At 44.0% G+C, this 120,633-nt stretch overlaps 2 protein-coding genes and 1 long non-coding RNA gene across 5 annotated transcripts; 1 reads left to right on the plus strand and 2 right to left on the minus strand.

Annotated features, from left to right (window-relative positions):
- Positions 1–23,221: 23,221 nt before the first annotated feature.
- Positions 23,222–82,707, plus strand: SMAP2 (small ArfGAP2). 2 transcript variants are annotated; one of them, XM_069068066.1, is made up of 10 exons: positions 23,222–23,306; positions 63,643–63,776; positions 65,213–65,298; positions 66,434–66,512; positions 69,984–70,070; positions 70,675–70,756; positions 71,879–71,991; positions 72,519–72,684; positions 74,663–74,979; positions 81,458–82,707. In XM_069068066.1, the coding sequence occupies exons 3-10, from the start codon at positions 65,216–65,218 to the stop codon at positions 81,581–81,583; spliced, it is 1,053 nt and encodes a 350-aa protein (XP_068924167.1). In that variant the 5' UTR covers positions 23,222–23,306; positions 63,643–63,776; positions 65,213–65,215; the 3' UTR covers positions 81,584–82,707. The 2 variants fall into 2 exon arrangements, with proteins under 2 accessions (XP_068924167.1, XP_068924166.1); XM_069068065.1 differs by lacking the exon at positions 23,222–23,306 and adding an exon at positions 23,706–23,948.
- LOC138146297 (uncharacterized) lies at positions 48,858–51,410 on the minus strand. Its single transcript, XR_011164450.1, has 2 exons — positions 50,116–51,410; positions 48,858–48,922 (listed from the first exon to the last, which is right to left on the minus strand). It is a non-coding gene; the product is annotated as an uncharacterized lncRNA (long non-coding RNA).
- Positions 82,708–85,171: 2,464 nt separating the features above from the next.
- Positions 85,172–120,145, minus strand: RIMS3 (regulating synaptic membrane exocytosis 3). Of its 2 annotated transcripts, none has more exons than XM_069068081.1 (7): positions 119,978–120,145; positions 116,605–116,858; positions 104,802–104,943; positions 103,264–103,376; positions 101,327–101,428; positions 99,481–99,620; positions 85,172–93,996 (listed from the first exon to the last, which is right to left on the minus strand). In XM_069068081.1, exons 2-7 carry the CDS (start codon positions 116,825–116,827, stop codon positions 93,784–93,786), a joined length of 933 nt encoding a protein of 310 aa, XP_068924182.1. In that variant the 5' UTR covers positions 116,828–116,858; positions 119,978–120,145; the 3' UTR covers positions 85,172–93,783. The 2 variants fall into 2 exon arrangements, with proteins under 2 accessions (XP_068924182.1, XP_068924181.1); XM_069068080.1 differs by having other exon boundaries at positions 116,605–117,027.
- Between the last annotated feature and the right edge of the window lie 488 nt (positions 120,146–120,633).

Here is a 120,633-nt window from a genome sequence, read left to right on the forward strand (position 1 = left end):
TTGGCTTGCATCTTCAGCTGCTTTGCTCTTCCAAACTCATTATTCCACTCCCTTTTGCAGTTTCTAGTTGGTGAAAAATATTCTTTTTTTTTTTTTTAAAGCAATCAGGGTTAAGTAACTTGCTCAAGGTTACACGGCCAGTTATTTCTGGGTGTGGTACTGAGTATCTAAGCCTGGATTTGATCCAGGTCATCCCAACGCTGGAGCTGGTGCTCTTACTCACTGAGCCACCTGGCCCCCCCTAAGCAATTGGGGTTAAGTAACTTGTTCAAGATTACACGGCCAGGTGTTTCTGGGTGGATGCTAAGTGTCTGAGCCCGGGATTCGATCTCCAGGTCATCCTGATATTGGAGCCAGTGCTCTTACTCGCTGTGCTACCTGGCCGCCCTGAAAAATATTCTTATGTAATTAGAATTTCCTTTCTTATATTTGAAGTTTTTTCTCCTGGTCACTTTCAGAAGAAAAAAATGTTTTGTCATTGGAATTATTTAACCACTATGTGCCTTGGGAATTTTCAGCATGAGGTTTGAACTCTTCCTGTACTGACATAAAAGCTAGTGGCCATTGACTCTGGCAATGAGGAACCCTGGGTCCCTGTGCTTGAGAAACTTCATGTCATGTGTGTGAGCACAAGTCAGGTTTAGAAGTCAGTCTCCTTGGGTTTCCAGAAGCACAGCCCAAGCCTCTTGCTTCTAGAGCAGCAGGTAAGAAAGCTGAGCTCCAGCCTTGGGATGGAGATGAAAACTACTGAGATCAGTGGGAGCATTGTGGCCAATTCCAGAGTGCCAGGGACTATCAGCCATCACAGAGCACAGAGGGGTGAGCCACCCTTGCCTTCCTTTTTAACATCCATTAGGGGTTAGGGTCCAGGAGGGGAGGAACATGCACTGTGTACACACACACACACACACACACACACACACACACACACACACATACACACACACATGCACGCACGCACGCACAAAAACACATCCCTCTTCCCGTGATTTGAGAGAGTTGGGGGGAACTGTGGGAGAAAATTAGAGGGAGGCAAGCAGCTAATTTGTTTGTTTTTTTCTACTTTCCCCCCATGCACAATAAAGCAAGTGGCCTGACTCTTATTTAGATGGCTGGTGGAAAAGTACCCCAGATGGGGTGTTACATAATTTATATATATATATATATACACTATAAATACAAAGTGATTATGGAAGGGGGAAATCAGGAAAGGCATCACATAGAAGGTGATGCTTGATCTGATTTTGAAAGAAGAAAGGGACACTATGAGTTGCATATGAGAAGGGAGTAGATTATAGGCAGGAACGAGGACAGGGCAAAGACATGGGTAGAGAAGGCCAGGATGGCTGGACCATAGCATACAGAAAAGGAAGGAATACATAAGGAAGCTGGAGAGATCTGCTGGGGCCAGATTGCAAGGATTTTAAAAGCCAAAAACAGTTTATATTTGATCTAGAGGTAGCTGGTTGGTTGTTGTCCTTCATGCTCAAAGAGGGCCAAAATGACATCACTATGTCAGGGTCAAGGTACAGTGTGTCCAAGTGTGGCTGATCAGACCAATAAGCACTCAGAAGGCTCTACCACAGATCAGGCACGAATAGTTCAGATGAACATTTGGAGTGGAGATCACCCTAAATTTGTACATCTAACCTTTTTTTTTTTGAGCTACTGCAGTTCTGCTTTGCTCATAGAGCACAGTGATGGTCTGATGAGGGCATGCCATGCTGGATGGTCTTGTGCCAGTGTCTCCCATGTCTCACTATCAATTCAAAAGTTCCTCAAAGAGACCTTGAGAGTATCCTTGTGTCGCTTCTTCTGACCTCCATGCAAGCTTGCCTTGTGTCAGTTATCCATAAAATAGTCTTTTAGGTAAATGTGAATTTGGCATTCCATATGAACAATGTGGCCAAACCACTGGAGTTGCATTCTCTGCCGTAGGGTTAAAGTGCTTGGCAGTTTAAGAAAGGATCTCAGTGTCTGGTATCTTATCCTGCTAGTTGATCTTCAGAATCTTCCTAAGACAATTCAAATGGAAGTGATTCAGTTTCCTGGTATGGTGATGGTAGGATGTCCAGGTTTCACAGGCATATGATAATGAGGTCAGCCCAACAGATTTGTAGACCTTCAGTTTGGTAGGCAGCCTAATACCTTTTCTCCCACATTTTCCTTCAGAGCCTCCCAAACACTGAGTTAGCTCTGGCAACGTGTGTGTCAACCTCATCATCTATGTATACATCCTGGGAAAGTATGATGCCAAGGTAAGTGAAATTATCCACAGCATTCAAAATCTCACCATTTGCTATAACTGGGATGGTGTGGCACTCTCTGGTGGAGAACCTCTGTTTTCTTAGTATAAATTGTCAGGTCAAAATTAGCACAAGTGGCCAAGAATTGAGTCATATTTTGTTGCATTTCAACTTCAGAAGCTTCATTGAGTGCACAATCATCTGTGAACAAAAAGTCATATACCAACTCTCCATCTACTTTAGTCTTGGCTTGTGGCCTTTTCTTTTCTTTTTTTGCTTTTTGGAGGGCAGTTGGAGTTAAGCGACTTGCTCAAGGTCACACGGCTAATAAGTGTTAAGTGTCTGAGTCCAAATTTGAACTCAGGTCCTCCTGACTCCAGGGCCGGTGCTCTATTCACTGTGCCACCTAGCCGCTCCCAAGCTTGTGGCCTTTTCAAATTAAATAATTTATCATCAGTGCAGTAGCTAATCTTGAAGTCATTTTCATCCTTATGGAAGGCATCTGATAACACTGATAGAAGCAAGCACACAGTCTACTTGGTAACTAGGAAAGTGTGAGAGCATCGTGCATTATCCAGAACCCAGGCAAGTATGCCATCGTGAAACTGGCATATAATCCCAATGAATTTCTCCAGGCAACTACATTTTGCCATGATCTTCCACAAGCCCTCCTGACTGACAGGACCAAAGGCCTTGGTTAGATCAGTGAACGTTGTGTACAGACTTCTCTTCTGCTCCTAGCATTTCTCCTGGAGTTATTGGACAGCAAACACCATGTTGACTATTCCTTGGTCCCTTCTGAAGCCACACTGGCTCTTGGGTAGAAGAACATCTTCCAGGTGAAGGATCAGCCGATTAGGGAAGAACCTGGCAAGATGATATGAGAAATATACTTAGTCTAGGAATAAACAATACTTGTTAGAAAGCCAGAAAGGTTTTCATTACCTTTATTTTATATTTATTCTTCCTGAAGAAATGGGTAGCCTCTTTCAAAAGACTACAGAGATTCAGACAAATGCAAGTCTTTTTAAGCTGCTAGTCCTGCCTGGTCCCTCCCTTCAGAACTGGAATTGGTTCTGGCTCTTCTGGTTTACAATCTTTCTGACCTGTCCACGACACATTACTCCTTCATGTGTCCCCTCCTTCTGAACATAGGCTAACATGGGTTGCATGTATGGATAATGAGGCTGTAATTCTATTTGGGGTGTGTCAGTCAATATGCATGAGGGTAGTTAAGCATGCATGTCAGTAAAAAGTTGGTGATCATCCCTTGACCCTGGCCAGTTTGAGCAGTTTAGCCTGGGCCTCCTTCAAGAGGAACTTACAGATTTCTTCTAGCAATATGATTGGATAGGGTTGCACTGCCCTTCCTCCCCTGATCCTGATTTACACCTTCCTGTGTAACATCTGTTTTCACAACATCCACTATTCCTATAGAATCTGTGGAAACCAAACTCTTAACATTTCTCACAATGACTAAGAGAGAAACACCCCTTCACTCTATCCCCAACCACCTTGATTGTCACAGGATAACCTATTTCCTTTTCCTCTAAAGGCAACAGAGAGGCAAGAAAGTAGGAGAATGACATGTTTGGATTTGTATTATGTTGTTACTGTTTGTCCTTCATTCTCAAAGAGGACCGATGCAACAGGAGGGTAATGTCTTGACTTGCAAGTGAATTGGATTTAAGTGAGGCAGAGCTGTACAAAGTCATAAGACTCATTCTCTCCTCTGGAATCACGGGAGTCCAGTGGTAAGACATAGGTCAGTATGACTGGCAATGGCCCAAGATGTACCAGGAGACCCTGGCCTTTTTAAGCTAAGGTCTTTCCCAGGTCTCAGTTTGTCTGAGGCAATGCCAGTTCAGTGATTAAGGGTTAGGTAAGAATTGAAGCAAAAGACAGCCTAGTTTAACTTTCCCCCCAAAATCAGTCTGGGAGAGGAAGACCCTCAGAGTTTCTGGCCAGAACAGAAACAATGACTATTTACACTCACTCTGAGCCATCAAAACCCAAACAATGAGCAAGTAAGGCTTGGGCTGGGACCTATTATTGGTCAATCAGAGAGAGTCAGAGTGGTTTGGGTTTAAAGGCATAGTCAAGTAGCTCTATTTGAATCCCAATGGGCTTTATCAAAGCCTGGTTTATCAGAGCTAGGTTTCAAGAAATCATGAATGTTGGGGCAGTTAAATGGTGCAGTGAATAGAGCACCTGCCCTGGAATCAGGAGGACCTGAGTACAAATCTTGCCTCAGACATTTAACACTTATTAGCAGTGTGACCTTGGGCAAATCACTTAACCCCAATTGCCCTGCCTTTCCCTCTCCAAAAAGACAAAAAAAAATCATGGATGAGAACTACATGAGACAAAAGAGTTAATTGTCCCAGTTTTGTGGGAGGAGAAACAAATACAATGATAGAATAAATAAACAGGGAAGGAAAAAAATCCAGCCCCTCAAACCCAAGATATCTTGTCAATTATAAATAACCAAAACCATATGTAAGGATATAATTCCCCATGTGGACAGAGGGAGAAGAGGAAGAAAGGGGGAGGAAGAAGAGAAGGAGGAAGAGGAGGTAAGGATGAGGAGGACATAACAGCATTGCCCCGCTGGAACTGGCCAGTTGGGTCACCAGGGGAAAGCTGCTATCATTCAGATTATTGTTTGTCCTTCATTCTTGAGGGAGGAAGATGAGAGGGACATAGCAGCATTGCCTAGCTGGAACTGGCCAGTTGGGTCACCAGGGAGCAGCTGCTATTATTCAGATTATTGTTTGTGCTTCATTTTCAAAGAGGATCAGTCAGGAAGGTGATGTCTTGGGTTGCAAGTGAATTGGATATAGGTGAGGCAGATGCATGTGAAGTATGAATGAAAGAGAAGAAAGACTTGAATTAGAAGGCCATTACCATAGTCTAAGGTAGTGTTGATACAGGCCTAAACTATGATGGCAGCTGAGTGAATAGTGAAGAAGGATCAGATTTGGGAAATGCTATAGAGAGAGATTTGACAAAATTTGACAAGTGGCTATATGGGGAGAGGGAGAGGGAGGAGTTGAGGATAATGCCAATAAGGATTCCTTTAAGAGAAATAGAAGTTCACAGGAAGGACTGGTTTTAGGGAAGAGCTAATGAGTTCTATTTTGTATATGTTGAGTTTGGAATTTCTCTGGAGCTTCTGGTTTGAAATGCCCAATAGGCATTTGGTGATATGAGACTGAAGGTCTAGGGAGACACTGGACTCAAACAGGAATCATCTGTATAGAGATAACAGGTAACCTAGAAGAACTGATGAGTTTATCAAAGGAGACGAGAAAAAGGCCTGGGACAAAGTCTTGGGGGGAATATCCTTAATCAGCAGGCATTTGAACTGGACCAAAATAGCTGGTTTATAGAGCATCTTTAGGTTTACAAAGCATTTTACATGTATTATTTTATATCAGCCACACCTTAATGCTATGCAAGGGATGCTACAGGTATTATTCTCCCAATGTGATAGATGAGGAAACTGAGGGCCAAGGAGATGAGTTGCCTTCCCTTCGGTCAGTTCCATCACTGATAAGTGCCAACCCAGATCTTCCTGACTCTAGGCCCAACCTCTCTCTACCTTGGCACATTGCCAACAGGCAAAAAGGATGTTGAGGGTAGAGGCTACATGGGCATGGTTGTTGTCCTTCATTCTTGAAGAGGACCAAAATGACATCACTATGCTAAAGTCAAGTTTCAAGGTGTCTGACTGTGGCTGATCAGACCAATACAAGCTCAGAATGCTCTACAGCAGGTCGGGCACAAATAGTCCATGTAGACATTTGGGGTGGATTCTCTAGATTTACACACCCTTCATTTGCTTTGAGGTGTTTTGATTCTGCTTTGCTCAGAGAGCACAGCACCTTCTCTGATGTGGGCATGCCATGCTGGGCAGTCCCGTGCCAATGCCTCCCATGTCACACAATCAATTCCAAAATTCTTGAGAGAGACCTTGAGAGTATACTTGTATCACTTCTTCTGACCACCATGTGAATGATTGCTCTGTGTGAGTTCTCCATAAAACAGTCTTTTTGGCGAGCATATGTTTTGTATTTGAACGATGTGGCCAGCCTATTGAAGCTGTGCTCTCTGAAGCAGAGTGTGAATGCTTGGCAGTTTAGTTCAAGCAAGGACCTCAGTGTCTGGTACCTTATCCTGCCGGGTGATCTTCAGAATCTTCCTAAGACAATTCGAATGGAGGTGATTCAGTTTCCTGGCATGGCGCTGGTAGACTGTCCAGGTTTCACAGGCATACAACAATGAGGTCCGCACAACGGCTCTGTAGACCTTCAGTTTGGTGGTCAGTCTAATATCTCTTCTCTCCCATACCTTCCTTTGGAGCCTCCCAGACACTAAACTAGCTCTGGCAATGCGTGTATCAACCTCTTTATCAGTGTGTATATCCCTGGAAAGTACGCTACCAAGGTAAGTGAAGTTATCTACAGCATTCAAAACTTCTCCATTTGTTGTAACTGATGATTCCACATATGGATGGTGTGGTAGTGGCTGATGGAGCACCTGGGTTTTCTTGGTGTTAATTGTTAGGCCAAAATTAGCACGAGCAGCAGAGAATCGATCCATACTTTGTTGCATCTCAGCTTCAGAGGCCGCACTGAGTGCACACTCATCTGCAAACAGAAAATCATGCACCAACACTCCCTCCACTTTGGTCTTGGCTTGTAGCCTTTTCAAATAGAAGAATTTACCAGAAGTGTGGTAGCTGATCTTCATTCTGTGTTCATCCTCATTGAAAGCATTTGACAACATGGCTGAAAATATCATGCTAAAAAGCATGGGAGCAAGCCCATGGCCTTGTTTCACTCCATTGGTGTCTGGGAAGGCACGAGAGCATTGTCCATTATCTAGAACCTGGGCAAGCATGAAATTGATGTACAATGCTGATGAACTTCTCTGGGCAACCAGATTTTGACATAATTTTCCATGGACATAGAGGGACAGTGAATATGTGTGCTAGAGAGTAGTCTAGTTTAACTGTAGCCTAGTGTGTGGAGGGGCTTAATAGAAGTCTGATAAAAGCAGTGTGGTGGCAGATTCTGGAGGGCCTTGAATGCCAGGTAAAGAAATTTTAGATGCCTTGACAAGTTGTTGTGGGGTTCATGTGAGGTTATGTATGGAAAGTGCTATATAAGGGAGGCAGTCCGGTGCAATGATTAACTGGCTGGTCTGAGACTCAGGAAGATCTGTGTTCTTGTCTCTGGTACACATTGACTGGCTGACCCTGGGTAAATGACTAACTCTCAGTGCCTTCAGGCAATTACTTAAGGCTCTAAGTTTCTGAGCAGGTGAAATCTGAATTGATGGAGGTTTTTCTTCATTAAAAGCTCCCTGAACTGATGAAATGATAGGTCAGGTTAAAAAAAAAAAGAACACCTGATAAGTTTCAAATATTATTGTTATTACTTATTTGGTAGGCAACAGAGAGTTACTAAAATGTTGTGGGGAAGGGAGCATCATGATGGAATCCACTGAGAGATGCTGCTGAGAATGTGAGGGCTTTCTTCCCTGACAGCAGCATCACCGTCCTCTTTTTCCTCCTCCTCTCCCTCTCCTCCTTCTCCTCTTCTTCCTCCTCCTCCTCCTGATCTCACTGGGAGCAGTAGGAGCTGGGTTCAGCCTTAGCCTCTCCTTCTTGCCAGCTGTGTGACAATGGGCAAGTGTCTTCCCCTCTCTGCGTCACTGCTTTTTTCATTTCCAAAGTGAGGGTTGGACCGGATGACCTTTGAGGTTCCTTCTAGCTTAAAATCCATGATCCTGTCATCTGCTTTCTTTTCTTCCAACCTTCTCCTCCCTCCCTGTTTACTGAGGGGATTATTGCCCTCCTTTCCATACAAGGATTGGTTGAAAGAACCAGGGATGCTTAGTCTGGAGAAGACTCAGGGGAGCAGGGGGGTGGTGCCTGCCTTCAAATACCTGCAGGCCTGTCTAGGGAGTGGGGAGGGGGCTGACTTTATTCAGCTTGACTGCCTAGTGAGCAGAACAGAGAGGCACATTTAGATTTGATGGGAGGGAAAGCTTCCTAACACTTAGGGCTTTCTAGAGGTGGACTGAGCTTCCTTGGAAGAAGGGAGGTCTTCAGGCAGAAGATGGAGGACCACGTGCTGGATATGTTACACAGGGGGAAGAATAGGCATCTTCGAAGGTCCCTTATGCTCTAAGATACTGTGATGCTTCTTTCACTGTCCTACTGCCCACCCCCAGCTCCATTAGTGGAATCACTGAGTCCTGCCTCCGGAAGCTCCCTCCCCCTCACAATGCCCCAGGACCTTGAGGAGACTTCATGGGGAAAACCTCCAGGAGGCCATGGACAGGAGTCACTCAAGGCAAGAAAGCAGGGAGTGATTGCTATCTTTCAGCACTGGAGACAAGTGCCCACATATATGAGAACACACAGCCATAGAAGTTATCCGTGTGAATGGAGGCAGTGCTGACAGAGACCACCAGGGGGAATCAGTGAGTCAAGAATAGGCTCCTGCATATGGCAGAAGGATGCCAGTCAGGACTAGTTAGGAATAGTAGGTGGACAGATCACAAGGTAGACGTTTGGAAAAACTTGTTAAGTGTACAGATAATGGAGGGAGCAGCCCGCCCCATGGCACCTCCCTCCTCTAGTGGGCTCATGCCCCTCTGCATGGGAGGATGTCGGCCCTCCTGTCCTCTGCCATGGTCTCAGTTCTGCTCCTGCCCTGGCCCCCAGCTCTAGCATGATGGAAACACTTCTGGATTTGGAGTCCAAAGGCCATGTCTGAATCTTAACTCTGCCTCACTCCACGGATTTACCTCCCTAAATCTCATTTTTTTTTTCATCTATAAATGTATTAAGGATCCCCCAAGTCCCTTCCAATGTAAATCTTCTGATATCAGGGTGCAATGGAAAGAGTTCTGGATTTGGAATAATCAAAGGACCTGGGTTCAAACCCTTGCTGTGTCATGTACTACCTGTGTGACCTTGAGTGATTCACTGCAGCAATCTGGGCTTCAGTCCAAAAATGAGGTGCTTAGATAACCATGACTGACCAGGTGACTTCTAAGGTCTTTTCCTGCTTTACATCTAAATCAGTGATCTGGGGTTCATGTGCAGGGTGACCACAGGCAGCCTCTGCCTTGACTCAGTATCAAGTCATTCTTGCCTTTGGCCACTTCATCCCAGCTGCCTGTTTATTTTCATGGAAGATTAAAAAAAATTATTGTTTATTTATGTTCACCATTCATTTTTGGGTGATTTTCATTTTTATAATTAATTAATTAATTACTTTTTAGTTTTCAACATTCGCTTCCATAAGATTTTGAGTTTTAAATTTCCTCCCCCCTCCCTAAGACAGCATGCAATCTGATAAAGGCTCTACTTATACATTCATATTACACATATTTTCACATTAGTCGCGATGTAAAGAAGAATTAGGACTAATAGAAGGAACCAGGAGAAAGAAGAAACAAAACAAAACAACAAAAGAAAAAGAGAGCAAATAGTAAGCTTCCATCTGCATTCAGCCTCCAAAGTTCTTTCTCCAGATGTGGATAGCATTTTCTTTTCTTTTTTTTTTTAAGCAGTTGGGGTTAAGTAACTTGCTCAAGGTTACGTGGCCAGTTATTTTTGTGTGGGTGCCAAGTATCTGAGGCCGGATCCGATCCCAGGTCTCCCAACTCTGGGGCCAGTGCTCTTACTCACTGTGCCACCTGGCCGCCCCTAGCATTTTCTATGGTGAATTTTTTGGAGTTGTTTTAGGTCCTTACATTGCTGAGGAGGGCTAAGTCTGTCAAAGTCAGTGATCACACAATCTGACTGTTACTGTGTACAAAGTTCTCCTGGCTCACTTCACTCAGCATCAGTTCATATACATCTTTCCAAGTGTTTCTGAAGTCTGCTTGCTCATCATTTCATTTTTTTTTTAAGTTTTCAACATTCACTTCCATAAGTTTTAAATTTTCTCTCTCTCTCTCTCTCCAAGACAGTTTGCAATCTGATATGGGCTCTACACCTACATTCCTGTTATACACATTTTCACATTAGTCATGTTTCAAAGAAAAGTTATAACAAGTGGGAGAAACCATGAGAAAGAAAACCAAACCAAAACAAAATAAAACAAAAAAGAAAATAGTCTGCTTTTCTCTGCATTCCAACTCTATAGTTCTTTCTCTAGATGTGGATGGCATTTTCCATCATGTGTCCTTTGAAATTGTTTTAGGTTCTTGAATTGCTAAGAAGGGCTAAGTCTATCAAAATCAGTCATGGCATACTGGGAATATTTTTGTAAACAATGTTCTCCTGGTTCTGCTCACTTCACTTAGCATCAGTTCATATAAGTCTTTCTAGGATTTTCTGAAGTCCACCTGTTTATCCTTTCTTATAGCACAATAGTATACCACAACTTGTTCAGTCATTCCCCAATTGATGGACATCCCCTCAATTTCCAATTCTTTGCCACCACAAAAAGATCTGCTATAAATATTTTTGTATATGTGAGTCCTTTTCCCATTTTTATGATCTCTTTGGGATATAGAACTAAAAGTGGTATTGTTGGGTCAAAGAGTATGCACAGTTTTATGACCCTTTGGACATAGTTCCAAATTGCTCTCCAGAATGGTTGAATCAGTTCATAACTCCAGCAACAATGCATTAGTGTTCCAATTTCCCCATATCTTCAACATTTATCATTTTCCTCTTTTTTCATGTTAACCAATCTCATTGGTGTGATGTGGTATCTAAGGGTTATTTTGATTTTCCTTTCTCTAATCAATAGTGATTTAGAGCATTTTTTATATGTCTATAGATAACTTTAATTTCTTCCTCTGAAAACTGCCAGTTCATATCCTTTGACCATTTATGAATTGGGGAATGACTTGGATTCTTAAAAAATTCTACTCAGTTCTCTACATATTTTAGAAATTATGCCTTTATCAGAGATACTGACTGTAAAAATTGTTTCCCAGCTTTCTGCTTTCCTTCTAATTTTGATTGCATTGGCTTTGTTTGTGCAAAACCTTTTTAATTTAATGTAATCAAAATAATCCATTTTGTATTTCATAATGTTCTCTATCTCTTGTTTGATCATAAATTCTTCCCTTCTCCATAGATCTGACATGTAAACTATTCCTTGCTCTCCTGGTTTGCTTATAGTATCAGCCTTTATATCTAAATCATGTACCCATTTTGACTTTATCTTGGTATAGAGTATAAGATGTTGGTCTATGCCTAGTTTCTGCCATACTATTTTCCAGTTTTCTCAGAAATTTTTGATAAATAGTGAGTTCTTATCCCAGAAACTGGAGTCTTTGGATTTATCAAACAGTAGATTACTATAGCCATTGACTACTGTGTCTTGCATAACTAATCTATTTCATTGATCCACCACTCTGTTTCATAGCCTGTATCAAGTAGTTTTGATGATTGCTGCTTTACAATACAATTTAAGATCTAGTATGGCTAGACCACCTTCCCTTGCATTTCTTTTCTTTAATTCCTTTGATATTCTTGATCTTTTGTTCTTCCAGATTTGTTATTGTTTTTTCTAACTCCATAAAATAAGTTTTTGGTAATTTGATTGTTATGGTATCAACATTCATTTTTTTTTTAAATTGAGTTCTAAATTCTGTCCCTTTCTCCTTCCCCTCCCTTACCCACTGAAGAAGCAAGCAATGTGATATAAATTATACATGTGAAATAATGCAAAACATATTTCCATATTAGCCGTGTTGCCAACAAATGGAAGATAAATAAAGTGAAAAAATTATATGTCAGTCTACATTCAGTTCATCCATTTTCTCTCTGGAGGTAGGTAGCATTTTTCATCATGAGTCCTTTGGAATTGTCAAGGATCATTTCTTTGATCAGAGTAGCTAAGTCTTTCACAGTTAGTCATTGTTATAATATTGCTGTTACTGAGTACAATGTTCTCCTGGCTCTGCTCACTTCACTTTTCATAAGTTCATATAAGTCTTCCTAGATTTTTCTGAAACTATATTGCTCATCATTTCTTATAGCTCAACAGTATTCCATTACATTCATACACCACAATTTGTTTAGCCATTCCCCAATTAATGACTATACCTTTGATTTTCAATTTTTTGCCACCACAAAAAGAGCTGCTATAAATATTTTTGTACATGTGGGTCTTTTTCCTCTTCCTTTTATCTCTTTGGATACAGACCTAGTAATGGTATTGCTGGGTCAAAGGTATGCACAGTTTGATAGCCCTTTGGGCATACTTCCAAATTGTTCTTCATGGATCATTCTGAGTCACTTTGCATTGTGACTCCACTTTGTCCCAGATATTCGGTTCTCTGCCTGATTTCCTATTCTTCTGTTCCTCCCAGCCCTTTGTCTGGGTCTCTGGTCCTTATTTCTAAGTTTAATGCCTAATCTTGCAGGCCCCAGGCACCTATGCCACTCTCTGGCTGATCCAGTGAGGCAGCTTCTGCTTGCACTGTTGTCTCTCCTCTGGTGACTTGGAAACCTGCTCCAGTCCCTCAGCCCTGACAGACTAACTTTTCCTTTATCTTTCTTCAGCCCAGGACTCTATGGCACTTTCTTTCTACTCCAGGTCATGCCACTGCCCAAGGATCCCATCTCTCCTTTCTCTCTTTCTGTTTCCCTTTATGTGTTGCCTTCCCCCATTAGAATTTAAGCTCCTTTAACACAATGTCTTGTTGTAGTCCCACCTCCAGTACTTAGCACTGTGCCTTGCAAGAAGTAAGCATTTCTATCCATCTCTCTCTTGGGCTTTTAAATCCACCCTCACCCCCTTGCCCCACTTGCCTAGATCCTTGGCACCCTCAGACTCAAATCTTCTACTGCAGCTTTCCTGGTCCTGGCCTCTGGACTTGGCCAGGTCCATTGAACTTTCTCTCCCTTTACTCCAAGCTCCTAGACTCCAAACCTGGCCAGCACCTTCTAAACCTTCCACATCTATGCCTTTCTTTCCAGTCTGAACTCCCTGGACCTTGAACTTGTTCCTTATTCTCAGAATCTGTTTTGGTCTGAATCACTTTCCCTGTTAATGATGATCAGTATATTGACATCATTTTTACTTTGACCTTACCTTTGACCTTACCTGCTCTGCCCCTGGCCTCAGAGTGCTTCTTGATCCTCTTTCTAATGCCATGATTTTTCTTACTATGAAAAATATTGCATGTACACATGGCACAGAGGAAAGAGCATTGGATTTGAAGTCCAAGGCCTGGGTTCAAAAACTGGCTTATTCACTTACATACTAGGTAATAGCTAATATGTTAGCTAAGCTAATAATAGGCTAATAATACTGGCTAAGCTACTTACAAACTAGATTTTGAAAGAGTTGATTTATCTCCAGGGACTTTGGTTTCCTCTTCCATAAGATGAGACGATTAGACCAGATGGCCTTTAAGTTACCCATTGGTTCTAAATCCTGAGATCTTACATATCCATTTAAGGATATCAAAGTGCTTTCCTCACAAATAACCTTGTATAATGGAGAAGCAAGTGTTATTATCTCAGCTTTACAGATGAGGAAACTGAGGCTAGGAGCATTTACATGATTTATTTAGTTTTTCATAGTAAAGAATACAGTGATGTCATTATTAGTGGGAAGAATTAATCTCTGGATATATAGTCTTCTGTATTTTAATTTATACTACCAGAATTACAATTATGTAAAATATGATGATTGGTTCTGGTCCAATGGAAATATATGGTCCAAATCTGAATGGGGACTGCTTCAGGGGATTCCCTATTTTCACTAATCCAGACCCCCAGTAAAGGCTCGTGTGGATCTCTTAGCTCCAAGGTCCTTCCCCTGCTGCCTCTTGCCTATCTAAGATGCTGAACTCCTCAAAGTCCCAGATGTGCAGCTGAACCCTGGTCCAGCTTCTCACCTCCAACTTGTTCTGTCTTGACCCAAGCCCTTCCTCTGACTATTGATGAGCACTAGAATTAGGCACCAGGAGGACTCATGACATCTCTTCCTCAGACGTGGTTAAGATGAGGATGAACTCATTTCTTTGTCTGCGAGGCTTGGAGTCTGAGGACTGGACAAGATAACCTCTCTCCTCATGCAGTGTTTGCTAGGAAGAGAGTTTCCTCAGAGGCTGGGGATTGGATGAGATGACCTCTTTCCTCATGCAGTATTTGCTAGGAAGAGAGTTTCCTCAGAGGCTGGGGACTGGACGAGATGACCTCTCTCCTCATGCAGTGTTTGCTAGGAAGAGAGTTTCTGCCTGTCATTCCTTACCTTTAAACAAGGTCCTCCCTCTGCATGTGGGGCCAGGGCGTGGTGTGGGTCTCCTTCCTATCAATGGAGCAGAGGCTGTGGGCTGTTTTAGTTCCAGAGCGTGACAGCTTGTGCTGGAAGTGTCACGCTGGGATGAGCTTTCCTGGTTGGCTTTCTCGCTGCATCCATTACTGAGGCCTGGGGCAGTCCTCCCTCCTCTCTTTGGGGTTGTGATCTAGCACTCATCTCCTCCCTGCCTGATTCGGAAATACTCTTGTTACCTCAATGACAGTGAGGTGGCATGGCACCTCCGGGAAGGATTTCGAAGCCTTCCCACTGCAGAGAGCCTGGGGGCAGACAATGGGGACCTGGAGGATTCTAGGCGAGGACATCAAAGACCCTGGCTTGCTCATGGGGTGGTGAGTCAGGCCAGGATGGACAGCACACTGAGAGCAGTCTGACCCACAGGGATGGGAAGATGGTTCAGAAAGTCCCCAGTAACGATATGAGGGAGGCCAATAGAATGTCAGAGTTATAGCATAGAGTAGGGGAGCAGGGAGGGGCCTCAGCACACACGATGTCAGGGCTGGGAGGGGCCTCAGCACACAGAATGTCAGGGCTGGGAGGGGCCTCAGCACACAGGATGTAAGAGCTGGGAAGAACCTTAGATCACAGAATGACAGAGTTGGTAGGGACTTTTGAACACAGAATACAAGATATGGAAGTGACCTTAGAATACAGAATGTCATAGCTGAGAGAGATCTCAGAATACAGTACATAGATTGTCAGAGTGACAGGGACTTTTGAGCACAGATTAAGGAAGGCATAGACTATGACCATTTTTAGAAGGCACCTGAGAACATAGAATAACAGATCTGGAAGGGACCTTAGAACATAAAACACAGACTGTTGGCCAGAGGCTTTAGCACATAGAAGTGAATTCTCAGGAGATAACTGTAGGTTGTCAGAGCTGAAGGAGACTGTAGAACAGAGAGTGTTAGAATTAGCAAGGACTTTAAAACACAAGAAGTCAGATTCAGAAGGGACCCTAGAACAATGCTTTCAATTTATAGATGAGGAAAGTGAGGCCTAAAGAAGGGATAAGATTTGCCCAGGATGATATAGACAATGAGTTGAGGAGTAAAATGTAGGTTTCCTGATTCTCAGGCCTGAATATTTTCCACTATAGCCCATTGAATGTCTGAAGGCGGACAGTCAGACAGGGAAGTGAGAGAGGTGTGGCAGCTGAAACTGAGCTTCAGGGACTGGGGTTCTAGGGCAGGCCTACCACTCTGGGGAGGACTAGACTTAGGTGACCAGGCAGGATGCCAGCTTTAGAGGATCTAAGATACCAGCCAGAGAACTAAGGTGAGAATGCAGATACACATAGGGAATACTGGACTAGTGAGGGGCACCTTTCCCCACCCCACTTTCCTTGATATGGGTCAATGTAATCTTGAAGTAATTTTCCCCTGGGGCTCGAAGAATAAGAAGACAAGAGAGCCTGAGGCTCCTTTGGGAAGTCAGGCTCTTCCAGGTTTAAGCCTAATCTACGGAGAGGAGTCTTGAGCTATGAGGGGCCCCTCAGTGGGGAGAGAGAAGGCACAGGGCTCTAGTGCCAATGGGAGGAGCAGCAGTAAGATATGCCATTGGATATATATGGGAAAATTCTGACAGGGTATTGGAAAAGGAAGTCTGGAATGCAAGAAGAGAGGTCATGGTTGAAGAAATAGATGTGGGCATCATCTTTACTGAGGTGTGTTCTGAAGATGTGAGAGAGGATGAAATTAATGAGACAGAGACAGAGAGAGACGAGAAAGAGTACAGAGAAGAAGTCTTGCTGCATCCTGGAGCTACTTAAGAAGTATTTTCACTTCAGGACCCCAGAAAGGGGAAAAAGAAGGGAAGGGAATAAGTATTTATTAAACATCTACTATATACCAGCACAAATACCTCATTTGATCCTCACAACAACCCTGGGAGGTAACACTATTATTAACCCTATTTTACAGTTGAGGAAACTGAGGCAGACAGAGGTGAAATGATTTGGCCAGCATCACATGACTAGTATCTGAAGCTGGATTTGAACTTGGGTTTCCTGATACCAGGTCCACAGTGCTATTTACTGAAGGGTCTGAGGACTCCTCCTTGAGGCTACAAACTAGATAAGGTCATACCCTTCCCTTCTTGCCATCTAGTTCTCTTCCTCCTAAATGAGCTCTAGGTGCCATGTTTTAGGAAGGCAACTGAAAAGCTAAAGAGCATCCAAAGGAGGTTAACCAAGATGGCATCATATGAGACTCCCTTGGAGGTGCTGAATATTTGGTTTGGACAAGAGACTTAGGGGCAGGATAGGATCATAGATCTGGAGCTTCAAGGGACCTTAGAGACCATTTAGTCCAACCTTCTCATTTTATAGATTAAGAACTGAGGCCCATAGAAGTTGAGTGACTTGTTCAAGGTTACACAGATAGTAAATGGCATAACTGGAATTTTTACTCAAGCAAAGTGATCCCCAAATCCAATCCTCTTTCTACTGTACCATGATGCTTCCCTCAAGACATGATAGAAGCCTGAAGTATCTGAAGGGCTGTTACAGGGAAAAACAGTGGTCGTGGGGAGAATTGCTGGATTTGGAGCTGTAGCACCTGGGTTCAAATCCTGGTTTTACCATTTGGCTAAAAAAATGTTTTTAAATTTATTTTCATTCTGAATTTAGAATTTAATGAACATCAGAGAGAGAGAGAGAGAGAGAGAGAGAGAGAGAGAGAGAGAGCACATTTCCAGATACAAAGTAAAACAGAAATGGGGATTATATATGTGAAACTGTTCATTTCTATTATGTACATTTTTTTCTTAAAGCATGGAAGAAATTCAGCATTCAGAGCTATCCTGTTTGTCTTTACTTCACTCTGAACTTTCTTCTGTTCCTGTCTGTACATTTTTGAACATGTTACAATGACTCTTTTTCATATCCATTTTTGTGTGTGTTTGTTTTTGGCAGGGGGTATGAACAACCCTATTGCTTAGTTCCCCTTTTGGGTCTCCAACAAAAAAAGAAAAACACAATCTTTGTAACAAATAAGCCTAGTCAAGCAAAACAAACCCCCACACTTCTGATTCTATCACTTTTAAAATGTTATAGAATTAGTTTTTCGCATGGTTTTCATTTCCCAATATGTCTACTTCTCCTCCTCTCAAATATTTATTACTTAAAGTGAAAAATAAAGAAGAAAGAAAATTCCACAAAACTCTCCAATACATCAACCCAATCCAAAAGCACGTGCAGCTTTCCATAACTATAGTTCCCCATCTCTGCAGAGAAAGGAGGGAAAGGCATTCTTATAAATGAGGTAAGCCTGATCATTATAATTACATAGAACAAAATTTCTATTTCTATTTTATTTGTGGTTGTTTTTCCATTGACATTGTTATGGTCATTGTGTCTGTTGTTTTCCTGGTTCTACTTACTTCACTATGCATCAGTTATTATAAGTTTTCTCTATGCTTCTCTATGGATTCCTTTTATTCATTGTTTCTTATAGAGCACTACATTATTTTTATGTACCACAATTTGTGCTACTCTTTTCTCAATTGATGGTCAATTTTCATGTCTTTTCTGCTCTGTTCACTTATAAGTTTATCTTATAAACTTTATAAGTCTATCTCATCTATATTATTAGGAGGAGGGTGTTGAACTAAAGGACATCTAAGCTCTAAATTTATGGTCTGATGATGGGATGGCTTGTTCTGTGTTGACAAAGCGGACAGAAGTAGAACTGATGGGTGAATTACAATGAGGCAGATCTAGATATTCTGCACTCAACTTACAAAAAACAGAACTCATTTCCCCCCTCGCCTCCCAAGCCACTTCCCTCTGGGACAGTTTATTACCCATTGCTGTCAGCCTTCAAGTCACTCAGGTTTCCAACTTTAGAGTCATCCTTGGCTCCTCACTCTCACAAATCCCACATCTCCAGTCACTTGACGAGTCTGCTCAGTTCTCCTCCACAACATCTGTCACATACATCCTCCTCTTTCTACTGCCCTGGCCACCACCCTGCTTCAGGTCCTTATTACCTCTCACCTAGGCTATTGAAATAGCCTTCATATTGTTTGTTCTCTCTACCTCCAGTTTCTCTCCTCTCCAATTCATCCTCCACTCAAGTGCCAGTGAAATTCCTGAGCAAAGATGGAAGTATAAGAGGAAGCAATACAACCTGGCTCTCTCACATGATTACTCCTGCAAAGATCAAGGAAGAATACCAGATGGAGTTATGATTGTGAAATCTAAAGAAAAACTGTAATGAGTGCTTTTTTCCATCCCAGGTCAACACAGGGAGATAGCCAGAGGCTTGAAGGCACTGAGCAGGGGATTCATCCAAAAAGGCCCATGCAGACACCTTCCGGTATGGCCTAGAGCTGAGACCTGCAGCTTTATATTTGGGACAAAGAGGGCTGACTGGGAACAAGCCTGAGGTTTTATTTCACTGAACCAGAGGAGCCCTCCTGATCCCTGGTGAAAAGTGGAGCCAGCAACTCTAGCCAGGGATGAACCTGTAGCTGTGTGGTCTTGGCTCAGGACTAGGATGGTGGAAACTTCTAGCATACCTGGGCTGTGGAGTTTACAGCTGTGTACATGGAAAGGGCTTAGACCAGGGGTAGCTGTATTCTTTGACCCATGGGTCTTGGAAACCTTCAGCACCTGCACTAGGACTGGGGCTTGCAGCTGTCTATTGGAGCTACAACTAGGGGCAAAGGTGAACCTTTATTTCTAAGACCCAAACTGGGCTTAGGAGCCTGTAAAACTCAGACTAGGAAGGCAGGGATTAGTAGGCAAAGTAGACTAGGCAGCTAACTGTGCTGAAAATTTGCAGCTTGCTGATCTGAGCTGCCCCTGAGGTCCTTGAAGAACATGGTAGAAACCCAGAGGAAGCAATGACAGTATCCTAGGTAATACCCTAAGATCAGGACCAAACAAGGTGTCACCATCCCCTCCAGAAGTGTGTAGAATTAGATCTTGACACAAATTCCCATTTCAGGAAGGAAGGCTAAAAAATGAATAAACAAAAGAAGATGATAATGAAATATGATATATTTAGGGATGATGAAGTTTGTTCCTGATTAATTCAAATATTGAATCCCATGAAGTAGTCAAATCATTCAAATTTACACTGTATGTTTCCACTGTGTTGGAGCCAATGATCATATTTTACATAATTATAATTTTGAATAGTACAGATAAAAAACAACATGATCACTTCATGGACTCATTACTCACTAATTGGGACCTAGCTGTAATTCTACATTTATAAACAATGAGTCAAACAAAAACACAGCTTGGTCACAAGGTCAATCATAATTCCAGGAAGAAATGAAAGTAAGAGTTTTAAAAAATCATATTAAGTGAGGAAAGGTTTGGAAGGAGATTAAAAAGGAGGTATAAAACCTTACCCAGTATCAGACTCCCTGAAAATGTGAATCTACCAGACACAATTCCAGGGGATGATAAGTAATGCTAGAATCAAAATGATATTCCTAGAGTATAGGTCAGACTCCATCATTCCTTTACTCAATAATTAACTTCAATGCTTCCGGATTCAGTATTAACATCTCTGTTTGGTATTTGAAGCTCTCCACAGCCTAGCCCCAGACTGCTTTTCTAGCTTTATTGTATATTTTCTGTTCCAAACCTATTGTGGTCCAACTAAACAGACTTCATTGCTATTCCTCACATATCTCATTCTATGTGCTGTCTTTGTGCTTTTGTTACCATACCTGGAATTTACTCCTTCCTTATCTCCACCTCTTAGAATTCCAAAACTTATCTCAACCACCACTTTCTCCAGCAGGCCTTTTTGGACCCCCCACCCCAGCTATTAGTCCCTTCCCTTCAAGTCACCTTGTGTTGCTGTTCGCTTGTGTCCTATTCTTCGTGACCCCATTTGGGGTTTTCTTGGCAAAAAATACTGGTGTGGTTGGCCATTTCCTTCTCCAGCTCATTTTACAGGAAACTGAGATAATTTGCCCAGGGTCACAAAGTTAGTAAGTATCTGAGACTGGATTTGAACTCAGGTCTTCCTGATTCCAGGCCTGGTACTCCATCTATCCGCTGCACCACCTAACTGCCTCACATTACCTTCCATCTGTTAGGTATTTTGTATACACTTGGACTAGCACAAGTCTCCCATAGAATGTTCTATAAGGGCAGGGATTGTTTCATTATGTTTTTATATCTCATATGCCTGGCACAGAGCAGGCCCTTAAGCAATCAATCAGTCATTAAATAAACATTTACTAAGCCTACTATGTACCAAGCTCTGTGGTAAGTGCATATTGATTGATTAGGTCAGAAGGAAGGACAAATACCATGACAACCAAAGCCATCCTAAAAGAAAAGGGGTGCCTTTGGAGGTCATGTGACATCCCCTTCCTTCAAGGGTCATCAAACAGAGGCTAGAAGACCATCTGTAGTTAAAGGGAATGCTAGGGAAGGGGTTCTTGTTTTGGTGCAGGTTGGACAAGACAATCTCTGAGAGCCCTTCTATTTTCAATGATTTTGTGATTCAGTGAGTTATCAGTGACATTAAACTCAGTCATTCAAGGAAGTTTAGGGGACCAACTAGTCAAGGGTGGGGAACCTGCAGCCTCAAGGCCACATGTGGCCCTCTAGGTCCTTGACTTCAGCCCTTTGACTGAATCCAAACTTCACAGAACAAATTCCCTTAATAAAAGGATCTGTTCTGTAAAACTTGGAGCCAACCAAAAGACTGCACCCAAAGACTTAGAAGGCCACATGTGACCTTAAGGCCAAAGGTTCCCCACCCCGGAATTATATAGGAAAAGTACTGGCTGGAGTCAGAGTGTCTAGCTCCATTTCCTAGTTCCATTCAGCAACCCTACACATACACAGCTAAATAGCCCAGAGAAGAGATGACTTAGGGGAAACATCCTGTCTTTGAATTTCTAAAGGGTGGTCACAGGGAAAAGCAAAAGTGCCTTCCCCCTCTTAATTGTTGCCAGTTATCCCATATAGAATTTGCTTTGTATATGTCAGTTTCCATGTTATCTCCGAAGTCAGGCTGCCTTGAGAGCAAGGACTGTCTTTTGCTCAGAGCCTGGCAGAGTAGGAGTTTAATAACTGTTTATGGATTGATTGTTTTGTTGAGAACTAGGGGTCCAAATAAAGCAGACGTTATAGTAAGAAAGGTTTGGGGTTCCATATACATAGAATGGTTTCTTTCTCTATCATGGTCCCAGGTACCTTTCCCCCTCATCCTGGATGGTTAGCCTCTTTTTTTTTTTTGGAGGGGGTAAGGCAAAGCAATTGGGATTAAGTGACTTGCCTAAGGTCACACAGCTAGTAAGTTTTAAGTGTCTGAGGTCAAATTTGTGTCCTCCTAACTCCAGGGCCAGTGCTCTATTCACTGCCCCACCTAGCTGCCCCTGTTAGCCTCCTTTTGTCTTCCCCCATTAGAATGTTAGCTCCTTGAGGACAGGAACTGTCTCTATTTCTGTTTATAGGTGTATTCCCAGTGCTTAGCACTGTGTCTGGCACAAAGGAAGCACTTAGTAATTGTTTGTCGACTTGACTTGACTTTCTTCTAACCACAGACTAAGATGTGTTTTGAAAGGTGAGCTTCCCATCACTAGAAGCCACAGTTTCAGAGCTGGAAGAACCTTGGTGGTCATCCAGGACAATTCCCTTATTTTACAGATGAGGAAACTGAGGCCAGAGATGTTTAAGAGACTTGGTGGATGGAGGTCACGAAGGTATGAAGTCTCAGAGCTGAGGTTTCAACCTAGATCCCCTGGTTCCAAACCATCTCTTGTCTCTACAGCACTGTGCTGCTCGTACTCAGCTGAGTGACCAGCTGTCAGGAGTGGGACCTGGAGTCACAGGAGTTTAGGCGAGAAAGGACTTTATAGAGCATGTAGCCCATGTGTTGTAGATGGGGAAACTGAGGCTTAAAGAGTACACAGGCTGCATCAGAGGTGACATGTGAGTTTTTTCAGCTCTAAAATTTTGGCTTTGTGTTCCTCTTTTCCCTGTTTTCCTGACTCCTGCATCTCCCTCTAAAGTCAGATATGACAAAGACGTTTCTCTCGAGGCGTTTACAACCCGGACGCCTCTTCCCTCAGACCAGGGCTCTCTGATGGCAGGGTTCATGCCATCTTCCTTTCATCTAGACTCTAGAGTATACCTTCCTCCACATGTCTACCTTCAGATTTCCTTGAGTCTGCTTTCCAGACTGCAGGGCTTTCTTGAGAGCAGAAGCACATCTCCGTCTCAGGGAAACAGGAGAATGTTGCATAAAGATCAATAGATTTGAAGTCAATCAGTAAGCATTTATTAGGCACTTACCATGTACCACAGAGAAAGGCAAAAGACAGTCCCTGCCCTCAAGGAGCTCACAGTCTAAAGGAGGAATTAACAAGAAAAATGCATAAGCAAGATACATATAGGATAAACTGGGGGAAATCAATACAAGGAGGCAAAAGGTCAACTCTTAAAATCTGGGACCAGTCGCTTCTCTGCTTCCCCATTTTCCCGACCCTCTCCTTTTCCCGCCCAGCTCCATTCATTCTTTTCCAAGGGTTCCCCCTATGGGGCGTGGTTTTATGAAACCACTCCTCCATCTCGCATTTGCCCTCCAGGGATTGGTTCTTGTGAGACCTCTCCACTCCCACCCTGTGTGACGCAAAGCTCCGTGCAGTGGTGGGGCAAGAGTAGGAGGGGCTACTCGATCTGTGGGGCGGGGCCGGGGAACTCGACCAGGAGCTTGGTCTACAGACGCGCAGGCGCAATGTGGAGCGGAGGGCGGGGCCCGAGGTGAGGCGAAGGGGCGGGGGTGGGAAGGAAGGAGGGAGGAAGAAGAGCCGGAAGTGGGCGGCGGGGGCTGCAGCTACCAGGGAAAACGGGGAGTAGAGCAGCGGCGGTGGTGGTGGCGGTGGTAGCAGCGGCGGCGGCAGCAGCTGGGTTAGGCTAGTGGGTGGGCGCTGAGGCATCCAGGCAGGCAGGGGCGGGAAGCGGCGGGAGCCGGCCCGGGGACGCCAGTACTCGCCTCCCCGCCCTCCCGGTCCCCTCAGCCGCCGGGGGGTTACCGACCTAACCGCCCACCGGGCCGTGAGGAGCCGCGCGCGCGGCCTTCCTTGCCGGCGCCGCCAGGGGGCGCCCGCCACAGGGGCTCGGGGGAAACGTTCCCCCCGGCTCTTGGGGGCCGGGGCCGGGGCAGGGCGGGGCTTGGCCCGGCGGGGGCAGTGTCTGGGGCACCCGCGACCCCCCTCCCCCGGCCTCAGGGCTCGCAGGTGGGCGCGGGGAGCGGGTCTCCTCCTTCCCCCCCCGGGCAGGGGTCGCGGGGGCGCGTGGCCATGACGGGCAAGTCGGTGAGGGACGTGGATCGCTACCAGGCTGTCCTGGCCAGCCTGCTGCTAGAGGAGGAGAACAAGTTCTGTGCGGACTGCCAGGCCAAAGGTAACCCCTGGGCACCTGGCCCCCTGGGACCCCTCCGAGGCCCTGGCGAGGGCGGGCCGATGGCCGTGCCGTCCCCTGCGAGAGGGCGAGCTCCCTGAGGACAGGGACCCTGGCTTAGCCGAGCTCGGCCTCTCCGCCTGTACAGGGGCTCTGTAAAGGATTCTTTAATAAATGTTGGTCGAATGAATGAATGAAGCAACCCTCCAGTCCCTTCTGACCTCTCACCGGGGAGAGAGAGTAGTAAGCAGGCTCTCTCTGCAGCCCAGTAACATTGTACAGATGGATGGAGAGTGTTGGGGAGCTTGTGTGCCTGTGTGTTTGTGTTCAAAGATTAGATCATAGGAACATGGATACTGAGCTGGAAAGGGCTTAGAGTAATTACTGTGGCTGCTGAGGGCTGTTTAGAATAGCCACTGAGCTGGACCCTGACCGCGGTGACCGAGGCTGGATGACTTTTCATCCACCTGGTTGCTCTGTGCAGTTGGGCAACATCTTTATGCAGTGACACACTGCAGATTTCTTGGTACTGGTACTTCACCTTCATGAGGATGGTGGAGTGTGTGAAAGCCTGGTGTGGGTGGTGGCAGTAACAAACAGGTTCAGGCTGTAGTGCAGGATCCATTTGGTGGATAGAGAGAAGGGGGAGACAGAGAAATAATATTGGGTTTGCTTCGTGGTGTTTGCAGGACCAGGCTCGATGAAATGCCCTTATTGTAAAATGGCCCAGCAATGCCAGCATCCAGCGTCCATTTGACAACAACCCTCTAAGGCTCAGTTTGAGCAGTTGATTGGAATATAAATAAGGGTGTTTGGCCTAAAAAATACGCAGCAACTTGCTTGGCTGTTGACACATTTATGGCTGCAAGGTCTTGGGGAGGATAGTTTTCGTTTCCTCTTTTTGCTGAATACTTGATAAACACAAGAGTTATGGAAATGCCTGGTTGGGGTTGGGGGAGGGGGTGGTCCTGCTGTTTTTAATACATTTCGCTGAAATTGGGCCTCATCGGTTTCTCAGGATGTGCTGTTTTTATGGATGCTCTTGGTCGGTAGGTGTAGAATTTGCATAGGCATACCTTTCTACATGAAGATAAACCAAAGACTTAAATGTATTTTTTTTTTTTTTGGCTTTTTGAGGAGGGGAGGGGAGGAAGGGGGAAGTAGACAAGTGTTTTTTGTTTGCTTGTTTATTTTCATTTGAATGGGGTGATATGAGAGATGCTGTGTCTTTTTCTTGCCCCTCAGAGAAGGAGAAAGAATCAGTATGTCTTGGTGAACTCTGTGGCTCAATGGGAAGGTGGGTAGCCATAAACCAGACTTTATTTGAAAAACTGCTCGGGATTAATTTGTTAAAGTAGGTTCTTGTTAATGAGTTTCTTCTCTGTTAGAATTTCCCTGCAGCTAGGGGGAGGTGCCTTGGCTTTGCACAGTTCCTCATTCTGAATCATAGTGGGGCCACCCACAGGAAGGACTATTGCTGGGATGGAGGAGTCGGATGCCATTTCCATGATAAGACCCATTTCTCATCATAGGATCACATAGCTAGGACTGGAAGGGACATCAGAGGCCATGTAATATGATCCCCTCATTTGAAAGGAGGAAACAGGCCAAGGGAGGCTAGATTGAGTAGTAGTCCAAGGTCACACTGGTAGTCAGCATGAGATGTGAATTTTGAGTCCAGGTCCTCTGACTGCAAAGCTTTTGTTCTAACCATTCTACCACATGTCCTCCTGATTCACAATCCTAGCCCTATCAAAGCTCACCATCGAGGTCCATTTCCTCCTCTAAAATGGTGGGGCTGGCCTAGATGCTCTCTAAGGTCTAAAGCTTTTGATTCTCTCTTAAGCTGAAGCCAGGGTGTGAAGAGTTTTACCAAGCTTTGCAGGCTGACTACACAGTTCTCCCTTACCCAGCTCTGGCTCCAGCCAAACTGGTGTCTTTGCTGTTCCCTCTACAGGATGGCCTATTTCCTGCTGCCATGCCTACCTCTCCACAGGCTGTTCCCCTGGTCTGAGATGTTCTCCCTCCTTCTTTCCTTCTCTTGGAACCCCTGGCCTTCTTCAATGCTTAGCTTTAATGCCACCTTCTTCAAGGGGCTTTTCCTGATTTCCCCTCTTGTCAGTGGCCCTCTCTCCATCGTTGTGTATTTATTTTGCTTATATTCTGCATTTGCTTATCTGTGAACATATTGTAGTCCTCTCACTAGAATGTAAGCTGATGGCAGGAACTGTCTCATTTTTGTAACTGTGTCTCTAGTGCCTAACACAGTAATAGGAGCATAGCAGTTGTTTAAGAATTGTTGTTATCTCTAACAAGTGATCTTCCAACTTAAATAATGATAATGAAAATTATAATGATCAGCTAGCATTTATCTAGCTCTTATTATGTGCAGGGAACTGTGCTAAGTACTTTACAAATATTGATCCTTATCTTAATGAATGAAATAATTTGATCCTCAGCAACCTGAGATCTCCATGCTGTTATGATCCCTATTTTTACACTTGAGCAAACTGAAGCAAACAGAGGGCAAGTGACTTGCCCAGGGCCACACAGCTAGTAAGTATCTGAGGCTAGATTTGATCTCAGGCCTTCCTGACTCCAGGCCCAGCAGCAGCTGCCAACTGGGAGCTCACTGCCTTCACAGACATTCTACTTTTGCACCCCTTTAATTGCTAGGTTGAGCTGATCTCTACCTCCCTGTGACTCCTTCCCACACTACCTCTGCAGCTGCCTTTTGTAAAGAAGAGAACACATCTAATCTGTCTTTTCAGGTCAATCCTTCAAATATTGGAAAGCAGCAATCATTTTCCCCTTATGTCTCTTATGATACAAGAGCAAGGGTTCTTCAGCTTTTTTTGTGCCAGATCCCTTTGGCAGTTTGAAGCTTATGTGTTTCTTTTCAGATTAATGTTTTTAAATAATGGAAGGGAGTGCTAAATTTCAGTGAGAGGTTAGGGAAGATGAATCTGTATGTATATTTTTTTCCCATGGATGCTCTGACGTCTGTCTCCAGACCTCAGGTTGAGAACTCTTATGCAGAGTTTTATTCACTGCTCTTATTTATCTCCACTCAAAAAAACAATACAGACCTCTCTGACAGGCTCTTGTGTAGTGACAGATCAGCTTAGTGACACTTTAGTCACTTCATTCTAAATGAAAATTAGTGACTTTGCTGCTTAAAGAAATTCACTTAATATTTTTGTCCTTATAACCTGTGTGCTTCCTAGAAAGGGCAGTTTTTGTAGTTTGGCAGTGCAGGATGAAGTTGCCATGTGCTTTTGAGAAGAGGGAGTCACTGTTGTAAATTACTGCTAACTTTGATCAGTTAATAAGAATTTATTGAGCCCTCAGATTAGCCCATGAGTTATTGTATTCGGGTGTCTTCTCCATTTCTTTTCCTGTGGCCATTTTTGTGTTTCACCACCACCACATAATAGAACAGGGGCAGGAAAAGGACACCTTCATTAGCAGTTTTGGTTACTTGTAGGTAGGCCTGGTAAAGCGTTTAGTAGAGGTGGACTGAAGTAAAGGTATTTTAGCTCATTTCCTTTGTGACCATAGATAATTAAGAATTCCACAGCATCTGATGAATGATTAGAAATGAGGGCATTAGGAACTGGAGGGGGAATAAAGTAGCCCTGAATCAAAATGGGCAGGGGTTTTTTGTGTTGCTCCAAAATAGATAAATTCCTTTTTCATTTTTGTACTTTAGTTCTGGAATGTTGTCTTTTTATTTATATGACCCTTTAGAAATTTGACTTGAAATACATAAATAACAGAATCATTGGAATGGAATGGAATAATGGAATGATTTGTCCCTCCAGTTAGCTGTTTACTTGGGCTTGGGGTGTTTTACCACAGGGTCCATTAGATTTCCTGCTACTCTAAGCTACTGTAATTATTCTGGGAATGGAACTAGACATTTAAGCCCTTGCTAAGACCTAAAGATATTTTCCTCTAGACCTTTAGGTTAATGGCCCCACATGGGAGTTTATTACAACAGAGGTAATTAGGGACAGAGGACATATGTTGGTGTATGATGGCAGGAAGAATACTGTACTTGAATCAGAGGGCTGGGGTTCTATTCTTTTCCAGCTCTTCTACTTAACTACCCATATGATCTATGGGGCACCAGTTTCCTAATCTGTAAAAGAGGAGATTGAACTAGAGGACCTCTAAGATCTCTTCCAGTTCTAAATCTGTGCTTCTATTAATCTAAAGGAAATGTAAAATTGGTCCCAGCCATTGCATTGTTCTTACTTCTTTCCTAAGCCTCTGGTAACTAATGGAGAACTGGACAGCTGTAATGGCAGAATCCCCTAACGTGAAGAAGACAGATTGGTTAGCCAGGCGCTGTTGCTAAAAAAGAAGAGTGATGCTTATATCTAGTTTAGTAACATTGCTGTTCTTAGCATGGACTGGAAAAAAACAAAAGAAATATATGCAGTGTTGACCAAACCTTGTTTCTTGGCTATGGATTGAATCCCCAAGTTGTTTCACTCAGCTTGGTTTTGAAAATACATTCTCCCCTCCTCCCTTTCAAAATTAAAGTATGTATGTGGTTACAGGGAGCCTGGACTACCATGACTCACCCCATAAATCCTTAGACTTTGCAGCTAAAACCATTTCCTGTGTATGGTGATTCTAACATTTCTGCAAATGTGATCACTCTGAGCCCATATCACTAGTTACTGAATGTCTCATCCTCCCAAGCTAATTGAAAAATGCTAATGAAAAATATTTTGTCACCTTAATGGCAGATTACATTATAGGGTTATTGCTCAAACAGAATACTTCAATAAAAAGTGAAATTCTCTGTTTCTAGAGAAAGACCAACTAGTACTAAGTATGTTCATCCTGGGGTCTGTGATGTTCAGGTTGTAATTATTGAACACTCTAGTCCCTGGCAGGTTTCCATTTTGACTATGTGCAAGATGGTTAGATAAGGATCTAAAGAGTTTGGACTACTCTGCTCTTGGGATCATGTATTCAGAGTTGAAAAAGGATCTTTGGAGGTCACCTAGTTCAACCTCTTATTTTATAGATAAGAAATTGAGGCCCAGAGAAGAAGTACTTACCCAGAGTCTCACAGAACTGGGGTTTGATCCTAGGGCCCCCCACTCTAAGTCCAACACTATTTCCACTATACCATGCTGCCTCATTAGATAGAGAATCATCATGAATTGTAATTACACTAAACTTATCTCTTAGATACCATACCACTGGGCATGTTTTACATCAAACAAAAAATGCTTGTGAAAATATTTAGTAACTATGAAGGGTTCTCTCTGTTATGTGAAGTATCATGTGAACTGTCGTGTTGTTTTTCTGCTGGGGATCAGCTGATAGCTTCCTGTTACATATTAACTTTAAGCAAGAAGATTCTACCCCCAACCTTGAATATTGTAGCTGTATCTGGAGGTGATGAAAATAATTTCTCTGGATCCAGATACCTCACAGAGCTTTACTTCCTTGCTTTCAGCTAGTCAGCAAGCTTTATTAAGCACTACTCTGTGCTGGGTACTGTGCTAATCAGCAGTAGGTGATTTTCCTAGTTGCCCAACCTTTTGCTGCTCTTACAGTAACTTTCTGAGGTTTTGCAACTTATGCTTCTTTACTGTGACACTTGTGGTTGAAGATGACACAGTTTTACTGAAAGTAATTTTATTAGGATTCCCATTAGATTGCCTTCTCACTGTCACAGAGCTGAACTTATTCCCTGGGAGATAGCCTTACTTTTTCCTTTCTTCCTGTCCTTTCAAACATCATTGTGTAGCAGAATAGATGGTAGAAATTGGAAGTGTGCCATCTCTTAAAATGAGGGTTCTTAGCCTTTTTTGTGTGTCAGGAATCCTTTTGGTCCAGAGAAACCTACGGACTTCTTTTCAGATAAAAATTTTAAATACATAAAGCAGAATATACAGGATTACAAAGGAAACTAGTTATTGAAGTACAGTTATCAAAATATTTATTTAAAAATAAGCTAATGGATCCCAGTTCTAAGACCCCTTGTCTCAGAGCACACATTGAAAGACAGAACTGACACTATATGAATGAAATCGCCAATGGACAATAGACTTAATCTGTGATATTGAGGTGGTTACTTGTGTGGTCTGTGCTTCAGGCTTCTTGCTTATAAGAAAGTATGTCACATTTCAGATATTTGAAACTGGATGTCCTTTAGATGTTTTAAACTCAGTGTGTTCAAAGCAGAACTCATTATCTTTCCCCCTAAACCTTCCCTACCTTCCCTATTACTATAGAGGGCAACATCCCCTCAGTCCCTCAGGCTCACATCCTAGGAGTCATCTGGATTCCTCGCTGTCTCTTTTCCCCATATCCCAGCTGTTGCCAAGTCCTGTTGTTTTCACCTTTGTAATATCTCTCCAATCCAACCCCTTCTCTCCTCTGACACTGCCACCACTCTAGTACAAGCTCTCGTCACCTTGTGTCTGGATTACTGCAGTAGCCTGCTTGGTGACTCTTCCTGCGTCAGGTTTCTCCACACTCCAGTCCATCCTCCATTCAACTACTCAAGTGATTTTCCTAAAATGCAGGTCCAGTGCTGTCATTCCCCCTTTCCCCCCAATAAACTCCAGTGGTTCCTGTGGCCTCCTGGAGCAAATACAGAATGTTTTGTTTGGCATTCAAAGCCCTTCATAAGCTAGCTCCTTCCTACCTTTCTAGTGTTCTTACACCTTACTCCCAGATTCATACTCTTCCATCAGGTGACACTGGCCTCCTAGCTTTTCCACAAACAAGATACTCCCATCTCTCTCTTCTGGGCAGTCTCTGTGGCTGGCATGCTCTTCCTCTTCTGCTCTGACTACTGACTGCCCTGGCTTCATTTAATTTCCAACTAAAAATCCCATTTTCTGTAGGAAACTTTCCCCAACTCCTCTTAATTCTAGTCCCTTCTCTCTGTTAATTATTTCATATTTATCCTCTATATATTTGTTTGCATGCTGTCTCCCTTATTAGATGGTAGGCTCCTTGAGAGCAGGGATTGTCCTTTGGCTCTTTTTTTATCCCCAGTATTTAGCACAGTGCCTGGCATATAGTAAAATCTTAATAAATGTTTATTGATTGATTGACATTGGAGGCTTTACTGCTTTTCAGGGGAATTAGGATTATCTGACCCTTATGGTGCTTTGCAAACCTGAACTAGGTTGCCAGTAAGATAAGACACCTATTAGGAATTACATTATTTTTATCTTTTTTTTGTAAAGCAAAAGACCAACTGGTCACTACTTTGGCTATATGCCGTGATGTGATTAAGACTTAGAAAACATATAATGCTCTGTTCGCTAATTCTGGATTGTAATTAATATAAACTAATCTCTTGGATACCATACCAGTTCCTCCAAATCATAAAGTTTTCTCTTTCAGCCTTCTCAAGAAGAGGGTTAGAGGTGAGTCATTTCTGGCTAGTCTTTGAGCAAGTCTAGCATTCCATGATCATCCAGGTCACCATCTCCCTGCATTTCTCAACTATTGACATTCTGATGTGTAGGTGGCAACACTCTTGGGCCTGGTTGCCCATACTTTGTTTTGCCACATGAGTCACTATCATCTGTTTCCATTCTTCTGCTTGCAGAATCCAATCTAAAATTAATAGTGTCATATAATTACAGATTATATTACCTTGCTAACTGGTATCTGTTGACAATGTATTTCAGTTTATTTATTCTATTAGAATGTGAGCTCCTTTAGGGCAGAGACTGTCTTTTGCTGCTTTTTGTATCTGCAGCACTTAGCATGGTGTCTAGTATATAATAGGTGCTTAAATGTTAGTGATTGATTGGTTACATTGGTAAGGTGGCATTTTATTCTAACAGAAGTGAACAAAGGATGTAATGATTTCTGGAATAGGATCAGACTTCACTCATTATCAGAGCTCTCTGTGTAGGACTCTGTGAAACATGCATATGTGGGTGTGTACAGAATTCTATATGAGCTGACATTCTATGACTTTTTTTTCCTGTAAATCTTCTCTCATCTCTTATGGGGAAACAGCTTCTTAGAGTACTTGGACAACTACTTGACTCTTTGGAAAGTGAGACTTTTAAACTTAAAATCAAGTTCAGAGTAGATTTTAAGACTTCTCTAAAACTTCAAGAAGTATACTTCATTGTTCTCTCTCTCCCTCCCTCCCTTCCCCTCTCCCTTTCTCTTCCTCTTCCCTTCTCCCCTCCTTCCCTCTCCCTTTCTTCCTCCAATACCAAGGGTAAAGGGTTGTATTTCTATGGGCAAGAGATAAGGTCCCACAGGCTCATCCCAATGGGTACAGCTTTACATGTTGATAAAAGACCTTATCTATTGTTGAGACAGTTATTTGCCCTAGGAAGCAACATAATAGTTGTGTCATAGCCTGTAGATCAAGATGTCTAACTAGGTAGATCCATGTCTGCATCATGTCATAGTAACTGGGAATCATTTCTCAGAGTAACTGGGAGCCCTTTATCATGTAATTACTGAGAAAGCTAGTTAGTCCCCACCCTGTCAATTCTGAGAATCCTGTGAGTATGGCATAAACAGATCTCTTCCCACTTAAATCTCCTAGAAGCATGAACCAACTCCACATCTTGGTCCCCAAGAAGAGGCCATCAAGGCTGCAGCTAGGAAATGCAGGAGTATGTAGTGTTATCAGAGGAAGTCAGAACCTGCTTGGTGAGATCATGGTGGGCACAAATTTGTCTTTGTACCTGGGCAGGAAGACACTGTGGACTTGGAGCCTTTCTATTATCCTTTTCAGCATCCTAGAATCTTAAAACTGGAAAGGGCTTTGGGAATCTAGTCCAACCCTGCTATTTTAGAAATGGGGATGATGAATCAGTAGCAGAGCTAGGGTTTGTACTCATGATTTTCTGCTATTCTGTTGGTGCTCTTCCAATCCATTCCACCAATCAGTGCAACTCTTGTGATCTCTTCTATGACTACAGGTAGATTGGTATTAATAAAATACAGATGAAAGTTTTCTTGATCTAATTAAAAAAAATAAAAAACACGAAACTGTACTGCTACACTGGACCTTTAGCAGACTCCGATTCTATGGGGTGGGGCTAGCACTAGCTTTCAATGTCACTTTGTTTTTTCCTTCAGAAAATTACGTGGTGTACATTTCGCACTTAAGACTACCTCCCTTTCAGTGCCTTCTCTGGCAATCAGGCCACCTGCATTTGGGTCCTTGCTACATTTGGTAAATTGGTGGAGTCTGGTCAGCAAGAGTTATGGAAGGGCATAGGAATTTTATTGGCCCCAGGCGGATTCTTCCTTATTAGCCATAAGAAATTGGACCCTTATTTATCTGAGTAAAGGCACAGACTACAAATGTGAGGGAGGATTTTATTTTTAGTATCTCTTCTCCAAAATCAGCTTCTCTTTGGTAGGTGGTAGTTAGACTTCAGAAGCTTAACTGAGGAAGTAATTTTTATTTTGTTTTATTTTAGAGCAAAGAAACCTTGCATCAGAGATTTTTCACCATCACACAGCTGGTTGTTGTTAGGTACTCCATTTCTGCTTAACAGAAGAGTCTGCATTTGTGAAGCATGATGTTTTATACAGTTGTAATGTACAACTCCCATGTTTGACTTTCTTCCCTTTCCCACACTTTTCCCCTCCCTCCCCCACTCTTCTGGACCCTGTATTTCCCCACAGGCATTGTGGATGTCCGTCCATTGATGGCTGTACTGCCGATTCCTCCACTGTGGAGCACCCAGCGATGAGCCAAGTCCACCCTCGGCTGGGGCCACTCATCAGCGTAAGGTTGTCCTGGTGGTTGTCTTCCTATTGTCCAGACATCCCCTTGTGTGTAGCTGAAACTTGCCCTAAGTTCCTGGTAGCTTCCTAGCCCCTTTTGATGTGTTGCTGCTTAGTTATTCTATTGTCTTGGCTTGAAAATGAACTTTTCAGCAATCTTGAGTCAAAGCAAAGCTTTTTGACTAAAACCGTATTTCCTCCCCACCTACCGACTTTCCTCCCTTGTGCTGTAGTTGGCTTTTAGTTGCACAGGATGCTGCTGGCTTAGAGATTGCTCAGTTTCACAAGCTCACTTTGAAAGCACCTTTCTGTGAATTACCAGTCATACTTGACATAAAAGTTGTTTTTTTTTTTTTAAAGCAATTGGGGTTAAGTAACTTGCTCAAGGTTACACAGCCAGGTGTTTCTGGGTGGCTGCTAAGTGTCTGAGCCTGGATTCAATCCCAGGTCATCCCGACTCTGGGGCCAGTGCTCTTACTGTGCTACCTGGCCTCCCCTGACATAAAAGTTTTAAAAGGAAATTTCTTAGTTTCAAAGAAGGAGCTTCCTTGAAACCCTAGTGTTAGGATGGGGAACTGGTTCTTTGGAGGCTTTTTTTCACATCAGGTAGCCAAGAAGCCAAATGTGTGTCTCTCATCAAATACTCTAGGTGTTCAAAGCTGTGGCTTTAGTGCCAAGGCAAAATGGAGAAAGTCCTTCCTCGTTAGGCTAGACCTCACAGCTGTGGTCGGTGCATCCTTCTCAAAAAGAAGTCCTAAGCAAATGGAGTGATTCCACCCCACCCCACCTCACCCCACCCCATAGTTGTATTGGTGTTGGTAGAGAGAATTCAAAGTCCCATGGCCCAAAGCTTGCATCTCCTAGTGGGAATTTACATGTTAAAACCCACCATATTCTCCAGCTTTGATGCTTATATGTTTTGGCTGGATCCTGCTTAACCCAGAACTGAAGTACAGGGGCAATTATGTTCTTTACTTGCAGTGGGGGTTTTAACTTCATCTTTCTCTCCCCTTTCCAATGTGTACTATACTAGGAAACTAATTCTGGAGAGTTTTTCTCCATAGTAAAAGGCAAAAGGAAACTTAAGGCAAAAGGAAACTTGACCCAAAGGCAGGTGTGTGCATTTATTTCTAATTTTTAAAAAGCATGATTATAATAAACAAGATGATGCCAAATGTGACATAATTAAATCTTATTCTGCACTATGAAGCTTAGGTGATTTTTCCATGTGCATATGTTTTTAACTCTCCAAAGCCATCAGAAACCCACAGAATAAGAGCTAATGACAGACATCACAGGTGGGTGACACCTCATTTGAGAAAGCAAGAGTTATAAGGTAAAAGACCAAGTGCCTCCTTGATGTTGAAAAGCACCTCTGGGCACCTGTTTGGGGCTATGGTTTAGTTTTCTCCCTCTCTGAAGATAGAAATAAGATGCTAAGAATTTCCAGTGTCTGGTGTTTAGAAGAGATCTGATGGGAATTGTAAGTGAAAAAGTTGGCCATGCAGCAGTGGTGTTGGATAAAGGTCTCTGGTTCATAGTAAGGATCCAACTCAAACTTATGTGATGACTGTGTCCTTTGGATAGAGGGGATACAAAGAGGAGAAATACCCCAGTCCTTGCTTATTTTCTAATTAGAGATATGGCATGGACATAAGGGAGACTTTTATAGAGCCAGAGAGATCCAGGCAAATTTCATAAAAGAATGATTGCTTTCACGTTGGGGTTGGGGTGGAAATCAGTGCGGAAGGCTTCATGGAAAAGTTAGCACTTGAGCAAAGCCTTGAAGGAAGAAGATTTCAGCAAGTGGGAGGGGAGAGTGCAGGCCATGGATGGAGGACTGCTTGTGTGAATTCCAAGAGTCTGGAAATAGGAGGAGGAGAGTGGTCATAGCTAGCAGTCTAGTTAGTTTGGAACGTAACCTTCATAAAGAGAAGTGTGGGAAGAGTTGAAAAGACAGGAGGGAGACATTGTGGAGAGGCTTAAATTCTACCCTGTTGGCAATAGTGAAGCACAGACAAGACTGGACATTAAGTAGAGGATTCCAGTAGGTGTATGACAACCAGATTAGGTGACGGGGAGAAGATGGGGTCTGGAAGATCTGTTAGGCTTTGCAATAGTGCAGGGGAGAGGTCATGAAGGCCCGGAGTGGGGATGGGGGAGGGGGAGCAGAGAGAGAACCAGATGCCTGAGAGATTGTGGAGGTAAAGGTTACTTGAGTAGCTATAGAAACAGGAGCCTGATTAGGTCTCATGTTCAGAGTTCTGAAGTGAGCTTCTGAACCAACCAGCAGAACACAAGTGTCTTAAGCCAAGAGAATATTAATATAAAAATTTAGTGTACTTTGCTGATGAAGTTGAAGAAAAAGTGATAGGTAGTTTTCATCATTTATACTGCTCCCAGTGCTGTTTTAAGTGATTTGGTGCTCCTAGAGGTCCCACAGTCAGTTAAATTATCTAAACAACCATAAGCATTGTGACTTTTTAACCTTTCAGTTGTTTCTGTGGTTGCACAGGCCTCACCAAATGTTCAGATTTGAGTATCTGATCACATACTCATAGGAAACATTCTTACCAGATTCAAAGGGGCTTCTTTCCAGTGGACCTCAACCTATGCAGATAGGGGAGAACCTTAACCTTGAACAAGCCTTGGGGCCTTTGTTACAGGGAGTCTTGTCTCCATGGTGGGGTATTGCTCTGTGGACAAATTTAACATTTAATCAATGAGTTTAGCATAACAGCAGAAATCTTTTTAGTGTGGTGCAAATCAGGGAACAGCATTTGACCACAGAAGGTCAAGGTGGCAATAAAGATCAGTCATCAAGATGGTCCCTGTACTTTTACTTGGTCCTAGAATTTAGACCTGGAAAGGACCTTAGACATCATCGAGGCCAGCGCCACCTGAGAAAAAGTCTTCTTGATTCCTTTTGTTTGTACATGTCCTTTCAAAAGACACCCTTTTCCCTACCCATTCCACAGTGAGCCTTCCGTTTAAGACAAGACCAGTTAAGCAAAACCAAGGGCCATGGCCACTGTAGCTGACATCAGGTGCATTATTCCACCGCCATAGTCCCCCACCTCACCACAGAAAGGAAGAAGTTGAATTTCCTCTATGCTTTGTTGTTATAATTGTTCATTTTTATTTTATTGTTATTTTAATTAGCATTGCTGTTTTTCTGACTTTGCTTACTTTGCCCTGTTAACAACTCATATTAGTCTTTTTAGGTTTCTCCAAATTCCTCATTCAAAAGGTGCAATAATAGTTCATTGCATTCATGTACCATGATTTGTTTAACCATTCCCCAGTTGAAAGTATTCATTTTGTTTGTCTCTTTGCTATCACAAAAAATACTGCTATGAATATTTTGCTACATATGAGACTTTCCTTTTTATTCTTAACCTTCTTTGGGTAAGTGTCTAGCATTAGAGTCTGTGGGTCAGAGCATATGGATGTGATAGTCATTTTAAAAGCATAGTTCTAAATTGTTTTCCAGATCGTTTTGTAGATCAAAAATAGCACATTAGTGTGCCTGTCTTCCCATAGCCTCTCCAACATTGACTATTTCCATCTTTTGTTATTCTTGCTAATTTGCTAGTGTAATTTACAGGCAAAAATCTCAGTTGTCCTAATTTGCATTCTTATTAATTACTTGATGCAGTTTGCAGTTTTTATGTGGTTATTAATAGTTTCCAGATCTTTTAAGAGCTATTTATTCATATCCATTGACCAGTTATTTATTGGGACTAGTAGCCCAAAGTTTTATATATTTTAATTCCCTCTTTATTTTGACCATTATCAGAGTGATTTGATACAGCGCTTTTTGCTTTTGCATCAGCTATTGGCCCTTATATTCTCCCTTCCCCCCACCTCAATTTGATTTTCTCTTGATACAAAGGAAAACACTTAGGCAACGCTAACAACATAAGAGCCCCTGTCTAATATCATATACCACCTGTCCTATCTGTAGTACCTGACCTTTTTAAAAAGAGGAGGGAGGAAGGTATATTTAGTTCACTGGGACTGAGATTTACTTCCCTCATTTTATAGACAAGGAGATGGAGAACTAGCCATAGGAAGAGCCTTGTCCATAGACAAGTAATAAGGAGAAAAACCAGGGTTCCAACATACTTTTAAAATTCCATATTCTTTGCTTTTCATTTTAACTTTTTGTGTCTATTATTAACTGATAATATGGTTTTTATAGGCCTCTGTCACTTAGACTTTCTCTGGGAATCTGTTGAAATAGGTCTCCCATCAAACCATTGCTAACTGAGAATGTCTCCAGCCTTGACCCCTGGCTCTTCTGTTGCTTTCTTATTTAACTGTGGACAGGTAATTTCATATTTCTTGGTCTATATTTTTTTAAAGGAAGAGGAAAAATGGCTTTCCTTGCTTATTACTTTCCAGAATTTTTGAGGAGGGGACACATGTGGTGTGCATTTCATTTTTGTGTAGAAGGAGACCATTCTGGTGGCAGGTGGGGACATAGTGAACTGATTGTTAATAAGTTGTCCCCAGCAGCTTTAATACCTCTTTAGATGTCGTCAGAGCTCACAGGACAGTACTTTGAGGAGGAATTTCTGCAAAATTCTTCATTTATTTCTTCTGTCTTAACTCAGGGTATTCCCAGACCATGTACAAGATGCAGTTATGCACAGAAATGCCAAGAAAAAAAATAACACTTTACTGATCCATTTTGTAGAGCTATTCTTGACTTTTCCAACTGTTCTTCCCATGCTCATCAGCACCAGAAAAAGGAATGCATACATGACTACATTAGTATTTTCAAATGACCAGAAAGGTTTCCACTTGCTGTCCACATTTGAAACCATTCCCAACTGCTCAAATTGGATGATCCCTTTTTTGGAATTATGCTAAGAAAGGAACTAAAATATTCATGGCCTTTGACCCAGATATCCCACTCTACACAGATACTCTAAGGAGGTCGAAGATGTAAAAGTCCCATAATCACCAAAATATTTATGACATTAATTTTGTAGTAGTAAAAAACTGAAAACAAATTTAGGTGCCCACTCATTGAGGAATGGTCAAACAAATGATAGTGTGTAAATGTAATGGAATATTACTATGTAGTAAGAAGTAATACTGCAGGAGAAACATGAAAAGACATAGAAACTTGCAAAGTGAAGTTGGTGGAACTGGGAAAATAGTATACATAATGACTAAAACAGTGCAAAGAGACAAAAACTGAACACTGTAGTTACAGTGTTCAAACTTGCCCCGGAAGAAGAGATAATGGATTGTACTGCCCTCTCTTTGGGAATTTGGAATGCTACATTAACGTTGTACTTGGTTGATGTATTCTTTAGATTTGCCAAACTGCGCTTTTTTTCTTGTCATTTTTCTTTGTTATTAGTGATGCATGGAGTATGGGAGATAAATGGAGGGATACATTGAGAAATAAAGGTGATATTAAAAAAATTAGATGGATTCTTTCAACTTAAAGTAATGTGATGTCTTTCAGGTGGCTTCCAGCCCTTTTTCTTTTCTCCCCCTTCCATCTGGAATTGCCTTCCTTCTATCCTAACTCATCTATAAAGACCCGATTCAAGTTCTGCTTTGATAAAGACCACAATTGACACTGCTTCCAGCTTAGCCCTTAATTATTTTCACATTGTTTCTCTGGTGTTTTCTCTCTTAGGTTAGATTCTCAGCCTCTTTGGGGCAGAAACCACATGGTATATTAGTTACTAAATATTTGTTAAGTACCTCCAATGTTCCAGGTACTGTGCTATACACTGGGGATACAAATATAAAACAAGAAAGACAAAACCTGTCCCTAACTAAGGAGCTTACAATCCAGTGGAGGAAGACAACACTCAAAAGGAAGCTGAAGGGGGGGGTGGGGAGGGGAGAGGAGAAAGTGAGGTCATTCAGAGGGGTCTCCAAATAGTACAGCCAGGTGAGAGAAGAGGAGACCCTTAGCCTGAGCTGAGCTCTCCCTAAATGGAGGTTTGATATACATGGCCCTGCCCTCCAATTAGAGAGGTGGAGGCAGGTAGTGTTAGAGTAGAGTACAGAAGCTGATGAAATAGTTATTCCAATAATGAGCTTCCTGGGCCCCTTGTGGACAAGACAGAGAAGTCCCCTCCAAAATTAGTTTTGATCCACCATAGCCCAGTGAGTAATTGCTGATTGATTGCCAGTCTTCCATTAGCTTACTTCTACTAAAGAGAATTGAGTCATTATTGGTAGCTGGAAAACGGGACGGTTGGCTGTGTCAGCCATCTGAGGGCTCTGTTTCTCCTCAGCCCTTGTCTCTTCTGGGTCCTGGGGCCCTTTTTGCTCCTGCTCTTTAGAGGAGCCACTGCCACCGTATTCCATGGCATCTTCACCATTCTCCAGAAGCCTTTGCAGTCTGATTCGTGCCTCCTTCCCTGTGGCCCCCTCCTGATAGGCGAGTTCCTCTTGGAACTCCATTTTGATGAAATACCCAAGCCAGTTGTACTTACTTTTTCCTCCTCTCCCAGTTCTGCTCCTGACTCTCTAGCCTTCTCTCCCTGGAAGATACCTCCGCCCTTCAGGCCCGTCTTTCAGTGGGTGGGTTCCTCTTGGAACCTCCATTTTGAGGAGGGGCTCAAGCCGTCCCGGCTCACTCCTTCCCTGGCTTTGCCATGCTCACCCGGAGATCCTTCGCCCCCCACCCAGGCCTCTGCTCAGCTCCCCTCCATATGTTGTCTTCCCGTATTCGAATGTAAGCTCCACAAGGACATAGACTGTATTTTTTTGTGCACATTTCCATGCCCAGCTGTTAGCGCAGTGCCTGGCACGTAAGAAAGGCATTAATAAAGCTTGCTGATTTGACTTGACTTTTTTCTTCAAACCTCCTTTAACCCTTAAAGTCCTAGTTATAGCTAATCGTTGATATATATATATATATATATATATATATATATATTTAAATCTGGAATGGATTGTAGAAATCATTTAATCCAAGCACTTTGTTTTACCAATGAGGAAACTGAGCTTCTTAGAAGTAAAGTGATTTGCCTAAAGTGACATGGGTCATAAATGACTGAATTGGGATTCAGATTCAGTTCCCCTGACATTGTAATGGAGGAAGACAACATTAAGAAAGGGAGTTGAAGGTGGAGGCACGGGAGCATGGTGCTCAGGCAGGAGAAGTTACCATCCCACATCACCCCATTGGTGGTGACATTTGGAGAATAAAGGATGACTCTTCTTGGTAGGTTCCAGGGGGAACTCAGTGGAGGGAGGGGACAAAGCATCTGAAACATGGTAGCAAAGTACAAAGAATGAAGCAGGACTGGTCTGGGCCCTTCCTTAAAATGCAATCATTAGGGGCGGCTAGGTGGTGCAGTGAGTAGAGTGCTGGCCCAGAGTCCAGAGGACCCAGGATCAGTTCTGGCCTCAGACATTTAACACCCACACAAAAAAACTGGGCAAGTTACCTAACCCCAATTGCTTAAAAAAAAACAAACAACGCAGTCATTAGTGGGAGGAGCTCTAGGAGAGGAAGCAAGGTGGCCTAGTGGAAAGAGCATCAGGTACAGAATCAGGAAGAGCAGAAAGAAACCAGTCACATAAAGCCCCAGACAGTGATCAGCTATGTGATTCTGGGCAAGGCACATCCCCTTTCTCAGTCAAAGCATAACAGTAATTATGAATCATAATAGAATAAAATAATAACATGATTTTAATAGAGTAATAATAATGACTGTCTTTGTCATTTAGAGAAGCATGTCCATCTTGCCTTTCAAAGATCTGGCCCCTCCAATATTTGCTCAGGCCATCTCAGGGTCAACCAGACTTTGCTTCTCCCGTATACAAATAGCTTGTCATAGATTTTCTAGGCTAATCTCAAAGTTCAGAGTATTTTGGCAAAGTAGATTAAAAATTTTGTTCATGTTTTTGCCCATTACCTTTGTTTCTATGCAGTTCCCAGGAAGTTTAAGTGACTTTTAATGTCAAAAGATGTAATAAATCATTAGTGATAATAATAACTGCTAACATTTACATAATGCTTACCATGTGCCAGGCACTGTGCCAGGTGCTTTACAATTATACCATTTGATTCTCACAGCAATCCTGGAAGTTTGGTGCTACTGTCATCCCCATTTTACAAATCAGGCAAACAGGTTAAGTGACTTGCCCAGGGTCATATAGCCAGTAAACAGCTAACGCTAGATTTGAACTCAGTCTTCCTAACTGTAGGCCTGCTGCCTCAGAATGGGGATAGTAATAACATTTACTTCTCAGGGTTATTGTGAGGATCCAGTGAGATAGCATTTACAGAATGCCTTATACTAGGTATTATCATTAACTTCCTCTTCTGCACTTGCTCAGAAATTTGTCGTTTTGTCAGGCCAAGTGCCTCCTCCCAGCCAGTGTGTGTCGAGGAGGGACTCCAACCTAAGGCTTCTCACTTTCGAGGCCAGCTCTTTAGCTTGTATCTATTGATGCTTACTGCATGGTAGGTGTTTGATAAATATTAGTTGAAAATGACATTTAATTCTTATTTTTTTCTTTTATCAGAACCAGCTATCAGGGCAGGCCAAATCGGTATTTCAGAATAGACTTTTTCAACCATGATGGCCTGCCTGTAGGATAAATTACCATCCTATATGTTCCTGCTCAGTAATATAATGCTCAGACCTGAATAAGAATCCCCTTCACCTAAGGTGAAGGTCCTTTTTTTCACCTTAGGAATCCAGAACAATTCTACTAGATGTTTCCGGGTACTTGCTTTACTTCCTCGCATCTTATCATGCCAGTTGTCTGCAAGCTCACTTTCTCCCTATAGAGCCACAGAATGCCAGCATGTCAGGCCGGGCAGCGGAGGGGCTGCTCTGGGGTGACTGCTGCGGACGGCCCTATCTCAGTGGTCTGTGAGGTCTGTGATCCCTGTGATCCCGAATCTCTCTGCAGTCACTCCACTTATTTAACCAGCGTTTATCTTTGTTACACATAGGCATGCTCTGCTCAAGGCAAGCTGGGAGATTTGATAGACTATACTGAAAAATAAGGGCCTCCCTGGGGTTTTTGTGAAGCTCAGATAGGCTAATGATCATCGAGTGCTTAGCTAAGCACCTGGCACATAGTAGGTGCTATAGCAATGCTGTTGTTATTATTGTGAATCCAGGTAGATGGGGACAGAGGCTTTGGTCCAAATCTAACCTGCACCTAAGGCTTAGGAGGTAGATGGAAAGCCGGAGTGCATCTCAGAGACCATCTAGCTCACTCTTCATTTTACAGATGAGACTTACCCAGGAGCTTTGCTCGAGGTCACACCAGTCAAACGAATCAGAGATTGGATGTGAAGCTAGCTCATGCTTTTTCCTTGTGCCACATGGCCTGTGCTAGAGTGGGGACAGTGTGGTATAAAGACTGATAGAATGAACTGATAGGACAGATAGAATGAAAAGAGCCCCAGATTTGTAGTTAGAGAACTTGTGTTCAGACCCTCATTTTACTCTATATCATCCATCCATCCAGTCAGTAGCAAATCACTTCCTCTTCCTGGGCTCCGTTTTTGTCATTGGTAAAAAATAAATTGTCAGAGTTAGGATGTGGTGGATGAGTGCTCATGGTGTCCGTGAATTAACTACTCTTTAGTGTTCCTTCTAGCTCAAAATCAAGAAGAGAAGAAAGTGAAATATACAAAACCTTCCGAGATTCTAACATGGAATACTGGGTAAATGATTCTTCTTACAGTAATCTTGAAGTCAGAAGAAAGAGAAGCAATTATTGGGAGAAGAGAAAAGTTGGTGTTTGAATCGGAATTGCCCGTGGGACATCCGGGTACTGATGGTTGTGGGCCTTTGGGGACTAGAGAGATGTTAGGATTAGAGCTTCACCGTCTGCACTGAGGAGGTAGTTAAAAGTGATGAGAATTAGTAAGATCACCAAGTGATAGAGGGCAAGGGGAGAGAAGAGGATCAGCTTGGAAAGAGTTTGAGGCAACATTTATTTTATGGCAACAGGGAACTTGCACAAGAGCCTAAAATGGAGTGATGAGAGAGGCAGGAGAAGTAGCTGAAGTTTTTTTTCTGCATGGGTTACCCTTAATGACAAATTTCCTGATGCCAAATCCTCCCTAGGGACACAGTTGCACAGGGTGTGAAGTCATTTGAGGAAACCTGACTTGCGCCATGATTCTTTTCCTGGAGACTTGCGAGGTGTGATTCCCTATGCCTTGACTTTCTCCTGGATGTTTGTGCCTCTGATCTCTGCCTGGCTCCACACCCATCCTGTTGCTGGCACCTCAGCACACCCACCTTGAACCAGATCTGTCCTTTGCCACAGTACTGAGCCTTAAATATATACATTAAGGTGGGTGTTTTCCCCCAAAAGGGCAAATCTGCACCTTAGGCTTTGCTTCCTTGAGCAGGAGTAACTGATGACTAAGTCAACCCCAGTCAATCTGGTCTGTGGGAAACCATGCAGAATTTTTGTTCTAGTGTTCAGGCCCATCGTGCTATTTGTCTTTAGTCTTGGCTTGTTGGCCTATACCTGTGATACATTTAAACTGCTAATGATCCTTCATCTGTTTGCTACCATTTGGGACCATGCCTGATTTATCAAGAAAGATACTTTTAGCTTCTTTTGTGAAGAATTTCAGATTCTGAAGGTTTTGCTGAGGGGCTTGCTCATAGTCCACATTGCCTTGGGAGGTTCTCAGGTTCAAATCTTGCCAAGATTTGAAAGGGAGGGAGGGATACACTTTCCCGGAAACAGATGAGAGATAAGCTGTTTTTAGCTGAGCTACTGAATCTTTAACCCTGTCTTCCTCCTCTGTTCCCTTTTCCCCATGGGCTTAGCTAGGAGATAGCCTAAGGTAGGAGGCAGCATCTGGGCAGAACATCTTGGATGCTGGATTTCCTGAGAGCATCACATGTAGTAGAAAGAACATGGGACAGGAAATTAGGAGACCTGAGTGTGAATCTTGTCGCTGCTCCTGGTTTTTGCCATATGATGCTGGTTCACAGTTTTCTTCTCTGTAGCTCACATTTATGTAGTATTTTGTGGTTTACAAAGTGCTTTACACAAATGAGATCATTTAAATTTTAAAATAACCTTAGGAAGAAGCATGGAGCAACATTATTATGCCTATTTTGCAAATAAGGCAACTGAGGCAAAGTTGACTCGACTATTAAATGGAAGGAGAGGATTATATGCTCAAGTCCCTCCCTTTTGGTTCCTGTGTTTTTATGCTTAAACCATCATCTGTGCAATGAGTAAGAGAAGAGGGCTTTCACTGAGAACTGAGCTGAAGTCACCAGCTCCTCTACCTTGGCCTTCAGTTCAGCAGATCTTTATGAAGTACCCTGAAGGGAGACAGTTACAAAGGGACTTAAATAATCTGATCCCTGGCCTTCAGGAAGTTTATAGAGTGGGGGGTAGGCTGGAGATATTTGCCTGCATTTCGTTACTTCCAGGGCAGCAGAGCAGTGCAACTCACCAGCTTCAAAAAGATTTTTTGTTCTAGTTAGAACAGAGTTGTTGACCAAAAACTCATGTACTGATGGAGAAAAAAGGAACCAATGATAGAGAATGTCTTAGAAGCTAGAGGGTTGATCATTTTTGCCATCAATTAGTCCACAAGCATTTTAATAAGGGCTGTTCTATGAATAAGACACTCCATCTTTCTCCTCTGGGCAACCTCTCTGGCTGTCCCCTATGCCGGAATTCTCTTCCTGTTCACTACTGAACTCCCAGGATTCCGTCAAGTCCCAACTAAAATCCCGCCTTCTACAGGAAGCCTTCCCCAAGCCTTCTTAATTCCATGCCTTCTCTCTGTTAATTAGGTGAGAAATATACTTAGTCTAGGAATAAACCATACTCGTTGGAAAGCCAGGAAGGTTTTCAATACCTTTATTTTACATTTATTCTTCCTGAATAAATGGGTAGCCTCTTTCAAAAGACTATAGAGATTTAGACAAATGTCTTTTTATGCTGCTAGCCCTACCTGGTCCCTCCCTTCAGAACTGGGATTGGTTCCAGCTCTTCTGGGGTACAGTCTTTCTGACCTGTACACTACATTACTCCTTCATGTGTCCCCTCCTTCCAAACCTGGGCTAACATGGGTTACATGTGGGGATAATGAGGCTTTAATTCTGTTTGGGGTGTGTCAGTCAATGTGCATGAGGCTAGTTAAGCATGCATGTCAATAAAAAGTTGGTGACCATCCCTTGATCCTGGCCAATTTGAGCCAGGTTAGCCTGGGTTTCCTTCAAGAGGAACTTACAGATTTCTTCCAGCTATATGATTGGATAGGCTTGTTCTGCCCTTCCTTCCCTCATCCTGATTTACACCTTCCTGCGTATCCTGTGTAACATCTGTCTTTGCGACATCCATTGTTCCTATAGAATTTGTGGAAACCAAACTATTAGCATTTCTTACAATTATCTCCCTATTTCTCTGGTATATAGCTTGCTTTGTATTTATTTTTTTGCATGTCTCCCCCATGAGAATGTAAATTCCTTGAAGGCAGAGACTATCTTTTGCTTGTTTGTATACCCTTCACTTGGCACAGTGCCTGGCACATAGGCTTAATAAATGTTTATTGATTGATTAAGGGCTTACTCTTTGCTAGGCTTTGTACCAAGTTTAGGAATGCAAAGAAAAGCTGAGACTCAGTCCTGCCCTTCAGGAGCTCATATTTTAAGGGGGGAGGCAGAATGTAGCATCTGGGATAGTAAATGGAAGATCATCTCAGAGGAAAGACACTTAACTGGGGGTGAGGGGTCAGGGGGAAAAAATCAGTAATCAGGCTTTAAGCACTTCCCAGGTGTGGGGTATCTTGTTAGGCACAAGGATACAAAACTCTGCATGAAACAGTCTGAGGTATAGTAGTAGGTGGTAGAGAAAGCTGGGAATACTCCCAAGACCACTGGTAGAACAAAGCCATCTCTGCTTTGGAAATACATGTGAAATGGAAGTTGAGACCATGACCTTAAGTAATCACACATGTAAAGAACTTCCCCTGGAGGTCAAGGGATTCAGTTCTATGGAGGCAGGTAGGAGGTTGGTGCTGGAATAAGGCAAACCCAAGTTTGAATTCAACCTCAAAAACTTGCTAGCAGTGTGACCTTGGACAAGTCACTTAACTTCTGCCTGCCTCAGCTTCCTCAACTGTAAAACAGGGGTAATGATAGTATCTGCCTTCCAGGGTTGTTGTGAGGATCAAATGAGGTAACATTTGTAAAGCACTTAGCACAGTGCCTGGCACACAGTAGGTGCTATATAAATGCAAGCTATTATTATCATTAATTTCAACACACCAGCCTAGCCTCTATTATCCTAAATAGGTCATGAGTTGTAGAAAACAGTCTTGTGGAATCTAATGTTATACTTTGTACAATTAATTCAAAACCTCTCCTGACAGTGTGATAAAAGCTCAGGATTTTTGGAGTAAGAGGGCTTGAATTAGAATCATAGCTCTGCTACTTATTGCCTTTATAACACTGGCCAAACCACATTCCCCTTTCCAGACCTCAGTTTCCTTCTTTGTAAAGTGAGGGGGTTAGACTAGATGATCTTAAGGTCTCTTCCAGCTCTAATAGTTTTGGTGATTGTGATCAGGGTCATGCCCTTCCCCACACTCCTAAACCCATAGTCCTTGTAGTGTCTGGTGCAGGATTGTGGGCTGTGGTGATGGGGGTCAGGGGTGGGAGAGACTATGCTTTGGGAGGGGAAGCTGGCCTGGAACCTTGGCTCTATTATGCTCTCCTCCCTAGTAGGATGCTTGGTGAGGCCTAGACCCACTCAGACACTTGAGTCAGTGTTAGCACTGATCGCTTAGTCCTGGCAGGCACATTCACACTATTCCAGCTGGGCCTTTGCTGGAGTAATTGCCGGCAGGGAGCCTTCAAACCAAACAATTGTTTGCAATGAGAGAGCTTCACTATTCAACCCCTAATGAAATAATCTCCTTCCTGCCCCCATGAAAGCAGCCATTTTTTGTTTCCTCCCTCCCCTTTTGAGAAAGGCCATGTCTCATCAGCCAATTTTCTGCTTATTCATAAATGCCTTAAGCAGAATCTTTGTAGAGGAAGTTGGCTAGAGCCAAAATACCACAGGCTGACCCAGGGACAAGGAGAGTTAAGGGTACATTCCTTTCCTCCCCCATCCATGTGCATGATATTTAAATATGGGAACTCCAATGTATGACTTCTTAGCCGGTAGGTGATATAATCTAAAATCCACAAGAGAAACACCACTAAGCTGGTTTTTAACTTTTGTTTTTTTAGCAGATGCACTGTGTAGGAGACTTACTCAGTATTCAAAATTTATATAACCTTTCATTGGCTCCCTTTTGCCTCTTGCACTGAACCACCTCAGCCTGCTACTGAGAGCTGTCTCTTAGCCTCATTGTATACCACACTTCATGTAGTTTACATTCAAGCCAAACTGGACTGTGCACTGCTGGTTCTCGTTCTGTCCTTCCTCCCGTGCTCATAACGGACTCTCCTCTATCCCCTTTTATTCCACCTCCATCATAGCCTTTCCTGACATTCTACTCCTTACAAGTGAAAGTGATCACTAGCCCTCTTATAAAAACAGGTAAATTTGAAAGGGAATGTTATTGCCTCACAAAACTGCCCTGATCAAACCCAATCTGGAGTTTTGTATCCCATTCTCTTTGTCACACGTTAGAAAAGTTATTAAAGATGTCCCTTTCAGATTTTTTTTTTATTAATTTGTTTCCTTTTAGTTTACAGGATTCAATTCCTTGAATTTCACATTTTGTCCCCCTCCCTTCCCTTTCCCCCCCATGGCGGCTTATAGTCAAGTATAGGATCTGTAAATACTTTCACATTATACATTGGTCAGGTTATAAGGACGGATTGTACCAGCTGGAATGAAAAATGGCAAAGAGGACATAAAACCAAATAAGAGAACGAAAAAGATCAGGTATTTTGCTTCCACCTGGATATAAACTTAGTTCTTTCTAGTTCTTTCTCTGGATGCACATTTTTCTCTCCATCATGAGTCTTTTGGGATTGACTTATATCACTGCATTGCTGAGAAGAGTCCAGTCTATCAAAGTTGGTCATCACACATACGTTGTCTGTAATTGTGTACAAATTTCTCCTGGTTCTACTCTTCTCACTCAGCATCAATTCTTTTAAGCCTCTCCAGGTAAATATGAAGACTGCCTGCTCCTCGTTTCTTTTTTTTTTTTTTTTTGGGTTAACAAGCTTACTTTAATCAGTCAGACATATATCTTTTACCTTGTTCGGGAGAAAAGGTCAGCACCCTGAACCTCAAAGTATACAGGCATAATTATCAAGATAGAAACATCAAGTAGACAGAGTTCCAAACTGTCCAACCATTACATCCATACCCAGTCAACATCAGGGTTTCCACATTCTGGGTTTTTCAAAGCCGGGGGACTCTCAACAACGGCTTCCCAGAATTCAGATCAAATCACAGAACACTTGTCAAAGTGAGTCCCAAAACAAAGCTACACATCAGGGCTTATATAGCCTTCTCCTGGCTCAGAGAATGTAACAACCTTATTGACTCACTGGCCAATCAAGAAGTATCTACTGAAAAACAAGCCTCCCACCCCAGGCTTCACATGCACTTTAGCCTAGGGGCCGGGAAGATCTTCCAAATCTGCATTCCCATTACATTCAGCCCCAAGATCTTTCATGCCCATAGCATAGACAATTTACTTTTGAATTAGCATTAGACATCTCTTAGGTCACATTTTCAAAGTACAGAACTAAAGTTACCAAAGTGGCCACTGGGCCTTAAACAAACACAAAGTACATAGCATTATCACTTCAGTTCAAAACAAGAGTTCAAATAAAGTTGGGGGGGGGGGGCGTGTCATTCCCCTCACACAGCTCCAGCCTCTGCTTCCAAGTACAGAGAGGCTGGGCAACAAAACCAACAAGGTGGGGTCCCTGGGGATCCAAGGCACTTCATCCCACCCACCATAGTCACAAGTCCATCCTCCCCCTGGGTCCCAAACTGTGGGATGCAGCCAGGAAACACACTCAGTGCCCCTGCTTTGCTGCTCAGTTCTTATCTGTTCCTGTGGCTGAATTCCAAACTCCTGGGCTCCTTCTCCTCCCACAGGCGGCAGCCACTCCTGGCTTCTGCCCAGGTCCCGATGCAGGCAGCTCACCATTCCCGCTCTCAGCTCAGCGAAGTCTGCATGCAGGCCACTCTTCTCTCCTGATCCACGGCTCCACAGAATCACAGCTACCACAACTGGGAAACAAACAATTATCCCAGTCCCCATACTTTCCTTTTACTCTGCAGATCCTGTTCGTGACGCCATTTTGTAGCAGCAAGCACCCCAGCATTCCCAGGGTAGCTGCTAGCACAGGTTCTTGGATCTGCTTTGATAAAGGAAAGCAACCCAAAATGGGTTAATAAGCTTACTTTAATCAGTCAGACATATATCGTTTACCTTGTTCGGGAGAAAAGGTCAGCACCCTGAACCTCAAAGTATACAGGCATAATTATCAAGACAGAAACATCAAGTAGACAGATTTCCAAACTGTCTAACCATTACGTCCATACCCAGTCAACATCTGGTTTTCCACATTTCAAAGCCGGGGGACTCTCAACAACAGCTTCCCAGAATTCAGATCAAATCATAGAACACTTCTCAAAGTGAGTCCCCCTGCTCCTCGTTTCTTATAGCACAATAGTATTCCATAACATGCATATACCACAACTTGTTCAGCCATTCCCCAGTTGATGGGCACTCCCTTAATTTCCAATTCTTTGCCACCACAAAAAGAGCTGCTATAAACATTTTTGTACATACGGGTTCTCCCAGATTTCTTTTGGCACTTTGTCTGACTTTCCTTTGCCCTGTCACAATCTTCCTTATTTTATAACTATGTACTGTTCCCCCTTCCACCTCATTCAACTGTAAGTTTATCGAGGGAAATAACTATAATTTTTCATCTTTCTATTGAAGTGCCTAGCATAGCACCTTTTGAATAAGTTTTTAAAATTTTGATTCACAAGCAACAACAAAAAAACTCTCTACTAGGTACTGGGAAGAATATAAAGATGAATAAGTAGTTCCCTGTCTAGTAGAAAAGATAGGGATATATCCACAAATAATTATGATACAAGGGAGAATGTGGTAAGTTCTGTAAGAGGTACAAACATATTGTTTAGTGATTCTAATTAGATGGAGATTTTTGGCTGGGAAGATCCAGGGAAGTCTCCCTGGAAGGGGCAGCATTTGAAATAGACTTTGAAGGATGTATAGGATTTCAGTAGGCAGTAGTTGTGGCAGAGTAGGAGGGGAGTACATTCCAGGTGGTATGTATAGTAGTACTGAGGCTGGGAAACATGGAGCTTTTTGGGAAATGCAAGTAGTATGGTTTGAATGGGATACACAAAGGAAAGGACATTAGATCATGGAGGGGCTTGAATGCCACAGAACTTTAATTGGTAGGCCATCGAAGGCTTTTGATGAGACTGATCTGATCATGCCCTTCAGTAGGGTACCTTCTTTAGAGGGTGCTGGAAATCCAAATTAAGTTCCCAGGCTGGAAAAATCCAGCCCTAAGCCTCAGGTCTCCAGGCCCCATTGGTTTTGCTGGGGTACTAACTCCTCCTTTGGGAAGCAAGTCAGAGGACTTTTGCATTTTGACTCCAGAGCTTTCATGTTTCTAAACTTTCCCTATTCCCTGAACCCTAGCCTAAGGTGCTGACTTCCCTTGATCTTTGGGATCCCATGGATAAAGTTGACTACTTGAGTTCAGAACTCCATTGCACTCCATTCTAATTACCTGATTTCCTTTTTTTCCCCTGCCACTACCAGTTTCCTAATAGGGCAAAGAAAATCATACAGATTCAGAAATAACTACATTATGATGCCATTATTAGAAATATATTTTCTTAATCTCATACTGAATGACATCTAAGTTTCTCTAACTTAAATGAAGTTGCTCAGGCATTAGCGTGCCTTACCTGCTAGCCCTCTTATAAAAACAGGTAAATTTGAAAGGGAATGTTATTGCCTCACAAAACTGCCCTGGTCAAACCCAATCTGGAGTTTTGTATCCCATTCTCTGTGTCACACATTAGAAAAGTTATTAAAAATGTCTGAAGGGATATAATGAATATGGAGCAGGCCCTGGAGACCATGTCATGTAAGGGTTCCTTGAAAGAATTGGGATGTTTAAGCACTCCAGACAGGAGAGTTGAGAGGCAGGAAGGCTAGAGAGTGAGACAGCCTTTCAGATACTCAAGGCAGCTGTCATATAGAAGGGGATTATCAGATTTGTTCTGTTTGGCTTCAGAAAGCAGAACTCAGAGAAGTATATTTATACATAATACACTTACATTACTTGGCATGTACTTGTTCATGAATTTATTTCCCCCACCACTTCCCCTTGAAATACAAGCTTCTTTCTGGTAGGGATTATTTCATTCTTTATATATTTATCCCTGGTACCTAGCACTGGGGCTGACACATAGTAGACACTTAATAAATGCTAGTTGATTGATTGAATGGAGAGAAGTTGCCAGGAAGAGAGATTTTAGCTTGATCAACGAAAGTCTTCCAGACCATGAGAGCTGTCTAGATAGTGGAAGGCACTGGGCCTGGCACATAGCAGACACTTATTAAGTGCTCGTTGACTAGAAGGGACTGCAGAGGGCATAGGGTCCTGGTACTGGAGGTAATCATGGAGCTGGAGCTGGAAGGGCATGTCGACATCATCTTGTCCAGTCCCCTCATTTTACAGAGGGGTGTTGTGGAGGGCATTCTCACTTGTATCTGGGTTAGACTAGGTAGTCTTCAGTGTCCCTTTCCATATTTTAAGATCATGTGGCTCTTTATGGTTTGGGCCAACCAAGAAGCAAACTAGGAATCTAGGGCCTGGAGTTTTCACCTTGATTGTGCTAAAACCTTGCCAATGGACTATAGGACATGACATCTTCACCTTTTGGAAGGCTTCTTCTTCCAAAACTGCACTCCTCACTTCCTAAGACTGCTAAGGAGAGAAACTGAGGCAAAATAATACAAGGTATATGACAGACATTCAGTAAATACTTATTGGATGAGTTGGTAATAGTACACATAGCCTTGTTAATAGAAATGCTTCCTAAGGGGATACTAATTAGCTTTGTCTTTTGGCAGAGAGAGGAGGGAGATACCCAAGTTCTACTGTCTCATCTACTAGTAGCTCCCTTTGGACCTGTTATATACAAGGGAAACAACATTTGTATTGAGCGGAGTTTATTGAAAGTAAATTCTCCCTCCCCAACCATTCTAGCTTAATGAATTTTGTAGTTCAAGTGTTTTGTTTTTTTAATAAATTCTAATTAAATTGGCACGGTGAAGGCAGAAACAAGCCAGTAACATTAGACGTTTAGAATTGAGTGACTTGGTATCTATTAAATGTTGACCAGATAACAAGGATCACTGGAAATAAGATGGCTCTTAAGTGTTTTGGTGGCTCTCAGGAAAGTTTTTGTTTCAAGCTAGGAAAAGAGCTATGTGAAACTTTCATTCCTACCCCCTAAGGTTTTTGACTGCACTAAGCTTAAATTAGAAGATTTATGTCCCTGAGCACATCATGAATGTATATCCCAGAACTCTTACTACCTCTTTCTCAGCTTACCCTCTCTAGAAGTTTTTTCCAGTTTCCTATTTTTCAGTTCTTTTCTAATCCCGCCTCACTCCATTTGACCATAGTCAATCCTATTTGTTGGTCCTTACAGTTTCTGTAATCTGTAGGGTAGTAAGATTTGAAACCTCTTTATTCTCTCTTTTCTTCATAGATCACACTCTACTTCATTGTACAGTATGACTTGTACATTTTATTTCTTGAAAACATTGATGAATTAAGTTTCACTGTTTCTAAATTAAGTTTCACAGGTGCTATGAGAGATTTACATGTGCTTATGACTGGGTTCTATCCCAGGACCTCTAAAGTCAAGTACTAAGAAATCAAAAACTATCTTTTTGTAGAATAGAAGCCTGGTGGAAGAATAATGTCTTGCTCATGGCTCTCTATTTCTACTTTATATAATTAGTATTTAATATAAGCACCGAAGGAGAACATTTATTTATTCTCTGAGGATGTCTAGTAGAAGTAGGTTCAGTGGGTAGAGACTATAGGACCATAGATTTCAGATCAACATGAAGAACTTTCTCATAACTCGTTCTGCACAACTGAAATCAGCTTCCTGGTGAAGTAGTCAGTGCAACATTAGCTGAAGAGTTCAAGCAGAGTTAGAACCACTGTAGAGATCATTCCTGTAATTCATGGGATTTCACAAGGAGTCCTGTAAATTGGCAGAATCTTAGAATTGGAAGGTACTTTGGAAGCTATTTAGTTTAAGCTGTATCTGGGAAGGAATCCCTACCTGATAAACCAAATAGCAATGAGTGGTCAACTAGCCTCCATTGGAAGACTTCTGAGACTAATGAGATGCTTACTAGCTGTCAAGACAGCTCATTCTCTATTTGTACAGCTCTAATTGTCAGAAAGACAGAAGGGACCACAGACAAGTGGGACAACTTTGAAAGTTGTGTGTCAAATTTTTTATATACGTAAGAGGAAAAGCAAGCTGTTCATAATAGAGATTCACAGTTCCTTGTTTTCACATTCCTCTTTTGGTCTGCTTCATACATAGAAGTACTCACTTTATCTGGTGTTTGTTACATCCAAAATAAAGAAAGTTCTTCCTTTTATTAGGTTGAAATTTTCTCTCTACTGCTCTTGTCCCCTTCTTACTAGTTTCTTCTAGATAGTTTAGATTCCTTGAATCTAAACTACTTTTGGCACTGAATTAATCTGCTTGACTTTTCTAAGATTTTTAAAATCTTAATTGGTGCTTTATTTGTCTGTTGAACAGATTTGGGTACAGTCTCATTTTAGTGACAGACAGAAATGAAAGTCTTGCAAGGTGGACTGAAATGGTCTTCTTTTTTTTTAAAAAAAAGTTATTTATTTTTAGTTTACAATATTTAGTTCTACAAGTTTTTGAGTGTTAAATTCCCACCCCCACCCCCAAGACGGCATGCAGTCTGATAGAGGCTCTACATATACATTCATATTAAACATATTTTCACATTAGTCCTGTTGCAAAAAAGAATTCTAACCAATGGAATGAATCATGAGAAAGAAAAAACAAAACATAAAACCAAAAAAGAGAGAGAGAGAGCAAGTAGTCTGCTTTGATCTGCATCCAGACTCCATAATTCTTTTTCTGGATGTGGATAGCATGTTCCATCATGAGCCCTTTGCATTACTGAGAAGAGTTAAGTCTATCAAAGTTAGTCATTGCACAGTGTGACTGTAACTGTGCACAATGTTCTCCTGGTTCTGCTTCCCTCACTCAGTATCATTTCATATATGTCTTTCCAGGTTTTTCTGAAGTCCGCCTGCTCATCATTTCTTATAACACATTGGTATTCCATTACATTCATATACCACAACCTGTTCAGCTATTCCCCAGGTGATGGGTATCCCCTCAATTTCCAGTTCTTGGCCACCACAAAAAGAGCTGCTACAGATATTTTTGTACATGGACAAAAAGGACATGTGGATCCTTTTCCTGGAAATGGTCTTTTTGCAGAGCTCTCTGTGACCAGATGGAGTATTGAGCAAGCTTGTCCTTTGACCTCATGGTTCCTTAAAATGTTTGCAGAAGTGCAAGGTTCTTGTTTACCATTATTTTGGAATGGGAGAACTGAGTGAACTAGCTTTCCACACACAAGAAAATGCCTGCAGCCTCACTACTCCGAAGTACACATCCGCTTTTCCCAGAAAGCTCTACATGCCAATGCCCCCAGGGATGGTGAAAGACTTTGAGGATGAGGACTCTAAAATACACACCAGCCATCATGTTCTAGCTGCCCTTGCTTTGGCTTTTGTGTTCCACAAGATGACTCTTGCCAGACTGACCTTAAAATGAAACTGTGTATGTGTGTGTGCATGTTTGAATTTATCTTTCCTACTTTAGGCTCCTGAATGAACTGCTTCCTTATGGGGCCAGTCTGTTTTCAATCTGATTTCAATGTTGGTAAGCACCTTCTGGTTCAGTGTAAATCAATTATTATCCCATTTCTTCTGTTTGTTGAAGCATAGATTCTAAATGATCATCTATCAAATCTACAAAATTAACTTTCTTTCCCACCATGTGCCTTTTTCTTCTAAAAGTGGTGTCAAGGAGTGGGGATGGGGGGAGGACACAAAGACTGAAGGAAAAATCATTTCAGTTGTATTTTGGTTAACTAAGATTTTACTGCATATATATCCAAGATGATAGAGTATAGGGTCTGCACATCTGAAGAGCCCTTAGAGATTGGGTACTTTGGTGTTTCTCAACCCAGACTTTGGTTCCGACCAGTAGAAAAGTTCAATTATCTACTGTTGATCACTTTAACTTTGTAGCCTCAACACTGTAGTTCTGGGGACAAGGACTGCAAAGCATGAGAGGAGGGAACCAGGAATAGAAGCAGCAAGGCCCAGAGGAGAAAGCTAATTCTTTTAGGTATATGAGTCCTAAGGAGTGGGATCTGAGTTTGGCTACAAAAGATATAAGAAGGTGCCTCCTTCCTCTTCTTTGAAGGGGCAGGAGATGCTAGATATGGAGCTCTGCACAAAATGTCTGACTTTTTTTATGTCAGTTTTTCTGCACTGGTTGTTCCCCTCTTTTTTTATTCTTTGCTATAAGGGATTAGTTTCTTCAAGGGAATTTGGAGAGACATGTTGGAAAATGTAGATGATCAAAAATCAAAAGGCAATTATTAAAAATTATTTAAAAATAAAAAATGGTTTAAAAATATGGGGACTTTTATTGTAAAGTATTGTGGACCAATAAAATTTTGCCATAGATTTATAGCTAAGAAAAACACTGATCTAGTCAGCCCCCTAATTGTGCTGATGAGGCTCATACAGGAGAATGGGACTTGTCCTAGGTCTCATCTCCAAAGTCTGCCACTAAGTAGCCATCTGACCTTGAGCAAATCCCTTTACTCTCTCTGGGCCTCAGTTTCTTCATTTGTAAAGTGAGGGAATCAGATTTTTTTTTTTGCACTTAATAGTATTTTATTTTTTCCAATTCCATGTAAAGATAGTTTTCAACATTTATTTTTGTAAGATTTTGATTTCCATATTTTTCTCCCTCCTTCCCTTTTTTCCCCCTTCCCCAAGATAGCAAGCAGTCGGAATCAGATATTTTTAAGGCCACTTCCAGTACTCTTCTGGGATGTCTTAGATTCGCCTATAGTAACATCTCATTCAACTGATCAGAATTTATTAAAATATCTTACCTTAGATTCTGCTTCTAGGAGAAACAGGAATATGATTTAAAAACAAGCAAACCAACCTTGATATAAGGGATTCATGCTTGGCACAGCACCTGGCACATAGCAAGTGTGCCAAATACATGGTATTTTGTCAGAAGACTTGGGTTCATATTCCCTGCCATTTACTGCCTATGTGACTGTGGTAAGTGGTGTAACCTCTTTGGGCCTCATTTTCATCAAGTATAAATGGAGGAGCTGGACTGGATGACCTCTAAGCTCGCCGTTGAAGCCCTAAATCTATGATCCCATGATTTTCATTTTAAACATAATTTCCCCCCACACACACACACAGCTGTACATTGTGCATTTTGCCATCTATACCTGTGATTTTAAGCTGTAAGGACTGATAAAAAAGATTAATATCAGGGAAAAATACTGGGCTTACAGCCAAAAGTCTTGGGAGGGGGCGGGGGAGTTCTAAAGCTCAGCTTTGCCAGTTAATACACATGTGATATTGAGCAAGTCACTTTCCTTCTCTGTGCCTCTGTATCCTCATCTATAAAATGGGAGAATAGGGCTAAATTCTATGACTTGTCTCTAAATCCTGTCACCCATCAATGCCATGATAGTCAAAATGAAGATTTCAGGAGCCTGCCAAAACCTGTCATCAGGAAGGAGTTAGTTACTTCTGTTTTACTAAGGCAAGAAATTGGAATGAGTACATCTAAGAAAGATTTTCAACAACCTATGTTGAAACAACAGAACTTTTTAGTTACTTCTATGTTACCCAAAGCAGCCCCTGAGCACTTTAGTTAGATGAGGTTTTACTGTGATGCTTTTCTTTCCCAAAGTTAACTAGCTTATTTCTGTGTATGTCGTTCATCTCAGCAGTTTTGAGGCAAAGCAGGGGATATAGAAACCATCTCCAATTAGATAGTTTGGGGCGTAATGCCTGTTGGTAAGGGAGAGTCTCTTTCCCCATAGAAACAACCCTGTAAATGATGGTTACATTCTGTCTAGTCCATGGAATAACAGGTCAGATTTCCAGAACACTTGTCGGTTTGCAAAGTGTACCAAGTGTGGATGTAACATTATATGATCCACACAGTGAGCACGTATGGTCGGGAATGTAAATCCCCATTTTACAAAGGAGGAAATGACCCCAGAGAGGGTAAATGAGTTGCCCAGGGTCTCATGGGTGGTAAGTGGCAGAGGGGGTATTCAAGTCCAGCCCATTAGATGCCAGATCCAGTGCTTCTGCCAGTATTGTCACCACTATAGAGAGCAGAAAAGGAGCACAAGCTAGCACTTTCTGTTTCGGTTTCTAGTAATTTATAACTTTTAAGAGCAATAGGTAGGTTGAGTGTTGTTCTGTAACATGCTCCATCTGTGAAGCAGAGGTGGTGCAGAAGCACATTCAGCTCTCTGTTACCTTTGGAGAGCCCTGCCCTCTCTTTGGCTCTCAGCATCCTCACCCCTACAACAAGGAGGTTGAGCTCAATGAGCTTGAAGGTTTCCTCCAAAGTTTGGACATTCTGTGATTCTCTTACCCAGGTTGTGACTAACTTATAGTGGCTCTGAGATCCCCTGAACCTCATGGAGACCCTCAAATCTGTTTGCTCTCATGGTACCACTGACAGTACTAGCGGCAGCAGCAGAAGGTAGGCCCTTTCTGTGGACTGCTCAGAGCCGTGTGTTCAAAAAGAAGTTTCCTTTTCTCTTTATGCAAAATGGGGTGACAGAGGCACAGAGCTCCAAAGTTATGGAAGATTTAGTCAGGCAGCGTCAGTGCAGAGCTGAATCACAGGCGCCCTGTTCCCTGACTGGGGCTCTTGCACACAGCCGCATTCTTCTGCTAATCCTGGTTAGCCACATCCCTAAATTACCTAAATCCCCACATGTCCCTTATTGTATGATGCTGATTGATGTCATTTAATGGGGGTATAAGCCCACTCTATTACCTGCTGCTGTTGTGTGAATTTTACTTTACTACTGTCTTGCTGTGAATGGCCTTGATCTCTGCAACTTGATAGTGCAGTGGTCAACTCGCTGGGTCTAGAGTGAGGAAGACCAGAGTTCAAATTTGACCTCAGACACTTGCTAGCTGTGTCTCTCTGGGCAAGTGGCTTAATTTGTGTCTCAGTTTCCTCATCTTTAAAATGGGGATAATAATAGTCCCTACCTTCCAAGGTTGTTGTGAGGACCAGATGAGATATTTGTAAAGCACTTAGCACAATGCCTTGCACATAGTAAGCTCTTATAAATTCTTATTTCCTTCCTTATGCATAATATTTTATTTAGCTCATCTCTCCTCTTTTATTGTAAAAGCGTCCCCTGTTCAACTCTTCCCACCTCTTCAGGTAGCTGTTTTCTCCTTTGTGTATCATCATCTCTAGGTGTCAAAGTTGCATTATCCTTCATTGTGTACCTTCCCTTTGTCAGATGCACCAAATTAGTAGGCCTTGTAACAGCTGCATTATCCACACGCTTTTTCCTCAGGCCTTTGGAAGTCACCTTACATCCTAGACTGCAGCTAAGTGAGTATGCAGTGGGAGACTGTAAAGAATACTTACCAGAAGAAAGCAAGCTGCTTAAAATCCCATCATTTCTAGAATACCTTTATTTTTTCCTGTGAACCTTCTAAGACAAGCTTCCATTCAGTGGACCAAGTCTAAATCCTTTCTCAAGGGACTAAACTGGCTTATCTCCAAGAGTTTTGGACATTTTTACTTCCATCTCTCTCTGCCTGTTTCCCTTATCTCAGAAAATGGCAGATATAAGGAAAAGCTGAAAGTGTGAGAGCCACCATTGGCAGCTAGCAGGATTTAGAAAGTTTTGTTTAAAAAGAAGCTTACAGCAAATGCTCTTTGCTTAATGGGGAAAAAAGAATCAAAACTCCTTAAGTCTGTTTGAACTTCTCTAGATATACTTAGCCATGAGAGCAATGCAACCTGCCTTCCCACTTAGCTTTGCCCAGTCACATCCCACCCCATCTGCCCACCTATCTCCTTAGATGAACAAAACACAGATATCTGGGGGCGGCTAGGTGGTGCAGTGAATAGAGTACTGGCCCTGGAGTCAGGAGGACCTGAGTTCAAATCCGGCCTCAGACACTTAACACAAAAACTAGCCGTGTGACCTTGGGCAAGTCACTTAACCCCAATTGCCCTGCCTTCCCCCATCCAAAAAACAAAATAAAACAAAACACAGATATCTGTTCAGAACATAGAATCTTGGAATTGGAAGTGGCATCAGAGGACAATTTAGTCTATCTTCTTGCCCATTGCACAAATCACCTCAACTGTGTCCCTAAGAAATAGTCAGTTATTCAGCCTCTGCTTGAGCACTTTTAGTCACAGTGAGCTCACTACCTCCCAAGGCTGTTTATTTCATTTTTGGACTGCTATAATTTTTGGTAAATTAAAAATCTAGAGTTCTGAATGAGTATTTCCTCTTCCTTATGACAGCCCTTCATCTGTTTCAAGACAGCCATCCTGTACCCCACTCCAAGTCTTTCCTCTAATTCTTTCATTTGTTCCTAATGTGTTTTCAATCCCTCATTATCTTAAACAAACATGTTGTAGATACTTCTCCCAAATACTTTGATATATTAGGATAAAGTCCTAGCAGTAGAATCTCTGGGTTTACAACTCTGATCAGTTTTTTGGGTTTTTTTTTTTTTTGCTTTTTGGAGGGCAATTGGGTTTAAGTAATTTGCCCAAGGTCACATGGCTAGGTTTTTTGTTTGTGTGTGTTAAGTGTCTAAGGCCGGATCTGAACTCAGGTCCTCCTTACTCCAGGGCCAGCACTCTACTCACTGCGGCCACCTAGCCGCCCCAATTCTGATCAGTTTTATGATTCTTAGGCTTGTTTCCATGTTACTTTCTAAAGGTTTGCATTAGTCTGCAGTTCCACCAATAACGTATTAGAATCTATTCCCTCACAGTCCTCCAACAACAGTCAACTCCCAGGCCCCATTTGAAAACTTTTCTGGCTTGGGGAACATCTGCCAGAAATTACTTTCTGCTGGCATAGCCTAAGAAACCAGTCACCTCCAAGGCATAACAGAGCAGCAGAGGAAGGCTTTCCTGGAAGGTCCTGAACATACTAATAATGTTTGTTGAATGAATGAGTAGCAAACCTTGTGTGTGTGGTACTACCCTAAAGGAAACTGAGTCACTAGCTATAGTCTGCTGCTTCTCTAAATGGTATAAAGTTATATAGGTAAACACTAGGTTGGGAAAAGGTTTTTGTTTATTTCTCATGGGGTCATTATTGATATTTCTGGGTTGGGGCACATGTTATGGCACCTTGGGTGCTGTGACTGGGACCATGTGTTCCTTAGAAGGTACAAAAAGGCCATGATTACCATGGGGTGTCATGTAAAAAATTGATAAGATTCTAACAGTCAGCTAAATGATGAACAAAATAGACTCCTTCTCAGTTTGGTAGGCAGGGAACCCAGTAGGGAGGCCACTATGGCTAATGTACAGTTCATGTTTTTGCATCTAGTTTTGCTCTTTGCATAGTGGTAGGAATTAGCTAGCCATGTATATTCAAGGAGTCAATGATGCTAACTTTTTATTTGAAATGTAGTCTTTTTACTGTTTTTGAAACCTAAATTTTACATCTCCTAAGTGAGAATAGTAGTGTGAAAACAGCACACAGTTCTCCAGGAATCCTCTTTTGCTCAGACCCAGGCTCTGGCTTGTCCATGACCTTGTGTGTCTGCCTCTCTGCACTGATGCTTGTAATTTGGAACACATGAGCCATTTAGAAAGTTTTTATGGACTCGCTTTTGAGCAGTTTAGAAAAGCCATACATGTTTCCATAGACAAATTCTGAATATGACTCTTTATTTGGTGGCAGCAAGGTATGGGAGGCTTTTCAGTGTAGCAGAGACTAAACTTGGAATGAAATGGGTCTTTGCATCCCCCTTCTGCCACTTCTTAGCTATGAGAATCAGGAGGTCACCTACTGCAACTTCCATCTTTGACAGAGAAGTTGAATCTCTGGAGGTAGAGGGCCTTGCCCAAAGCAGCACACAGGTAATAAGTAACAGAGCCTACATTTAAACTTGTCTCCTGATTTCCCTCACCTATCTGGAACTCATGTCTTAGGGGAGAGAGTTGCCCTGCATGATCTTTGAATCTCTAACTCTGGTACCCTGTGTGGTTCGACACCCTGTGGTTTTGTACTAGGTTGAGACTTCAGTTAGAATGAGTCCCATCTGGTGATTGTAAGAAGGAAGAGAACTCTGCTTTTTGGGATGTCTGGTTTAATATCAGCCTAGCACCCAAGTACTATTTCTATAAAGGAGATTCTCACTTTTTATTGCTTTGAATTTCTGAGATCTAACTTTTCTCGACATTATTTGCCTCCTTCAGAATTTCTGTCAAACACTGCTTTTTTATTTCTAGTATCTAACACCTGCAAAGTTTCACTATTGCTGTTTCAAGTACAAGACCTTTTTGCTTTGGGGAGATAGTGTCAGGCATTGGACTGTGGAAAATAACTCAGTATCTCTTCTTCTTGCCCACTCCTTCATTCCTCCTCAATATAGCATCATCATTCTGTTACCCATATTACATATGTGGAGTACAGTGAAGTGGGAAATGAATATTTGCATTTCCTTTAGGTTCTGTGGCAAATATCTACAATCTTAAACCATTTCTTTCCCTGTGTGACTTCCAAAGAAGAGGGGGCTAGTAATTCAGGGCATTTAAGAGATGTCACTCCAATCCATTGCAGGGGCATGAAGGAAATGATTTTATTATGGGTTTTTGTGTGCAGTACGTGTCTGAGAATTTCATTGTGTTCAGGTAGGATTGTGAATTATTTGGCAGTTTCCGATTTAATTTGTTCCTGTGGCTTAGTGAAGCAGGGACACCAACCCAAGTGGAAAGCAGCCTATTAAGTGTAGCACTGTTACATGTTTTATAGACCTTGTTGGGGGATGGTGGGGAAGACTGTAAACAAAAACCTGAATTTCCTCATGGACCTTGGGCTTCATCTCTACATGTCTCTTGTTGTTCAGTCATCTCAGTTGTGTCTGATTCTGTGAGCCCATTTGGGGTTTTCTTGGTAAAATTATTGGACTGGTTTGCCATTTCCTTCTCCAGCTCATTTTCCAGGTGAGGAAACTGAGGCAAAAGGGTTAAGTGACTTGCCCAGGGTCACATAGCTAATAAGTGTCTGAGACCAGATTTGAACTCAGGAAGATGTGTATTCCTGATTTCTGGTCCAGTACTCCATCTACTATGTCACCTAGCTTCCACAACATATCTCTTACTGGTAGGAAAACTGAGATCTGGGCCCTTCAGCAGTTGTAAAGCCCCTTAGTATAAGAGCTTGGTAACCAGGTAGCAGCTATGAGACTCAGAAAGATAGGAGATTGAGTGGAAGTTTACATTGCTTTGCAGTCCCTCTTGGGCTTTTCTCTTCTCATTTAATTAAAGGAATACAGTTATCATACAACCTATGGGTTTGGGTTCTGACATTGTCAAATAACAGGAAAAGAAAGCCTCTTGGTTCTCTAGTAGTCTCAAAGGTAATAAAAGGTATACTCCACTGAGCTTTTCTGGTCTCTATTCTAGTGGAAACATAGAAGTTGTATGGCATTCTTCTCATTTGGAACCTCCCTCTATGGACGGAGTCTTGCCCAGCATAACAAATAACCAGCCCTTTCCCTGACCCTCCTCATAGGACCACGATGGGCCTCCTGGAACATTGGTGTATTCATCTGTATCCGATGTGCAGGAATTCACAGGAACCTCGGTGTGCACATTTCCAGGGTGAAGTCAGTCAACCTAGACCAGTGGACACAAGAGCAGATTCAGGTAATGGACACAGCCCAGTTAGCACAGCTGCCACAAATGTGATGGCTGGTAAGCATTCCCTTCTGTGGAGGGTGGGTCACCAAAGATGTTAGGTGAGCACAAAGGCCACAGAGCAGCTCTTCATTTGGGAACATGCCCCATTGGAGGCAATAAGCAAATTAAGTTGTAATTAGTGTTGTTCTGTCCTAGATAAGATAGTAGATGGTTGTCAGGAATTACTGTGGTCACAAAATATGTCATCTGGTGATAGTGACTTTTTGAGCTTAGCCAGACTAGTCTTCAGCCGAGGGACATGGTTTCTTACTGGACCCTTACTCAGAAGCCTTTCCGGCTTGGTAGTAGAGCTTGTGCTCCTCAAGAGCTCAAGGCTCTTCCACAACATAATGAGGCATTGGAAAAGGACTCAGTGGAGGAAGTAAAAAAGCAGAAGTATCTTTTAAACTGCCTCTGGGTCAGAACTGATCTTGGTTGGTGGAGGGAATAATTATAAATCATCAACATATTGACATGATGACAGTCAGAGCTTGGTTTTCCATCTTTCATAAGCAGTATGACCAAATGGAAGCATGTTGTTTTTTCTTTTGCCTTTTATTTTTTTTGGAGGGGGGAAGGCAGGGCAATTGGGGTTAAGTGAACATGTTTTTTTTGATAGAGTGGATTTGGAGTTAGGAGACATATATCTAGGCTCTGCCACTTGTGACATTGGGCAAGCCTTTCTCCTCTCTGGGTCTCAGTTTTCTCTTCTGTAAAATGAGGAACTTGAACTATATTGTCTCTAAGGTCCCCTCTAGCTCTAAAGGTCTTTGACTCCCTTTGAAATTTCTCCCTGGTTTCTTTGGGATAATTTGGGCTACAGAACTAGTGCTGGGGCTACGCCCTACACTTTTTCTGGCTTTCTCTGCAAAGGTGTGGATAAACAGTATATTTTTGTGACTATTACATACGTATGTAAAACTTCATGCATTTACAAAGACCACTTCAGTCATGCATCTATACCTTTTTTCCCTGCAGACCACCTGCTGGGGCTCCTCTTCCTGGAAAGTGATCCTGTCCTAGAGTGACAGTATGCCTTGCCTGGGCTCATGCTGCAGTCCAGCCACAGAGCTGGGATTTTAGCAGAGTTCCCTCAGACCCTCTTTACCCAGAGGTGTGTGAGACTGTTTTCCATCTCCTTTTGGTCCAACTGAAGTGTCAGTACCTTGGCACTAGGGGGATGGTTTTTTCAAGTTAAGTGTTTCTGTAGTCTGTTACAGATATAGGAAACCAGCCTCACCTTTTCCTAGGGACACTCCAAAGCTGTGGAGATAGCTGCTCTTTAAACTGGCCTCATCAATGAGATAAAAACCCAAAGGGAAGGAGGCAGGTCTTCATTGGGCCCTATTAAGTATCATCCCTTCTGAAGAACATTAGGTTTCAGTGCTCTCTTTGAATTTCAGTGCATGCAAGAGATGGGAAATGGGAAGGCCAACCGACTGTATGAGGCTTACCTCCCTGAAAATTTCCGGCGACCTCAGACAGACCCGTATCCTTTCTGACCTGTGACTTCATACACTGTGGAGGCTGGTGATTCAGCAATGCTGCCTAGGACCTGTCAGCAGATCTTGAATTTGGGGCAGTTATGTGGGGACCATTCAAGGCAATTGAACTCCCCATAGACCTCTCCCTATCAGAGGTTTCACATGTCAAGGGAACAACTCTGCTCAGAGGTTCACCTCTTAAAGCCAAATGATTCTAGTCAGAATTGTAGTGGGTGGTGTGTGAATTCTCTCACATGGCATCGTCTCTGACCATTGATAAATCTGTAAAACCATGGAAAGAGAAATTAGTTTGCTGTTCTCTTTCTACCCATAGTCTAAAATGCTTTCATATGAAATCATTTCAACTCATCCATTCCACCCTATCTGTGAGAGAATTAAAACTGTTGAATAGTTTGCTTGCATGGCGGGGAGGGGCAGGGAACAGTGAGTATTGTAAAATAGGGCATGTGCTGTGTTTCCCACCTGCCTTTAAAGAATGTACTTCCAGAAGATTTTCCTTTTCTTTGTGTAGAGCAACCTTCTATCAACTCAGATCCTACCTCTGTTCTGCCTTGGTTTTATAAGTTGGTATGACAGAGAAAATGCAATCCCTGTTGCCCACCCCCTGGCAATGGCTCTCTCTCTCTCTGGCTGGCTAGGCCGCTCTTCAGCATACAGGCCCAGAGTTTATGAGTGGCCCTACACTCAGAGCTTTTTTGGTGTGGTTAGGGCCTGCCAGAGGTTGTGCTCCAGTGACCCTGCCTTCAAAAAGTTTCACATGATCAGACTAGGACCTTAATGAAGGCAGACTTCAATGGCAGGCTTTTCACTTTAGCTGTGCAAAAGAATCATGGAGAATGAGATGCCGATAAACTTGAATGAATTGTGGTTAAAGGATGGGAAGTTTGTTCCCAGAAACTGGGCATGAGATACCACAAGGAAATGTGGGGAGACCAGGTTGAGGGAAGTCTCCTTTGGGAATGAGGAGGGAATGAGAACTTGTTGGGGAAAGGAAAACCAAGAAAAGTGGCAAGTTGATGTTCTTTGTTGTTACATCTCCTACATATCTCAGATCTAGTAGTCCTTTTTAATGAGTGTTCACCGTCCTTTTTTACTTCATCCTTAATCAGCTGCTTGCAGAGCTGTAGAAGGATTTATCAGAGATAAGTACGAGAAGAAGAAGTACATGGACCGAAGCCTGGACATCAATGCCTTTAGGGTTAGTTTTATGTCTTTTATGTAAATAAGGTTGACCAAAAAAAAAGAATCTGGAAACCACCCTGCAAGGGACTGAACAAACCACCAGTTTAAATATGTCAGAAGGAGGAAGGAAGTTAAGTAGAGAAACATGGGGCCACTTAGTGATTTGGGTGCAAGGAGCCTGTTCTGGAACTAGAAAGAGACTGAATTCTTTGGCTTGGTTTATACTAAGGATGATGATAGGGGAATTTCCACTTTCACATTGTCCCTTTGGACCTTGGCAGGTACAAATTACTAGACCAAAGAAGAGTAAAGACATGTCATTCTTTTTTTTTTTTCCTTTTCGAGGGCAATTGGGATTAAGTAACTTGCCCAAGGTTACACGGCAATTTTTTTTGTGTGGGTGTTAAGTGTCTCAGGCTGGAACTGAGCTCAGGTCCTCCTGACTCTGGGGCCAGTGCTTTACTCGCTGCGCCACCTAGCCACACCCATAAGTCTTTCTTTAAATTAACAAGGCAAGTCAGCAAGCACCTGCCATGTGCCAAGGAACTGTGCTAAGCGTTTGCGATATAAAGAAAGGCAAAAAAAAAATCTTGCACTCAAGTTTAATGGGGAAGACAATTGTGTACAGACAATACAGAACAATGAAAACAAGCAGCGAGGGGAGGGTACCAGTATTGAGGGTGATAAGGAAGGGCTTCTTTTAGAAGGCAGGAGATAGATATGTGCAGAGAGAAAGTTCCAGGCATGGAGGGCAACCAGTGAAAACACCCAGTTTGGAGAGGGAGTGTTTTGTTCAAATAGCAAGGAGGTTCAGGCAAGTAGATCCTTACACCAAAGTCAGCAAAATAGATCTAGATAAACTGCCAAGAAGGAATGGTAAACAAAAGAATTTTATTCACCTGTTGGCCTAAGTGTGAACCTGTTATTACAAATGACCATTATGCCTTCCAACTGATGAGTGTTGAAATTGACCCCATGGCAGAGGAGGGTTCTAGAGGAACCTGGGAACTACTACATGATGTCTATTTCCCAATCCAGGAGTCTTGTGAGATCTATAGTAAATATTCAGTATCACCAAATACTTAAAGAAACCCTATTGGTGAGAAGGCAGGATGATTTCATTAAGGGCAAAATCTACCAAAATAATCACTTTAGAGCTTTTTGAGGCGATAAATATGTGCTGACAAGGTTACATCCTTTGAAGACTGTCTTTTTAAAAATTGAGTCCTTGTGAACACAGGGTTGCCCTTTACATATACAGACCTGACTCAGAAACAGAATGCCAGACATAGTGAGAGATGGAAACTTCTCTAGATAGAAATATGGAAAGAGTGGGGTTCTTCAGAGAGCAAAGCAAGGAGCAATCTTATTTAACAGTTCAATGCAGTTCAACAGACTAACAGTCCAGTGTATTCAAGGAATTGCATAAGGTGACAAAGATGAAAAACTACATGGTACCTTCCTTCAAGAAGCTCACATTCTAATGGGAGTCATATGACCTACATAGAAATAAATAGGATACAAAGAAAAATGTGCTAGGAGCAAAGGAGAGCCAGGCAAAGTGATCTGAAAAATTTGAGAAAGATCCCTTTCCCTTGAAGGGAAACAAGGAGGGAATGCTTCATGGAGGAAGTAGCAGTGTTTGAAGAAAAGAACCATAACCAGCTAGGGGGAAGGCGGAATGTCATGGAACTACTTAACATTCAGTCCAATGCAGTTCAAGAAACCATATGTGCAAAGGTGTGGACATAGGAAGGGACAGGCTGAGAATGGGGGAAGGGGAAGGAGAAGAATTCATTTTCCATAAACTGTATAAAGCAGAGTCATGAGAGATAGAGGCTGAGTGGGTTCATTGGAACCAAATTGTTTTTACAGTTGAATAGCAGGGTCAGTAATTTAAACTTATATAGGGAAAAGGACTGATTCTGATTTCATTTGTCTAGAGAACAACTTTTATAGTCTTATTAGGAGAGCTGGAGGAGGGAGTAGACAGTTAATACAGGTTGTGAGTGATACTGATTCCTGTCAAGTAGTGAAAAGTTGAGCCAATGGGAATGCAAGATCCTAGAAGATTGCTAGCCTAGGTTGAATGGGAAGAATAGTAACAGATGCGTTTCAGTGTAAGTGATATTTTTGGGGAAAGAACCCAGAGCATATCCATAGATTGATGTATTCAGAGCCATTAGTAATGACTCTGACAGTCATTGCACATTGTTGCCTGAAGATATCTACCCATTCTTTATGCATGACAATAAAGCCATCACTAAGAATGGTGCTGGGAACAAAACAGATGGTTCTGCGCATTGTGAATCAAAATCCAATTAGATATGAGCTAGATGAACCCCGAAAAGAAAAACATTAAGTAAAACCTTTTATCTTACATTTTTACTAAACTCTATGTGTCTAGATCCAGAATAATGCCCTTTTTTTTCTGGTTGCTGTACAACAGTACCATGGAACTAAAAGATCACTGGTTGAAATCTGAAACATAGGTTTGAACCCAGGGAGCTCCTTAGCTCACTACCTCTGTGACTTGGAGCAAGTCACTTCCCTTCTCTGAGGCTTAATTTCTTCATTGCTAAAATGAAGGTTAGATTAAGAAGACCTTAAAGGATGCTTCCAGCTCTAAAAATCATATAATTCTAAGTGTTTAAGGGGGCACGGGGAGCTGTTGTATGAAGATAGAGTAAAAAGCTTAATAATCTTTAGTCTGAGAAGATGGCATCAGGTTCAGGTGAAACATGGGCACAGCTGATCAGGTGGCAGGGCTCTCAGAAGCTGTCCAGTCCAATCCGGATATGAGCAAATGTGTAAAATCCTGGATCATCCTTATTCTCTTCATCCAGGAATATTAGATTGAGGATGGGGGCACCTTTGGAAGAGGTGAATTAAGGACACAGAAGTCCTACTTTAACACACTAAATAGTAACCTTGTTATCCTCCAAGAGGTGGTATAGGTGAGAATAGATTTGTTTTTTAGCTCCTGGATGACAGAGCCATTGCATAATAGCTCACAATTTTTATGGCGCCTTGAGATTTCAATGGCCCTTTCCCTATAATGACACTTGGGGGCAGGTGGTATAAATCTTTCCTTCCCCATTTTATACATGAGGAAAGTGATGTTTCTGAGGGCACAGAAGTGGTTAAATATTTGAGCCGGGATTTGAACTCGAGTCTCTGGACTCCAGTTTGATCACTCTTTTGACTACATGATGCCACCTCTCATTTTAGGTTACTAAGGGAAACTCATCTATCTGTAGGTGTGCCTCATGTTTCTGTCATATGAGCCTGTATATTGGCGTCTCTGAGACAAAATGCCTGGCAGGATGTGCTGCAGCTCCAAGCTGTGTGGCATCTGCATAGAATTGTGGGGCTTCAGGGCAGTTCTCCATTACTGAGTTTTTAATGCTTGAAATTGTCACCAAATAAATGGTTCTAATCACTGTGGGTCCTTATGTGTTCTTCTGCTTTGTTAAATCCTTCACAGAAAGAAAAAGATGATAAGTGGAAAAAGAATAATGAGCCAGCTCAAGAGAAGAAAGTGGAGCCTGTGATTTTTGAGAAAGTCAAAATGGTGAGTGGGAGGGAGAGCTTCCCAGGGTGGGAGACCCTTGGCTTCCCTTTTCTCCTCAGTCCTAGGGGACTCTGCTGTAGAGGGTGTCTCTTGGAACCAGGTGGGAACTTTGAAGTTCCATAAACAAGAGGTCCATTCCATGCCTGGCCATGTGACTCTGGAGCATAACCCTCAGTGTTGGGTGAATGTGTTTCTGACCCTCAGGCACTTGGCCAGCCCCTCTTCCCTGCACCCTCCATCAGACTTTCCTAACTTCTTGTTCTCTCATAGGCCCAGACTGCTTCTTCCTCTCTTGGCTTTTCTGGGCTTAGAGATAAACTGTCTTGGTTTTCAGTGTGCCTCTCATGGTACTACAGAGTCCTTCCCTTTTCCTTCGGTGTGGCCAAACCAGCAAAGTTTTTGTTGTTTTAGGTTTTTATTTATGGACACCAGTCTGGTTACTTGTCCCTTTCTTCCTGTCAGTGTTAAATGTTAGTTCCTATTATCTCCTGTCGAACTCTGAATAATAGTTACATTGGTCCAAGAGCATTTATTTTTTTATGACATATTGAAAAGAATTCTTTGAAAAATCATTTCTTTAATAATACTGCATTTTTCAATTTAGCCTCAGAAGAAGGAAGACCTGCAGCTACCTCGAAAAAGCTCCCCCAAAGCAATTGAGCCTGTAATGGACTTGTTGGGCCTTGGTAAGGGTTATGCCTTCCCTTTCTTTCCTGGTCTAAAAAGAGCTGCTTTTCTTTAGAGAGCCACTGGTGCCCAAATGCTGGGGCTGCTTTTCTTTCCCTGGTTTGGTGCCACACCTTAACTCACCTCAGGTATAGTCAGTGCCTACATGCTCTGTACTGGGGGTACAGAGATCAAGATGGCACAGACCCTTTTATCAAGGAGCTTGCAAAATCCAAGGGGGAATACCATACACATGAATGTGATACCAGGGAAAATGAGAAATGCAAAGGTAAACTTTGTGAAAAGGGTATTTAAGAATATGAGGAGGGAGCCTCCCACTGTTGAGTTGGGAGAGTGGGTAGAGGCTTCGTGGACCATGAAGCTCTTGGAAATGAATGTTATAAGGGGTGGCTAGGTGGCACAGTGAATAGAGCACCAGCCCTGGAGTCAGGAGGACCTGAATTCAAATCTGGCCTCAGACACTTAATACAAAAACTAGCCATGTGCCTTGGGCAAGTCACTTAACCCCAATTGCCCTACAAAAAGCAAAAAAAAAAAAAGAATGTTATAAATCTTTGACAAGCTCTGTTCTCCTCCCCCCACCTTACCCTTGCAGACAAAGTTGGAACTCCTCAATACATGTATTGACACAAGTTAGGAAGTCTGAATGTTACCCTAGCTAGTCCCAGTCCCTTCCTCGGATCCAAGACTTCACTAACAACAGTTAACTCCCTTATAACACTTGGGCTTATGACAAGCTTATGCTTCATGGACCAGTATGGTGGTGTCTTTAGGCTTCATTAGGCTCCACACAGAGGCAGATCATAAGCCTTCTGCCCCTTAGGAATCAGTTTCATCAGTTGTTAGGGAAATGAATCACCTAGTAACCAAACTCTAATGATACTGTGCACACTTAGTCATGCCGACCTTCAGGTCACAGATGCACAGCTCTTTGCTGGGCCTTTCCAGGTTGGATGAACTGGCAAGAGCTTCTGTTCAACCCCAAGAACCCAGGGTCATTTCCCAACAGTGATGAAACATCACAGGAAGATGGCACTGGGAGTGTTGCTCCCCCCTAGCATCAAAAGTAAGTGGTCAGTGTTAGCATGTGCTTATGTTTTTGTGACTTCTTCTCTTTCTAGATGCTCCCGTGGCTTCCTATAGCATCACAAACAGCAAGACCAGTAACACTCTAGAAAAGGATCTAGATCTCTTGGCCTCAGTTCCATCATCTTCTCTCTCAGACTCCAGAAAAGTGAGACTTGTGAATCTGTCAGGCTTGAAGCAAGTACTGAGAGGAGAGAGTATTTAAAGTTTTAAAACATCAAGTCTTTGGATAGTATTTACTGCCTTACTCTTTAATTGACTTTACCTGACCAGATATTTCTTCCGAGTCCATTTTACCTACCAATGACTTTTTGGTTTCATTTGTCTTGCAAAAAGGGAGGTTCCTCAAATGGGTTTCTGATTAAATTGGTGTAAAGCTCCAAAGGCTGACTGGGTTATCATCCCTTTCTGTGATCATCATCATGGGGGTGGGGGGAAGGGGAGAGGTAGAGTGCTAGGAAAGAAAAGGCCATCCTTAGGAGCCTATCAAGCAGATAGCTTCAGGTTTATAAATGGTGAAAAAAAAAATGTGACCCCCATCTCTGGAAACTTGAACCTTAAGCTGAGTTATTATAGCAAGTGTCATTATTGACACTTGGGATGGGAAGGTAGATTGAATTTGTATTCCTCTACCCCGAGGCCCCTTTTCACTTTCCCTTCTCTCTTTGCTTGAAGGTTGTAGGATCTATGCCAACTGCAGGGAATGCCAGCTCTGTTCCTGAAAATCTGAACCTGTTTCCTGAACCAGGGAGCAAAGCAGAAGAATCAGGCAAGAAACAGCTCTCTAAAGACTCCATTCTCTCACTTTATGGATCACAAACCCCTCAGATGCCTGCTCAAGGTAAATTTCATATGGAAGGGAGTTTGTTGGACATTTGCAATGTTGAAGGGTAGACATGTGGGACTGATAGATAATCTAAGAGTTGGAAGGGTACTTGCTGCTGGTGTAGCCTTAGGTACTTGTGAGCATGCTGTTTTAAATGTACCTGTTTGACCCTTCCTGAGAAGCCACAAAATGTCCACAGGCAGGTGCCAATTTAACAGCTGCCATACTTCCAATTCAGAGCAATAAGAGATAGGAATCAGTCATGGGCCAAAGATTCAGCCAAAGGAGGAGGAAGGGGCTGAGGTACTTGGCTTGGCCTTAGAAAGGAGGTAGCTATAGATGGACTTAATTAGTCATAAGCCTGGATGGGCTATTAAGAAATAGGGCCTTTGGGGGCAGCCAGGTAGCACAGAGAGTAAGAGCACTGGTCCCAGTGTCGGGATGACCTGGGGATTGAATCCGGGCTCAGACACTTAGCACCACACCCAGAAATAACTGGCCGTGTAACCTTGAGCAAGTTGCTTAACCCCAGTTGCTTTAAAAAAAAAAAAAAAAGAAAAGAAACAGGGCCTTTGACTCGAGTGTCCCAGTCTCTCTCACTGAGTCAGGCTGCCCACTTAGACCACCCTGAGCATTAAAATTCGTATAGATAGACTCATAGCAAGCCTCTTACACTTAGTGGTATTTAGATATCAAGGCAGACTAGAAGCCAGGCTGACTCTGCCTAACCATGGACATGAGACCCATCAAAAAGTCCTAGATTAAGGTGTAGCTTTATTCCTGCCGCCATTCTGCAGATGGGCCACCTTGAGAACCATGTTAGTCTCTTTCAGATTTCTTTTTCTAAAGTGTGTAGGTCTCTTGTCACTACCTTCTCAGGCCTTCTGTACCCTCTCCCTGCCCCCTTGGGTTTGTAGCTCCCTAAGAACAGATATTGTCATTTTTCATCTCTGAATCCACCTTACACAGTGACTTCTGCACTTTTTTTTTGTCCAGACCTCTGATTTCATCAGGATACAGGAACTCTCAATGTGGAATTTTCTCTGCTGGTGTCAATCAGCAACTTACCTGTAACTTATCACCTGAATCCTGAGGGGTTAAGGTCTGATGCCAGTATGTGTCAGAGATAGGACCTGAACCTTCTTCCTTTCTGATTCCAGAGTCAGAGGACCTGGAGTCCCATCTTCCTTCTACTCCTCATCCTCTATGTACCCATTAACAAAGTACTTCTTCTTTCTGTTTCCCCATCTGTAAAAAGAAAGTACTGAGCTAGTTGATTTCTAAGGTCCCTTCCAATTGGGACATTCCCTAGTCCTGACATTTTTAAGAACACTGACTTAAAAGAGTGAATATAAATGGCTAGGGGTGCAGCCTGGGATACAGCCCTGGGTAGGGTGCAGGGGAAGAGCGTTCTCCCTCCAAGAGGATGGAAGGTTTCTTGGAGGAGGTGAGATCTGAGCAGATTTGTGAAGCAGAGAAAGCTGAAACAGCAGAGGAGGAAAGGGTCCAAAAGGGAGGCAGCCCTGGGGAGATGAGGAGCAAGTCAGATGGGAGAGGCAGCCAGCAGCTTAGCTTTCTGAAAACATCCCCTTCCTAAGCCTTAGTCCATTTGCTTGTAAAAATGGGGGTGGTAATTCTTGCATTGCTGACCTACCACAGTCACTGTGAGGAAAATACTGTTTCAAAGTGCCCTTGAAAGAAGAACTGCTATTAACCACCATTTAAAGGAGCTCAGGGGAGGGCAGAAGAAACAGGACTGGTGCAGGCATCTGGAAACCTGAGCCTGAGGCCCAGCTCTGGTGTGATATAATGGGGGCATGTGTCACGGCTTGTATCTCACTGCATTGTTGTGGCTGCAGCAGTGGTATAAGAACATCTTTAGAGAATAAAGTCTGTGTCAGACTGTCTTGAGGACACTCATGAGAAGACTGGATAGGGTTAGCTGTTAGCCCTCCCTCAGCTCCCTAATAAATGTGCATCTGTTCTCTTGCAGCAATGTTCATGGCTCCAGCTCAGATGGCCTACCCTGCAGCCTACCCCAGCTTTCCTGGTGTCCCTCCTACTGGTACCATGATGGGAGGGATGATGCCCCCTCCAGTGGGCATGCTGGCCCAACCTGCAGCTGCTGGAATGGTGGCCCCTGTAGCCATTCCACCAGGCTATGTAGGCGGCGTGCAGGCCGCGGTGATGGGTGTTCCCAATGGCATGATGGCTGCCCAGCAGGCTGGCTATGTCACAGGCATGGCAGCTGTGCCCCAGACAATGTACGGCATCCCACCAGCACAGCAGCTTCAATGGAACTTGGCTCAGGTGAGACTTGGCCTTCTATGGAGGCTGTCACCCCATCCCACTCTGTGATGCCTCTGACTTTTCTGTTCTCTTCCTCTGACCAGAGGAATCCTTTCTTTGCTCTTTTCCTAGAAGGTCTGCAGTCTCATAAGGTAAGTTCTCCCATCCCTTCCTGCTCTAAATATAGGATCCTGAGGAAGACAAGCCTGGAGGAGGGGTGAGATCACAGTCTTCAGGCGCTGAAAGGCCATCATGGGGAAACAGGATAGCACTTCTGCTTGCCTTCGGAGGCCAAAACTAGGACCAGGGAGGGGAAATTGCAGACAGGCAAATCCTGGCTCATTTTTAAGGAAAAACTTTTCAAGTGAGAGCTGTCCAGCAGTGGCTTGTACTGGCCTTGGAACTAAAGAGCCCTTGGTTAGTGGAGGCTAGGTAACCATTTGTCAGGGAGGTGTAGAGGTGTTTCCTCTTCAGGTATACATTGGACTAGGTACCTTTTGAGCTCAGTTCCTTCTAACTCTTAGAGTTTGTAATCTTCAAAGAAAAAGCCCTCTGGGTATTTAATTTTTTATTAGAAATGTAACAGCATTCAAGAAATGTCAATAGCATTGAGAAAATCAAATATTGACTTAGTATTTTATATTTGGTTCCATTTTGTAATTAATTCTATTCTGTAACTCCCTGAGCCATGTTTCTTTGTCTCTTGAGTTAAGTTTAGAAGTTCATGAATCCAGAAGTTCAGTTTTCCTTTCCCAGTTAAATTTAAAAGTTGTTTCCCTGCAAATCACTTTAATTGAAAGAAAACTATTATATCTGTTTCACTAGCTGTCTTTGTAAAATTAGAAAAAATCTGTTCTCCTTGAAGGGTGCAGGTGGATGCCTGGGAGTTTCTTATCACTGTGGCACTGACTGTGCTTCAAGAAAGTCTGATCTGTTATCACTGTGGCACTCACTAGGCATGCAGGTGGACACCACCAGTGAGCTTTCCCTAGCAACAAGATGGAAGGAAGGGCTATTGCTAGCCCTGCCTTACAGACTTCTGTCCAGTCAGATTGTTTTTCATCATCTCTGACACTTCAAGCTTTATATCCAATCATATTGTTTCCCAGCTGTGATATTTCCTGTTCTTTGTTCTATGTGCTCCCCAAAACTGTGAAGGCTAGTAACCCCTACCTTGTGATCTTTTAGGCTTACTGAGGAATTGATAGACCCATTTTATTGGTAATTGTTAGGCCTGCCAATAAAGCGAACATGCTTGGAACTTCATGCTTCAGTTTACCTTAATTTCAATTGCAACAGTATGAAATTAAATCCTGTGTCACAAACCTAAGCTATTTCTGTTTTTTACTAATTATATGATATACATATAAAATAATTTATTTTTTCTATTCCCCCTTTCATTCACTTCTGTCTCCAGACTTAAAGCCAGCAAAGGCAACAAAACTTTCTTTTATATCATTTTGTGTGTGTCTCACTCTGCTCTCCTCTCTTTGCATCACTTTAAGTATTTCCATATTTCTTTGCATTTATCATTTTTTATAGCAGTGATATTCTATGCTGTATCACAACTTAATTAGCCATTTACCAAACATTGCACATGTAGGTCATTTCTAATTTCTTGCTATTATAAATACTGCAAAGTATTTTTATACAGATAAGTCTTTTTAATAATGTCCTTGGGATTCAATAACAGAGACCCCTGTTATCCAGCAAGATGAATTAGACATGGGAAACATTGGGTGCATCTTCTTTTTATAATTTCTTGCCTAGTTCTGCTGCCAAACCCCAATCTTCCTCATTAATGAAGGGCAAAAATGTTTCCTTTCCACAAAGAATCAGTGCCTTGGATTCCCCTTTTGCCAGAAGGCAATGACTGGACAGTCAAAGATCTAGTGAGCACTATAGAATACTTGGATTTTCATCCTGAGTTTGCTGTTGGCTCTTTTTTTGACCTTAAACTTTCTCCTCCAAAATTGGGCTAGAAGATACTATGTGGTTATGATATCCTGTGATTCTGTAATACTCACCTGAATTCAGCCTTTCCCTTCTGTCTGGGGCGTTGTGCTTTCTTCCTTTATGTTTTTATTCCCTGGTGAAAGCCGCTTCAGTAGCCCTCTTTGGGCCTTTGAAGCATAGTTTCTTTTTTGGGTTCCTTTCCATGCCCCCAGATGGGTCATATAGCAGCTTTCTCACTGTCTTAAGCAGCAATACCCTAGCCTGGTCCCCAGCTTCTCTAGAACTCACTGAGAGCTCTTCTTTCTGTCTTGTTATTTTTCTCTTGTATACTCTTTTTAAAGGACATTGGGGTTATTCTCTTCCTCCCCACTTTTTAATCATGGCACCCTTGAAACATTCTGGTTTCTTCCTTTCCCCTTGCTTGTTATAAATGGATTGATTCTAGTCCCTTGCATGCAAAGACTCCACAAGTAGACATCTGGCCTGCAGTAGCACAGGGTGTTGGAAAAGACAGACTGGGCTGGAGATGTTCCCCCTCACAAGGAAGCACTAATAACCCTCTTAATTTAAGACCACACATAGAGATTGGATAAGGCCTCCAGGGAATGGACTTAACAAGGAAGTACCTTCAGTTACTTACATATTAATCCTAGCCAACTGTCTCTGGCTTCCTGAGCATTGGGGATCTTGGCAGTCAGTTCCCAGTAAACTTGTCATGTTAGGACATGATGAGATTGGTGACTGGTGATTGCTGTGCCTGAAAGACAAGTAATGCACTGAAAAAACATAACCCAACTTGATTCTGGACTTGAGTCAGGAGATCTGAGCTCAGCTCCTTTGCTCAATGTCCCTGGCCTAAGCCTTAGCTTTGTCTGTAAAATCACAGAATCCCAAGTTGATCTCAGAGACTGGCAAGTCCAGCCTACAACTAAACGAGATTTCCCCTCTACAACTCACACAACGAGTGGACATCTTTGCTTGAAGACCTCTGTGAATAGGGAACCCACTATTTCTTGAAGCAAACTAGTAAAATCTAAATTGGCCTTTGGAATTTCCACCCTCTGGAATCAAATAGAACAAAAATGTTCTAGCTTCCACAGGACAGCTCGTTAAGTACTTGAATGTATCTGTCATGTACTTCCTCCCAAGTTTTCTTTTCCCCAGGCTAGACTTTCCTGATTTCTTCAGCTCTACTTAACGTGGCACAGAAAATCCATGCCCTTCAGTTTCTTGCCTGCCCTCCTGGATCTTCTCCAGCATGTCAGTGTCCTTCCTAAAATATGGTGGCCAGGACTGAACACATTACTCCAGATGTCATCTAACCATTGTAGAGGATAATGGGACTGTCACCTTCTTTGTCCTAGGTACGATGCCCCTTTGTAATGGAGCCTGAGATTGCTTTTTCTGTTTTTTGCCTGGTATATCACATTGTTGACATGCAGTCCACCAAAACCCTCAGATCTTTTTCAGACTGCTGCCTGGCCATGCCTCCTCCATCTTGTACTTGGGAAATTGATTTTTTTCAACCCAAGTGTAAGATTTGGTGCTTATTCCTATTAAATTTTATCATTTAGCGCAGTGTTGAAATCTTTTTGAATCCTGACAGAGTGATCTATTTGTTAGCTATTCCTCCTAGTTTTGTGTTTTCAAATAGCAGATGTATGCTGCGACTTTATCCTGGTCATTGATATAAATGTTGTATAGCATAAAGTCAAACAGATCATTTGGTCCCTCCTTTGGAGACCTTCAGAACTGTCATTAGATTATTAATGATGACTCTGGTCCATTAAACCATTTCTGAATCCACCTAATTGGACTGTCTTCTAGCTCACATCTTCCCATCTTTTCCACAAAAGACTTGTTCAAATGCTTTGACAAAATTTAGGTAACCATACCTCCACCATTACTGTGAATTAATTGTCAAAAAAAGGAATAAAGTTAGTTTGATATGACCCATTCTTTTTTCTAACTTACTTTTTTAATTCATAAGCATTCATCTTTTCTTCTAGTCTTTTCTCTCGCCCCCATCCCTTCCTCCCAAAAGGAAGAAAAGCAAAACCTTTGTAACAAATATACATAGTCAAGAAAAACAATCCCCCTTCCCCCTCCCCCCCACCATTGGCCACATCAAAGAATTCATATCTTAGGCATCTTTAGTTCCTTCCCTATTGTCAGGAGGCAGCTAACATGCTACATCATTGGTCTTCTGGAATCATGGTTGGTCACTGCATCAATGAGAGTTCTTAAAGTCTTTCAGAGTTATTTATCTTTACATTGTTGTTGCCCTCGTGTAAGTGGTTCTGCTGGTTCTGCTCACTTCATTCTGAATCAGTCATTGTGAGTTTTCTCAGGTTTCTATGCCCCATTTTTGATGAGGCTATGGTGGCCCCTTGTAATCACTGGTTCCTTCTGTAGATGTTTATTAACCATCAATTTATAATATGTTTTAGAATTTTGCCAGGAATCAAAGCAAAGCTTAATGGCCATATAGTTTGCAAGCTCTGGTGTGTCTTCACTCTTTTTAGAAACTGGTACTTTATTTTTCCCTTCTTCAGTCCTTTGAACTGTTCCAGATAGCTCAGCAATGACATCACTACTATATTATGTAGTTTGTCTAGGTCACATGTCTTGAACTTATCAAGACCAAATAAGTGACTTTTGTAATATCTCCTTGACTCTTCTAGATATCAACCCCTTATTAGCCACTTTGAAAACAGAGGCAGAAATTTGCTCTCCCCAAATCTAGAATGCATTTTAGATTCTTCCTGAATCTCCTCCCTGTCACAAGTTCTAAGTTAATTTGTTCATTCCCCAGTGTTCCCAACTTTTCCATCCCAGGATGAATCAGACCTAGAATAGCATTTCTCTTTGTTGGTTTCTTAGACCTGTTTGGAGGAGGAAAATATTGAAGCAATTCAGGATATTTTTACTCAGCTTTTGGAAGAGAGAGTGTTCCAGCAGAAATCTGGATAATTGAAGTCTGCCATCACTGCTTTAATCAAGCCTTTGTGTATGCTTGTGATTTTTTTGCAAACTCTCCATGTATTTCTTCTTTACCCAAGCAGTTTCTAGTATGGTCCTATACCCATTTCACTTCTGTTTTTGTCTACCTTGATCTCTAACACATTTCCCACCTTTTTCCACCCCTGGATTTACTTAATATGTAATGCTCTTCTGCCCTCATTTTTTGCCTGTCTCCTGAATAAGACTCTATATCTACATGAGTCCAGTGCTAGTGTCAGTGATACCTATGAAGTCAAATTTGCCTCTGTATTAGGGTCTTTACTTATTGTTACCCTATACTTTGCAAATGTGTGTATCAATACTGGAGGCCAAGAGTGTGATTGTCTCCTTTATTGGATGTTGTCTCTTGTGAGCTTGTGGATTTCTCTGCTGTGATTGTTCCTATTCTCTTGGTAGATGTACAAAGGCAGTTATTTCCATGCCTCTTTTTTTGTTCGTTCATTTGTTTAAAGTTCTTTTTGTTAGCTTTACAGGCCTCTGAGCACATAGATTTTTACTAACCCTTGTTAGGTCCACTCCATTCCTGACTAGGAGCCTGTCATTCCCATATTTTAAAGCCATCACATAGAAATTTAAATTCTCCTTTCACAGTGAAGCCATTCTTCTTCACCACTTCTTTGCTCTCCAAGACTCTTTCTCTTCTGAATCCCTTACTTTTAGGCAAAAGTGATGAAAACACCATCTGTGCCCCAAGATCTTCAGCTTCTTGCCAAAGACAATCTTTAAGAATGCTTTCTAGGCTCCTTCCAGGAGTTTCATTTGTGCACATATAAATCACCAGAAATCAGTGTTGTCATTTATAGTATCTCTTCTACCTAATTTATAGGATTTTGATGAGGAAATAATTTTGCTAACTTTAAAGCACTCTAGAAATAGGAATTAGTAAAGTAATATACTTTAAGCATTCAGGGGTCTCTATAATTTCATCCATGTGGTCACTCGCCTACCCACCCAGGTTACAATTCCTCTACAAATAAACTCTTTGGAGATTTCTGTGATGTCATTACTCGGCAGCCACATTAGTGACTCAGGCCTTTTCATTCAGCTAAGCTGGTCCTCAAATGACACACGTGTCTATCACAGAATCATTGCTCTTAGCCTTCCCTCTGGATATAAGGTGCCAGAGTGGGGGCTTCACTGACATAATCTTTGAGAGCTGCCCACTGCAAGGAGCCTATGATCATTTGGATTTCTGTATTGTTTTAAGCTTTACCAAGTGTTTTCCACATGACCCTGTGAGATAGGCAGTATGTTTTCCCCATTAAACTGCTAAGTAACTGGAACCTTGAGAGAGGCTGATGAGCCTTAGCCTGTGGCCATGTAGCTTGTGCCTGGGACACCCCTTGTCCAGAACTTCAGCTGGTCTCCTGGCTTTATGCTGTATTTTAAACTTTTTTCCTTAGACCCACAACAAGGAGAGGATTTCCTTAGCATAAAGCCAGGGACCCCATCTTTGCATGAATTGGTTCACACTTGGTCCTTACCATCAGGACTTGAAAACATCCTCTCTCCCTTCCAGATGACCCAGCAGATGGCCGGGATGAACTTCTACGGCACCAATGGCATGATGAGCTATGGACAGTCGATGGGCGGCGGGAATGGCCAGGCAGCCAATCAGACGCTCAGTACTCAGATGTGGAAATAAAAGTGGATCACCTGCATTGTTACCACTTCTTTTCCCAAAACTTCCTCTTCTCCCTTCTCCCTGCTTCCCTCTCTACCTCTTCCTGTTTTGTTTGGAAACTGCTCTAGGAGACATACAGGGTTTGGCCTCCCATCCAGCGTGATTACTACCCTCCCTCCTCCCTGCCCCCATACCTGAGACCTGCTTTCTGCTGTCCATGCCCCACACAACCCTCAGAGCCTTGGTGTGCATCCCTTCTTGAGGCAGCAGCAGAGCGCACTCTAGCACCACTGGATTGCACACCCCCAGAGCCCTTTTCCTTATAGGAGAGGAGGCAGCATCTGCCCCCACAACCTCAGAGAGCTCTGTGGGGACTGTTTAGGCACTGAGGGAAAGGGTTAGAGGCCCCTCTGTATCACCCAGATGTCTTTTTTTTTTTTAAGTTTGCTTTTGGGTGGGGAAGGGATGAGAGGAGTGCTGGGTAGAGAAAGGGATTGTAATCAAACTCCAATCATGGGTCTTTGTGAAGGGGAATCACCAGGCTCAGGCTGAGCCAAGGGAGGGAAAAGCAGGGCCATTCTGCTCTGTTTCAAGCAGTCCTCTGGCTGTGACTTTAGTCCTTGTCATTGGGACCCAAGTCACTGTGAGGCTCTGCTGCCTGGAGACGGGCCTCATGCACACATGGTGAGTGAGAATGGGAAGCCTGCCCTTCTTATGAATGGCTTTTTATTGTTTATTTTCCCATCCAAACTGGGGTGGTGGTGGTTTAAAAACAAAATAAAAAGTTTTAGATTAACAGACTAACAGAAGAGTTAATTTATCGGCAGCTAAGAGCTATTGCCAGGTTTTTTTCCTTACAGTTTTAAAAATGTGTTATCTGCCATCCTAACCAATACCTCCCCTCCTACCCCCCCCCCCCGCAGTCCTGTTTGTTCTGGGGTAGCCCTGGCACCTCTGTTTCTTGCACATTTTATACTGTGCATGAGGCAGAGACCCCAGGCAGCTTTCCTGTCAATCACCATTCACCTCACTAGAAAATCAAAACAAAACAATTTTGCTTAAAAGATTTCATTTGCGTGAACCAAAATTTTCAGTTGACTTTCTCCTGTGTATATGTAAATTCCTGAATAAACATTGCAGTGCGATGCTGTGTGTTTGACCATGCTTGTGTATATGTGAGAAAAAAGAGAGCGTCCTAGAGTTGTGCTTGTCCTTCCTTCTCCAGGAGGACCAGAACATCAGGGAGATGATGCCATGACTGCAACTGACTTGGATTAGAGTGAGGGAGGGCTGGGCAAGGGCACCAGCCTCACTTTCTCCTCCATAGTCCTCTGGGTCCAATGGCCAGATATTCATCGGGATGACTGGAGATGGCCCAGGATGCCGTGGGAGACCCTGGCCCTTTTAGGTTAAGGCCTTTTCAGGTTCTCACTCTACTGCCCATTCAATGAATAGGCCTCTTTAAGTAGTTACTCAAGGGATGGCCCCTTTAGTTTAAACAAAAGAGGGCACTCTGGACCACCAAAGACCAAGGCCTTTGGATGCTTGGCTTCTAGGCACTGCCAAGTCAGTGCCTGACTTCTGTAGACTGGTGGGCAACTTTTGGTAACTAGAGGGGAAATCTTGGGGAGATCATGACTGAGGCCTGGAAATCAGTATCTCCATTTCCCTGGTATCCAGTGCTTTTAGATATTTGATATAGCTCAGTCACCCAGACCATAAATAGGGTGCTAGAAAGGCTATCTTGACATACAGCTTTTGGGGTAGAAGAAAGACCCCACAGTCTGCATATTGAAAATCAGATTCAGACCTCTCTTGGCCACCAGCCTTAGGAGGAATGGTAACACAGACTAGAACTAGGAATTGACCAAGCCCAGAGCTGTTGTGACAGGAGCTGGGCCTACCACATAAATTCTTGAGACAGGAACCACATTGTGGGCATAGACAGGGCTTCAGTCACTAAAGCATTAGACCAGTCATCAGTTAGACCCACCTTGGAGTAGCCATTTCGCACAGCCAGGCTGTGAGGGGCCACTGTGCCACTAGGGGTCACCATGACTTAAAGCACCAGGAGAGAGCACTGGGACATTAGCTGGGAATTTTCAATCCTTAGATCAGCCATGAAATCAAGGAGTGAGTAGATCTAAAAGAATATTAGACTAAAATTTTAGTTTAGACTTGAAATTTAGATTAAAATTTTAGTTTAGCATCAAAAAATTTAGTATCAATCGATCATAGCCTTTTTTCTTTTCAACTTTGAGAGGGCAAATCTGGGAGTCTAAAAATGTACTGAGCAGTTGTGTGCTTTTGGGCAAATTGCTTCTGCTCTGAACCTGGGGACCTTGTATATGTAAAGTAGGAAGAGCACCTCCATCCTACCTCACCAGAAGGCCTTGTAAATTATCAAGTACTATATAGAAAGGGGAGCCATTTGGGGTCTGGCTTTCCTGTGAGAATTTGCATGAGGGAAGGCTGAAGGGCCAGCTGCAGATCCCCAAGATGGCAGCTGTGTATAAGGTAGCAAGGGCATTGTTCTGTCAGAGGCACTGCAGTGTGAAGGCTAAAGGACAGAAACATCTGGGGCTTCAGGAATGAGTCATACATTGATAGATTTAAAGGGGCCTTAGAGGCCACTGAGTCCAACTCTTCATTGTAGAGATGAGGAAACACACTCAGGTCAAGTGACTGGATCTTGGTCCCAAAGATAGTAAGCATCAGAGGCAGGTCTTTCTGACTCCAAGTCCAGGGCTCTCTCCATCCTGCCATCATGAGATGAAGCATAGTATCATGTTTGAAAGAGAACTGCATTTGGTGTCCCAGGTCCTCAATTTAAACCCCAGCTTTGCTATTCTTACTACCTGTGCCCTTAGGTAAGGCCTCTGGGACCCACTTTCCTCATCTCTAAAGTGAAGGTATTGGACTTAGCCTCTAAGGCCCCTTCCAGTTGTCAGTCCTAAGATCCTGGGATGTCAGAGCTGGAAAGAACCTTAGAAATGATCTAGTCCAGTACATTCTCTCATAGGAGAAACCAACTCACAGGGAGACAGTGTGGGGAACGATGGGAGGAATTCTGTTTCCATACAAGTTAAAGTGCTCCTATCTTTGATAGCAGAATATGGGTCAGAGGTGACTGGTCCTAATCAGAGCAGGGATCTAGCAGGGTCAGGCTTCTGATCAGGGAGGGGGTTAAAGGCTTGTAGGCATGCTTCCCAGGCTATGTGAGGGGAGCATGATCTGGGCAGTTCAAGAGATTGCCTGAACCTTGCCTAGCCAATGGTGAACAAGGCAGGAAATTCTAATGGAAGGAGTACAAAAGGACTCCCATTTGTCTGAGTCGGGGCACTCCATTAAGGGAGCTACCCATTTATTCAGAAAGAATAAATGGAATGAAAACCTTCCTGACTTTCCAATGAATATCATTTATTCCTAGCCTAAACATATTTCTCACAACAGTGATTTATGTCCAGTGAATGCTCTCTCTCTTACACCTTCCTGCCTTGCCTCTTGGGTGGGGTCTTGAAACTGCTTTAACTCATCCCCAGCTGCTGGAGGGACGTTTCCCCTCATTCTTTCACGGGACAGATCATTCAAAGAAGGCATCCAACAAACCAGTTTTCAGACGACTTTAATCATCCATACTTGCTGCCCAAATACTGTACATGCAGGGAGAAGCCGTAAAAAGAATTTTCTCCTTGGGGAAATTGGCAAGAATATTGTACAAAAGAGCATGCACCCCTTCCCGGCCCTCAGCCTGCTGCACAGAACCACAAAAATATGCGTGTTCAAAAGATCCCCCCCACCCCCCACAGACACACACAAGGACACATTACAGACCACAGCTCTATCTTATTAGTACACTTGGTTAGTCCCCTTAAGTCCCTCCTCAGCTTTGGGGATTTTTTTTTAAATTTAACTCCGCCTTCACACTGATTTTCCAGGATTGGTTATTTCAACTCTGCTTTTTGAAAACCAACAATTAGTTGAATTCCACTCTTTAGAGCAGTGCTTCCCAATTTTTTTTTGGCCACAGAACCCACGGGAGCTTGAAATAAGAGTGAGGGAACCAAGGAGCACTTTGTTGAGCATCTGGAATCCCCTTGACATAAAACCAATTTAGGGAAATTTTGGTGCAAGATAGAGGCGATTGAGCCCTATAGATCAAGGTATTGCCACATGCAGTGTCATTTTCCATCATCTATGGAATTCAGGGTCTGTCATCTGAGACCCACCTAGGCTTAGGTCTTAGGTTTGTCCCCAGGTTAATTGCAGGTCGAGATTTTTTTCAGTCACTAATTCTAAGTCACCAAAAGACTGTCAGTGGAAGGGGGTATTCGTTTCATGAAGAATCCTCAAAGAATGTGATTATATGAGAATTAATGTATTTTTTATTCATAATATATTTGAGAGGCAGTGTAGCTTAGTGGTTAAAGGACCAGCTGACTTCAGAGCCAGGAAAACTCAGATTCAATACTCCTCTGACATATAACTAGCTGTGTGAACCTAGGCAAGTCACAACCTCTCAATGCCCACTCCCCCACCCCACCCCCCATACAGTGCTCTAAGATTCTAAATTGTTAAATAGTTGCCTTCTCACCAGGTGTCCCCAACATTGGTGAAAATCGCAGGTCTGGACATATTAAATAGGTTCATCTGAAGACAAGGTGATGCTGTAGCCAAAAAAAAAAAAATTCAACTCGTGAAATCACCTACTAAGTCAGAGAGGGGCTGCCAAAGGCTTCAGTGGAGAGGGATTCCCACTAAACACCCTGGTGAAATCACAGATCTTTTAAAGGATGTTTTAGAGTGAGAATTGTCACTAGTGTGATAATCTCCCGGGAACCCATTCACATCCCTTTGATCACCATGGTTCCACACAACCTGGTTTGGAAAATGCTAATTTGGTGGGACTGGAGAAGAGAGTGTCTTGGCAGGGGAGAAATGGTTTTAACCAAGAAAACAAAAACAAAACCCAAACTTTGTTGAGGTGATTATTGGCAAGGGCTGATCTCCTCTTCCCCCTGCCCCACCCCCAAGGTGTCTGTAATTGTAGCATTTTCATGGAGGGTTCCAGGGAAGCAAGAATCACAAGGGAGACCAGCACCAGGATGGTCACTGAACCCTAGTGGGAGTTTAAAACAGTGGCAAGTTAGATTAGGACACACTAGCACCTTGAGACTTGAGAATTTTCAGCAGGATTGGGATGGTTTTTGAAGATACCCTTTATCTATCATCCTGGTGGGAAAAGAAAGGGAAGGAGATAGAATAGAGTTCCTTCAAAGGAGGGTTATAAAGTTCAGTGAAAATTTTTGGTTTTCTCATCAAAAGCAGCACGTGGGCACTGGTGTTACTAGCAGATTTCTCTAGATGGTAACCTGGGGTAAGGCTGGACAGCTCCTAACCCTGGGTAGGGGACACCATCTTCACACCTCATTTTTCTTCTGATTGAGCTGGAAGGGACCCTTAGAGAACTTCTCATCTTCGCTGGAAGGGCCCTTTAACAATCTCATAATTCATCCCCACCCAATTTGACAGACAAGGAAACGGATGTCTAGAGAAGAGCAGAAATATGCTTGAGGTCACACACACACACACAGAGCCAATTAGTGGTTAAACTTTGAACTCTTGCCTCCTGATGCTCAGTCCAGGGTTCTGGTGCACCCTAATGCCTCCTCTAATCTCTGGCTTGTGACCAGTTGCTTCTCAGGACCCCTAAGTGGACAGGTTGCTATTCAGCCCCCCTGAGTGATCAAGCTCTCCTTGCCTCATTAGCATTTTACCCATCAGCACCACTTGTTAGCGTCATTTTAAATTCCAACTTAGAAAACTTCCAGATCATGACATACTCATTTTTTTTTCAGGGGTGAGGAGCAGGTCCATCATAGCTCCTGCACCAGCTTGGAGGTCTTCTGGGGCTACTGGAGCTGAACTCCTGAGTTTCCCTGATGTCTGTGGCAGTGTGAAGGGAGGAGCTGGGATGAGGAGGGGGGACGTGATGGGGAGGGGACAGATTTTGCTACACAGAAAGATTAAGCCCTTTTAAAGAAAACAAGGCCACCAGCATCAAAAGTGCTCACGTTCGCGAGGCATCGGGGCGATTCAACAAGGGCAGCTCTCTCCAAAGGAAGCCATGCTGCTCTCTTTGGCATCGCAAACATCGCTCTGAGACTTTCCGTCTCGGACAGAGCAACCCTTTCCCGGCAGGACCGGGGCCTTTCACTCAGCATCCAGGCCTCAGAAAGAACCCCCTGCGGGAACTGGAGAAGTCATTACAGAACATCACAGACGTATTTTCGGATGCAGCACGTGATTCTTCTTTGCAGGAAAAAAAAATTTTTTTTTTTTTTTGCTTTTTTCCATTCTCTGTGAAATGGATACAGGAATGAAGGGAAAAGGGGTGTTGCAGAGAGCAACAGAGAAGCCAACATCAATAGATGTGCCCATCTTCTTTTGGACTAAGGAACATTGCTCAGGCACGTAGCTGTGTCTCCTTCCATAAGCTCTGAAGGGAGGTGGCAGGAAGAGAGCTAGGGACATTTCCTCCTGGTCCCAGGCCTTAGACAACACTACAGAAGGTTCCCATATCTGCTTCATCACCTTCCTCAAAAGTCTGAGATGCCCACTGAGCTCTCTTGCCCAATGCTGGCCCATTGACAGCCCCCAGGAATCCACACTGACATTCAGGCACTGGTGGCCTTCTTCTCCAGGCATGCCCTCTCTTTCCCTCCCTAGATGCTAGACACAGACAGGATGACAGACACAATGAAACAGCACAGCTTAAGCCATGCTTCCATCTTTGCTTATAAAAATGTGAGGTATCCTGATAACCAGAGTCTTGGTGGGAGTGGCCCAGGGGGTCCTACCAATCACTGGAATAGTGAGTGGTGAGGTGGAGAGGACCCCAGCTGGATGACAGGGCTCCCAGCATTGCTTCTCAGGCAGGGTTGTGCTACATCTCATTTCCAAAGGAATCTGCTTGAAGTATGTGGTGCCTTCAAAACATTGCATCTGTTTCCTCTGAATAGCAAGCACAAAGATTTGCTCACTGGAATTTCCCTGGAGCAGCGGTCACATTGATCAGCCCCAGTGAGTCCAAGATGAATGAGCTGAGTGGGTTTCCGTTCCATGGAGGACCCAGTTTCCAGGCCCTGTTCCTGAGAAATGCCAGCACTCCCCAGGATGTGGGCCAGATGCCAAGAGATGATTAGTACGTGATATTCTCCAAGATGAAATGGGAGTGGTAAAGGAAGGGGTAAGGGTCTTGGAAATGGTATCGACCAGAGTTCCAAGGGGGATCTGCCCTCTTGTCCTTTCTAGCTATGGTTTTTCTGTGGATTTACTCCCAAGGAAGCCTGCTTTCCCTCAGAAGGGGGTTTTCTTCCTCCAAGGTCCTCCCCAAGACAGCCATCTGACATTTTTATAGCTATCTCCTCCTCCCCAACAAATACCCAAGGAGCCTGGGAAATCAGAATGGGGTCATGAGTTTTTGTGGAAGGATGCTGCCCCAAGAAAAAAGAAATAAGAGGTCAAACTCCTTAGCTAACCAAGTCAAGCTTCTGCTGGCCATGCTTGTAAAGAGGCCTGCCTCTGGTCATAACCATATTGAACCTCACAGTTATGACACCGTCTGCTACCTTGCAGGCTAAAGGGAACACCCCTAGGCACTTGCCTATCCCCAAACCATGCAACAGTGCTTCTGCCTCCCTTCAGTCCTGGGTTCTGGCTGAACAAAGGAATTCAGTCTAGACCAAGCCGTGTCCATGCATAGACCCTGGGACTAGCTCCCTCCTCTTGCCTGTGATAACATTTGGCCGAACAGTTCATGTGCCCATAACATTGGGGTAAATTACTAAGAAAAGAGAACAGAGGAAATGAAGCAATTTTGCCTACTTTCCACCCCTTGCCCAAAGGGCACAACTTTCTTAAGACTACAAGGAGAAGACCTTTAGGTCTGCCCCAGGCTGAAGCCAAGCAAGCAAAATTCTGAGCCCAGGCAGCAGACACAAGGGCTGGGGTCTCTCTGTGCTCTTCACAGGTGGGAATGCCAAGGAGACCTCCCTGACTGGCACTTGCTACAAAGTTCAGAACCCCCACATTGATGCTACAAACATCCACAAGCAACAGATGCCTTTATAGACAGTCTGTCTACACATCACACAGGTATGCACATGAGTATACAAAAGTGCAGAATGACCATGTTCTCACGCACACCTGGGAAAATAAGTTACAATGGGCAGACAGTTGATGTGAATGGATTTCCAAGAAAAAATGGGTTGTTGCCCTTTCCTTAGAGGAGGATTGGTAGGTGGGAAGGTATAGCCACCTCCCATGGGACCTTTGATCCAGGCACTAAGAAATGGAAGATTGACATGGTCAGGTAAGGGCCAGCCTTCAGGTGGCAGTGGAGCCAAGACTGCTCTCTAGGGAGAGTGCCACCACAGGCCACCCAATGCCAGAACTTGTCAATGAAGGCTCTGAATGTGAACACATTAGGCTTCAGGAGGTCCCTAGAAGTCTCAGCTCTGAGTGTGAGCACACACTCCCTGCTCATTCAGCCCCACCCTCTTCCAGCCCCCACCAAGCTGGAGGGAACCTCAGAAGTCATCTGGTCCAGAGATCTCCATAGCATCTCTGACTGTGACCCAGACTTCATTTTAGAAGCAGATGATCTCTCAGGTCCTTCCCAGGTATAGATCCAATGACACGAACTCACTGCCTTCTAGGGAAGTCCATTCCAGTGTGAAGCAACTCTGATTTCTAGCACAGAGGCAGCATGGTGTAGGGATTAGAACAGCTGACTCTAAAGCCAAGAAGACAGTATAAGCTCCATCCCTCTCATACTGAGAGCTGCCTCTCTATAATCTGCCCATACTGGTTCTAGATCTGCCCTCTGGGATCAAGCAGGACACAGGTCTAATTCCTCCTTCCAGTGATATTGCCTTCCCCCGAGTTTTCTCCAAACTAAGTTACTCTACTTCCTTCCTTCTGTTAGTCCTCTAACAGATATAATTTTGCACCTCCCCTCCATCCTGGTCACTCTCCTCTTGGGTTCCAGGTGATCACCATCCTTCCCCAAATGTAGGCTTCCCTCTATCCATCCCCAGGCATTATCTCCTGAGGGGTGACCTCCCCAAAGATGACCATGCCAGGTGTGCCCAAAGACCACAAAGATTGCCAGCTGGCATCACCACCTAATTGGGCCTGGGTGACCTGTGGCTATGTCACCCCACATTGACCACAGGCCTTTGGGAGAACCCAGAAGGGATCATGAGAACTTGGGACAGACTGTTTTTGTCTCTGACAAAAAGACATTCATTTCCTGCACCATCTATTGCTGACCAAATAATGTGACAAGAGGACCCTGATCTTTGACTTAGGACGCAAACTTACCATTCCAGCCCCTTCTCCGGCTTTGGGAACAGTGAGTCCCTCAGTTGAGAGGGGGAGATCCCTTCCTACTCAGCTGGGGAAGAAAACGGGGTATGGATGGTTTTGTCCTTACCGGGGGTGGGGGAGTCCCATTTTCAGACTGACTGGCAAGGCTCCAGGATTGTCTGGAACAATCCTTATTTTCTTTACCCTTGTCACTAGGTATACACTGCACACACATGTACCCACATGCCCCTCCATGCACACGCACACTCACACTCTTATGCTCTCAGGACATCCAGCCAGATTCTAGGTAACACAGACATCAATTATTATTACTAGTGATTCTTGGGTCAATCGAGAACAAGGAAAATGATCTCCTTTGGAGGATCTGGGGCTTCTGATTGCCCTCCCACCCTGCTTTGTGAAAAGTCTGGCCCAAAGCACACAGCCAGAATCCTTCCTCTGGTTTGTTCTCAGTTCCTCAGACACTGTCCTCAACTCCATTTGTCTGAGTAACATTTCTCCTTTTCCTATTGATGAAGAAAGACGTGCCTTGTCTTCCTGAGGCATGAAAGGGGGACTTCCTGGAACAAAGTCTCAAAGCTACAGAGGAGGAAGGTAACCTGCTCCTGCTGCCCTTAGAGCTCAGTCTTGGTGTTGAGAACACCTCCCTGCATCTGCCTTATATTCTGTTTATCAAATATATGCTCAGCCTCCAGCCCAGAGAAAGCCTTGCAAGGACTTCCCAAGAGGATGAGAAGGTCCTGGTGGCCAAAAAGAAAACATTCCCAAGCCTGGACACAGGAGACAGAAGACTGGCCAATAGTGATCCTATAACACCCAGCCCAGGGGAGGGGGCTCTTCCCATGTCCAAGCAGGGCTAACAGATACTGCATTCAAGTATGTTACTTATCCCAAACCAGAGCAAGGTGCCTGTGGCTGGGTGGCATCCAAAGGTACAACAACTTTTCAGGGGTCCCTTGATTGAACCACAGCTGTGACCTCAACAGAAAGATAGACCTTTTTCTCAGAGCTAGCCTGATTTCCCCCACATACACACACACACACACACACACACACACACACACACACACACACACCAATCCAGAGGGGACCAATGGTGCACATCTTCCAGGGCAAGCTCTGGCCAGAATCCATTAGGGAGTGGCAGAAGGCCAAACGAGGCAAGGGCTTGGGGAGCGACACATATTGCTTGGTAAAGAATTGGTGGTCTTGATAGTCCCAGGGGTCCAGGGTGAGAACTGAGTTGCTTCACTCCTGGGAGAAGGGTAGAGGACCTCCTTCCCTGAGCAGACCCTCAGAGACAAGAGGTACAAGTGCTGGAGATGCTCAGGCACAAAAGATGAGGGGCTTAGTGCCAGGGAACTGAGTAAATGGTGGGGGGCCCTTGGGCTTTGCTCGATCTTTGGTGGAAACACTTCCAAACCCAGAGTCTGATGTCAGCAGTGGCCTGGGTCACCCACAGAGCCTTGGTGAGGTAAAGGGTTTTCTTCAGGAATTATCCCCCTCCATTACCATTGTAGGGGATGGAGTGGGGGGTGGGAGTGTCCTTCCGAGGTACAGCTCAAGGTTGGCAGCAGGACATCACTATTCTGATGGGCTCAAAGCCATTCTTGGAGAAGCTGTTCTCTGACCACCAGCAGGGCCCCATGTAGACAGTCTCCTCCTGAATTGAGAGAGGGAAATCAGAGAGCCTGGTGGTGGGTTTTATGCTGTTCTCCTGCTCCCAGGAGGATGCAGTCATGAAAGACACTTGGCATCTCCTGGCAGCTACTCGGGAATGGAAGATGTTTCACATGCAAGGAGGGCAAATGATGAATCCAGGACCATTCGGGGAGGCACGAGAGGTCTTAGCTTCCCAAGCACTCCGGGCCCCTTCTTCCCTTGGGAGCCTTGCCCAGTGCACGTGCTACATGCTACAAGATGCATTGAATGAGGTGCCAGTGCTGAGGAAAGATGCTGAAAGAGGGAGGTGGCCCTCAGTGGGCAGAGGCTCCTGGGTCGGGGAGGACTCCCCCAGCAGGGCTGCAGCAAGGGTGAGGTCTGCCTGCGGCAGGCTACATTGGGCGCTACATTCCCCAAAAGGGAGGGGTGGGCCAACAGTGCTGAAGAGGATTCGTTTGGTCAGATCTTTTCCTAGAAGGAAAAAACAGGTGGGACAACTGCACAGTGGAAGGGAAACTGAGGGTGCTCACATTACAGGCAGCGGAGTCAGGCAGATGGACAGACAGGCGGACAGACAGACGGACAGATGGACGGCGGAATGGTCACCCTCCTCAGAGACCCTCAGGAAAGACAACACAGACATGACTCTGATCCCTCAGCAAAGAGGCACGATGGCAAGGAGGACCGGACCGCTGCGTTCACCAGGACTCGATATACATGAGATGGCCCCGGCTTCTTTAACTCTGGACACACACATACATGTATGTATGTGGACTGGATACATGTGTACACGTAGAAATGTAAAAATAGACACACGTATACATACAGGTATACCGAAACATGTACACATACATATTTGTACAGGTACATGGATTGTGTACACACACATACATTCTCAAGAAATGTACGCGCGCGCACACACACACACACACACACACACACACACACACAGAGGAGTCTTCTCCTGCCTGCTGAGATGGCCCAGACAGCAAAGTGCGGAGGCCAATAGAGCGTGAAGAAGTTGTTCTAGGAAGAGATGGCAAGATGCTATGTACACTGAGCCACCTGGGGGAGGGCGAGGAGGCTGGCCCACATCCCTGCCCCTACACACACATCTGGCCTGCCATCGCCGACCTCGCCCTCCCAAGATCCAGGAGCCCATCTTCCTAGGAGCAAGAGGGGCTGGTTGAGCTCTCCAGGGAAGACTGGGAGAGACGCCGGGTGAGGGGACCCAAGGTGGAGTCGGCCACAGAAGATGTGGGGAAGAGTTTGTACCAGCCGGTGACCACATTGCTCAGATCCAGCTCTTCCAGTACAATCTGGGCCATTCCCATGAAACACTTGTGGTCCATGCGCCCATAGTCTCCCCAGACAATCACCTGCAAGGAGGGAAGGAAGAAGGTGCTGAGAGGTGAGCTGCCCGCCCTGGCTTTTTCATTGGAAATAGTCTGGTTCCTTTCCTGGATGCTTACATATACCCCATTCTTAAAAAGTTTTCCCTAGATAGGCCTGACCATCTTCTCAAGCTGCCATCATCTGTCGCTGCTCCTCCCTGTCTCCCGAGGGAAGGGCCAACTATACTTGCCGCCTACATTTCCTGTTCTCACGCTGGCTTCTTAGCCCTGAACCATCTGGCTTCCATCTTCAGCACTCACCTGAAACTGCTGTCTCCAAAGTTACCACTGATATCTTTCTTGTCAAATCTGCCGAATTCTTCTCAGTCCTTATCTTTTTCGACCTCTCTACAGTGTTGGACCCTGCTGGCCACCTTCTGGACACCCTCTCCCTTCTGAGCTTTTGTTACTTTGCTCTTACTGTCTCTATGAATGCCCCATCTCAGCCTCCTTTGCTGAATCTCCATCCATCCTTCCCTCTATGGCTCTGTGCTGGGTCCTTTACTTTTTTTTTTTTTAATCTCTATACTGTCTCACTTTCTACATCCCAGACCATCGCCAGTCATCGTGACTTTTGTCTTGCGTTTGACTTCGATAACTCTGGAAGACAGAGCGAGGCTGACAGTATGCAACTCTACCTCACTCAAATTTAATTCACACTCAAGTCAAGACATCACTGCGTAATGTCTCCGGGCCTCTTGGAAAACAAAAACGAAGGATGAACAACTGTCTCACTTGGTGATTTCATCAGCTCCCATTAGTGCAACTGTCATCTTTACGCTGAAGATACTCCAATCTAAACATCTAGCCCTGACCTCCCTCGAGCCAGAATGGCTAGACTCATCCCCTTGGGACCAAAGCCCTCCATGACATCTTGGACATGTCACTGTGGATGTCCCATAGACATCTTAAAGTCAACCCACCCAAAATGGAAGCCATCATGCTGGCCCTCAAACCTCTTTCTCTTACAAACTTTCTTATTCCTACTGAGGAATAAGAAGGCATGCACTGCCTTTCTTTCAGTCATTCAGATTTGCAGCCTTTGTTATCCCCAGCTCCTCTCTCCATGACCACACATATCTAATCTGTTGGCAAATCTTGTCCCATGGGGTGGCTAGGTGGTGAAGTGGATAGCGCATGGACTCTGGAGTCAGGAGGACCTCAAATCCAGCCTCAGATGCTTGACACTTATTATCTGTGTGACCCTGGACAAGTCATTTAACCTGATTGTCTCAAAAAAAAAAAACAACCTACCACCACCAACAAAAAACAACAAACAGAAATCTTGTCTTTTCTGTTTCCATGACACCTCTTGTCCTTGTCTCTCCATCTCTCCACTGACATGGCCACCATCATTATCTCTTGTCTAGACTGTTCAATGGATTTGTAATTTTTTCTCTTGCCTCAAGTTTCTCCCTTCTCCAATCCATCCTTCACTTAATTGCCAAAGTGGATTTTCTAAGGTGTTGATGTTACCATGTTACTTTCTTGCTCAATAAAATCCCATGGCTCTCTATTACTCCCAGGATCTCATATAAAACTGTGGCTTTGGCACAGGTTTTCAGAACCCGGCCTTCTTGGTGTACCTATGTTCTTTGCTCAGCCGTGAGGTGTCTTCTTTGTCTGGGAAGCTAAGAGGTAACTTAAAGAGGGTGAGCCTTGTCCAGTCCAAACAACTGCTGGTGCCTCTCCCTCTGGGATTACCTTCCATCCACTCTGCGGGAATCTCATCTATACCTCGTTGTTTTCATGTTGTTTCCCACATTAAAATGTGAGTTCCCTGAAGGCAAGGACAGTTTTTGTCTTTCTTTGCAGCCCTCACCCTTTGCACAGTGCCTGGGGCATTTGCCAGTTCAGTCATTTTCTTTTGTGCCTGACTCTTCTTGGCAAAGATACTGGAGTGGTTTACCATTTTCTTTTCCAGGTCATTTTACAGAGGAGGAAACTGATGCAAACAGGGTGAACTGACTTGCCCAGGGTCACACAGCCAGTAAGTGTCTGAGGCCCAATTTGAACTCAGAAAGATGAGTTTTCCTGATTCCAGTTCTCTATTCACTTTCCTGTGGCAAAGCAAGTGCTTAATAAATGCTTATGGACAAACAGATCTTATTGATGCCATCCCTACTCTCTCTCCAATTCATCCTCTTTTCTCCATGGATATAACCACCACCCAGGTTCCTGCCCTCATTACCTCTCACCTGAATTAGTGCAAGTTTTTGTCTTCCCATACCCAGCACGTGGCACCTGCTAAGTATTGATGGATTGGCTAAAGGATGGGGTTATAGGCTGTAAATCTGGGAAGAGCCTTAGAGAGCATCTAGTTCTTAACTTTGGGGTCCAGGAACTTGGTGTTTTTTTTAATTGATTATATTTCAATAGAATTGGCTACTTTTGTGATCCTATGGATTCTGTGTATTTAAGAGCATGATTCTAAGAGGGGGTTTATTATAGGCATCATTGAACTGCCCAAGGGGTCTAATGGTATTAAAAAAGTTAAGAACCCCCAGCCCTCTCATTTTGCAGATAAGGAAACTGAAGTCACACATGGTGTGTAAGTAGGAGTCTTGGTGCCATAACTAGTCCACTTTCCACCCCACGTGCTTTGGACAGGTCCCATGTCTGAGGGGAAACTCACAACCCACTGTGATACAGTCCATCCTGGGACTGTATGTCCTCAACTTATCTCTGAATCTGTCCCCATTCTCTTTGCCCCGTCCTCTCCTTAGCCTCCCATCTGGGACTTGAACTGAATTCTTGGAGCCAGGGTAGTGAAAGAGTCACCCTGGTATATTCAAAGGCTCTAGCCCCAGGCTTTGGGCCTCACTGAACCATGTCAGCTTCCCAGGGCCTGAGCTCCTGCTTGAAACTGATTCAGGGGGACCTTTGTCTTCAGCCCCAGGGCTTTCTTCTTCTCTAAATCCTAAACTCCCTTGATCTCTAACCCCTAACTGGAGTCACTGAACTCTGACCTGCTTGGGAAATCGGCCAGTCCCAATCCTCCTCTTCCTCCCCCTCCCTACAATCAACCCTAAATGCTTTTGTCACCTCTTGTCATTCTTCCCTCTTCCCTCTCCCTTCTCCTGCCCACCTCTCCCCAGCTCCTTCCAAGATCATTAAGGTATAAGTCTAAGATTTATATAGAAAGGAGAACAGAATCTGTATATGGGAAAATAAAACAGATAGCAGAGTGGAAAGGATGAGAGAGCCCCTGGTTCTGGAGTTGGAATCCTGACTGAGCTGTGCAAGCAAAACACTCAAATCCAGCCCCTGAGCAAAGCACTTTATTTCTCTGATCCTCGGTTTCCTCATTTATATAATGGGAACAAGCTACTTACAAGATCTTTTTATTAAGTTCCTACCACAAGCCAGGCTCAGTGTTCTACTATGTAGCTAGGGATACAAAGTCAGAAGACAGTCCCTGTCCTGAAGATGCTTACATTTTAATGGAGAAGACAAAGTGTAAATAATTAGAGAATCACTCCATAAACTTTAAAGCACCCTGGAATGGGAGTTGTTAATTACTACTACTACTACTGCTACTACTACTACTACTGCTACTACTATTACTACTACATCAAGTAGAATCTACTTCAGAGGATGCAATTGATTTACATATGAAAAATCTATCTAGTCCTGGATGGTGCCTAAGCTTTCTGACATATCTTTAAGTGAAGTCATGGGTCTCTCCCTGGTTTGATCCAAATGGTTCTCTCCTGAATGGGACCCTATACACCCAAGTCTCCTGCCTGACTGGGAGTCAGGAAGGCTTATTCAAATCCTGCTCCTGGACCTCAGTTTCCTCCTCTATGAAATATGACTCTGCCTGCTCTGGGGTAGTTAGACAGTGCAGTGAACAGAGCACTGGGCTCTAGAGTCAGCAAGACTCATCTTCCCAAGTTCAAATCCAGCCTCAGACACTTACTAGCTGTGTGACCCTGGGCAAGTCACTTAACCCTGTTTGCTTCAGATTCCTCATCTGTCAAATAAACTGAAGAAGGAAATGACAACCACTCTAATATCTCTACCAAGAAAATCCCAAGTGGGGTCATGGAAAATCTTATATGACTGAAAAGTGACCGAACACCACCACCTCATTCATTCATGCATCCTGCTTTGACCACTGAGTTGGGCAGGAAGCTTCCACAGGTTGTCCCCGACTGCTGAACCACTTGCTAGCCAAGTCTCCATTCTCCCGCCAAGGGAAATACCAGTTACTCCAGACAGGTACAAGGACAAATTAACTCGACTGCACACACAGGATTCTCTCACAGTTGAGGTCAAATGAGGCCCTGAGCCTGAGGATTGGGGTCCCCAGCCCCTTCCCGATCCTGTCTCCTTGCCTTAGCTCTTTTCTCCACCTCTGGGGTCCTTGACTAAAAGAAAGGCACATTTTTTCCTATCTAGTCCCAACAGACCCTGCACTTGGCTTCAGGCCCTCTGGGCTGCCTTGCAGCCCCAGGCTCAGGGCAGCTGAGCCTTACCTACTGGCCCATTCCCTCTGTAAAGGTCTATTCTTCTGTGTTATACAGTTATTAAGTTTATAGCTATAACATTTATATATTTATATGCTGTTCAGTCACTTTTTCAGTTGGGTCTGACTATGACCCCATTTGGGTTTGTCTCAGCAAAGATACTGGAGTAGTTTGCCATTTCCTTCTCCAGTTCATTTTACAGGTGAGGAAACTGAGGCAAACAGGGTAAAGTGATTTGTCCAAGGTCACTCAGCTAGTAAGTGTCTGAGGCCAGATATGAACTCAGGTTTTCCTCACTCTAGGCCACTGTACCACGGAACTGCTTTCAGTTTGGTTTAACTCAACTCAACTCGTTCAGTTCAGTTCAGTGTGTCTACCACCTATGTGATCTTGGGCAAATAAATAGGCCTCACTTTCCTTATCTGTAAAATGAAAAAGTTGAACTAGATGAGTTAAGGTCACTTCCAGCTCAAAATTCTAGAATCCCATGAATTCAGCACACATTTATTAATGGTCCCGGGGGCTGGCCCTTATGCCCTAAGGATCTATGGGTTTATAATTCACAGGAGCCTAGAACCTCCAGTCGAGCTGGATGGGGCGTCAGAAGCCATCTCATACAACTTGTATCAGAACAAGAGTCCCCTTTTCAACAGCCTTTGCTTGGAGATTGCCAGTGAGGGGTACCCCCACTCCACTGGGGCTAGATTTGTTAGAATCAAGGTTGCCCATTTCCAATCTGCATCCTAAGTTCCCTGGCCCCATCAAGCCCCCCGGGTCCAGCCACATACCACCACCAATTTCTCTTTCCTGAGTCCTCCTCAGCAGGAGGGCAGTAACAAGAAAACATTCCTACCAATTCTCCACTTGCCTTTCCCTTTACTGAGCAGTGCCTCAGCCATCTAGTACCTGCCCAACCCCACCCTCAGACAGGAAAGCTTAGGGCCTCCCCACTGAAGCCCTGGCTTTACCCAGAACCCTCTGCTTCAAGGAAACTCACCTGCAACACCTTTCCCTGGGGACCCTCATCGAATAGCAGGGCCTGATGATACAGGGGGTCACATGTCTTCTTGGCCACTCTCGTCTTCTTCTTGGCCAAGCAGGCTCCGTTCTCGAGCAGGTAAACCTTGATGTAGGTGGCTGGAGGAAGGAGAGTGCAGTATGTCAGATATGGGAGGCCCAGGGCATCATCCCTAGAGCATGATCATCACAACCACCTTCAAATAGCCCAAACTTGACCGGTGGTTATCCAGCCTCTGCTCTAAGACCACCCATCACAAGGACTCCGTTGCCGCAGGATGCTGCCCATTCCACTTTGGAACAGCTCTGTCGGGGAGAATTCCCTTCCATCCATCTGAAATCTGCCTCCATGAAACTCCCACTCTTTGTCCTCTGGGGCTCAACAGAGCAAGCCTGCTCCCTCTTCCACAGAGCCCTCTGAATACTTGAAGTCAGTGGTCCTGTTCCCTTCTCTTCCCAAGGCTCATCCACCCAGTGGCAAAATAGCAAGGCCTTTACCATCCAGGTTCCTTACTCTGGACACTCTCCACCTTATCAGTGTCCTTAAAATACGGTACCCAGTATTGAATCCACTACTCTAGATATGGTCTGATGCTATGGTGTAGCAGAACTGTCTCAGCTCTGACCTAGACTTTAGAACTTTCTTAATGCAGCCCAAGATTGCATTCTCTTTTCTGGGAAACAATCAGGCTTAAGTGACTTGTCCAGGGTCACACAGCTAGTAAGTGTCTGAGGCTGGATTTGAGCTCAGGTCCTCCTGATTCTAGGGCTGGTGCTTTATCTTCTGTACCACCTAGCTGCCCCTGAATTCTTATTTTTGGCTGCCATCCCATACTACTGATATCAATGTATCATAATACTAATAATTCTATATATAATATCTATACTAATGTAACATAATGCTAATACACAATGACCTTACAATCCATTGAAACCCTCAGATCTTTTTTCAGGCAATAAAAGAGATAGTCAAGTCATGTACTTGGGAACTTGATTGTTTTGAACCCAAGTTTAAGATTTTACCATGGTGCTGAATGGGTTCTGATTTTTTTAGACCTTCTTCTAAGCTGATATCCAATCATTAATGACTATTCTCTTATAGTCTAATCAACCAGCTCTTAGTCTACTTAACTGTATGTGTGTGGTTAGACCAGAGTCTAATCACATACCCCAGGCCAAGTCTTGTCCATAATAATAAGTGCAAGTAAGTTACACTAATCCCTCACCTACCAGCCTGGAAAACTTGCCAGAAAAGAACAGGAGATCCGAAATTTCTTTTCCTTGGTAAAGCTTTGTCGGATCTTTGCCACCACTCTGTCCTTCCTAGCTCCTTCAATTGACCCTCCATTGGCACAGCTTTGCCCATCCTGGGCAACCTCTCAGAAGCCCTCCAGCTCTCCAGTTTTTCCTAAAACGTAGCTTCTACAATCAGGTGAGGAGAAGTAGACTGCCCCACCTCATCCTTCCCACTGGAAGTTGAATGATGGAGGTTAGGCTTCATGTAGGAAGCATGTCCACAATTCCTTGGCCTCTTAGGATGTCGGTATCCTTGCTCTTTCAGAATTCCACATCAGCCTCAGGCTGAGAAGTAGGACCTTAGAGACCTCATGTCTCATCCTACCTCCTCATTTTACAGAGAGGGCCCAAGATCACACAGCTGGCAATATCGCAGAACCAGGACTTGGACCCAGGTGTTTTTAAATCCAAAACTTCCAAGTTGGGGTGCCACCCATAACTGATGCCTGGGACATCTCAGAGACTTGGCTGTCCACCACCCAGCCTAGCCCCTAGGACTTGACCCTGACTTGGCTCTATGTTAGCCTTACCTGGGAGGGACTTAGAGCCCAGTTTGGGGGTAAGACCTCGGGCCTCGATCACTTCCACCTCAAGCTGACCACTTCGGTCCATCATTGCAATATGAACATCCCCTGGGCACCAAGAGAGAGAAAAATGAGGTACTTTCTGTTGTCCACAGCCATGAATGGAACTGGGTTAAGTGGGGTTGATCCCTACACTTCTTCCGATGATAGGAAAATTCACATAACAAATAGTCCAAGGAGTAGAGGCAGGGAAATTTCTCGAGTTATAATAAATTAAATTATTCAGTTTGTTGACTGTCCATGCATAACATGGTTTGGCGCATGCCTAGGCCACCAGAATGGTGTCACCCATATGGGAGATGCTTGAGAGCGGCTCCTGGGAGACAGAAGACCTGATATACTTGGACAGTGTGTGTTGGCCTACCATAAAGGTTGGCAGTAGCCTCTTTCTGTTGGCTGCATAGCTGGAACTAGCTGAATCCTGTCTGTCTCTTCTTGCCTCAAGTCCAGAGAAGGACTCATTCACTCATATCAGGTGATGGGGACAGTGCCACCTCCCCCTTCTCTTAAGCCACATAGCCCCCAAGAAATGGGCTTAGAGCTTTTGTCTGTTTCATTTGTCCTTTGAGTTTCTAGGTACAGGGAGTGAGTCCCCAACCTGGGAGCTTGAGGCAAGGGGATATTGGAGCCTGGGGGTAGGGGTGAAATGTAAGAGACCTGGTCTCAGACATGTGGTTTGGGGGGAACCCCGGCTTGCTTTTCTCTCTCCGCCATGACCCTATTGCATCGAGGCCCCCTTCCCAGCTGCCATCCAACATCCACTTGGGCAACCCAGACTCATTTTCATAACACACAGATAAGACAGGCAAGTAAAATGTGATCCAGAGAAATTATATATGCAAACCAAAACAAAAAAGACTCTGGGATCAGCAACTGGTTTTTTGGGGTTGTCCATAATGTTTGCATCATTCAAGTCCAGGCTAAATTTATCAGGTTGGTAGAGAGAGGGCTGGACTGAGGGGTCAGGCTGGGGAGGGTAGGGAGCTCTTGTGACCTTGTCTGCTTGCCCACAGCTGCATAGGGGTGCTTAGGGGGACATTCTAAGTCTCTCCTAAGCAAGCAACAAGGCTCAATGGAGCCCAGTCCTTCACAGCTTTGGTCTCCAGAGGGCACTGCTCTTAAAGGCCAGTCTAGAATTACAGGAGTGATGAGTGACTCTCTGCCTTGTCCCACTGACACCAGAGAGAACCTTGACCTTTGGGTGTCTGATGACTTAGCATCATGAGCTGTGAAGCTACAGAATGGGGGACTGAGGTTAGACTTTGGGAAGCACTTCCCAGTGATGTCTACACCATGCTACCTAAATATAGACATCCTTCTTATCTTCTGCACCCCTGTTCACCCCCATCCCCCCACAATATTGGGGAGCTTTCACCTCGTCTTGCCAGGAAATAGGCCTCCAGGCCCTCTCCATACCATGCATGGAGCTTCCCTGTGTACCCCAACCTTCTTTCCAGCTACCCTTTTTATGCTGGCCCCTTCTCCTAGAATAGAAACTCCTTGAGGGTGGTTTTGCTTGCTTGTATTTGAATCCGTAGAGATTAGCACAGGGCCTGGCACAAAGTTTACCAGGTCTCTCTGTCTCTGTGTCTCTCCACGTCTCTGTCTCTCTGTGTCTCTGTTTCTCAGTCTTTGTCTCTCTGTCTGTCTCTGTCTGTTTCTCCTTTAACTGTCTACACCACCTACAATTCTATTTATCCACAAGCTAATGGGGGAGGAGAGTCAGGAGAAATGGGACGTTCCATCTCCTCCCATATCATCTAGTGATGAAGCAAGCTCTCTCTGCTGTTCCCAGACAAGACAGTGGTCCCTTCAGCCCCTAAGAAGAGAACTGAAGAAGAATGTGGCCCTTGCCCCCACCCCAGTCACTTTAGGAGACTCACCCATCGGAGGTGTCCCCAGTGTCTGTCTCCCCACAATCTGGGCTGGCCCCAGGCCATCCAGGAAGTCACTGAATTGGCTCTCGGCCCCCAGCCTGGCAGTAGGGAAGATGAACCTGTGGACAACAAGATAAAAAGGAAGTCCAGAGCACAAGGTCAGGACACCCTGGGGATGTGGAGACACCAGTACCCGGGGCCAAGGTCCAATCCTACCTGGGCTTTTGCTTCCCCCCCTGCAGGGCAGGAGGAGGGTAGGGGAGTTCTGAGTCAGAGATCTGTGTTCAAATATTGCCTCTGCTAGTTACTGCCTGTTTGAACTTGGGTATGTCAACTCCCCTCTCCTGAGTCTCAGTTTCCTCCACTGTAAAATGGGATCATTTGTCATACCCATCTCTCAGGATTGATGTGAGGAAAAGGTTTTGTTAATGTAAATGTATGAAGAAGTCCCTGTGCCCAGGGCTGAGGGAGAGGCACATTTAGATTTAAAAAAAGAAACAAAGCCTATGCTTCCATGGAGTTTGCAGTCTAACGGAGATGGCCAGGTGGACGACAGATTGGGCCATAGCACTGGGAGCAACCTGTTAGCCCACCTCAGTTTACCAATGGACCAAAGCCCTTGGAATAAGGTAAAGTGCTATAGAAATAGGAGGAGGAAGAAGAGGTACAAAATGAGATCATTGGAAAACAGGCCCATCCATGGTAAGAGAGGCGATCATATAAGCAGCATGGTGATGGTAGGCAATACCGAACGGGATCATAGATCTGGGGTCGGGAGGGGCCTGAGGCCATGCGGAACGGCCCCTTGATTTTGCAGATGAGGAAGCTGAAGCCAGGGGGTTTCCATTAGATTGTAAGCTCCTTGAGGGCAAGGGTCTTTTGCTTCTTTTAGCATTCCCCGCCCTTAGCACAGTGCCTGGCACATGTGTGCTTAATGAATGATTAATTGATTGATTGGTTAGTGACCTGACCAGGATCAAGCAAGTAGCAAACATTGAAGGCAGAAGTTCAGCCCTGGCCTGTGTTTTTAGAACCAACACTTGTTCTGACACACCATATCGCTGCAGAATTCTAATAGTCCATTCCCCTCATTTCACAGAAGAGGAAACTGAGGCTCATAGAGAAAAAGGAACTTCCCAAAGTCCCCACAACAAGAATGGAACACAGCTCTCTTGGCTCCTAGGCAAGGACTTTCTCAAAGCCTTGTTACCCTTGAGTTCTGACCCAAATCCCAGAGTCCAGGCCTCCAATTCTTGGCTCTCACCACTATTCTGTACTTAGTACCTCTTGAGGGTAGGATTCTCTTCCCCTCTGGATTGTATGGAGGTTGGGGAGGGAAGGAAAGAGAATAAGAGAACCATCGAATGAATGCCAGAACTCAGAAAACTGCCCCACTTTACAGGTGGAACAACTGAGGCCTGAGGAGAGAAATATCTAATGTCTCTTTGAGCCTGAAATGTGACATCTGGGACTCTTACAAAGGAGGGGTCCCTGAGCCCACCCCATGCCCAGGTGATATGAGGGAACAGGCAGGTAGGACGCACGTGCCATCGGAGCTGTTGCTGTTGGTGCTACCATCGGTGGATTCTCGACTCCCTTGACGTGTGACCCTGCTTCTCATCTCCACAGCAATCCCGGTCTCTGTGCTCCGCCTGATGTTGCTTGGTAGTTTCTTGGTTCCACCCTCTAATGCACAGAGAGAGAACCCAGGCATCAACCACGGAAGAGTGGAAGGAGAGAAAACTGTAGCAGAGATTTCCTGGGAGGGAAGTGAGCCACAATTACTGGGGGCCCCAGTGATTCCTAGTTGTCCCCCCTGGGCTGAGGAGCTCAGGACCCTGGCAGGCTGAGAGTGGAAGGGAGGAAGCCTTTGAGGCCTGCATGGCCTTCCCCTTCGATCCCTTTTTGAGAGCAAGGAAGAACACTACCCAGAGAGGGGAGGGTCTCAGCCCCATTTGGGAGGAGATGGGCTACAACAGGATAGTCCCTTATACATGAAGAGAGATATACCATATCTATAATCCCCTGAAGTCCCCCGGCAAAGATCACGGATTTCACACACCCCAGAATTTGACAACCCTCATTCCCACCCCTACCCCACCCCATCTTTTGTTCCTTTGTAGGTATGAACAATTCTACCTTGGGTTTACCCTCTTTCTACCCAACACTATCCTGGAGGCTATAAATGCCAGACCAACCCCACTGCCGTCTGCCATCATAAATCCCAATACCCCATTGGAGTCTGACACCATTTACAGAATCTTCATCCCATGATCAGTACCCCACTGTTTGTCTGTTAATTTTATATACGCATCATCTCAGACCTACAACTCTCTCTGACACCATCTCAGAGCCCATCACTGTTGGACTAACACCCTTCTCTGTGTGTGACAATATCATAAACGCCATTACCCTAAGATCAAGCACCTTCTTCTGCCTGAAAGTATCCCAAACTTATATCCCCAGATCTACACCTCCCTCTCAACCTGATACCATCACAAAAGCTATCACCCCCCCATCCCCACCCCTCAACCAACATTCCTTTTTCTTGACAATATCACAAACCCTTAGCTGGGTAATTTAGGGGCAGATCACTCACTTTCTGGGTCGCTAGGTGGCGCAGTGGAAAGAGTACCAGCCCTAGAGTTAAATATGACCTTAGACATTAATTACAATTATTATTGTGAACCTGGGCAAGTGACTTAACCCTGTTTGCCTCAGTTTCCTCATCTGTATGAGGAATGAGAATGAGGGGGAGAAGCAAATTACTTTAGTTCATTTGCCAAGGAGACCTCAAATGGGGTCATCAAGAGTCAGACTGAATAACAACACTCACTTTTCTGGCTTTTAGTTTCATTTGTAAAAATTGCAGAGGGCAAAGAGGAAAAGATTGACTATGTAATCTCTAAGGATTCTTTCAGCTTTAAGATGCTATGATCTTTTTTATGCTTTTTTTTTGGATGGGGGAAGGCAGGGCAATTGGAGTTAAGTGACTTGACCAAGGTCCCACAGCTAGCAACTGTTAAGTGTCTGGTACTGGATTTGAACTCAGGTTCTCCTGACTCCAGGGCTGGTGCTCTATTCACTGCATCACTTAGCCACCCCTGATGCTATGATCTTTTACTGGACGCTATCACAGACCCCAATATCTCCTTCATAACAACTGATATTTACTTATTTTTTCCAAATTAGGTTTTATTAATAAGACAGGTAAAAACTGATTTATCAATCTTCACATAGAACTGCAGAAGAAGCTGGAAAAAAGGCCTCATTTTAAAAACAAAATGCATCAAATACAAGGTTCTTCTACCTAAGTACTTGAGATTGTCTTCTTGGGATATTTCTTCCCATCTACAAAATGCAAAGCGCTGGAAGCCAATGTTTTTGCATTCACTTAGACTGCTTGTAATAATCCTGATCCATTTTCAAAGTCCGCTTGCAAATGTTTACTGTGCAGGACACTCCACTTTGTCTCTTGCCTTTTGCTACATTTTTGCACTTCCTTTTAGCTTCATCCTAAGTGCTGCTACAGAATTTGTTTCCTGTTGTCCTTTGTCATTCCCTTTGTTGATTTCATTCAATTACATACATTCCTGATCATCTGGGTAGTTTTCCTTATTTAAAAAAATAAAGAAAACCTTGAGGTTTGCCTCAGTGTTCATGTCTGTTTGTTGGCTTTTCCTTTTCTAACTTTTGTTTTACTAAATATGGCTAGCCTCATTTTATAAATATATGTGATATTGCAACCAAGTCATATTTAGAAACTGATTTGCCCGAACAATAAAATATTAATAGTTCTCTTAAAAAGGGGGGGGCAGGTTGTGTGATGCAGTTTTTTGGGTTTTATATTGTGTGTACTTTCTCAATAAATATCTCTTGAAAGTTTTGTAACACCCGGTGGATGAAGCAAGCTTATTCTCATTGCTCTCTTGGTAGGTTGAAGATATCTGTTACAAGTGATATTTATTGAAAAGGTATAAAACTTTTCAAAGTTTGCAAAGCAGCTTATTCTTACCCCATCACCCATTTGGTACACATAATAACCTGTGAGATAGATATTAACATCCCCTTTCACAGATGAGGAAATTTGGGCTCAGACACAGAAAAGTGATTGCCCGTGGTCACACAACTCTCGTGGGTGAGAGGTGGGATTTAAAACTGGGTCTTCTTAACTCTACGGCCAGTCCTCTATCCACTAGATCACACTTTAGATCACTAAGAAAGGACCTCAGGGTCCACTGAATCTATCTTCTACCCTTTTCAGGATTCCAAATAAGATCATCCAGCTTCCATCTGAAGACCTCTAGTGACAGAGAATTTGCTACTTTCTAAGGCATTCCATTCCACTTTTGGACAGCTCAGATTTCCAGGAAGGTCTTCCCTCCACTGAGTTTAAATTTACCTCCCTGGTCATGGCTTCTCTACTCTCATTCCTATCCCTATACTCACTCCCCTCAAAGCCTCCAATAGTTCCTTGTTCTGCTCTTGGGGCCAAGCAGAACAAAATCTAATCCTTCTTTCCCATGACAGCCAGCTCTTATATACCTCCTGTCCCATTCCCATCTTCTGTTTTCCAGTTTAACCATCCCCAGTTCTTTCATACATGATCTCAAAAGACCCTTCACTATCCTGGTTGCCTTCCTCTGGATGCTGCCCAGTTCATCAATGTCCTTACTAAAATATAGTACTCAAGACTAAACAACAATTTATATGAAGACTGACAAGAGTAGAGAATGGTGGGATTACTGACTCACTCATTCTGGACACCACAGTTCTTAGTCTTAGATTACATTTGCTATTTTATCTGCCACAGCCCACTACTGATTTATATTGAGTTTTCAGTTCACCAAAACCCTCAGATCTATTGTCTATCCAAGCTTGCCCTCCATCCCTTACTTGTGAAGTTTACTTTTGAAGCAAAGTGTAAGATTTTTACACTTATGGTCATTGAATTGAACTTGATCTGGTCCAATGTTATGATCTGTCCAGATCTGACTCTTGTCCAATATGTTGTCTATCCTTGCTAGTTTTGTATCACCTGCAAATTTGATGAATGGGTAATCTAAGTCTTTATCCAGGTCATTGATAAAAATATTAAATAGCTCAGGGCTAAATTCAGATCCCTTGGCCAGCCAGACTCACTTCCCTCTCCAATCCATCCTCCAGAGAAGTTGCCAAAATGAGACTCGTAAAGCACAAATCGGACCATGTCACCCCTCTGCTCAAGAAATTCCAGTGGCTCCCTATTGCTTCTGAGATAAACATATATTCTTCTGTTTGGCATTTGGAGCCCTTCACAATGGGGATCCAGTCTACTTTCCCAGGTTTATTGATATATTATTGCCTTTCACCCATTCTACATTTCCAGTCAAACTAAGTATATGTTCCTTGTGTATAATATTCTATCTCCATTCATGGCTGATCCCCAGTACCTTGAATGTTCTCCTACCTCGACTTCAATGCCCAAGCTCAGCTCCAATCACCACCGACATGATAATTTTCCTGATATTCCCTCTCCGTACCCACAGAGTCTCAAAATTATTTTTTATTTCCTCCTATGTAAATAAATTATTGTATTTCCTTTTATGTATGTAAATTGTTTTCTCCCAGTTAAATGTAAGCACTTAGAGGGATTGAAATTTTCCTTCTTTCCCTCCCTCCCTCTTTCCTTCTTTCATTTCCTTTCTCTTTTTTTTATATTTCCACTGCCTAGCAAAAGGCCAGACATATAATAGGTGCTTAATAAATGCTTGATTTGTTAAAACTGGTTGATGGTTGACATGCAGCCTTCCTAGGTCAGGCCACTCAAGCCCTTTGGATCTTCCTAATTGCATTAGCGTCCAGCTCATATCCGATAAACTAAATCTTATAAGTAAATGTTATCTTACAGTCTCCCTCTCACCTACCAAATTAGTAAACCCTTCTGTAACCAAGCATCCCTGGACCAATACCCCTCTCTGCCTATTAACACCACACAGCCCAGAAAGGTTGTGGAAAGGAGGAGGAATAGAGGGTGGTAGGGGGTCTTAGCCCCCTCCCTTGGGAGAAGTAGGACTGGGGGAGGGGGTCTCGGGTGACAGGCTGTGCAGAGGAAACGCGGAGGGGGAGGGCTGGCTCCCCTTAAGACAGCAACTCCCTTCCTTCCCCTCGCCGCCTCCTTCGGTTGCCATGGTAACCTCCTCCGCATTGCAGAGACGCCCCCGCTCCTCCACAATCCCCCAGGCTGCCTCTGTGGGGGTGGGGGGGAAACGTTGGGGGGAAGAGAACGGGCTTGGTCGAATCCATTGGCTGTTGCTGGGAGGGAGGTGTGGGGACGGAGGAAAATTAACTACATGCCCACCAATCAGGGAAGGGGGGGGGGGACCCAAAGGGAGGGCGTTTACCTGGGGGCGTGGCCCACCAGGGTAGGGTCCCAAGTACTGACATAGCATGGGTGGGGTGTTGAAGGGTTCGGACACTCAGTTTGGTGGGGGCGGCAGCGCAGGACTTGTAGGGTGGGTCACTGCTTCGCCTGAGTCGCAAGTGTTGGCTACCATGGTAACATCCTTCCTGGCCAGAGAACGCTCCCCGCTTCCTCCCCTCCCCCTGAACGGAGCCGTTATTATCTGTTTACCTTCAGAATGGGGAGATTGGGGGTGGGGGGAGAGGAGAGAGCATCCTCACTGAAAGTAGTCTGGGCCTGAGCTGTGCGACCCTCTCTCCCAACGGAAACACCCAGAGAGAATCACACATCCTCTACAGTCACCCAAGATCAGAGGGGCTTATACAACAGCAGCACACAGTTACACAGTAACAGTTCATACACATAGCATGTTACAGCTCGACACAGTGTGCTACAGCCGGACACAGTAACACCTTGTCACACAACAGAAATATAGTAATTACACACACACACACACACACACACACACACACGGGACCTGATAACCTTTTTAAAATATAGCCACACAACATCAATATAGCTGCTCAGGGGGCAACACATGTCCACAGGCAGTCTCATAGACACAGTTGCACAATAGCAGTACAGATGCCAATAGTTACACACAGTCACACCACAACAGTTACAGTCAAAATCATAGAACCATAGGTTATGCAGAGCCATTTATGAATATTAAAGACATAAATATCATATTATTTAGAGCTGGAAGGACTTTAGGCATAATTTAGGCTTACCATCCCATTGCATACACAGGAAAAGCAAAGGAAAGTGACTTGCCCAAGGTCACACAGCTAGGAAATGGCACAGCCAGAATTTGAATCCAGGTCCTCCAACTCCAAACTCAATCACTTGAAACTGTTATAGTCATAGGGTGAGACAATCACAAAGTCATGCTAATTACTAAGTCCTTCAGGGTTGCACAGTTTCAAACATAAGCTCTTCCTCCGCAGAGGTAGAGCCTTTAGGGTTGGAGTCAGAAACTGGGAAAAGGACTTTGAGCTGAGAATAAGGTCAGGCCAGGGGAACATCAAATCTGCTCAAAGTTATGAGGATGGAGTGTCAATGTAGAAGACAAGGGTGATTTAACCAGACCTGCTCAGTCTCCAGGCCTCAGAGATTTCCATCTCCAGTTAATACTCGAAGTGCAGCAGGCAGAAATGGATGGACAGGAGAAAGAATTCCCCCTGCCCCTGCCCACCCATGAGAGAGGGAATTAAATAAGAGTTGGGTGGGCATTTCCCTGGCCCAGGAAAAAACTCAACTTGGGATGTTTTAGATACCTTTTGAAGGTTTTCTCTTCTCTCATCATCCCATTTCCTCTCTCCCCCATCTTCAAAATATTTCTAATGGGTCATGGGGGAGGATTGCTCAATAATCTCCCTATCTGAACTTGTGTGTATATGTGCACTTGAGTGTGTGCATGTGTGTGCACCCATGCCAGAGAATTGGAAGAGATCATGGAGTCCAACAATCTTATTTTACAGATGGGGAAACTGAGACTCAGGGCAAGATCAGTGTTACATACCACTTTTGTTACACAGGACTTGAGATCAGGCCTCTTGGCTACAAGGACAGCACTCTTTCCCTTGCATAATGCTACTTCCCATTTTGGGATCCATAGTCCCATGTACATCTACCTAAACAATATGCCCCTGTACAGAGCCGGAGTGACTACCAAGGTACCATCCTTCCTAGCAGAACAAGATCAGGGACAGAGGAAGGAGGCTGCTGTCCCAGGTGCTGAAGTAAGAAACCTCGAGGACACCTTTCAAACGATGACTGAGTGCCAGAGTTGGAAAGACCTAGAAGATCATCTAGTCCCACCTCTCCCTGAATAAGAATCCCTTCTACAAGACCCTAAACAAGTGGTCAGCCTGCATTTAAAGACCTGATACATTTAAAGGCAATTCATTCCACTTTTGGAGAGCTCTAATTGTTAGGGTCTTCCTTAAATTGGGATGAAGTCTTTCTCTCTCTCCAACTTCCACACTGTTCCTAGTCCTGCTCTCTGGAGCCAAGCATAAAAAGCCTAATCTCTCTTTTCTGTAGGTATCCTTTAAATGTTTGTAGACAATTACCGTGCTCTGCCCTCCTTTAGACTAAACACCTTCAATTTGGGTGTGGTCTCCAGTCCCTTCCTGCTCCAATTCTTCTCTGGATTCTCTACATTTTGTCAGTATAGTTTTAAAATGTGTCTCCAAAACAGAGCACAAAATTTCAGATATGTTCTGACTGGACATAGGACAGCTGGACCATCTCCTTCCTCTCTTTGGTTTTGTCCTTTCCTTCAGTTTAGCTATAATCCTCAGACCTGGGGAAGGGAGAAGAGAAGAGAACAGCCCCTCTAGCTCCAGTGATATCCATGGACCTCAAGTTTTTCCTCCCCTTCCCAGAAGCTGAGCTCCAGGTACTTGGATACTTGGCACCATAGGATTTAGAGCTGAGGTCTGACCACAGTCATCCTGCCTTATGGAGGTCTTATGGGCCTGTTTCTGGTCCATTCTACCTGCTCAGGAGTTCTCAGTAGAGGTGTTGTCTTTGGATCCAGAGGTGGCTGGAACTGTTGCCCACCACCACCCTTGCCCCCAGAGATTCAGCCTGATTCCTGGGGTTCAAACCCCAACTCCTCCAAAGTCTAGTGCCTCAAAACCCTGAATCCCAAAAGTCCTTCTTAAAATGTGGTACCCAACATTGAACCTTGTAATCCAGAAAAAGTGTCCAGACCAAAGAGAGAAGGACTATCCACTCCCTTTCTGGTCTTCTTGCCACTTCTCATACCTGATGTTCCACTTTCTGACCCCCCCTGCCTGGAATGCTTTCTTGCTTCACCTCCATCTCTTAGTTCAATTTCAATTCAAGCAACACCTTCTACAGGATGGTTTCCTACCTTCTTCCCGGCTAGTGGTTCCTTCCTGTCTTGTATTTATTTTGCATATATGTACAAGCATTTCCCCCTAAAATACAGGCACCTTGAGGATGAGGATTGTTCCATTTTTTTCTTAATCTGCCCAGCACTTAGTAGGTGCTTAATGTTTGTTGACTGACTGAATGATGAATCTCTACTGTATGGACTTGGGACTTCTTCTTCTCTGGTTGCTTCTCCCTTCCTCATGGACCCCTCAAATTCCAACTACATCCAACCTACATACAACCCCAGCTTCCTCAATTCACAACCTCCTTAATCCCTATCAAACTCCATTCCTCCACCTATCCTGACCCAGCCCCAATTCCCCCATACCTCAATTTTCCCAACCCTCAGCATCTCCTCATACTTCAACTCCTTGGTCCCCTACTCCCAACACATAGCCTTCACCCTTACATCCTGAGTCCCCAGACAACATTCCCTCGCCTAACCTCAGCCCAGTCCCATTATTCCTATGGCTACAATATCGCTGAGAACTCAGCATGAAGAGACAGACAAGGTACTCTAAGAGACCACCCTAACCCAGCTCTATGAGGTCCCTGCCCCACAGAAGGAAAGATGAAATCCTAGGGAAGCTGGCTCCCCTCTTCCCTCACAAGATATCTTTTTTTTTGCCTTTTGGAGGGCAATTGGGGTTAAGTAACTTGCCCAAGGTTACACGGGTAGTTTTTTTGTGTGGGTGTTAAGTGTCTGAGGCCGGAACCGAACTCGGGTCCTCCGACTCCAGGGCCGGAGCTCTTACTCACTGCGCCACCTAGCCGCCCCCACAGGATATCTTTTAATGGAGGGGGGAAGGAGTTTTCCAACAGCCACCTGGAGCTTTGGGGAGCATTTCCCCAGAGTCTCTAGATTCCCTCCCTCTTATCTTCCCCCTCCCCCCAGTTCCTGGAGGCCTATTTTGAGGTTGGCTGGGGGAGTTGTTGCTGTTCTGAGCAAAAATAAGCAAGAAGAGGTTTTAAAACAAAACCAGCTGGCGTCTGGGGTGTCACAAACCTGCAGCAAACAGGGGGTGGCAGTGATTCTGAGTGTGATGGGTGTGTGTATGTGTGTAAGAGAAAGAAAGGAAGGAAGAAAGGAAGGAAGAGAGGAATTGTGTGTGAGGTGTCTGTGATGTGTATAGGCATGTGATCCTGGGTGACTGTGTACATTTATAGCTTTATGTTGCTACATGTGACTAAGATATATGTGTGGCTGATGTAGGAGAGAGAGCTTCCGGGACACAGAGCTGGCGGACCCGTGGACAAATCCCAGCTCCTCCCTCCTCCACTCACTCACTGCCTGTGTAGCCTTGAAGAAGACCCATTCCCCATCTCTGGACCTCAATTTCCTTCTCTGGTGAATGAAAGGGTTGAATTAGTTGGTGTCTAAGGATGCTGCTATCTCTAATGATCTAGGACTGACCTGTCTCTGTGAGAATGTTTATGATTTGTGTATCTGCCTGAGACAGAAGCAGAATGAAACTAATCTTTCTTCCATGGAAGCCTCTCAGATACTTGAAGACAATGACCACATCCCTTCCTAAGCTTTATCTTCTCTAGGCTAAACATGTCTAGTTCTTTAAACTTTTCCACCTATCACCTAGACCCTAGTCCCCTCTCCATCCTGGTCGTTTTTTCCTGTAGTCTCTCCAGCCTATCAGTGTTGTCCTTAAATGTGGTGGCCAGGCCTGAACACAATACTCCAGATGTTATCACCTTCCTTCCTCCGGCCACTGCTCCCCCTTTCATGCAGCTGAAGATCATGTTAATTGTTTAGGCTGCCATGACTCTTTGTTGACTTACATTGGGCTTGAGTCCACTAAGACCCCTAGATCTTTTTTTCATATAAATGGCAGCCTAGCTACATCTTCCCCATTCCCACATTTATGTGTTGTGGTTTGTTTTACCAAAGTGAATGGCTTGAAGTTTATCTTTATTAAAATTCATCTTCTTAAACATGACCCATCATTTTACCCTCACGAGAGCATTTGCGATCCTGTTCTGCCAGTGTATTACCTTTCCCTCCAAGCTTCCTGTCATCTCTCAATTTGCAAGCATGTCACCTATTTCTTCATCTAGGATAGTGACAAAAATATTGAATACAACAGGGCCAAGAATAGAGCCCTGGGGCATACTGCTAAGCCTCTCTCTAGAATGACCTTTATTAACCACCAATCTCTGGGTTCAGTTCCAAATTGCATTTCTAATATGTGCCCACAAGTACATACATCATAAGAAACTTTGTCAAGTGGTTTGCTTAATCAATCACTGACTCAACGAGAAAGCATTTATTAGGCACCTAATGTGTGTCAGGCATTGTGCTGGGCCCTTAAATTCAAGGGTACTACATTTACATCTTTCCCCTGATCTAGTTACTCTTGTCAAAAAAAGGAAATGGACTTGATCTGGCATGAATTGTTCTGGATGAATCCATGATGATTCTGTGATTATGGCTTTCCTTTCTAAATGCTCACAAACCATCCCTTTAATAATACAGTCTATGCTGTTTGAGTACTACTACTATTAATAACAATAACACTACATATAGTTACCACATTGCATTTTAAGGTTACAAAGCATTTTATATACCCTATCACCATGAAGACAGTTTCCACATCCCTTCCTAAGCTTTATCTTCTCTAGGCTAAACATGCCTCATTCTTTAAACTTTTCTACCTATCTTCTAGACTCTAGTCCTCTCCCCATATGGTCACTTTTTTTTCTGTACTCTCTCCAGCCTATCAATAATGTCCTTAGATGTGGTACCCATGAGATAGCTAATAAAGGTTTCATTGTCAGGTTCCCTCTTCTTTTCTCTTCTGAAACTCAGAACATTTGCATATGTTCATCCAGAGAGACTCCTTTCCCACTCTCCCCAGTGTCTCAGGAAGCTCCAGCGGTAACCACACCCACAAGTCCTTTCAGTTCAGTACGACACATTTCTTCTGGGTCTGGTGACTTGACCTCATTGAGAGCAGCTGGAGTTGCCCAAGTCTGACCATGTCACCACCACATCCTCCCTCAATAAACTTTCTTGGTCCCCCACTACTTCCAGGAGCAAATACAAACCCCTCTGGTTGACAATTAAAAGCCTTTACAAGCTGACCCCAAACCATCTTTCTAGTCTTGTCTAGTACTTGTTTACATAGCCCTTTCATAGGAGCATCTGAACTCCACTGTCTAGTTAAATTGGCCTTCTGGCTGTTCCGCAAACATTGTGCTTCATTTCCCATATCTGAGTCCTAGCTGTCACTAGCCCCATGCCTGAAACGCACTGCCTCCTCACCTCTTCTTTGAATCCCTAACTTCCTTCCAGATTTGACTCCAGCTTCATTTTCCATGGGACTTTTCCTAATCCTTCCACCTGCTGGTGTCCTCCCTTCCAAAATTTACACCTACATATAAAATGGATGGACATGTCTCTCACATGTCCAGAATATAAACTCTTTGAGGGTAGGGACTGTTTCACTTTTGTCTTCGTATTTCCAACACCTGGCAAAGTTCCCAGCATGCAAGAGGCATTTAAATATGCCTTTTGATTTTCGATTAGTCAATGGATTGAAGATTTATGCAATCCCTGACTAGTGCAAATATATTATCTGATTTTCTTTGGGCAGCCTCTTAGGCAATGATATTTATGTTTTTGTCCCTGTGAGACTGTATATTGTGTGAGACTCTTTGTGCCTTTATGCACAGTGCTGGGTTTCTCCAGGTGAATATCCCATCCAAAAGCTTTTTGGCAAGTCATAAATGAACATATACAAGAGTTCTCTGTCTCTGTTTCTCCCTCTGTCTCAGTCTCTCTCTGTCTCAGTCTCTCTCTCTCTCTCTCTCTCTCTCTCTCTCTCTCTCTCTCACACACACACACACACACACACACATACACACACACACACATACACACACACACAAGCTTCTGGTTTTGTTAGGCCTCTGTATAGGTGCCTGGCCACTACTGGCCCTCAGCTGCCCCAAGGGTCTTGCCCATTGCTCACCCATTCTCTTACCTGGCTGGGGTAGCTGTAGTGAGCTCCGGCTTCTCTGGGTCAAGCCCACGATGGCTGCCATCTTGGCCCCCAGACTGCTGCGGCGCTTCTTGGCAGTGCTGGCCCCAGCTGTGCCCCCAGCCTGCTCCCCTCCACCTCCAAACACCTCGCCACTGATGCTGGAGCTGCGTACCACATTCCGTGAGGACGCTGCGGGGCCTGTGCCTGGCTCCCCATCAAACATGGTCCTGAAGGTGTTGGGCCCACAGGCAGCACTGGGAACAGGAAGGAGAAGGGCCACTTGTCACCAAAGTCCTTTCCCCAGGCCCAAGTCTAGCCTCACCCGGAGCCTGCAGCTGCAGTTGAAGCAGAGGGACTGGACCCAGGGCAGGGGTCATATGTTCTTGCTGTCCTGGGAGCTGGCAGTGACTTCATCTGTGTACACTGGGGATGAGAAAACCAGACAATCCATCTGCTCCTTAGCCTGGAATCTGCTCTAGAGCTCAGGGGCTCCCCAAGTGCAGGATCATATTTTCCCCCTCAGAACAGGGGCTCCTTTAAGACACTGCCATAGCTCCTTGCCCTGGGCTAGGGAGCAGGGATCCCTAAAGGTAAGGCTGTATGTCCCTTAGGCTGCAGGATTAAAAGTCAACCTTTGAAAATCCCCCTCCCCAACCTGAAGTCCATCTAGAAGGTACAAAAACCACAGGTAGATTGGTCAGCGGCTGCCACCTCCAGGAAGTGCCAAGAACAGGTAAGGGGATGGAATCCCTCTCCACCAGCTTGGTGGCTCATTTTTCTTCCCCCTTGTGAATAATTGACATCCCTCCTCTTCTCATTGGGCAGATCCTCTGACTTCCAGGAAAGGTAAACTGTCAGCTTGGCCCAGAGCGAGCTACCTCATAATCCCTGAGTCCTAGGGGTCAGACAATATCAAAATGTGCCTGAGAGACCTGATTTATCTGGGGAATTTGGAGAGATGAGGACAGTGGTGACCCAGTCACCTAAGCCCCAGTACATTCAGTTCATAGGAAAGTCACATAGGTGAGAACTTAGAGATCTTAGATTTAGAGCAAGGAGGGCTACTTAACCAACTCCATCCTTTTACAGATGGGGAAACTGAGGCTCAGAGAAGTTGTTCCTTGCTGGAGGTGGAAGAGGGGGATGTGAATCTAGGTCCTCCATTTCTGTAGCCAGTGCTCTGTCCATGATACCATTTCACAAATGAGGACACTGAGGCCCAGAGAGGGATAGAGACTTGATCAAGAGTACAGAGTAAGTCAGGCAGACTAGAACTAGGCCTACTAATTACTAGTCTGAAGCAAGCATTGTGTCTGTGCCTGGAATATAGGAGGCATTTTATAAATACTTGTCAACTTGATTCCTATCAAGTTCCCTTCTTTTCTTCCCTGTTTACTTGATACTCATGCACAACCCTGAGGACTCCCAGGAAAAGCGCTCACAAGGCAGCTTCTCCCCTCTCGAGGGACATACCTCCACTCCCTTAGCACTCTTTCTAGGCCTTCCAAAACCCTGGTGCCTGCCTATGCCCAGCCCATCACACTGATTCCTCTGAATCATAGGAGAGGAATGGCCTGGAGGGGTGGAGCTGAGGACAGAGGACAGAACATATTCAGAGCTACAAGGAATCCTGACACAGCAGAGAGAATTTTAGAACTTTGATCATAGACTATTAGGGCTGGAAGGAATGCTTGAACTTAGAACATTTAAAAATGGAGAATAGAATGTCAAAGCTAGAAGGAACCATAGAACAGGGGACTTAGAATGTTCGAGCTGAATGGTGCATTAGAACATATGATGTTGGGGCTGAAAAGGGCATGAATATAGACTGCAAAAAAATGATCTTTGAACATAGATCACAGTATGTAGAGGTAGAAGTGACCTTGGAACACAGAGCATAGAACATCACAGCAGGAATGAATTTAGAACCTAGAACGCAATGTCAGAGCAGGAAGAGGATGGATCCCGGATGTTAAAACAGAACATATAATACAAGGTAAAAGCGGCCCGAGAACACAGAATGTTAGAACGCAGATTGCCGGAGCTGGGGTTACTTCAGACTCTCCAGTCTAATGCCCACATTTTATAGACGAGGAAATTGAGGCCCAGACAAAGAGAGAGATCTAGAGACCAAGAACCAAAGCAAATATACTTAGTATCTGTGGAGTGGATTTGAGAACCCATTTTTTTCATCCTTTCTTTCTTAGCCAGATGGAAATCCACCTCTTCCAGGGGAGTAATTTCCCCATGTTTTCCCTGCCTCCTTTAGGTACCCAGTTAAAGAACTTCATGTTGTAAGCCATACCTGCTATGAAGTCCTTATCTCCTCTCCACTTCTGCTGCTCCCTAAGAAAACCTTTAGACTATTAAAGTAGGAAGGATTGGCTCCTCACATCCTGTCCTCAAAAGCCAAGACCCACAGGGTCCTCCCACCTCCTAACCAGTCCCCAGTGTCCCATTTCTGGCTCTGGTTGCTCAGCCACAGCCCAAGGACTTAATGCTGAGAGACTTGGACGTGTGTTCAAAGACCTGGCATGAACCCACTTGCCCTCTGCCTACTCATCCCTCATCATTGCCCAGTAGGACAGCTCCCCTCAGCCTTGGCCCCAGCCCCAGCCAATGAGGAGGGGGGTTCTCTACAAGGCCCACACTTGTCAAGTACATCCATCTGTCCATCTTGCCTGGTCAACCAGCCCTTCCAACAAGCCAGCAGGGCAGCCTGTTCCCTGGGCTGAATTCATACTCTTCTACAAGCCTGAAGGGCCTGTGAACAGAATGTCTGAGGTGGAAGCAGATCTTACAGATCATCAAATCTCCCCCCGCCCCCACCACTTTCCCCCCCTTACCGCGCAAGAAAACAAGGCTCAGAGATTGGAAGGAACCTGCATGAGATCCCAGAGTGAGTTAGTAGTGAAGCCCAGGCTGAACCACAACACTCCGAGGGAGGATGAGTTTGTATTCTCAGTCCCATTTCACAGATGGATCAATAAGAATGACCTCAAAACATATAGCAAGTAAGAGGCCATTTCCTAGTATCGAAGTATCTCCTCTCCTGCCATCAGAGGGTCACAGATATCCCTGCCTCCCCCCCACACACACACACCCTGAGCTTCTGTGGACTTTATCTTTAAATCCCAAGAGCTGAGAACAATGGCCTTGTATGCCGTAGAAGCACAATAAATGTCTGTTTGTTGTTGATGTTCTCTTTCCCCCAGTTGTCCAGGAGCTACTGGCTAGGTATGGATCCTGGTCTCTCTCAGGGGCAAGGGAGATGAGGCAAGGTTCAACTCCACTTGGAAAGCCTCTTGCTTACTCAATTATGAGTGACCCATCCCCTTCCCATAAAAACAAACAAACAAAAAACTTAACTCACCAAACTGAAAAATGTAGGTGCGGTCCTTGGCATCCCCAATGGAATCAGCGCTGCCACCGCTGCTGCCGGGGGGCCCCTCTCAGGAGCTTGCTCTCCTGAAGCATTGGAACTGAGACTCTGATTTACCAGGCAAGTCCACTCACAGTTACCCCAAAGTGATCAGGATGGGTTCCCTGAGGGAGATGGCATCAGAGGAAGGTTTAGAATGAGGAAGGGCCCCCAGGGCTGCCTCTTGCCCAGAGCCCCACCCCATCTGTGAATAATCCAGGTCCCAGAGGACCTGGCATCCCCCCTCCCACTTCCTGGGGGAGAAATATCATCCCAGTTGGTGTTTCAAGAGTCAATCGTGGAGAATAAAATCCTGGGTTCATCTGGTTGGCTTCAGGCCTGCCGGCTCTGCTGCTAGGAACAGACATGGGTCCCAGACCTGACAGGTTCCCCCAGTGTACTCCCCACTATGACCCCAGCTTATCACTAGCACCAACTCCCTCCTGCTTGGGCTCCTCCCAAGGCTGGGGGCTGGGGGCTGGGGACAGAGTCACTGTGGCCTCACAGGTGTGTCCGGGGAGCAGGCAATTCATCAACAGCCACAAGCACACAGGGACATACAGACAAGCACACACACAGAAACACAGGTATACACACACACACACACA

The sequence above is a fragment of the Petaurus breviceps genome, unplaced genomic scaffold, assembly GCF_028583685.1.
Source record: "Petaurus breviceps papuanus isolate PSGF00001 unplaced genomic scaffold, PetGlider_PUasm1.0 90760, whole genome shotgun sequence".
Lineage (NCBI taxonomy): Eukaryota > Metazoa > Chordata > Mammalia > Diprotodontia > Petauridae > Petaurus > Petaurus breviceps.

Excerpts from the sequence above, each read along its gene's own strand:
- SMAP2 (XM_069068065.1), top strand. The coding sequence starts at position 23,846 with ATGACGGGCAAGTCGGTGAGGGACGTGGATCGCTACCAGGCTGTCCTG. Across the intron at positions 23,949-63,642 it reads TGCGGACTGCCAGGCCAAAG|GACCACGATGGGCCTCCTGG; the intron begins GTAACCCCTGGG and ends CCCTCCTCATAG. Across the intron at positions 65,299-66,433 it reads CGGCGACCTCAGACAGACCC|AGCTGTAGAAGGATTTATCA; the intron begins GTATCCTTTCTG and ends AGCTGCTTGCAG.
- RIMS3 (XM_069068081.1), bottom strand. The coding sequence starts at position 116,827 with ATGTTTGATGGGGAGCCAGGCACAGGCCCCGCAGCGTCCTCACGGAAT. Across the intron at positions 99,621-101,326 it reads GGGCTCTAAGTCCCTCCCAG|CCACCTACATCAAGGTTTAC; the intron begins GTAAGGCTAACA and ends TCCTTCCTCCAG. Across the intron at positions 93,997-99,480 it reads CCCAGGGAAAGGTGTTGCAG|GTGATTGTCTGGGGAGACTA; the intron begins GTGAGTTTCCTT and ends CCCTCCTTGCAG.